At 43.5% G+C, this 139646-nt stretch overlaps 8 protein-coding genes across 25 annotated transcripts in view; 4 read left to right on the top strand and 4 right to left on the bottom strand.

Annotated features, from left to right (window-relative positions):
* ALPK2 (alpha kinase 2) overlaps window positions 1–13651 on the bottom strand; it is a 19950-nt gene extending 6299 nt beyond the window's left edge. The window contains exons 1-8 of one of the 2 annotated variants that reach the window (XM_019280019.3): window positions 12187–13651; window positions 5957–8624; window positions 3859–4006; window positions 3063–3190; window positions 2930–2965; window positions 1249–1523; window positions 1040–1128; window positions 580–797 (exon numbers count right to left, since the gene is read on the bottom strand). In XM_019280019.3, coding sequence (XP_019135564.2) covers window positions 580–797; window positions 1040–1128; window positions 1249–1523; window positions 2930–2965; window positions 3063–3190; window positions 3859–4006; window positions 5957–8624; window positions 12187–13554 — 4930 coding nt within the window. In that variant the 5' untranslated portion in view covers window positions 13555–13651. Of the gene's footprint in view, window positions 1–579; window positions 798–1039; window positions 1129–1248; window positions 1524–2929; window positions 2966–3062; window positions 3191–3858; window positions 4007–5956; window positions 8625–12186 lie in introns of those variants that run through there. The other variant, XM_039567025.1, reaches the window with a different exon arrangement.
* Window positions 13652–22792: 9141 nt separating this feature from the next.
* On the top strand, window positions 22793–41863 carry MALT1 (MALT1 paracaspase). Of its 7 annotated transcripts, none has more exons than XM_039567027.1 (17): window positions 22793–22959; window positions 23761–23927; window positions 26075–26196; window positions 26601–26751; window positions 26875–27053; window positions 27299–27395; window positions 28075–28107; window positions 29200–29226; window positions 30327–30359; window positions 31176–31379; window positions 34419–34596; window positions 35761–35835; window positions 36225–36436; window positions 37905–38054; window positions 38771–38928; window positions 39126–39251; window positions 39999–41863. In XM_039567027.1, the coding sequence occupies exons 1-17, from the start codon at window positions 22808–22810 to the stop codon at window positions 40461–40463; spliced, it is 2529 nt and encodes an 842-aa protein (XP_039422961.1). In that variant the 5' UTR covers window positions 22793–22807; the 3' UTR covers window positions 40464–41863. The 7 variants fall into 7 exon arrangements, with proteins under 7 accessions (XP_039422961.1, XP_039422964.1, XP_039422960.1 ...); XM_039567030.1 differs by having other exon boundaries at window positions 30324–30359; window positions 36225–36352; XM_039567026.1 differs by having other exon boundaries at window positions 30324–30359.
* Window positions 41864–53137: 11274 nt separating this feature from the next.
* ZNF532 (zinc finger protein 532) lies at window positions 53138–87392 on the top strand. Of its 8 annotated transcripts, none has more exons than XM_039567791.1 (12): window positions 53138–53311; window positions 53790–53930; window positions 55557–55666; window positions 56640–56793; window positions 62721–65080; window positions 69623–69804; window positions 72671–72847; window positions 76870–77032; window positions 80508–80786; window positions 84274–84386; window positions 84718–84865; window positions 85126–87392. In XM_039567791.1, the coding sequence occupies exons 4-12, from the start codon at window positions 56724–56726 to the stop codon at window positions 85618–85620; spliced, it is 3987 nt and encodes a 1328-aa protein (XP_039423725.1). In that variant the 5' UTR covers window positions 53138–53311; window positions 53790–53930; window positions 55557–55666; window positions 56640–56723; the 3' UTR covers window positions 85621–87392. The 8 variants fall into 8 exon arrangements, 6 of the variants coding, with proteins under 6 accessions (XP_039423725.1, XP_039423729.1, XP_039423727.1 ...); XM_039567793.1 differs by lacking the exon at window positions 53138–53311 and adding an exon at window positions 54897–55086 and having other exon boundaries at window positions 53361–53930; XM_039567792.1 differs by lacking the exon at window positions 53138–53311 and adding an exon at window positions 54897–55120 and having other exon boundaries at window positions 53361–53930.
* Window positions 87393–93667: 6275 nt separating this feature from the next.
* SEC11C (SEC11 homolog C, signal peptidase complex subunit) lies at window positions 93668–97903 on the top strand. 2 transcript variants are annotated; one of them, XM_039567143.1, is made up of 6 exons: window positions 93668–94061; window positions 94758–94867; window positions 95311–95460; window positions 96589–96729; window positions 97260–97317; window positions 97721–97903. In XM_039567143.1, exons 1-6 carry the CDS (start codon window positions 94020–94022, stop codon window positions 97772–97774), a joined length of 555 nt encoding a protein of 184 aa, XP_039423077.1. In that variant the 5' UTR covers window positions 93668–94019; the 3' UTR covers window positions 97775–97903. The 2 variants fall into 2 exon arrangements, with proteins under 2 accessions (XP_039423077.1, XP_010412306.1); XM_010414004.3 differs by having other exon boundaries at window positions 93960–94061; window positions 96610–96729.
* Window positions 97904–99107: 1204 nt separating this feature from the next.
* LOC104698607 (gastrin releasing peptide) lies at window positions 99108–106337 on the top strand. The gene is made up of 3 exons (XM_010414002.4): window positions 99108–102132; window positions 102560–102810; window positions 105934–106337. The coding sequence occupies exons 1-3, from the start codon at window positions 101994–101996 to the stop codon at window positions 105985–105987; spliced, it is 444 nt and encodes a 147-aa protein (XP_010412304.3). The 5' UTR covers window positions 99108–101993; the 3' UTR covers window positions 105988–106337.
* Window positions 106338–110479: 4142 nt separating this feature from the next.
* RAX (retina and anterior neural fold homeobox) lies at window positions 110480–112643 on the bottom strand. 2 transcript variants are annotated; one of them, XM_039567142.1, is made up of 3 exons: window positions 112201–112643; window positions 111862–112079; window positions 110480–111314 (listed from the first exon to the last, which is right to left on the bottom strand). In XM_039567142.1, the coding sequence occupies exons 1-3, from the start codon at window positions 112466–112468 to the stop codon at window positions 110862–110864; spliced, it is 939 nt and encodes a 312-aa protein (XP_039423076.1). In that variant the 5' UTR covers window positions 112469–112643; the 3' UTR covers window positions 110480–110861. The 2 variants fall into 2 exon arrangements, with proteins under 2 accessions (XP_039423076.1, XP_039423075.1); XM_039567141.1 differs by having other exon boundaries at window positions 111850–112079; window positions 112201–112639.
* Window positions 112644–119522: 6879 nt separating this feature from the next.
* On the bottom strand, window positions 119523–128679 carry CPLX4 (complexin 4). The gene is made up of 3 exons (XM_010414001.3): window positions 128308–128679; window positions 126334–126421; window positions 119523–120846 (listed from the first exon to the last, which is right to left on the bottom strand). The coding sequence occupies exons 1-3, from the start codon at window positions 128472–128474 to the stop codon at window positions 120619–120621; spliced, it is 483 nt and encodes a 160-aa protein (XP_010412303.1). The 5' UTR covers window positions 128475–128679; the 3' UTR covers window positions 119523–120618.
* A 2368-nt stretch (window positions 128680–131047) lies between these two features.
* Window positions 131048–139646, bottom strand: part of LMAN1 (lectin, mannose binding 1) — a 13421-nt gene continuing 4822 nt past the window's right edge. Inside the window, exons 8-13 of one of the 2 annotated variants that reach the window (XM_039567204.1) lie at window positions 139310–139442; window positions 138308–138504; window positions 138131–138201; window positions 135803–135953; window positions 134973–135094; window positions 131048–133925 (exon numbers count right to left, since the gene is read on the bottom strand). In XM_039567204.1, coding sequence (XP_039423138.1) covers window positions 133889–133925; window positions 134973–135094; window positions 135803–135953; window positions 138131–138201; window positions 138308–138504; window positions 139310–139442 — 711 coding nt within the window. In that variant the 3' untranslated portion in view covers window positions 131048–133888. The remainder of the gene's footprint in view (window positions 133926–134972; window positions 135095–135802; window positions 135954–138130; window positions 138202–138307; window positions 138505–139309; window positions 139443–139646) is intronic. The other variant, XM_039567205.1, reaches the window with a different exon arrangement.

Here is a 139646-nt window from a genome sequence, read left to right as displayed (position 1 = left end):
TGTGCTAGGATTTTGTTCTTTCTTCTCCCTTTAAATTATTTCAGGGATCTTGTTTAGATGCCTTGTTGCTAACTTTCCTGCCTTCACTTGTAAAAGAATATAGAATGTTTCCTAAGATTCCAGCTTTTTCTGTTTTTCTTCAAGGAGGGTCTGTCTTCCCCTGTCCCAAATACGTTGCAGGACTGAGGAGGAGTCATACCCATGAGAGCTGAGGCAGCACTTAGCAAACATGGGGGTGTTTCTTGACTATTCTACTTTTTAAAGGAATATATTTCTTCAAAACTAGCCAGGACCCAAATGTGGAGCATTCCACTGCTGAGTGATTGTTGGTGAGTATTTAAATACAAGAAAAAGGGGAGGACTAGGGTGTCATTGTCACCCGAAGTCTTTCACTCAGCAGCCATTTCATTAATCTCCGGGTGGTGAGACAAAAGCCAGATTTGGCTCATACTGATTCACTAAGGTACACATGAAAGAACAACTCTTCCATTAAGAGTGTAAGATTTGGTTTTCTTTTCCAAACTGTCCTCTTACAAGAACATAAGCTAGATAAAAATTGCCCCTACTCAGACAACTCACCTTGCAGGTCAGTGACAATCAAGTTCCCATTGGTCTTCTCATACACCCAGTGCTGAAAGGTGCAACACTTCTGGCCAGCCTCTGAGTCTCTTCTCAGGAAATTCACTTCCTTGCCATCCTTGACAGAGTATTTCACAAACTCCCCAACCAGCTCCTCCTCCACTGTGGCATAGGGGATGTTATTAGTGGGGCGATGAATAAGAAAAATCGGAATGATTCTGAAATCAATGGATAGAAGCTAATAAAATCCTGAGACCTCTTTCAGTGAGGGAGTAAGAAACAGACAAAAGTGGCCAGTGACCTCAGGGAGAGAATGAACAGCTGCCAACTCTAAACCAAGATGGAAGAGCTGTAACACTGTTCCCAGGTTTCCTCTTTAGTCCTAGCAATCAGTGGGCTGCCATGGCACAGGACAGTATATATAAGCATATACGTATATAAAATATATATTTATACTCACTCTGGTACTTCTCCAAAGCCTTCCAAGGGTTCAGCTTCAGCTGCATATAACTTTGCATACTCTCTTGCAGTATTTTGGACATAGCATTCCTGTATTACAACAGACATGCCTATGGGAATATTGCTCAAAACATTCAACAGATCATCTGTTTGAATATGAGGACAGCTTTTGCCCACAACTTTGGCTTACAAAGGCCAGGGGCAGCTCACCTGCAGTGCCAGACTGTAGTTCTTCTGCAGCAGCTCGTCCCTGCTCTTGGTGCCATAGGTGAGGGCGTTGTGCACCTTGAGCACGCAGGGGTGGCCGGGGGCGAAGGCGGGTGCCAGGCCCTGCAGGACACGGCTGCGGAAGGCTCTGCGGTGCATCCCCTCGCCAAAGTGCATCCCCTCTGTCATTATTGCTCCATGCAGTGTCCCACCAAAGTAGCTGGAGCTGAGGGGATCTTCTCTGAACATCAACTGCATGAATTCGATTTCTTCCACACCTAAAACACAACAGGAATCTCTGCAGGCACAGGGAGGGGTGGGCATGGGAGAGTAGATGCATTTCTCCAGAGAGGAGGTAAAACGCTCAGTGGAAGCACAACTTGTGTTACTGAGGGCTGGGACCCTGCTCCAGAGAGGCAGCTGCTTGCCTGTATGATCTAAAACCAGCATGAAGAAAGGTGGCAGATCAGGATCATAAGGAGAGAAGACAGAGTGTAGCAAACAAGTCTGTTACAGATGAAATCAAGGAATATTCTGGATTTCACCCCTTTAAATGATGACTGTAATCCAAATGGAAAAAAATTTGTAAGGGGATGTGGCATTTAAGTAAAACCTTATAAAATGAAGGCCTTGTTGCCTTTGTAAAATTATGGCTCAGGCCTGTTACTTCGGCTAGAGAAGGACTGTGAGAAAAGTCCATGAGAAGAAAAACAATTAGTTTTTACTCATGAGAATGTAGTATCAACAGAAGCATGAAAGTTAAACTATAGAAGGAGAAAAACAGCAACATATCCACACCTGTTATTTTTCTGATTGCTTGAATGCTTATGCTACAGGTAGCCAATGGTAGCATGTTGTAGTTAGCAATAGCCAACGAGTCTACTGTGGTAGCTTAGCAGCCAGTGAATACGTAACACGAATGAGAACATACAAAAGGTGTATGAAAGAGGCTGTTTTGTTTAATAAATGGCTTTTTGGCCCTTGAAAGAGGCGCTGTCTGTGTGTGTTGTGACCGCTCCAACAGAGACAAGGGGAGAAAAAGCTAAGCACTGAGAGAAACTAAAAAATTCTAACTGCACTTCAAGTGTCTCTAATCATAACATTTGAAGGACCATCAGTGAAGAAGATAAACAGGAGAACAGAGCTACACAACAAGGAAGTCTTTCCAGCTGCCCTCTGCATTTACCTCTGGTTTAGGCTCTGTACACTACCCCCTCTCTGAAGCACAGAGGAAACATTGCATGGATAAGGCCAGAATTAGAAGACTCCTTAATTCCACCTAAAATTCTCTGATTAAAAGTTATACAGTGCTGTTACGTGAAAAGTCCTGTCTTTATTTCACAAGGAAATAAATGCTTAATTTTAATTCTTCAAGGAAAAGAAAGAAAAGTCACCATGCCAACTGAAGGCCTGGATCTCTGTAGGCTGTTCAGGAATGACAACCCCACTGGCAAGGCACTATCTTTAGCTGCAGCACAGGACACATGCCAGGTGTCACTGAACACCAGTTAACACATAGGGAAAGCATTCCAAAGCTTCATGCTTGCCTTTCTCCTGGAGTACAGTTACACAGCAGGTGACCTGCAAGGACCATGTGTTTGTGCCGAAGAGCTGCCAGTGCTCTGTGTGTGTGTGTGTGTGTCTCTGTATGATGCCATGCAATGCTACTTCACTTTATATTTACCTTCATAACTCTGAAAACTTGAAAGACGTTCCAATACTACAAGAAAACAAAGAAATGAATTTTGTAGTAAAAAATTCTAAATGGAAACTGTCATTGTCATTATTATTAATCAAAACTGTAAACTGAGGCTTACCTGCAGCAGTCAGATGAAACTCAGCAGTCACCTTTCCATACATGTTATTCAAGCAGCAATAGTACATTCCCTGGTCTTGGTAACTGGCTTCAGCTATTGCCAGAGAGACAGGAGAGTCATCCTGGGCACTGGAACAGAGCATTTTGTGCTATCATGTATTTTACTTGTTATCACTGGAAAAACTGATAAATTTGATCTCTCTGCACTGTTTATTTGTTAAAACACAGCACAATTATTCAGCAGATAATGATATGTATTGATACTACAATGGATATAGCAATACAACAATCAAAAGCAGAAGAGTTAAAACAAGAATAATCAGAATGGAAAGTTTAACCAATTCATGCAACATTTTCTTTCCACTTAACACAACAACTAAGAAGAATCCTTCCTACAAAGTTTTTCATCTTCTCAGAAGTGTGCATTCTGATGGAAATATATTTTCTTTTTTTTTTTCCCTTTGGGTAATGTTAACTTCGTATTTTTGAAACATTCCAAATGGTTTTTAAGACCAGAATGTCAGTATTGCTACAAGGAAAATAACTCATTTCATTAAAATGGAAAAGCTGGATCCTGTTAATGGCCTTAAGAAGCTTTTATTTCCACCCTTCTCTAGGTTAAATGAGGTTCAAACTTCTTTTGATATTTGTTTAAAATCTGGATGACTGGCTGTGAACAGGCTGAGAGGTGATGGAACACAAACTATGACCAATATCAATGCATTGTGAGAAGATTTGCTTCCTGTGAATAGCAAAGTTACCCTGAAACTCCCAGTTATTCAGAAACACTTCCTTACCTTCTCTGCAGCTGAGCCAGTACCTTGGAATCTTTAGTCCATGTAATGGTGGAGTCACCATGAATGTCACCAAACTGACAGCACAGCTCAATATTGCCAGAGGAGTCGGGGAACAACTCTGCTTGGATCTTCTTCAGCAGCCTGGGGGCTTGAAACAGAAGAGCCACAGTTTAGGATTTGAAGACAATTATATTGTTTTGGCATTTTAGCATTTCATGTTAAGAATATGAACACTGAAATCCCTGGTAAGTAATTACGAGTTCTTGTGTCTCAATACTCATAACTAGTAGAATTTTTTAGCTGATCACAGCCTTTGAGAGAAAGTCCCAAAAGATCCTGCCAGCCTGGATCTCTGCTAACACTTTTCACTGCCTCACAAAACACTCCAGTGTCTTTGCACGTGGGCATGGTGTGAGCAGGGAGCTTGGAAAGAAAGGGAATCGACATATGCTTAGAGAAAGGTTTTGGGATCACAACACAGCCCCGCCTCAAGTGACACATCCCTGCTCAATGTAAGAGATGTAAAATGCAAAATGTTTTATTTCCTATGTCTTAATTCTGAGCTGCTGCACTCTGAATGAGATGGCATGGCACATGTCCCTCGAAGATCCCATTCCTGCAGTAATACTCCAGTAACACCCACTTGAAGGGTTAGGCACCTGCAGTTCAGTGCTATGGTTTCCCCCATTCCCAGTTCCAGGCCCCATCCAGACCAGGTTTCCCCACTGGACTGGCAGTCCCTGAGTCCTGGGCCATGTGAACCTTGCTGTATCAGGGCTAAAGTGACACAGACAGGACGTGACAGCTCTAGAAATAGAACCAATGGCTCCAGGTTCCTGCCCTGGCCCCAGTCTTCCCTCCTGTAGCTGAAACAATGCAAAAGAACACTGAGTAGATACCACAGCAACCAAACCAGCCTTCCCATAATGCTGGGGAAAGGGCCACAACAATGTCTAGAGCATAGACATACTTCAGTCAAGACTGAAGCAGAGCAGAAACAGCTGAAGAAAATTCAGTGTTATCTGATGGAGCCTGAATGTTTAAAACATTTTTCAAGCATAGCCCCAAGTAATGGAAACAGGTCAGGCATTGCACAGTCACTGCAGTTCACTTGCTGTGCTTTGAAGGAATGTGTCTCTCCTCCCACACATTTGGTTCCCTGGCAAAGGACACATCTTTGAACAGGGAAAAGTCTGGGTTTTTTCAAAATGTGATTAGAAAAGTAGAAGTCTCACGAGACTGCACTGTAATTAGAGTGTGTGAAAAGCTTCACAGTTGTGTAGCTTACCTTTAGTCACCGTTCAGTCTTGCTCTGACCTATTAAATCATTTTATGATGTGAACATGAAATGTCATGTCCAAAGGTAAAAATAAGACCTTGGTCTTTGCAAACTACCTGTAGAAACAACAAATCCCTCGTGCACCCAGCTGTTGCAACCCTGCTACAGTGTTACCAACCTTCTAGAGACTCTGACAGCAACCCAGATCTCCTTTCAATTAGATGTTTCCTCTATCAGTTTAATATTGCTCATTTCATCTGTGTCATTTTTGCAGCACGGCAAAGCAATGCAGAACCAGTCAGAAGACAGCACACAGGACCTCAAAACACTGCTTATCAGTGGTACCCTACTGCTAGCAATACTACTTTGCTAGTAATAAATCCTTTAGTAACCAAGAGGGGACAATTGCAGCTGGAAGCTGCAAGGTAGGAGCGTAACTGGGAACACAGTCCTGTGGGATACCAGAACAAGTACTGGGCTTGCAGCCGCTACGTGGTGTTTAGTTACGTGGTAGCATTATGCTGTTCATCCCTGAAAAGTTACTCCAAAAGGCAAATGAGGCAGTAACTATTTCAAACAGGTTACAAAATCCATGAATTGAATATACTTGCCAGCTGGGAAAAGGGTTCATCTCTGTGGCATGGGAACAGCACTCATTACTAAATGCACAAATCTGGAAATAAAGCTCCATGAGGGTAGGACACCTTTAGCTGACTGAGTCAGTCTGAAAGAGGCTTGCAGTGCCTTTCAAGAATCTGAATTTTGTACTGTAGCCAGAATGATGGGAAAGGACAGAAAAGAAAATCAGTTTTCTCTTACCTTTGCTATCCTTTTTCAAAATGAGTTTCCTTTGCTCTTTTCTATCCTCTTTATGAATCACGCCTGCCTCGCTCTTCCCAGACTTTTTAACGCAGCTGGGACCCTTGCTCACACTTCCCCTCTCCTCCAGCCTGGGTTTCTTGGACAGACTTGCTGGTGGTAACTTCTTCTTAGCTCCAGCAGCTAAATGCCCGCTCTTTGTTGTGTCCTCTTTACATTTGATGGGCTCAGGCTCTGCAGCAGTCAGTGGTGTCTGGCAGGATTTTGACCCTTCCTGATTTCTTTGACTTTCCGTGTTGACTGGAAATGGATCAAGTGTGGTCCATGCCAAAGAGAATGACTGAGTTCTTCTGTGGGGTGGTTGCTCTTGAAAACACTGGTTGTTCCCTGAATCAACTGGTGGCAAATTAACTAAACCACTTACTACACTCTCTGCTGTCCTGACTTCCTCCTTTTTATCATACTCAGTGGACTTAATTGAATTCTCAGCCTCAGTTATCTTGCTTGAACAGATCAAGTCAGGACAGAACTGCTTTGTGCTAATATTCATAATCTGTTTCAGAGCCTGGGAGCCAGTCAAAGTGTGCAAAGGAGCCTTTGTTTCAGCTTCTTCTGGGTTACATTCAGTAGCTCTTGGAATCTCATGTTCATTTTCACACAAGGCTGTTTCCCCTTTGGTTTCTCCAGGCACCCGCTGGAACAGACCCTGCCATGACTTGCAGAAAGTTTCCAGTGTAGTTAAATTTCCGTTTACTTTGACTCCAGTTTGTACGGATCCAGTTTTTCCGTCACTTCTTGTGCCAGGACGTGCCACTGTAGATTCACTGGGAAGGCCCTCTGAGTGGCTTACAGGTGTGAGGAAGGGCAGGGTTTTGTTTCCAAGCAGATGTTGGGAATGTAGCTGATCCCTGGAACCTCCGTGCTCCCCAAATGCTGTGCTCTGTTCTGTTGTATTACAAGGGGAAGCTGCAGTCTGACTCTCTGAAACCTGACTAACTCCTGAGTCACAGGAAGTTTCAGCCCTGTGTTCCTCAGGTATGCAAATCTCTCTCTGTGCTCCTGGTTTACATGGTTCACAGCTGGGCACTTCCAGATAAAAATCTCTTAAAAATGGCTCCCCAGAAGGGGGAGTGACTGCCCCTTCTTGTTTTGCTATTTCTGTCAGTTGGTCTGTATTTTGGGGTAGATTCTTATGTGTTATGGTTTCAGGAATCTTAATTAAAGTAGGCAATTGCATTATGTAACTGTATTTCTGTGCATTAGAAACAACTTGAAAATCCTGACAGCCATTATTTTTTGAAAGATGGTAGCTGTCATTTGGTGCATTCAAGTCTGAGTGATTTCCTTTTTCTTGTAAATTCACTTCATAACTTTTATGTATGGTGTTAACAGAAGAGTGTTCTGCATATGTAAACTGACTGGGGAAAATGTCTTTCTCTTCAGGCAAATAAGCCAGTTCTCCTCTCACTGGATAACAGTCCTTAAAATGACAGCCTTCTCCAGGTACAGACTCATTTATCACGGATACGATGTGTTTAGTGTGAAGTAACTGTCCAACTGTCCCATGTGACATATCTGATATGTCAGCTGGGTTTGCTTTGGGACATGGTAAATTACCACTCTGAGCATTTTGTAACCCTTGAGGAGAATCTGCTTCACATGTTTGGGCAGCATTATTAACAGCAAGCTTCCCTTCCCAAGCCACCATGGATCCATTCCTGTCCGTGGCCATTGGATTTGGCTCCAAGCACTCCTGGGTATTTAAGAGGACACTGTTTGCTGAAACACAAATGGATGGCATTTCCCTCTCATTCCCAGTGCCAGAATCTAGACACACACCATCTGTTCCTACCACTTGTGCAAGACAAATGTTTCTTACGGATGCACTCTCACATGCTTCAAGTCTCTGCAGGAGGGTATCAGAAACATTGCAGTCAGCTCTCTCAGTTCTGGGGTTATGAGCTGGTTCTGTGATGGGTGCCTGCTCTTCTATCAAATCCATTGGCAAAGGAGGATTGGAACAGGTCTCCTGCACAAAGTTCAGTTCTGTGACTTCGACATCTGTCAGCCTTGTACCTAAACTTGTGATGCCTCTGTTTTCAAATGGGATTTGATAGTCTGAGTCATCTTCATGAAGAAGTTTCCACAGCTTGTCATGCACTGCAGATATATCAGCATCTCCTTTGCACTCAGGTTCTCCAGATTCCAGGACTGATTTGGAATTAGCTTCAGACACAGCCTCATCAGCTGATAGGCTGCAGAGAATATCTGGGTTATTGCTATCAAGTATGTCAAGCCCAGACCTTTGCTCTCCCTCCCCTGGCTCATCACACAGCTTTGCAGAAGAGAGAACAGCACACAAGCATTCCTGTTTATCAGGAACAGAGTCCATATCCCATAGAGGAGAAGGGGAAATGCCATTCTTTGATTTTTTGCCATTACTAACAATTTCTTGTCTAGAGAAGTCCTGTCGGTGACAACCTTCTTTCTTTTCACAAGGAGCACAGTGAAGAGAAGTCTGTAAATCTGCATTCTTTACTTGCAGTGTGTTTTCAGCAGAGAGCTGGCTGGTTCCCACACTCTCACAAGCCCTGAAGATGCCTTCTTTTTCTGTTCTGGGCTGCATACAGAGGTTCTCACAATCCTGGGTAAGATTAGCACCTTGACTCTTCAAAGAAGAAAAATAGAGCAATGTAATTAAAAATTAGAACTACAGCTTAACACAGGCCTGAAGGTTTGGAATGTTGAGGTTTTTTGGTGGTTTTTTTACTTTTTAAAAAGATTTTTGTCAATAGTCAAGTTTCTGACTTGTAACTATCAATGTAATGGATTGAAATCAACCTCCTGGGTCTGAGTCTGAAAGTGTTGTTTCTTAGAGAAGGATTTATATCGAAGCTGATTAATTTTACCTCATAGATTCTCATTGTTTTTTAAGTAGAAATAGTTTAGCAAGGTAATTCTCCTCTGTAAATAAAGTCTCCATGTTACATTTATATCCCTCTGTTTGCACAAATGGAGTGTAACAAACCATCCCTAGAATACAGACAAAAAGTACATCACTGCCTCTGGGTCTCAGCTCTCTCCAATCCGCCACATTTGGGACTACTTTTACTTTATGCTGCTGTCCAGCAGTACTTAGTGGGTCTTTCCACTTCCCTGTTTCATGCAGTGCCACTCAAATTCCCCTTTCCTAAAATAACACCCTGCCTTAAATGGCACACCTGCCTTGGAGTAGTTGAAATACCTCAGTACCTGTAGCTATTTCAACTGCTTTAGACAGGTGAAACAAAAGACCTGAGCTTTATCCTGCCGACTGACAGGCACATCCTGCCAGCACCCTGCTTTTCCTGCTCAGAAAGAGCAGGAAAAGAGGAAGAACTATAATATTTTGAAGGATGAAAAGTGAGTTCTCTGCCAAAAACATAGAGCAACAGGCTAACCATGCACAGCTGTCAGGAGTCCATGCTCCAAAGCGGTACAGATTTTCTACGGGATTTTTTTCTTGGTGTGTCTCCCAGGTAAGACTGGAGCCAGCTTAAGACATGGACAACAAAATGGGATGTTATCTGCCATTCCTATGGTAGATCCTACTGAACGAGTAGGGCTGGCATCATGACTTCATTACTCCAACCAGGACTCCCCTGCTTGCTCTGACACAGAACTACAGCCCCTCTGGCATGGCTCAGGCGCAGACCATTCCCTAGCAATGCCAAGCTCTCATCTCAGCCAGATGCCCAACTACCCAGAACTTCTGTGTCAGTTCTGCTTCTCTCCTTTTCGGATAACAAAATTTAAAATGATCTAAAAGTGACATAAATTTGTCTTGGGAAGGTCAAACCAAGGATCTCTCAAATTTTATGTGAACAGGCTGTTCTAACATGAACAAAACCAGAATAATGGCTCTGTAACCCAGGAGTGACAGCAGCACCTTGTGCCAAGGTGATTTTTAAAAATAAAACAATGAAAGAGTTGGATATTCCAGTTGAAATGTACATTGACCACTGACAGGGACCCAAGGTTGCTGACCATTGACTGGGACAGGGTGCTGTCCAAACACTGACCACTGACAGGGACAGGGTGCTGAACACTGACCACTTAACATTGACATGGACAGGGTGCTAGCTGACTGCTAACAGAGACCAGCTCTTCAATGAAACCCAGCAAAGCCTCCTGGCTCTCTGTACACTATGTAATATTATACAGCTGGCACAGTTGGCGTCTTGGACCTATTATTATGAAGCTGCTTTGAAGCACCAGATAAATAAAGAATTTTACCTGTGGCTAGGCCATGAGGTCATGAGAGGAGTGAGGAGCCTCCCACCTTGACTGTCTACCAGAAGGAGAAGTCACACAGCACAGCAGGTGCTGCACAAGACGCACCACAAAGGTTGTTCCAGTTCGAGCACTTGGCGCCAAGGGGAAGTGTAAATCCTTGGGTCATTGGTGTTGTGATCCCGTGGCTGCTCTGTACCCCTCAGCACACCTGATTCCCACGAGGACAGGGAAAATACAACACCTTTCCAAAGCAGACAGCTGTGGGGTTTGCTGTGAGCCCCTCCCCTTGCTCCCGCAGAGCTGTCTCATGCTGCGCTCCAGCAAACACCCCAGGGCACTTTAACAGAAACCCATGTGCAGCAATAGATTCTTTCTTGCCTCTCTTAGATTACACAGGCAGAATTCTGAGGAGTTTCTGGCTTACTATATGGGTGCTGTGAGAAGCTGTCCACATTCTTCTAGTGCTACAAAAAAAAGAACAATATTCAGGTGGGATGCTTTTGTTTAGCTCATTTTCAAGACCACGTAATTTTGAACCTACACCTGAATTTCACTGTCACACACACGTTTAAAATCGGGGGTTTGGTCTGTGTCCAGCTCTCACCCTTTTGTGTACACCAATACTCACTTTTTATCCAATGTAAAGTTTTGGCCATGGACATGAAGACATACTGGCTGTGCACAACAGGAGTCTAACCAGCCACTCTGAAATTTATGCCAGGAACCTGACAGCTGCTCTTGGCTAAGAGGCTTCTGGGATTTAAATTATTGCACTGCACTTGGGGAAAAAAAAAAAAGCAAGCAAGACCTCTGGCAAACCACAGCCATACACCCTGTCAGGAAGCTCTGAGGAGGTTAATTCCAGTGAGGGGTATTCCCCATCATAAGGACATCATGTGCTCCTCAAATGGTATTGGAATTTTATGTACTATAAAACCAGAGAAACCTACGAACATTTTTCAGGAAGAAGAATTCAGTGATTTTTGACTGCTGAAGACACCCCAGCGGTGAGACTAAAGTCACTCTACTGTGACACTAACCCAAAACTGGGAGACATTTTTGCCCAAATAATCAGATGAAGAAAAGCATGTGCAACTGGAAAAAGCTTTTGTTGTGATAAATGGGGTTTTTCTGTGCAATTAGCTACACACCTTCAACTCAGAAAAATTTGCGACAATAAGATTATTCATGATTTAATAGTATTTATGTATCTTGAGTCTTTACTATGTGAAATAAAAATGATGATTCAATTTTCCCACTTAGGAAAACTGTTAGAGCATCATACCAGTGTCTACAGCTGTAATGATTTACCCAGCTGATTTTCTACCAACAGCATAAAATATGCAAGTACATGGAGAGTACCATGGAGGTTTTATCTTTTAATTGGTTTGTACATTTCAACTGGAATATCCAACTCTTTCATTGTTTTATTTTTAAAAATCACAGAGCTCCATTCACCTCTGTAAAATGAACTCTCTGCATTGAACTCCCTTCACTGTTATAAAATCCCAGCAAACCCCTGTTGATTTGGTTTAGGTTTCCAGCACCATAAGTGGAGGCCGGTTTTGTTTGTTGAATATAGATTGAAAAGAAAGTAAATCAAAGTATTCTCTGCTCACAATAGGTATTTGAGAAACTTTCTGGGTTAAAAGAAGCATTACTTTGCTAAGACCTGTGCAGTAGTCTCCATATCAGATTTCCCTATTCAGCTGTCCAGAGGCCCATTAGTGCCTCTCACCATTATCAGGCTCACTCTATAATTAGAACAGCTTAGGCTTTACTTGGGCCTTTTATAAACCCAGATTTCCCTCCCAGCCGTAGCTGTCATTCAGAAGTACATGAATAGTATCTTTCAAAGTAATTTCGATTTTACATTATTTTGTGACAAGCAGAAATGAATTGCATTGAGATCAGCAGAGCAGCTCATTGTGTTAAATGATAAACATGTTACTTACCCCAAGCGAGATGTTGTCATCTGGCATCTGGTTTTGCTCAGACAGGCCCCGAGTCCTTTTCCTTTCCCAGTGACTGCCTTTATCTGCCTCTTCTGTCGGACACAGACCAGCCAGCATTTGCAAGCTTTCTGTCTCCTCGGGAATTTGTGTTGAAAGGACACCTTCCTGACTGGGAGACGGAGCTGTGGATTCCCTACCCTCTGCTGCAGCCTGGAAAGACTGTCCTATAGTACTTACGTATCTGCAAAGTTCTATAGGGTTTAGCAGCTTGAAAAGGTTTCTCCTCAGACTTTCTGTTAAGGTACAGCCAGCATGTCGTGCATTTCCCTCTGTCACATTCCTTCTCCCCTCTTCCAGCAGCACTGAGCTTTCCCCCAGCATGTCTCCATCGGGGCCGGTTTCTGTCATTGTCCCTGAAGCCTGACCTGTGCAAGCAGCACCTATGCCATTGGCAGAGGAGTCCACCTGGGCAGGGACAGTGTCCGTGGGCTTTGGTTCATCCCTTGAGGAACCTGCAGCCAGGTGGCCACTTCCATTAGTCTCTTCTTCACTGCTGGGATGTTCATTTCCAGTGGCTGCAGAAGCAACAGGCACTTGATTCTTCTCTTTGTCTTTCAAAATGGTACTTTTATCTTGGTGGTGTCCAACAGTGAGAGTCATCTCTGTCTGCAGAGCTGACTGGCTGTACATAGAGGGGTCTCTCCTTACATTTACTCCTTTGATTTTTGACTGATGCTCACAGAAGCCAATGGGGGTATCCATAGGCGTAGTGTTATCTGACACTTGGAACACACAAGGCATTTCACTGAGGAAGTAAGCACACCCATCACAATCCTTACTCAGTTTTAGATCATCATCATCAATTTCTAATAAAAATTGTAATTTCTTTTTCCAGATTTCATCTTCATGCACAGTAAGCACATCTGAACATTCAAAGTACTCCAGGTCATCATCAGAAAAGTCATCACTTACACTTGTTACTTTCTCTGCATAGATCTCCAGAAGAGCGGCAGAATTTTCAGAGTCACGTTTTACAAAATCAGTGTGATTTCCTACAGAAGTGTCTGCCTGCTCACCAGGCAGGGAATTCGTGGTTAGAGGTCTGCCCAGCTCAGTGTTTTTACATGCCTGGACATCTGCCAGAGACTGAGGAGATCCAGAGTCTTGTGTGTTAAGGCAACAGTTGCCTGTGTGACAGGTGGTAACATCTGTGGGGTGGGAAGGCACCTGTCTGCAGCAGTATTCCTCTGCTCTTCCAGCAGCGACATCAATCACAGCGTTAAAATGAAGCAGGTCATCACCATCCTCTGACAAATCCCTTAGGTGGGAAAACATTGCCTGGGATTTAATTACATTTTCAACGTCCATGTTGTCTTCTGTGTTAGGCAAGCACCTGAGGGATTTCTCAAGTGGAGACAAAATTCCTGCTTTGCTGAGCTTCTCAAGCAGTAAACAAATGATTTTTGAAGAGTCAGAACCTGGTGAAATCAACACGGGCTCACCCTCACAGGGGGAACTCTTGCATTGCACAAAATGTTTCCCATTTTGCTCATTCTACCCTGAAGTCTGCCACGAGCTCATTTAGGACAACAATACATTCTGGGCAAGTTTTGTTCTTTGTATCTGGTTCTGGGTCAAGAAAAGTCATTTTAGCTGTCATTGAAGTGCAGATCTTGTTCTGCTCACCTGCAAGTAAAAGAAACACAAAGTTTAAAATAACTTCTGAAATGGGTATAGGTATTTTCTAAAAGGTGGTCAATTGACAGATACTTGCAAGCACTTTCAAAACAAGAAATCATTATTTAAAACCCCATTATTTAAATGACCCGGCTGTCTATGCAATGGCACTTAACGGCAGCACACTGCAATTGTCTGGAGTGATCTGTGCTAAGAGAACAAATCCTTGAGCACGCCCACCCATCTGTGTGGCACCTCAACAGGAGCTTTAGTACACGGCCTTTCAACTTTTCTAAATGCAAACAGGAACCTGCAGACAATGTACATTTTCTCATGTACACCACTGCTACAGCTACCTGCTGTTTTGGCAGTCACACTGGCACAACAGCAGGCTATTCCTCGAATTGGTATCATAGGGACATAAATCCCGAACTCTGTTTGTAGAAATACCTGGAACAATTAGCCAGCTTATATTTTATATGGCTATTTCTGTTTAAAGCAATTCTCTTGTGCTCTGGCTTGATATTTGCCAGTCCTGTGCTGAGAGAACAACAAAATGAGGCAGGTTGGCTTCAATTTCCTGCTCATATTGAGCTCTCCCCTCAAACAGCTGTGCAGTAGCACGGTGGTGTGGCAATGCTGAATTCACATAAAACCCAAGTGAAATACACAAAAAGGCTTCCACTAGCTGAATCCAAATAAATGTGGAACCATGTCTCTCTTCCTGTAACAAAGCCCTTGTTTCCTTAGCACTCCCAAATCTTAGGATTTTAGATACTTGAGATGTTTCTGTACACTGCTAGGGGCACTCTGGTTCATTGGTCACCTTAGAAAGGTGTGACATTTGTCACATTGGAAAACTACAGTACGTAGCAGTTTCAAGTAAATTTGACCTCCTGGAGGATGCCAGACCAACAGCTCCAAAAAAAAGTGACAACAATTATTCCAGAATTGGTGAAGAGCAGCAGAAAAAACTTTCTTGCCATGTAATCCAAAGAAGCCATTTAAAGACACCTCTGTTCCTTCTCTTTTTCCTTCTCTGTGCTTCTGCTGTGGTGATGTTCCCAGCTCACGTCCCTGCCCTGGTCCAGGTCTCACAGCCCCCAGCCCCACCCTTCCCAGCACTGTGTCACCAGCTCGGTGTCACAGGTACTGCAGGCTGACCAAAGGAGAGAGCACGGAGCTGGGCTAGAGCCTGGTGGTGAAACAGCAAGGGCTGCATGGCCGGCTGCAGTCTGCCTCTCCTTAAAGAGCACTAAGTAACCAGAGACATCTTTGTTCCCTTTGGGCAAACCTGCCACCAACACCTTTTCCACAGTCACCTGGGTGGCGAAAAGCAGGGAACAAAGGTGGTTAACAGGAAGGACACAACATTAGATGTGTGACAAATGGTTTGAGTCATTGTGCACCTATTAAAATGCTCTAGGGTATATCACTGTGTCCTGCAGCCATAGGGAGGAGGAGAGAAGATCCAGCAGGCAGGAATTGTGCAGCAACATTGATTTATTTAATTACTTTACAAACTCTTTTATAGACTTTTTTCTTCATAATCTAATTGGACGAGGATCAGCCACCCCTTGGGGGTGACTGGCTAAAATCCTAAAACATCCATTGTCAAAATATTTTTCTACTGTACTATAAACAAGACTTTTCAAGGTTGCAGGTGTTTCATTGTTTACAGAACTCTGCTACTATCTCTTTTGTGAGAGAGGAAAGTCTCTCACGGACTTAGAAAATAGCAAGAAAATTCTTGCTAGCAGCATTTTTGTGTCCCCATGCAGCAAGGAGCACAGACAAACAGCACATGGTGCAACCATACCAGCCTTTCTGATCCCACTCTGCTTTCCATTTCAACTCTAAGGAATATAAATATTTAACAGAACAAAAATGGAGCAGTAGAGATTAATCTTTTCTTCTCCATCTTATTACCGTACCATGGAATTACCCTCCAGCATTCAGCCTCTGCTCTTAAATATGCATTTGCCTAATGCTTCCTGTTGCATTCTTTTAACGCTGCTCTCATCTTTGCTTTTCAGAAGACTAGATGTCTCTTTCCTCTTTTTTGGAGAGTGTAAATTATTTTAGAAGCATGGTAATTTCCCCAGCTGAAAAGACCTTTGGCAACATGTTTTTAATGCAGATTGACTAATGAAGAGCCTTTACTAAAGCCATTGTACTAGACAGTTATCGTTGTCTCCATTTGGCTGCACTTTGACATTGAGGGGAAAAGAGCCGTCAGATTTTCCATATGAAAATTATATTGGATTGCCGTGCACTGTCAGATGCAACCACAGAAATGAAAGTAAAATAACGTTCCAGGAGGAAAACTGCAATAAACTATGGGTTTCCACCCAAGACAGATATTTTTTTTTTTAAATCTGGGAAGAAAATAGAAGGTATTAAGGTTTTTTTAAAAATTCAATTACTGAATTTAGATAGCAACTGGAAAGAGAACTTTTAGTACGATACCCTCTCAGCTCATCAGGAAAACTTGTGACAGAAGATGCACAGTGAAATTCAGAGGGAAGAGGAGTGGAAGAGACCATGATAATTTACCATCAGTTGTTGACTAGTAACCTGAAAACTAACTCACTTCCTGATAAACTGGGAGTTGAACACCTGCTTGCAGAAGACATGAGAAGATTTAAACATGTCAGAGTGTTGTGGCTGCTTGTCCCAACTCTCACTCTGGAAACCAATGATATTACTTGCTGAGTCAGGTCCTGCCTCACAATAGGAGACACCGAAGTGCAACCACACAGGAGGAATTCACACACCAGGTTTGAGCAGGTCATGGAAGGAAATATGCCTGGTTTGGCTCTCTAATCTTCAGTAAACAAATTTTCCATTTTGTACTGCTCAGAACCATGGGGAAATTTTATGGTAGCCCTTGAGGCAAATGAAACACACATTTGTGCTCAGCAGGGTCTGCTGCTGCCTGAGCTCAGTGCCTGGGAACTGAGATTACGGGAGAACAAAGCTGGGAGTAGCGTGAGAACAGTAACCTGACAACTGTGCTTGGGTGTGATTGAGGAGAAATATTGAACTGATGCAAGCCTGCAATAGTCAGATTAACAAGACAGCAAGAGGCAGATGCAGCTGCTTCACCAAAACCCTTTGATGGCAGGAAATTATCAGTGTTTGTGAAAAAAAATCAGTTTCAAATAATATTAAACAAAAGAATGGCTGGGAAAAACATCAAAATGACTAAAACAATCACCCAGCGTTTCTGTAAGGCAAATATATAATAAAACAAATTCAAGTCAATTTTCAGAGAAGATTTTTCACTTAAAATTCATGCTTTGTCATAATTTCACACTGGTTGTGAAAAGCCTATTCACTATTCATAGTGAAAATATTGCCTGAAATTGCAATTCTAAATATAAAATTTGACTGTTCAAAATTATTTTCCTTGAAATGACAACATTTTTCCCAATTTGAACTTTATTTTTATATATTATTAGAGATGTTCAATATTTGATCATTTATTTCAATGGAGACCAAAACAGTTTTGAAAAATTACACTTTAACATGGAAGGAAAAATACTTAAATTGTTTCATATTTAGTAGGTAGTTTTGGAGACAAGGCCACTTCTAGTGATTTCAGAAGGACCTGTGGGATTATTCCTAATGTCAGAAAAAAAATAACTGACAAAAATGTATAAACTTATGATTAAACTTAAGAAGTGGCCATTAAATTTCCTCTCTTGCATCGCATTTTTTTCCTACCTTATTAAGTTACAACCAAAACGAAAATCTTCCTTTAAGCAATTTTATATTCACAGAAATTATTTAGACAGGAAGCTTATGCATTTTAGCAATCCAGGAGTGAATTTGTGCCTTTCTGTGAGGTTCACGTCCTCTAGAGCCAGTGGAAAAATCCCCTTTATGACCTCTCTGAAACATTTTTCTCTTACTTATGATCTATTCATGGAGTAATCTCTGTTTTCAGGCCCTCCTCAGCCTGCACCCTTTTCAGCTGGATTCCTTCCTATCTTTCAGCAGCACTTGCTCATCCCTGACCTTCCTAGAGCTGTCCATCCACCTAGGAATAGCCTCCCGTTATCTCTGTGGCCCGTCCCACACATTCCCATGGCACAATGGAACCTGATCGATGCCCACCCCTCGAGGGAGTGAAGCTGTGACCCCCCAAAGCTGCCACTCGGAGCAGGTCCTGCCAAGGACCTGCCTCACGCCCACCCAGTCCAAAGGAGTGGGAAGGGAGAGGCTGAGTGAGCCCACACAGGAGATATCTCATCAGAACACAGGGGGAATGACACTGATAATGCCACAGTGGTTCACATTAGGAAATAGCCTTTTGTCAACCAACACTGTGGGTTCTTTACACCAAGCTGACAGCGGTTCTGGGATACCTGAAACACGAGGGAGAGCTCCAGAAACACTATGTGCCTCAGAGCACATGGACCCTGGCCACACCAATTCTGGCAGAGCAAGTGATCGAGGATTAACTTCCACCAAAGTTGTACACACAAAAAGGTCAGCCTTTCTCCGTTCTACATAGGTGCACATGAGAAGGACGTGAGCAACATGCAGTCTGCTCACCTGTTCTTCGAACACTTCTCCAGCAGTCAGATCCGGTTTAGAGAGTCAGTGCTTGTGTGCTTTGCTTTTTAATCTGAGCTTGGTCAGAGACAACTCCCCAACTGCCAGCTGAGTTTCCTACTGTGGCCTCCACTCCACAGGCTGAACTTTGGGATCTGGAGTTATTCTTTTGCAACACAATTACGTCCTATCCTATCCTATCCTACCCTATCCTATCCTATCCTATCCTAATGGTTTTAGCAAAAGCTCCTTCTCCACCTGCCTGAGCCTACTATATACATAACCATACATCCCTTTAAGAGATGTTCTACTGGCAGGTAGCTAAACCACAGAGCAAGCTGGTCAATATAATTAGACTTCATTTAAGATGAACATGAAGTATCTCCAAACCAAACCACCAATAACCACAGAACCTGTCTTGATGACGAACATAAATGGTCATATATTACACAGATCCAACCAGAAAGCTTGCTGGTATGAACAGCAGGATGTAAGAAATATTGATTAAAGGAACAGAAAGCAGCAAAAGTGGAACAGAAACAATAAAAAAAGCAGAAAGGAATCTCCCCTAACTGCAGGATCCCAAGATTGACCAACTACAGCACCGCATGTATAACACAAATCCTGTCACCTGTGAAATCTGAGTGTCCTGCTTAAATGCTGCTATGTTGCAAGGTTAATGCTAATTCCCTTGCCATTCCCCCTGGAAGTATTTCTCAAATATGTCTTAACTTTCCTACAGAGGTTTGCATATGTTTTGTTTAGCTCCTCTAAGAAGTCAACAGCTATAATTCCACCCAATCCCCATTCCCACCCTGCTGACTGTTTTGTATCTGCGAATATACACATTTTTTTACTCCTCATGCAGGGTACCTCTCAACAGAGATATTTTGAAGTTTAACATTTTTCTTCTTCCAAAGCAAAACAAAACATAAGACTTTTCAGTTATACAATAAATACATACCAATTTACATTTCTTAAATGAGGTATTATATGCCCTGTATGGAAATAGATACAACAGATTTATGATCTGAAACATATAACTTTATCTTTCCAAAAAGGTTGCCATGAATGTTTTGCTATGTTTAAATGCTTTTTCTGATGTTCTCTGTTTAAGCTTTTCCTTTAACAGAAATCAAGGATTTCAAAAGATTTTGGTTAAAAGTTTCATCAGCGTTGGCATTGTGAATCTTCTAAGCTCAGTGCATCCATAAATACTAGTGGAATCAAGTTCCACATGAAACTTCTGATCCACCATTCCTGGTCTATACAACTTGGAACACCATAAAAACATTTTCCAAATCTGTCGTGATCATGGTTACATTCTTAAACTGTTACCTTGTAAAAGTTACAACCCTCAAAAGAACAGAAACCAGAATTCCAGAATTCACTGTGTCTTTGTGAACTCAGCTCACCACAGGGATTTCTGTAAGGATTTCTACAGCAGTGAGCCTACTACAGAGTGAAACATTTGATGGGGTAGTAATGAGAACCCACATGTGCACAGATTTACAATGATGCGTTTTCTACTTGTTTCTTCCCCTCACAGGAGTTCTGCCTGGTTCAGTTCTGTCTGGAATACAAACAACGACTATAACCACATTATTCTTCTCTAAGTCCTTCGAGATACCACAACCAAATGGAACATTTCGAGCAGCATACTTGTCAAAGAGTGCACCGAACCAGAACCACAGAAACACTGTGTTATCTAAACCAGTTATCACACTATCTATTGTATTAACAAGGTCTAGATAAGAAAAACATCAGTGAAGTTGTGGCTGTTCAAAAAGCAGATGTCTGGAAAATATGCCCTTGCCAAAAATTCTGTGATATATTGCAGTTCTTCAACTGCCAACATCCAAGGCTTTTTGACAACTTTTTGATTAGTGCAGTACCCACTGTAAACAGCACTACGGTATAAAAACACCTCAGCCATAATTCATCAGCTAAATGGAATAATAAATGACTGGCTCTGCACATGTCTAACAAACACCTTAATATAGAGTAATTAAAATAAGCAATCACAGCACAACTCTTAACACTGATCTGTTTTAATCTATTTTTAACATCTGTCAAGCATCTGACCCTGTCAGACTGAGCAATTCATGAAGCCTGGGAATCATCTATTGCTACCAAGTGACCAGATTTTTTTCTCAAGAATGGAGAAACTTTTTACCTAATGAGTATTAGACCATGCAATAAATATTTAGAGTGGATAAATGTGTTTTCAGGATACCTGGTATCACTTACACATTCTTTGGAGAAGGAAGCTTGCTTTCGTACAATTTTTGCAGTTTTGTCTTACTGAGACTTGGTGGAAATAGTACCAGAGTGTAGTTTCAGAAACAGTGAGCAGAATTCTAAAGGCAATACGTTTTTAAAAAAAAAATCTATCAGGATAAGTAAAAATGGCTCCTCTTTAGCAGAAGGAAATAATAAATCCCATTTCCTGGTCAATAGCAGTATAAATCACTATATCCATGTAGTGCATTAATAATAAAGTAACTTGCTCTTCTTCCTTTGTCTTTTATGATACACATTCTATTTGCTCACAGGAGAAAAAAGCAGACAAGTCATTTTCAAAGTCCAAACACCCCAACCCCTCACTTACCCTCGAGCTCTTTGTGGACGCTCTGGCACAGGCTGGGCCTGGGCTGGGCCTCCCTGCTGGAGACAAAGGAGGCTGAATTTGTGCGTGTTGCTGGGAGCTGCAAGCCAGCCGACGGCTTCGGTGGTGTTTTGGAGTGTGACCTCAGGACAGGGAGTCTGATCACTGAACAGTTTGACTTTTAAGAGAGACGATTTCATTACATGCAGCAGATGGCCCTTCCTGGGAAAACCTCTGCCAGACAGGCAGTTGGCAGTGAGGAGAGGGCACATCCTACTTCCATAGAAGTCCATAGGAATTTCCTAATGGCCTTGAGATAGAGGAAGTGTTGGCCTTAGCTTTTCATAACAAAGCACTGGGCTGTTTTTTGAAGCACGTGCCTAACTGCTCTCCTAGGCACGTTGGGAACCTCTTACTTGCTGAAGTTAAGCACACAAAAGTTCTGCTGAGCATGAGAAAATCCACAGTGTCTAACAAGCAGGCTGAGGAAATCAAAGGTGGACAGTGGACTTTTTGCAATCACTACATGGAAATTCACCTAATGATTCTCATCCCTCAAAGGCAAATAAATGAATCCTGAAGTAAGAAAGTATTTCCACTCTTGGTACCCAAGGAGACAAGTCTCACACAGGAGGAACTGGAATGAATTGCACAAACTGCCCTGAGCTCAAGGGACTGGAGGAGGCTGAAAAGTAACTTTTGTGCCAAGTTTTTTCTTAAGCATTTTGCAGGATGTGCAGCTAAAACTGGTTACAAGATACTACTGTGCTAAATACTTCTTGCTCCCAGTGTTATCTAGACAGATAGGAAACTGGTGTGTTTAGCAATAAATATAGCACCTCCAACCACCCTCACTCAGAAACAGCAATAAGGATATCTGTGTTTTATATAAGAGCCTAAAAGCCAAAATAACCCCCAAAGAAATGAGAGGCAGCCACATTCAAATCAGAATAGTTCGGGTTGGATGGGACCTTTAAGGGCCATATAGTCCAACACCAACATGAGTAGGGACACCTTCCACCAGACCAAGTTGCTCCAAGCCCCGTCCAATCTGACCTTGAACACTTCCAGGGATGGGGCATCTACCACCTCTCTGAGCAACCCGAATGCTTGATCATTGAGTAAAAATGTTAGTAAAATTACATTCTTGCGTACTTTCAGTCCACTTTGAACAAGTTGCAATACCAGAGAGGTGAGAATTCGCCTCAGATCATCTATCCGTTTTCAGTGATCACGATCACTCACGGGAACATCTCCTGGGGGAGGCTCTTCTCGAGCAGCCCCTCCTCATCCTCCCTAAAGGGCGCAAGGTGCCTGACCCTTATGCTGCACGCCTGGAGAGCGGCAGCAGGCTGGGGGAAGTTATGTCAAAGAGGAGAGTCCATGGCCGTTCTGGTTGCAGCTGGATAAAGCTGTTTCTCCTCAAAGCGAGACGCCTGCCCTCAGTGTCGTCTAGGCTTCGTCTGGTTTATGCCCCAGCTCCCGGTTCGAAAGCCACGTTCGTCCTTCTCAGCGTCAGCCGGGGACGCTGCAGGAGGTCTCGCCCTCGCAGTCGGATACACAACACTCCCATTTCAACACGGGTACAACCACACCCGGTCCGTTTCCTCACGGTGTCCACAGGGCCGGCCGAGGGGGCGCCACGGCGCGCTCCCCTCAGGGCGCGGGGACCACGCTCCCCTCAGGCGGATCCCGCCCGGCCGCCCCGTCCCGCGCTGCCCTGCGCTGTCCTGCGCTTCCTTCCGGGCGGCGGCACCGCCCCGGCGGGGAGCGATGGAGCGCGGCGCGGCGGGGCCGCTGCCCCTCAGCCGCCTGGCCGAGCCGCTGCTCCGCAGGCTCAGCGAGCTGCTGGACCGCGCGGCGCCCGGCAAGGGCTGGCGGGAGCTGGCGCAGCGAGCGGGGAGCCGCGGCACGGTTCGGCTGAGGTGAGCGCGGGCAGCGGCGGGGCGCGGGCAGCGGCGGGGCGCGGGCAGCGGCGGCACCGCGCGGGCCAGCGGCCGGGGTTTATCTCTCTCTCTAATCTTCTAAAACTCTGAAAGTCCACTTGATAAGTGAAGGTATCACCACATACGGAAGGTATCTCGGCCCCAGGTTTGCGTGGCACTGTAATTTAATGAAAGAAACGTTGATGAATCTTCTTTGTGCGAATATGTAACCTTGTATTCCCTTTAGGTAGCTGTCATCGTTTTCTTATTTGTGTTGATTGAATTCGCTGTGATTGAAAATGCGTTAAGACAACACCAAAGTTGAAACTCTGAAGTTCAGACGCAGTTAACTGACGGTGGGTTAGGCTGGGCTCCAGTAGTCAGTTGTTTTAACAACTTTAAAATCAGTCTTCCTGTACTTTGAAGTTGAGAGTCTGACTCACTCTCTACGGCTTCTGAACTAGGCACATGGAAATGAAAGGTGCTGTACTACTTTTTCTGCTGAAACTTTAAAAGTGAAAATTAGAATATTTCTTAATACATTTGCTGAAAATTGTGAGGTATATGCATCTCTTGCAGCATCCAACTCACTAATACCAGTTTCTGTCTGTGGAGGTACCACTGAATAACCTCTGAACTCCTGAAGGAAATGCTGCAAATATGTTCAAATCAGCTAGGAGTTTCCCATCTCCATTTTTAAAAATCTTTTTATTTATCTACAAGTGATTGTTAACCCAGGTCCTTTCTGAGAAAAAGGAATTAAGAAGGTCTATGCCATGTCTTTCTCGCATTATTCCATAGCCCTCTGGATTTGGAGCAGTGTTCCCTCCAGGTGCTGGAGCCAGAAGGCAGTCCCAGCTGGAGTCTCCTGAAGCTGCTGGGGGATCGGGGCTGCACTGTGGTGGAGCTGGCAGAGTCCTTGCAGGCCCTGGAGCACACAGAGGCTCTCCGATGTCTCAGCCATTCAGGTCAGTTCTGGGCTGTGCTTTCACTGCAGCTCTGGATTTTACACTGGAAACACTCAAGTAACTAATTTTCTACAGTAACTAAAAACATCTTTAGTGCTTGAATTCTGGTAGTTGGGATCCAGATGATTACCAAGGTAATTGGCTCATCTGATTCTGAGGTTAAAAGTAAGCCAAGCCTTCATGCAGCATTGTTGCAGACTTGGACTTGGCTGCATGGATATGCTGGCTGTTGCCATTCCATCTGCTGACTGGGGTTTGGTGTCAGCCTGTGCCTCTGGGAGATGCTTATAGACCTGAGATGGACAGACAGGTAGTGCAGCTGGCACTTGGGTCTGGAGGTGTCAGTAACTTATCCCAAGTGAAGGGGAAGGATCCAGTTAGGGCAGTTCTGGTACATGCTGGATTTCGTCCAGCTTGCTAACTGGACAGATAAACTTAGTTTAGAACTAGATTTTTTTCTGCTAACACATGGACTTGATGATCCCTGTGGATCCCTTGCAGCTCAGCATATTCTATGATTCAGTGTGGTTGTTCACAAAGTCTAGGAAGTGGGGCAGCACAAGGAGATGATACACAAGTAGGACCATGGGGATCATGTGCTACTTGCTGTAGTACAAAACCAGAGCCGTCTCTTAGGTCCTTCTTCTTCAGGATGGGGTGAAATTCAAACTCCTAGGAAATGAAAAAAGCTTCTCTGAATGGGAAGTGGAAATGAGACCGGCAAGCTCCCTGCCATGCTGATGGCTGTCCTGTTCTTTGGACAGTGTGTGAGAAGAAGCCATGGGCTGAGAACCATTGTTAGGACAATCTTGGGATTTTTAAATTCCACGATATGTACAGGAAGTGACTGTGTAGTGCTGAATAAACTACAGGAAAAGAAATGAAACTGTGAAGAAATTATGGATCAGATTTCTTAGAACTTGTTTAGAATGCTTCTGAGGAGTGCAAAATACTTATCAGGAGAATTTTCTTTTTTTAAAAAAAGTGGAAGTTTTGGAAAGAGCAAGTCTTGTTAATTTTTCTGTCCTTTAAATTGAAATAGTATAATTGCTGTTTGTATTGGTTGTTAGAGGATTGTGATGCTCAAAAACTACTTAACACACTCAGTTTAACTGTGGAAAGCAGCAGAGGAAGTGTTGAATGAGGAACTGAGGTAGTAATCTCCAGTGCTAGGTGTAGAAGGAAGTGATTTTGGAGTAAAGAAGGCAAGGAATTTTGAAGTGTTGCAGCTATTTTGGAGTAGCTGCTGGTGTGTTCCACTCTTTCAGAGTAATCCTGTGTGTGGAGATAGCTGATAGAGCCCACTGCCCTGCCAGGCAAGGTTATGTGATTTCCAAATGCCATGTGGTCTCTGTTTCGGGCTGTTGCCTACATGGGTTCTGGTCTAGTTGTACCATCCAGAGCAAAGAATGCTTCAAATAATGTTTTTTAAACTTTCTGTTCTGCCGTTGACTTCCCCCCCTTCTTCTGATGACCTTGGCTACACCAGTGGATCTGTTTTTGGGATCATGCTGTAACAAGATCTGGAATGGTTTAGGTTAAGAAAATAACTGCATCATGTCATAGTTGCTCTCCTGGCAGTTAAGATTTGAAGTGGAAAATTTTACCTTGCAGAAAACCCCCACCCTGTGTTCTGGAGGAGTTAGAAGCATAAAGCTGAAACCAAGGATTCAGCTCATAAGAGTCCATAAGGAATAGCAGGAAAACACACTCTGTTGGACTTAAACTCTGACTGCTTTGACTTCCTCAGGCTGGGCCTAATCTTAATCTGAACAGCTCAAAGAAATTGTTGGGAGTAAGCAAATGCTTAAAACTGGAAATATCTTTCTAAAAAGGGATCTGTGATACCATAAGATGTATTATTTCCTTTAAAATTAAAATATCTGAATGATCTACTTTAAATCTTTTATGAGCTCCATCGAGTACTGATTGATTTGAGCATGGATTTTGTGTAGTGGAAGACAATTTTGAATGTCTTTAAGTAATATAACTAATTGGAACTGTGCATATACATAGTACAAACAAACTATTTTCAAGTATATTTAATGACAGAAATGTTCTTTGCTCCAAGGGCAATTTAAATGCAAATGTAAATTATGGACTTGTATTTTTTCATAACTTTCCTATGTGTAAATTCTGTCTTAAAGGTATAAAGATCATTGTACAGCCAGACTCTCAAGCAGTGCTCTCTGGTCAGATTGTCAAGCTGTGCTGCTGGGCAACAGGACACCCATTTGTGCACTACCAGTGGTTCAAGCAGGAAAAAGAGGTCAGAGTTCGTAAAGAATGTAGGGTTTTTAAATAGTGAAAATAACACATAATGATTTTGGATTACCCTTTTTTTAAAGACACTTAACTTACAATAAGAGAAGATTGTTGTATATACTCATAAAACCAAAATTTTAAGAAATGCTGGATAATGATCCTATGAGTGTGCTAAAACAAAACAGTGATTCCTTATATTCGCACCACATTGCTCCTGGGGGCTGTGTATGTGGAATGGGGCAGAAAGGAAGCTGTAAGTTCAGTTGTCTCTCAGCCTACCAGTAAGTTTCAAGTAAGTGAAGGAGTTGAGGATGGTGTTATGGACTTGGAAATAAATATTATAATGCTTGATCCTGGTTTAGATTAACCAATTGAAATGGAAGTATTTTTGGTTCACCTGTGATGCAGGTTCCCCATGGTAATTCTCCAGAACTGGTTTTGAGTCCAGTGAGTGTAAAGGATTCTGGCTTTTACATCTGCCGAGTGAACAGTGAATCTTCTTTCATGTTCAGTCGGTGGGCACGCCTTGAAGTTTGTGAGCTTCAGGATACGGCTCATGGTAAGTGGCAAAAACCCCTTCTGAAAGTGCCTTCCTGCTTCCTCGAGGCACTTGGGTCCCTGTTGCTGTGCTTAGGTTGTCTGACACTTCCTTTTCTTTTTACTTGCTTTTTATTTTTTTAAGGGAGCTTAATGGGTTTGCCTGAAAACAAGTTGTGCATTTGTATTCAGCCTCAGCCACAAAACCTGACAGTGGGGGATGCTTTGGTACTAGAATGTGGAGCTGTTGGAAACCCAATTCCTCATTACCAATGGTTCAGAAATGGATTTCCTTTGGCAAATGGGAGCAAAAATGTCTACACAGTAAGTTACGGCAGTGGGCCAGCCTTGGGAGCTAATGTGTAACCACCTTGAGCTTACTAGAGAAAGTTCCCTTGAAGAAAATAATTTCTCCAGAACCTTGATAACTTCTGACAAAGTGCTCACTTGAAGTGCTGCTTTTCGTTTTTTTACTCTTTCTTGCCTGTGGGCTTAGATGCAAGGATTAAATACTTGAGGCAGGTATTTTTTGGAGGTCTGTTGGGATGATTGTGATGATGCTTGCATAGGTAACTTACGTGGATGTGGAACATCAAGGAACATATTGGTGTCATGTATTCAATGACCAGGAGGACGAAGACAGCAAGAAGGTAGAAGTCATTATAGGTAAGGAGTTTTTCTGTTTCATAGAGGTCAGCTCCTTTGTCCATTTCTTCCACATCATTAGAATTTATTTTTGAAGCCTTCAGTATTAAGCCAAGCACATGCCTTCTATATTTTAAGTTTATCAATTTGTTAAGACACCTGTGCCTGCTTCCAGCAAATGGAATTTTACGGCTTTGGGTTTTTATGGTAACCAGCACAGAAGTGCTATCCCTTTTTTGCATTGCCAGCATGTATGTGGCTTGTTAGCAGATGCAAGATGATTTATGCTTTTTGGCAACTAAAAGCCACTTTAGCCCTTGCTGGGGACATGAACTCTGTTACATGGAGTCCTTCAGCAATCGGGACAGGTGAGATTGTTCATTTCAAGTGGAATGAATGAATAGAACACGTTTCAGTGCATGTGTATTTGCAGTGAACTGAAGAGGAGCAGATCTGTTTGTATAGCTTCCAGATCTATTTGGCAATACTGTTGTGTAATTTCCTTACCTCAGTAGTTTAGTACTCCTCAGTTTCAGGAATAGTTACTGTACAGTGTTATGGTCAATGCAGATTTACTCTGCTGTAAAGTGAGCCAGATTGCAGAGCAGCTTGACAGTGCCCTTTGTCTTCCACTTTGTGTGCTAACTCTCATAACTGAGAGCTCTTGTCTTCCATTTTTTCCCCCTCCTTAAAACACAAGGAAGGAAAGCTATGGCAGTGGAGTGCACAGAAGGTAAAGTAAACCTCTAGTTGTGAAGCAGTTTTCAAAATCAGTGATGGGGATGACAGGCTGTTGAATGTGTTGCTGAAAAGCATGTGTGGGTTAAGAGCTTGGGTTTAAAATGATGGATAATGCAACAGTCTTTCTGCACGTGCTTCTCTCTTCTGTTCTTCTAGACACCATGATCTAGAGCACACAGGAGAAAAACCAGGCTACTTTCTTCTTTTGTGGTATTCAAATAAATGTAAAGATCTGGAGATTTCTTTGGTGGGGCTCAGGAGGCAACATCCTAGCAAGAAAATCTGGAGATGTTCAGGAACCTGGGTGATCTTAGAGAGCTGGCTAGAGCTAGTTCCAGTGTCAGCTCCATGTCTGCAGAAGTGTTTCTAGCAACTTTCTTAGGATGATTTCCATTCTCGTTTGCATTGTTGCAATGGGGAGGAAGAAGTGTGTGTATTGTCACATTTAATGTTGGTACCATCCCTTGACTACTGAGCATCTCAGAGTCTGCAATATTCACAGCACAGGGGATTGTGTACAACAGCGTGTGGCTGCTCCGAGAGACCACTGGTGCTTCAGAGATGTTAGTTTTCTTTTCCCTGCTTTCCAGTGTTCTCAGAATAAAGAGATGAAACCCCTGGTAACTTAGAATGTTTGAAAACTGTGTCTGAAATCTTACTGAATACAGGTAGCTTACCAAAATCAGATTTTTTGCTCAGGATGTTGCTTTTTCAGCAGCCCTTCAAACATCTGTTCTTCAGTGGGATGATTCTGATGCCTTGTTCCTTGTTCCTTCAACCTTCTTGCATGCCTGTGGGATTGAGGTGTAGTAACTGTTTCCCCCCTTTGTTTTTACATCTACTGTACTGCAATACTGTGTCTAGCACAGCTTAATGTATTGCTATAGGATTTTCTCTTCTCTGTGTGGAATAAGCACAAAAGGTTTGATTTGCAGAAATGCAAAGCCAAAAGTATTTTAGAAAAGTAGTTTGTTTTCTGTGTTCGGCTGTGTTTAATAATGGCATGGCACTTACATTTTTATTAATAAAATGGGGTTTCTGCTTCTTGTTTAAACCATGATTTTATTGGTGTTTTTCTTCACAGAAGATTTAAGTGATCTTCAGGAATCAGGTAAGTGGTAAGTTTTGAAAAACTTTAATTTTGCATCTTCATTTTAAGTTACAAGTCACTGAAGCCTCGCTGGGTTACAGTATAAACTTTACAGTATTTGGATGTATCTGTAACTGAGAATTGAATAGGAGCTGATACCACCTTAAGAGCAGCACCGCTTTCTAGTTCCAAGAGATTTAACTGGAAGCATATAGAGAATCATAGGGGTGCTGTTCATAAAATCACGCAAGGCTGCACATGAACTTACACAGATACAAAGGGAATTACCTTTCTTGTCTGTGGTTTCTTGGGACTCTCAGTTTTAGCACATTGCTGCTTTCTCAGATAATTAAGGTGAAAAAGATGTGAGGTGTCTGGCTGTCACTCATAATATGTTGAATGGCATATTTCTTGCAGTCATGTTGGAGTCAGCCGATGTGATTTGAAGCCTGTTAGGTGTTTATTGTAGAAGTGTAGATCCATAATGTTGCTCCAGAAGGCATTATCCCTAATACAGTTTTCCCAAAATCTCAACTCCCAAAGATAGTGCCCTGGGTTAGACATCAAATACGTTTATGTTTGCCCAGCCTCAGTTTCAATCACTGAAGGGCTTCTGTCATACTGTGTGATGTTATCCAGGTGTACCACTTTGGCACACTGCTTACTGTTCTTCTTGACACAGCATTGGCTCTGCCACCCCTCTGTGAAGTACAAAATAAAAGAATTTTCACGTCCAGATGGTAATCTCTGCTAAGCATCCTTCACCTTGCATGTCTGCATTTCGTTTGGAGAGGATGAACTGTTCAGATGTCAGTGAAAATGCCAATGTGCAGTTTGTGAGATTCAGCATCTATTCTTTCTTAATCTATATAACTAGCTATTCACATCCTGTCAGGCTGTGTGCTGGAAAGGGTGAAGGAAATCAGCTAAAGAACAACAGCAATATCAACAAAACACCCCCAAACCCTGCCAAAAAAAAAAAAAAAAAAAAGAGGGCTTTTTCTTGCATTAAACTAGTAAAGTGTTAGACAAAGCAGTGCCACTAGACTGTGGCTGTGGGGAATATGCAGTTCATTTTCTGTAGTCACTGACACGCTGTTCTTTTCTTCTATTTCAAGCAGACCCACAAGAAGAGTCAAGTCACAGACCTGTGGGTAAGTAGTTTTGTGCTGGAATGGCTGTATGTATTTGACACCCAGGTATTGCTTCTACTGACACAGTGCAAGACCTGTGGGGCAAATAGAGAGCTGCAGGGAGGGAAAGCTGTCGATGTTTGCGTAGTCCATTTACAATGCTTGCTTGCCCTTTCAGGAGTAAACTGTGCTGAGGGCACCAGTATTTTTAGTGACCCTGTGAAGCATCTGCAGCTTCTCATCTGTTTCAGTTTACTGCTTCAGATTCCTGTGGCCAGTGTGTGACTCCATTCCTTTGAACGCTGGGAGGCAGTGGTATTGGGATGATGTGATAGAAAGGATTGCTATCCTGTCTGCTGAGGAAATGCTGTCCTTGCAAGCTCAGCTCTCCCTGTTCCATCATGTGGATGCTTTGATGCTGAGCTGAAGCTCATAAAGAGATGGATCGCACATGTGCTATGACGAATAGTTGCTAGGATTTTTAATCTCATTCTTAAATTTGCACTGTACACTTGAGTGGTCAGGCATGTTGTCCTGTTGATACTGAACCAGGTGGAAAGGCTGCTGGCCACCGTCAAAAATTTATGCCTCTTCCAGGTTCATCAGTGTTAGGGGGAGTGTGAGTGCTCCCCTCTCATGTGGATAAGTTTTCGTCTTCAGGCTGAAAAGAGAGTTGAGCTGTATTGTTGATGTGGGATGACTTGTAAAATCAGATAAAATATTGTGCCTGAAGTGAGATTGGATACTCTTTTCACTTTGGAAAACCTTCAATTTAAAGGTGTTGAATCCATGGAATATATAAATGTGACATGTTTTTTTCTCTGTGTGTTTTGGCAGCCACAGACAAGGTGGCTCTGTTAATAGGAAACATGAGCTACTGGAATCATCCCCAGCTCAAGGCTCCAATGGTAGATGTCTATGAATTGACCAGTTTGCTAAGGCAGCTGGATTTCAAAGTTGTTTCTTTGCTGGATCTTACTGAGTCTGAGATGCGAAATGCAGTGGATGAATTTTTACTTCTCCTAGATGAAGGAGTTTATGGTAAGAACACGTAAAATCCCTTCTGAAGTAGGTCAGTTTTGTATGTATCAAGTAGCAAACATCTGGTATTTGCCTCTCCTAAACAAACTTCAGGCTAAATATGATGCATGTAGAATGGGAAGAATAAGTTAAAGGCACCCACCAGCATATCCTCTGATATCCTTTGGTTAAAATGTTATTGTTCCTTTGCTTTTAGAGCAGACCAAATGTTTGAACTTTTTTCTTTAACCACACCTAAAACTGCAATGCAGGCTTTTGTTTTCTTTGATAGTACTGATAGTACTTTGCCTAGATTTGATTCTGGGGGACAAAGCACAAGACAGAAGTCAGGGAGAGCATGATGGAATTGATGCATGGAGCAAAAGCCTTCATGTCTTGCATGGAAAAGGCCAAGAATGACCTGGTTTGGAGTGTAAGAAAAGTTCTTACATTTTCCACTGACTGCCACTATTTTTTCATTTTTCTAAATTCTAAGATTGTATAAAAAAACTCCAGGAATTATTTAGGACAGAGAGCAAAAAGTTTTGCCAGGTCCCCTATTTAACAGATTGCAGAATTCCTGTAGTAAAAGTCCATCTGAGAAAACATTATTTGATCCCTTTTTGGAACGCACGGTCAGCTTATTTCTTAGTATGACTTTTTACGGGTGTGTTACCTGATGCTCTGTCTGTGCAGAACTGGCTGCTCTGACATTTGGGCATTTATATCTGAGCCAAAACCTGCCTGACATGAAGCCTCAGTCTGGCAGCAACATGAGGCTTTTGAGAGCTGTTTGCTCTTTCTATTCCCTGGGAAATAGATGGGCTTATCTATTTGGGTGAGCTTTAAGGTTTTTACACCTTCTCAATTTTTCTCTATAACTGTGGACATTTTTGCAGTTGTACTTTTTCAGCTAGTTGATTTAAAAGGTAAACAGAACAGTTTTTCAGTGGTGTTTGGCAATAACTATTTCAGTTTAAATCATCATTTTGTTCTTTCTTCATGGTGGCTATTAATGGCTTAAAGCCTGTAAAAGATGCTGTCAATGCACAAATAGGTAATGATTTATTGCCTTTCTAGTGGGCATAGCTTCAAATAGAAGAGGCATAGTGACTACTGCTGTTTAGTCTGTGCTACATATAAACCTGATGCCTACTAGGTTGTGTAATTCTGGCTTACTGCCAGGAAAGTGGCATTTCAGATGCTGGTCCTTAAGGGCAGGAGTAGTAAACAAAGTGATGATGATTGTCTCCTCTGATGTCTTAGTCTGTGCTGTTCTAAATGTAGGCTGCAATTAACATTGTATTCCACACAGGGTAAAAGCATAGACCCATATGTTTGAAAGGCTAAAAATATTTAGGCTGCTTAGTTTTTAAATGAGAGGGACCGAGGGAGGGAGAGAGGCGGATATCACTTAAATGCTGACGTCTCTGAGGAACTTGAGCCTACTTAAAATTGTTGTGTGTGAGTCTCTGTTGAGGCCCTCCAAACATGTTTACTCCACTTACCCCAGGTATGTGCAGATTTATTTCTGATGTTGAGCTCAACATATTAACTGTTGCAGGTACTTGGCACATAGCACAGTCATCTGCCGAGGACAGAAAAGGAATGTAGTCAGTCAGTCCCATTACTTACAGAATACATGCTCAGATACATATAATCTCAAATATAACCCTGATTTAGGTCCAGATCCAAACTCTGGAAATCACATTAAGACTTCCCTTTTAACTTAGGGCCTGACACAAGGTCATGCAGTTGCACTTCATACCTTATTTAGCTCTCTTGAAGCTTGCCTCTCTTGAGGCTCAGGTAGCCCTCATATTTTCATTTCTTGTAGCTATGTGTAATGAAAAGGTGAAAACATTTAGCGTGCCCACCTCCACAAGCTAAATTAACAGTAGATCATCTTGGTATATTAGGGTGAGGCTTATTTTGGGTTTTCTCTGAATGTGCCAGAGCTGTAGGTGACTTAAATTTCTCAGCAAATTTTAGTAAGAATAACAACATAAGAATATTGTATCTCCAGACAGCATAAATTGTCAGATTTCTGTTGACTTTTATTCAGCTGAGCACTAAATACTAATTGCAGATCTGACCCATAGACTGCTTTGACTAGATAAATAAAAATTCTTTTTAAAAGATGGAATTCGCATCATTAAGGAAAACCAGCACTGGGAATAGGCAATAGGAAAATTCAATTAAATCTCACAAGCCTCTGGTAACTGCATTTTATGGCAGTAGAGATTATTGATTCTAAGGTCATCTAATCTTCATGCAAATTTATATGACTTTAATATTGGACATTTTTATTCATATAAGGAAAATCTAAGCCCTAGCTTGCAGTTCCCTTTCTCAGGGTTGAGAAAAAATTTTATTCCATGATCGGGTTGGTTTTGTTCTACAAAAATATTGCATGTTTTATTGAAGATTTTAAATCTTAAAATGTTGTAGACTGTTGTGTAGTGACACATGAGGGACATGATGGCAGGATAATCATTTCTGGCTAGGTAAGCATCAAAGACTTTGTTTGTTTAGTAGACCCAGAAGAGTCATGAGTCTGTAACTAGGAGATACAGCTGCAATCAACTGAACATGAGCCGTTGGTAGTTTGGTAATGGGGATGTGCTCTGGAGTCCTACCAAACTCTTCAGCATTTTTTTTTCTGTCTATGAACTGCAGACTTACTGCTGCTCAGAGCTTTGTAACTGCACATGTGGAGAAGATGTTTTACAGTTGGCACATTTCCTTGTTCCTATCTGTGAGTTACACACATACATAACAAACTGTTTCTATTAGAGGTCATGACTACTTAGAGCATTTTAAGAGTATTTAACTTGGTACATTTGAGCAAATATCTAACTGATTCTATTGCATGTGTGATTTTTGTGCTTCTTTTAATTTATTGTGTTTGTGTATTGTGGAGTTGATGTTGATGTGGCTTGGAGGGGCTTCAGTGAACTCCCTGGCCCACAGTCAGAGCTGTGCATGACGGTTTTGACCTGCTAAAATGGACAGAAGTCTCTGATGCACTGCTCACTGTCACACGTGTTTTGAACTCAGGGCTGTTATACTATGCTGGCCATGGCTATGAAAACTATGGGAACAGTTTCATGGTTCCTATTGATGCCCCGAATCCCTACCGCTCAGCAAACTGCCTGTGTGTGCAGAATATCCTGCGGCTGATGCAGGAGAAGCAGACGGGACTCAACGTGTTCCTGCTGGATATGTGTCGCAAAAGGTATCCCCTGCATTCCGAGGTGGTGAGAGCTGACCTCAGCTCTTTGGGATCTTAACAGAAAGCTGGGTCTCCTGCTGACGAGAAGTCTTTAGGCTGAGAATTTCCTGTACTCCAAAGTTCATGGTTCTGAGAATTCACAGCCTGCACCTGAGTGCTTTTAGCATCAGTAGGATTCATCCACAGACTTCTGCCTGTGGCCTTGGATAGAGAGGTGAACCTGGTGGTTAGAATTTGTCCCCATGGGTACATACCTGCCTCCTGATTTCAATGATATTTATTTCTTTTTTGTTGTTGTTTTTTACAAGTTATAAACAGACTGATCAGATAAAAGTGAAATTGGGCATCTTAAAGAAGAAACGAGAGCCTTTCCCCTGGTATCATTATCTATCTTCTTCATTACAAGGAGGAAGGAGAATCACTGTGATCAAAGGAACGTTAACTTAGCAGAAGGGCTCAAATGAAGTGCTTATTTTAGAACTCTTCAGAGCCATGGATTTTGCTTCTGTACTGAGGATGTTGTGTCTTTATTTAGAGGTTAAAAACCAACTGATTGATGGGATTTTTCTACACAAAGTACTGTGTTCTTTCCATGTTGAGAAACTACTATGCTCAATTAAACTTGCACTTGAAATCAGCTCTTCAGTCAGCACTTCTGGCAGTTGGTCTCTGAGCAATGTTTCATAACAGAAAATTGCTGGTGCTTTAGTATCTGTGGAGCCTCTAAACTTCTCTGCCAATGAAATGCCCATGACCCAATTCAGCTTCACAATCTGCTGTCCAAATAGAAAATCCATTGACGTAAGCCTCGTACTAACAACACCATGGTTGGGGAGGGGGGTGGATTTTAAAAATCATGCAATTTTTGAAATAATCTGAAATGGGTGGATATCAGAATTGTGTTTTGCAGAGATTGCAGCCAAACTCTGCTGGTTACTACATCGTGCCCTTCTCTGGATAATGCATGGTGCCTCTGTCTTTACACTGCCCTCAGGCAGAGTGTTGATGGTGCTGACTTTTGTCTTTTAGCAGTCAGGATTCATTTCAGACTTGTAGGAGTGAAAAAAATTACTGGTTCTGAACTTTGCTTTTTTTGTATTTTGAATTTGTTGCCATTATTAGTTCTCAAATTATTATTTTACTTCCTTGTGTTTCCATTCATTACAGAAATGAATATGATGACACAATTCTCATCTTGGATGCTCTGAAGGTTACAGCCAACATTGTTTTTGGATATGCAACGTAAGGAAGTTTTTCTTCTTCTGTGCCGCAGAAATGACTGAGAATGTATAGCTGATCTTTTCCAGAACTGTGCTGTGGGTCAGTAACCTTGGTCACTTTTCAAGCGCAAAAACTGCTGAATAGAAGAAGTCAGGAGCTTTACTAAAGTTGTCTGTAATAAATGTAAGCTCCTCATATGAGCAGTTTGATGAACAGGTCTGGTCTGTGATGTCATTGTAAGAGAAAGTTCCATCAGCTGCTTGCAAGGGAACACGAAGAGCAGATTGGCCTTGAACACAACCTGGTTTTCAAATTATAGGGTTTCTTTCCCTCATTCCCAACATAAATTTACTGTTAATCATGCAGGTTTTTCAGTGTTTTTTCCTTGTCCAATGCTGATGATCTCACAGGTGCCAAGGAGCAGAAGCTTTTGAAATTCAGCAGTTGGGGTTAGCCAACGGAATCTTCATGAAGTTCCTTAAGGACCGTTTGTTAGAAGACAAGAAGATCACTGTTCTGCTTGATGAGGTTGCAGAAGGTGAACTCCAGCTTACTGCACTAACAGTCTCCTCAGCCTGCATTACTAGAAACAACTTTGCTTCCATGTCCTTCCTCTCATGGTGTATGTGTTACACTACTTAAAGCTCTTGTTGCATTTTGTTCAAATAGCAGGTGCTACTGGGCAGCATATTAACAACATTCCTGATGCTGAGCTTCTTTAATAGTGTTCAATTTTATACTTTGCTCTTCAGTGAACCTTATTTGTTCTGAGTATCTTTCTGCATGGAGCTTTGAATTGTCCATCTACAAAACTGCTCTTCTGTCCTGTGGTGCCAGCTGTCTTGTGGTAGTCCAGTTGTTTGCATGTTCATTTAAACAATTAACAGAATCCCACTTGCCTAAGAGTGCTATAGCAATGATAACAATTTGTTCTCTGAGTGCAGTAAAAAGGGAAATACACTGTGTTAATTTGCCTGTTTCAGTGATGGTATTTTTGAGTTGATGGGAGAAGCACTAAAGTGAAAAGTGTGGAGGGAAGTGTACTGCTTCTGTGAAAACATCTGCTCCAAGCACAGAAGAATGGTGTCATACTGGTAGTGTAGGTGCATCAGCCCAGCTCTGCCCTGGGTTCAGCAGCCTGGGGCAGCTGCAGGTTGCAGAGCTTTGTCTTCTGTTCAAGAGTGCAGGGAAAGATTGACTTGTCAGGCAGCGTGACAAGCACTGCTGTGAGTATTCCCAGGTGCTGAATGTCGGGGAGTATGTGAGAGCTGTGCAGACTGTGCCAGAGAAATGTTCCCATTAAGTGTCCCATGGAAACAGCCCCTGTGGAGAAGGCTGCAGCATGCTGGCACTGTGGTTCCTGCTGTGCCTTTGCCACAAGAGTGCAGTGCTCGCTCATGGTCAGCTTGGTGACCACCAGGTCCCCAAGGTCCTTCCCTGTAGAGCTGCGTCTCAGTGAGTCAGGCCCTTTGTGAACCTGTGCAAGGGATTATTCCTGCCTGGGAGCAGAACTTGATGTTCCCTGTTACTGGACTGCATGACATTCCTCTCTGCCCAGTTCCACAGCTTGTCCAGGACCCTCTAAAGAGCAGTACAGTCTTGTGGGGTATCAGCCATTCGTCTCAGTCATCTGCAAACTTGCCAAGCTGTGTACTCTGTCCTGACATGTGGGTCATTAGTGATGCTGTTAAATAACCAATATTGGGCCCTTGTATCTAAACTTAAAATACCCCCCTTGCCCCCAGTTCTTTATAATAATCTCCTCCAAAGGAATTACTCACGTTCTTGAAATTAGTCACTCTGATTAGGACCTTACCCAGCCAGAGCTGTGATGCTGCTTGGACTGGCTCTGAGGAACAGGGGAGGATGCTGGCCAGGCCACGTGCAACCCCTCGGGGCTCTGCAGAGCTGCTTTGGCCTTCAGGGAAGGAAGGGCTGAGCAAGGAATACTTGTAAAACTGCAACTTTTGATGGATATGCTGGCTCTGGCATAACCACAGCAACCACACAACATTGCAGGGAGATACTTAAGTCAGTTGGAATTGCAGCAGTATTGATTTTGAAAGAACCTCTCTGCATCTTGTTTTTAGATATGGGCAAGTGTCCCCTTACCAAAGGCAAGCAAGCCCTGGAGATCCGCAGCAGCTTGTCACAGAAAAGGGCATTAACTGATCCTGTTCAACAAAGCACATCTTCTGCAGAGTCCCTGGCACGAAACCTGCAGTGGGCCAAAGCTCATGGTACAGTACAGTTTGCTTTTAGATGGTCCTACTGCCATGATGGGAGAAGGGAGAGCATGTACTATTGAATGGAAATGGAAGAAATTCAAGGTTATAGCTGCATTTTCATTACTGTGTTCAGTTGGAAGGTTTTGTGTTGGGATTTACCCCTACATGAGATAGTAATGAACAAGGTGACATGTAGAATTCATGTATATTCAGTATATTTAAGACCACTCGGACAGTGGAGGAGAGACTTTTGGGTTGTCTACCTTCTGGGACAGTCTCCCAGTACTGTGTGTCTAGCAGTGACATTTGTAAGATGGCGTTGATCTCATTCTAAAGTCATCACCTAAAACAGCCATGTGAACTGTATGGTAAATGTGCATGATGAAAAGAAGTTTTCAATGTAGACAACTAAGAAAAATAAAATAAGACTGAGATGAGTTCCAGGCTTCCTAGGCTTCTTTTAAGAAGGGCAGTGGGGTTTAGGACCTTTTTATCTTTTTTTTCACCTAAACTTGTTGGAGTGCATCTTCAAATTTCTTTGACAGTTGGCACAGAGGGTCAAGGATGGCATTTCTAAGACCACTCATCATATAGGAAGACTCTTTCAGAGATGCAGATGTTTATTTGTGATACCGAGCGCTTAATTCTTGTTTGTTAAATGGTTGAAAAAGAAAAATGCATATGCTAAGTTTATATTTAGACTGTAACAATGTGTTATTTATTGGCAGAGCTTCCAGAAAGTATGTCCCTTGAATTCCAGTGTGGTGTTCAGATTCAGTTGGGGTTTGCAGCCGAGTTCTCCAATGTCATGATAATCTATACACGGATAGTAAAGAAGCCCCCTGAAATCACAGCTTGCAGAGCCCACATTACAGACTTCCCACTCGTAAGTGCTTCCTGCTGCTGTCTCGTGATCTTGCTCCACTGAAGTTGAAAATTTTCTGTTCCACCCATATCAAGCTGCAACTTGTATAATAAAATGGGTCTAAAGTGCTGCAACTTCTCAAACTGAAAGAAGTACTATTTTATGATCTACAAATTCTATACCGTCAATTAAGTTCTCTTTTTTTTTTCTTGCAACAGGACTTGGATGTAGATCCTAAAGAGGCCAATAAAGGAACTCCTGAGGAAACTGGAAGCTATTTAGTATCAAAGGACCTTCCCAAACACTGCCTCTACACCAGGCTGAGTTCACTGCAAAAACTAAGGGTTAGTATCCACTAGTCATTACAAGTTTGCCCAGATAATTGACACTAATTATGTTGCTTTGCAGTTCTGTTGAGGCAGCTGTGTATTGTTAGTGTACTAAGTTCTTTGGAGGGAAAGAATGGACAATAACACAGTTCAGTGACTTTAATTTCACAGCTGAAAAGTAAAAGGCAGGGAATTGATGCATATATGCAATCCTGAAACCGGCGTGCAAGGCCCTTTGTATTTGCCTGGCCCATGCTGAACTTGGCCAAGATGGGTATTTTTGTGCAGATCACCTCTTGCATGCTCTGAGGGTGTTCCTATGCCTTTTAGGAAGAACCTGACCTGAAGCAGAGCTGCCTCTTACAAAGTCATTAGTAGGCGATGAAAGTGTTGTGTATGATCAGCCTGTGCTCCTGGGCACACAGTTTTTGGAAGGTTCTCCCTTCAGCAGACTGGGGCACTGCTAAGTGTCTCTGTATCTTTGTGTCATAAACATCTGTGCCAGACACAGCCTGCTATCTCTTCTTCAGTGCTTTTGGCAGTTGAGGTAACACAAGTGCCTCTGGAAATACAGACTGTTCAGTAAACAAGTAGTGAACAAAAGAGGACCTCAGGAAACAAGGCTTGCCCAGTGTGTGTCTCCAGCTCCTAAAATGGTCACTCTGCTTCTCCAGGAGACTGGAGCCTCTCTAAGGGTTTCCTGTAGTGCTTATTTGGAGAGGAAGTATAACTTTTTCTCTCCCCCTCTTTCCTCTTTTATAGGAACACTTGATCTTCACTGTTTGCTTGCACTATGAGTATTCAGGAATAGAAGATACAATGGATGAAAGAAAGGAAGTTAATGTTGGGAAGCCCCTTATTGCTAAATTAGGCCTTCACCATGGATTCAAAACCAAGAACTGTCCCCAGACCTGTTGTATGCCTGGTTATCCTTTTCATAATCCAGTAGAGTTGAGTCCAGAGGCAGCTGAATACTACATCCCTAGTCATTGCCAACCCAATTCCTGTCCAGGTGTTTACCATCCAAACTGTGCTTGCTCAGCCAGCATCACACAACCAGAGACATGTTCCTGCAATGGGACTTCCAGGATACTGGCTTCAAGACATGAAGTACAGCATTATTCACACATTGTGGGAAAGAGTAATGTACCAGTAGAGACCACTGATGATACTGTTGAACTGGAATTCTTCCTCTCTGACAGCCTCAGCTTCTCTGAACAGCAATAGCTGGGATGTCTTTGGAATAGACCAGAGTGGCATCCTTGAATAGAGGGGTCTCCACACTGCCTCTCCATCTTCTGGAGTTAGGAGACTTTAGGACAAGGCCCTGGAGAGTCTAGAGCAGAAGCTGGGAATGAGGTTGTGATGAAAATTTTTCATATCCTAAGAGACCAAACTGGACCAATAGATTTTTTTCTTTTTTTCTTTTCATTTACTCTTTGTTGTTTGATACAGGGAAAAATCTGAACTGCTCAGAGTTTCCTATTCTGTTCTTTGGCCATTGTGTGTTAGGATCAGTCACTGATGTTCCAGTGCCTTGGATGTAGCCAATAAGCAGCTCTGACTGCATTCTCCTCTCTGATGGTCAGATGTCCAGTGTCTGGGAGCATCTGAGGTGGATTAAGATCTGTGCAAGGAGCCCAAAACCTAAAGAGCCAGCAAACTGACATCACTTTTGTTTTTAAGAGAACTACAGATTATCAGAGGGAGCAAAGTCACAGAATCCTACTGTGGTGGATTGTTCTTCTTATGATTTTTTTTTTCTTTTACATAACACTCTTAAGATTTTTGCTGATCTGATACCTGTTTTTTCATGTTCTGGAAGAACACTAACTGGAAAGATGAGGGCAAGTGCCTGCTCATAGCAAGCAGGGTATTGTATGGTCAGTCTCATAGACATGCTGAGGGCTAAAAGTGAATGGGCAAGAGGAGTGAAAGAAGAAAAGGAAAAAAAAAAGCTCACAAGAAAAGTGAGCTTTTATTAGGTCTTTGAAAGTCTTGATGCTTTGAAAATGCAAAAATATTGGGGTGTGAAGAAACTAAAATCAAAGGAAGTTTTCAGATGGGGTAGTAGCCTCTCCTGCACCGGTAATATTGATAAGTAGTATTGCTTAAATTAAGATCCCCATCATAAAAATAAAATAAGTGAATGTTACTGAGGCAGACAGGCCAGTTTCCATCTCCAGTGGAGAATGCTGTGATCTGGTGGCCTGGCAACATGCTGGATGGGCACTGAGGGATGTGCTGGTGTTGCCATAAAACTTTTGAGATGGGGATGTTAATGCATCTTTAACTAGATCTGGTGATCTTCAGGTTGCTCTATGCTGAAAGGTGGATATATGTACATGGATATAGCTATTTCCAGGATGACAGCCATGGTTGAAGTAATCTGTACACGAGCTTGAATTTCTGGTTTTCCTCCTGCAGGGTGTTAAATAGTGCCATACCTATTAATGAATGGGATGTACCTGCATTAACTATTCTGTGCAGTTGACTTGTAAATCAGATTATAGCTTGAGACATGGTCTAGGAGTGCGATATTTAGCTAATACGTTGTCAGTTTCCTAATTTCTATAAAAGCTTATTCTTTTTTCTTACTGTGTAATAAACTGTTGTCCACAAAATTATGTATGTGTGCATATGTAGTTGCTATATTCTTCTACACCTTCCAGCCTTAAAAAGCCCAAAGCTTTATTGAAACAAAACATGTAATAAAAGAATTTCCTTAGCAGAAAAGAAGGGGAAATCTGAATCATGAGCTTCAGCTCAAGATACACAGATCTGGACCTGGGCTGATACCCCTGCTTCTCGAAGCTCTTGCCTCTTGAGAGGTGCAAAGGCATTTGACGAATTCACTGAACTCGAGGGAAATCTTTAATAGGTACCCCTTGGACATATTTGTATATGCATGTATATGTATATGTATGTACTTCTGTGTGTGTGAATTGATTTAAATCCCCTATGGGAAGTATAGTATGGATATTGCCATCTTAGATCTAGAATTAAATTCCTGCTGTGCGTATAGGAATTGAATCATTTCACAAATGTTAAATTAGTCAGCAATTAGGTGCTGCTAAATCCTTCAGGTGTAAACCCCTGTCCAAGTCTGAACCCTGTGACTCAGCAGCAGGGCCTCCCTTAGCCTTTGGCATCCATGGTGCCCGTGTAAATCGTTCTACATTGATTCTAGACAGATTTTCCTCTGTGTGCATCATCCATGTAGCAGTTACCACAGTGAACCCTGCCATTGAACCTCATTACCCTTTTGCACATTTACATTAAACCTGCTTTTGCTAATACCTTTAACAGGGGTTCTTTAAGTGACCTAAACCACTCAGATTTGTCCAAATCATCTGACAAAAGTCTGCCTGTGGCAGTAGTGTGTGTGGTGGAAAACTTTATCTGTCCGAGCCCTCTTTAAAAAGAGAATAGTGATGGAAAGGCATTTTCTCACTGCAGCAATGTCTTTAGGAACTGCTCTAACTGTTTTAATCATTAGTGTTCAGAATTAAATACTCTGGTTCTTCAGGGCAAGCTGCAAGCAGCACCCATTTCCTTTGGCCCAGGTCCAGGAAAGCACTTTAAAAGTTCAACAGGCATAAATTAATTTAACATTTCAATCTCAGTGAAATTGGTGGGATTAAAAGACATGTGTAAACCTAGGAAGTTGTTAAAGCTCTCTTTGGCTTGTGGTGTCCTTTCTGAATTGAAGCCTCAGGGTTTGGTTTTTTCCTGCAGTGCAATTATTTGGATATAATTATTTTTTGCCAAAGTATCTGGTACGCTAAATTAGTTTGCCCTCTTCTTTAGCATTGCTGTATGGTTTTGTATAACTCAAGTGTTTGTCACCTGGGTTTGGACGTTCAATAGGTTTAGAAGAAAGGTTTAAGGTAATCCTTAAATAAACTCAGGCTTCTCTGGCAAAAGAAGGGTTCATGTGCTTCAGAAAGGCCAAGACAATTCTTCCATTGTCCCTCCCCACACTGCAGTAAGGTGGGAGTGCATTTACCTTCTGTACCTCCATAGAGCTCTGCAGGCTGACTCCTCTTGTTATCCTGAGAGTTCTGAAACTGGCTCTGGCTCCAGAAGACCCATCTGCACCATGGAATTCTTCAGTAGGAGATATCAGGGCTAGTCTTGCCGTCTCTCTAGTTACTGCCTTGGTTCATGCATCAACTACTTTTCCTCCTTCTCTCAGCTAATTAGTAACTTTGGCAGCTCTCACATGCAGTAAGCTCCTGGGCTACGTTCACCTTGAGATAAATTCCTCACTGCTGTAATGCGGATATGTTTCAGTATTACTTCTTCCTTGTATAGAATTTTAATTCAGGCACAGTAAGATCTGCTCACTTTTTAGAGTGCAGCATTTTGAGCTCCAAGGTTTTTGCTGGGAATTGGAGATAGGTTTAAAGTATCAGGCGGAGGAGGACAGGTTGGGAATTTCAGGGAGTTTGGTTTGTTGGGGTTTTTTTAAAGATTGATCCTTTAGCAATAGTCTAGGAATGCAGTGAGGACACCTCCATGTTGTGGCAATTAGGCAGTTACTAATTCCTAAGGTATTGCTGCAGCAATTTAGTCATACCAGGCTTATTTTAAGAGCTAATGAGAAGAAATGCTGTCTCCCATCCTTGTTGTTGGCACTCAGTGAGCAGGAGCCCCGGATCCCTGTGGGGGTGTGTTACCACAGCGACCAGCCTCTGCATCTGCAGCGGATGTGGGAGGAAGTGGGCAGGCCTTCCCCATCTGCCCTTCAGACAGAATCTGCTGGCACCCTGCTTTCAGCTTTCAAAGTCACTTGCAATTAGGATGAAAAGTCTTCAACCTGTTACGCAAATTAATTCACTACACATAAGATCAAGCAGCTCTCAGATGCTTCCTGGGCTCTCTGATGACTTAACATGGTGGTTATGATTTATTTCATCTCTCTAAACATGAGCCAGCTCTGCTTCCTGACATCCTGTATGAAGAGGGATGTTGACTGTGCATGGCAGGACAGCACAAGTCACAGAATCACCAACTATGCTGAGTTGGAAGGGACCCACAAGGATCATGGAGTCCAACTCCTTGCCCTGCACAAGGCCATCCCCAAGAGTCACACCCTGTGAGAGCGTTGTCCAAACACTCCTGGAGCTCTGGCAGCCTTGGGGCTGTGACCATTCTCTGAGAAGCCTGTTCAGTATCCTACCACCCTCTGGGGGAAGAATCCTTTTCTAATATCTAACCTAAACCTCCCCTGCCACAACTTCAGGCCATTCCCTCAGGTCCTCTCAGTGGTCACCACAGAGAAAAGATCAATGCCTACAGAGGTAGGGCATTGATCTGTGATTCTGTGGGTTATCATCAGGCAGCCTGTTAGAAACTGCTCGGATTATTCCCCTCTGAATGGGCTGTTTGCCAGAGCTGTAGGTGTTTAAAGCAGTCCCAGGAGTCTTCTCTGTTCACATCCTGTCTTCTTTGTGCCTGTCAGCTCTTTTCCTCTCTCCTTCTACTGAATGCCAGTAGTATGCATGAGACCTGCCTTGCAGGACCAGGATTGGTCCAGACATTTTTCAGGACTGCTTTGAGATGTTCACAACGTACTAAATCCATTATTTTTTTGGTCTGTAAGAAGCATAACAGTCTTTTAAGAAGGTATGGAGTCGCTATAAAATACTGGTTTGCTGATTCTCAAAGCTTTGTAGGCTTTGTTTCACACCTGCCTTAGGGATATGCAGAAAACTGCTGCAGATTCTGGTTCAGTGCAACACGATTTTGAAACACCCATTGGATTACCAGCTCTTATTTTAGTGGAAATAGTGGGGTCATTTGAATCAGAAAATAGCTGTGCTTCATGACAAGCCATTTACCCATGCTGGCAGGTAGAGAACTGCAGCTGTTTGCACCTCACTCCATCCAGCACATAAATCAGAGGTGGGACTCATTACCACTGCAGAGCCTCCCTGCTAGTTTCTCTCTTGCTGTCTGCACTGGAATAATCCAGGTTTTAACATGGGTACAACATGCCTTCCTGTGGTGAGATATGCAGGAGCAAGCCGCTTGCCAGCTGGAGTGAGTTTTACTTGGAATGAGGTGTTTTACCCTCCACTCTGGTGTTGCCTTGCCATCAGCATCTTTTTTCCTTTTCTAATCTGCTGAGGAGAGCCACGTGCCCAGTGGGCCCTTACGACCTTGCATGTGCGGGGATACCTTTACACCTCCCATCATCCTGTTCTATAAAACAATCCATGGGAACTCCTCGTCTCTGCTGCTGGCAATCCAATAATCCCTCCTTTTCTTTATAAGCTCTGATAAACAAAAACCTTTTCTTGTTATTGTTTTGTGGAGACTGTAAGTTTCCACAAATGGAAAAGCTCTGTCTGATGTCACGCAATAACTCTTAACAGAATATGACAGCAAAGAAGGATTAAACCCAGGTTTGTTACGTAAAGGTTCCCAAGAGAGATAGCTGCCCTTTCTCAACTAATTTTGTTTACAGTTATTTTCCTTTTAGACTTACTAGTTACAGTATTTTCTTATTGCTGTAGTCTTGATGCTAGTCAATAGTTACAATACAGTTAATATATAATATATGGTTAATAATAGGGCTGTCTTGAGAATGGTATTAGTAATGTTTTTCCTTATACAAGTGATCCTTAGTCATTCATGACAGCAGCTTCTCAAACTGACAGATGGTGGCTCTGTAAGAAAACATGTTTTCTTGCCTTGCCCATCAGTTCATTCCCAGACTGAGCAAGAGAACTCGGTAGTAGCATCTGTTGATGGGATAGTTCCTGTTAAACTCCATCTGCCTGCCAGCCCTAGGATGTTCAAACTGTGGTGTATATATAAGGTACAAAAGGTATAATTAGAATTCTGATGCATCGCAAACTAGAGTGGGTTTAATTATGTAAGACAGACATTTGTGGACGGCTCTAAGAAGTAGTCAAAAATCTCATGAGTAGAGAGATGATGCTCAGCAGTTGCCTTTTAAGCCTGCATTACTGTTTGCACCCATGCAGTGCAAGATGGAGATTTTTGGCTAATCTGAAGCCAAGCCAGTTCTTGCATTGTGGCTGCATGGGAGCCTAACTTCTGAGGCAGAAGTTTCAGAGGTGAAGGGACAAAAAGAAAAGATCCCTGGGGCTGGAAGGGAGGATGAGCCTCCCCCAGACAATGTGAGACTATAATTTGGCCAAGCAGGTGCAGGCAGGCCCCAGCACTGTCACTAGTAACAGCAGCGGGTGCCTTGCCACTGGCTCATGGTGGCCACTGCATTGCATGGGAAATCCACGCTCAATTTTTGGGGTAACAGGGCAGAGCAGCTGGGGGAACGTGTGCCCCCACACCTTGTGCCCCACAGGGAGCCGTGCTCTGTCACCGGGGAACCCTTCCAGGCAGGTAACTCTGCTGTACCTGTTCTTTCACATGAAACAAGCCAAGAGCCTGCCCACCTGCCCTTTTGTACTGCAGAGGGCAAAGCCATCCAAGACCGCTAATCTGGCAGATGGAACTAAGCATGGGCTGCTGCTGAGCAGTGAAACCCTCAGGGCTGGGGCTGGATGCTGCCTTGGTGCCTCTCCCCTCCTCTGTACCCAGGAGATCATCCTGGTCTCCTGCCTCCCTTTGTGAATGGGACAGGGTTGTCCCTAGTGCTGGCACATCCGAGGAGCAGTGTGGCATGCCACAGGGTGGTGTGGTATGCCAGCACAAGTCTTTTCCTGACTCAGGTGTACTCTACAATATTTTTGGTGGTGTAGGTTGTTGGGTACTTTTAACACTGGTGTGGGGTAGCAGAGCACTCAGCAGGTGGGGACGCAGCAGCTTGCCTCCCTCTCGCCGTGCTAACACAGGCAAAGTCACCCTTGGAGCGTGGGTAATGCCAAAGCCCAGTAGGGATCTAGTGAACTGGCAAGGACAGGACATATACCTTGGGCTAGGGGACTGCCTGCAGTAGACCTTGGGGGTCAGGTTGGCAGGAGAGAGAAGCTGCCAACAAGCTGTTGTTTGATCTGCAGCCAATAGCCAGCTGTTATTAAATTCTGTCTTGTGGGAGAATCAGTGCAGAGGCAGCAGTATTTGCAATTTGAAAGAAATTAAAATGGTGAAAACAACCCCAGTCTGTCCTAGGGACAAAAAACCAGGACACGCCAGCCACCAGCCCCAGCTGGGGGCATCTCTTGCTGATCACTGTGTGTTCAGGGATTTGTTCAGTAGACTTTTATGGCAGCAGACAGGAAAGTTTGCAACACGGGAAGTAGTGTTGTTACACAAACTAAATGGAATTTGTATAATCCTGACTCATCTTCAGTAGGTGGGGATGAATCAGATGTCCTTTCTCCAGCAGGGGATGCCAAGGACCAGCAAGGAAAGTATGAGTGCTTGAAAGACTCCCTGGCCATGCTGGCCACAAACCAGCAAGGCGCCTTGATTTTAACTTTGCTTCCATTGTAGGAAGATCATCACAGGCAGCTTGGAATCAGCAACCACAGCCAGGCTGAGCCGCTGCTGCCACCCTCATCTGTGAGGACAGTGTTTCCTGAAGTAAACAGAGGAAAAGTGGCAGAAAAATCACTCTTGGATTCCTCCTTCTTTTATTACGTGCTTATTCCATTTTCCAGGGTAGGCTCTGGAAAGGTAGAAATGCAAGCACACCTGCTGCTGGTCCTGAGTGCCCCGTTCCTGCCTAGAGGCAGCACCCCTTGTGTCACACGGCATCACCCCCAGCGCTCCTCTCCCCAGCTGTCCAGGTGCCAGCCCCAAGTGACCAGCAGGAACCCTGCCAAGCTGTGTGATTTGGGATGGATTTCTCAAGCTCATTGACACCCAGAGCTATGCAGTGTCTCCCACTTCCTAAGACCCTCCCAAAGCAAGGGTGCACCTGTGCCTGTTGTGTCTGTTCTCCACCCACTTGGGTTCTGGAATACAGTGTCTTCTCTCACTTCTTGGTCTCCTCTTCTGAGAAAGAAGTGCCTGGAGCACACAGATGGTGTCTGCCCCTGCTCACGCCCATAAGTCATGGCAGCACATGCCATGACTTATGTTAGTTGTCACACCTTGCAAGACCACGTATACGTAAACTGCTGGCAGTTTCTGTCCTTTACTTCACTGCTTGAAGTGATGTATTGAGTAGTTTGGAAGGATATATGCTCAGCTACACCAAGATTTTTGGAGAAAATTGTATTAGACAACACCTAGAACAAAATGTAAGTTTTGCAGCAACACTTGCTCTGCTTGTGTGGTTTGCAGGATCACTGCATGGGTATTACTCATCTCCCACCCTGTGTTCAGGTTCAGCGCTCTCCTTTTGCTGGCTAAATGCAGGGAACACACAGCACAAGAGCTGTTGATGGCACCATCTGCAAAAGCCTAATGGCTCATTCATTAAGCAGTGGGAACCGGCACCGCCACAGTCTAATCAGATACTGTATGATGAATAATTCAGAAATAATCCTCGTATACTTGAATAAATATCAGGAGGAGGAAGGAGAAAGCCCCATACATATGGCACGTTAAGGGAACAAAACAGGCATTCTTCAGTGTGCCAGGCTGCTGAGCTCTGTGGTACTGATGTTAATCATGCAGGTGGCTAATTCCTAATGAGGAACTGACTGAGGGGTTCTGGCCCAGCACTCAGAAGGTGTTCATAAGTGGAAAAGAGCACAGTGCTCACGGAAAATTCAAAAATCCATCAGCCTTGCATTCTGCAATATGCCTGTGGTTGTGTTGTATTAGCAGCTGGGGGACTGAGTTTGGGAAAAACTGAGTTGCCTGGGAAAATGCAGGTCCAGGTCTGGCCTGAGGCTGTGCTCCTTGTGCTGCTGGGCAGATGGCTGTGATCAGGTGTGTGCTGTCCCTCAGCAGCTCCTGCCTGCACACCCTGAGCTGCTGACCTGGTTAAAATACTGGTGTGGTGCACTCACAGCACTGAGTGACCAGTGCTCAGGGGAGCCTAAGGGTGGTAGATGCTCTATAAACGGTGTATATAGACATAAAGTGTTAGGGTACATATTTTTTCACCAGAGCCTGTAGTGACAGGAGAAGGGATGACCGTTTTAAACTGACAGAGGGCAGGATTAGATAGGAAATAAGGAAGAAATTCTTCCCTGTGAGGAGAGTAAAGGCACTGGCACAGATTGCCCAGAGGAGCTGTGGCTGCCCCGCCTCTGGGAGTATTCAATTTCTCCAAAAATGGTACTCCTGTGCATTAGAAATGCCTTTCCAGCTTTTCACAATCAAGTCATACAAGTTTTTCGATTTCATTTTTCCTATTTCATATCTAGAAATGCTTGGGCTTGAAGGCATGCTTTTGCCAACAGATTTAACCCTGTGACAGTGCCTCCAGCTGTCTGCCATGAACACCAGTGTCACCACTTGGCAGCTTGAGGATGAGCCAGCAAGTGCTGCAGGCATATGGCCTGTGTACCAGGCCTGTAGCATGTGCAACACTGAGTCTCATATATGGGCAGATTTTGAGAAAAGCCCTTTTTTCCCACTGGAACTACACTTCATACTATAGTGCATATGTAGGTGAGTGCCTGAGGTGTGTGTACTCTGCTCCTGCCTGTTGAAAGGAGCCATGGCCTCTTCAGCATGGCACAGCACCGTGTTACCTCATACCTCTCAGTACATGTGGAAAAACTGAGGTATTGACTGTAACTCCTCACAGAGCAGTTTTAAGCCCATGATCCTCACTAACCAACTGATTTCTTTGGATAATGCTTAGTTTGCTCTGGTTTGTTAACAGCCAGAAAAAAAATATAATTAAGCCCTGACAAATCCTCCTGGCTTTGTATTATATCTAAATCAGCATCTCTTTTACAAATGATTAAAAATGGGAGTCTCTTGTCATTCAAGACATTGCAGTATTTGGGCTTTTACAGCATTTAACATCCTGAGAGTCGTTAGGGTTTCTCACTCTTCATGCTACTTGGGCATTGCAAATGTTCACTCTGTAGTTAAAGATTCTCTCCTGCGGATGGATTACATGAATTGCCAATTTCTGTGAACACGTTCTTTAAATCTGGGGGAAGCTGCCTGTTGTGGAGATGTTCCACAGCTCTGGGCAGTGTTTGTAGCTTTCTCCCTACCAAAGTCCTTCATCTTATCTCCTATGAGATCACCTTCTTTTAATAAATCTCATCTTTCTAAAAGCGATCCCGGAGGTTTTAGTCCAAAATGTAACAGGAGACATATTTTAATAACCAGAAAAGGAAAACGATTTTTTTTTTCCAAGAAAATACCTGGAGATTAGTGATAGGAACATCTGAAAAGGGGAAGTTTAATTGCAAGCTGGTTTTTAAATATTGAATGTTTAAATATACGTGGTTAAAGGAAAGCACTACTGCATTCTAAATAGTGGTAAGAAGAAAAATATAAGTATTCTAAAACAAGAAATGCAAGCTTCTGCTCTGCTCTTGTTGATCATATGTTACAAGAAATTTCATGATGAAAAAAGCAATGGAATTAACAGACACTATTAAGCACCTGCCAGAAGTTGTAAAGCTATTACTCTGAAAACAAATTTAGGATTGGAAATATGGAATCTGTATTTTACCCTTCTCGCTTAAGTTAAGCATGTTTTGCTAGCCAGAAAGGAAATGGTTTGTTATTGTCCTCCCCAAAAGTAGGAAGGACAAAAAAGGCAGTATTTATTCTGACATTAAAAAAAATTAAATGTAAATTGACTTTAGTTTTTATTGTGTCAATCCACCAGCAAAATCCTCTTTGGCCCCAGCACATCTTTAATGCGCAGAAACTCCGTAGCTCTGTTTGATGCAGTTGATGCCTGTACAGAAGGCATGAGACGAATACACCACTGTTTAGAGTCCTGAATTTCACGAGCCTTAAAATCCTTAGAAGTTAAATAATTTAAAAGTTATTATTGTGCACAAGTTCAGCATTCACTGCAGCATCAAAGTGTTCTGAATTGGCAGCACTCCTTGCTAACTGCTCAGAAGGAGCAGCAGGCTGCACGGGAGGCATTTCTTCAGGAAAAGAAAAGGATGGGCTCAAGATGTACCTGGTTCCCAGAGAAAGAAGTATGAGCTATGGGACTCTGCAGGTGTCAGCACAGGTGACCAGGAGATCCTGTCTCACACCTGGAGTCCAGCTGGAAGGATCCACTGGTGATGGTTTCATTGTCGGGACAGAGGTTGTCCATGCAAGGACACTGGGGTTGGGGACTTTGATCCTGGCTGCTGCAAAGCCAAGGGATAAAACAGGATAACCTAAACAAGGAGAACTGCTTCCACAACAGGTTCTAAGGATTATGTGGCACAGTGTCTGAGGGACTGAACAGGACCTCTGGTCTAAGACTTCAGAGTTAAGACATAAGGTCAATATGCCAAAAACTCCTCCCAATGCAGAAGTGACACTGCAGGGGACACCTGTTACTTTGTGTGTTTGAATTAAAAAAATACTGGAGAAGTGCTATCAGCCTGGCATGGCTTGTAAAATATACTTAAAATTCTCTTCATTTTATATTTTCTAAGTCAAATACGTAGGGTGACAGACTTTTTCTCCCATGGAGACGTCAAGGACACCTGTCTAGAAGGAAAACAAGTAGAGTTGTGTGAAAGGCAGCACGCACAAGGACCTTTGTGCCATGTGTAAACTGTGAAATCGATTAACATTTCAGATATTAATACCACAGTAGTAGTAGCAGCTGCCATCTTCTTTATGCTATTATGCAAGCTGACCACAGAAATGCAATGTAAGGAAAGAGAGTGTAATTTTCACTTCTTTAATCAACTTGGTTTACTGGTCAATTGGGAAGAAATAGGGTGTTGTAATTATCATGGACTAATTCTACAAGTCACTTGCAGCATGATCCCTAGGCTTGTGCAAAATGAACTGCATGGCCCTTCTTGAATAGTAAAACTAGTGCACAAATCCACAAATCGATTTATTATATTCAAATTCTATAAACTTGTCAGACTCACTGATTGCCACAGCTGACAATCAGTAGAACCTGTGTTCTGCTGCTGTTTTAGTTAATTGGAATAAGTTAGAATTTTTACCCGGAGGCTGGATTGGAGCAGCCAGGGCATGGCCCGATGGATAATTTCCTGCCCGACTGACACCTGTGGGCACAGCTTCTGGGGCAGCTTCCCAGAAGGAGCTGTGCTTGTGCAGAAGGCCTTTGGGACTCTGCTGCCTCCCTAACAGGCATTAATACACCAGCCTAATTTTATCTAGAATATGTATAATACTGTATGCTCATAGCATAAACTTGAGACGGATGTAGTTAAAGCCATTAGTATGATTCAATAAAGCGATTCGCGTGCAAAACTTTACATTCTGAAAATGCTGCTGCACGGTGGTAAGAGAGAGAGGGAGGGATCTCGTCCTGCCGTTCCTAGCAATGGCGATGCCGCCAGGATGCTGCGCAGCCAACAAAGGCAGCTGGTCAGAGGAAGCGCACGGGCCGCAGGCGCTGTGCAGGCAGGCCCGAGAGTGCCCGGGTAACGGGGTGTGGAAAGAAAGACAGCATCGCTCCGGGACACGGTTCCCGGCCGCGCCCCGGGACCTGGTGGGGGGGGGGGGGGGTGACCCCGGCCGGGCCCGGCGGCCGCAGCGCCGGCAGAGGGGCTGAACCGCCAGAGCTGGCAGCGTGTGGCTCCTCCCGTCCTTTGTTGGCCTGGAACCGGAGTAGCGGCCGCGGGCTCTCCCCCTGGCTGCCCTTCGAGGCCTGAGGCACTCGGGCAGGGGCAGCGTCTCCCACGGCACCCGGGCGGCGCCGGCCTCGGCGCTGCGGAGATCGGCCCCGGCAGCCGGCGTGGTTCTTCCCTCCGGCACCGGTCGGAAACCCCCCCGACCTGCCCGGGCTGCGGGAGACCGCGACCCGGCCCGCCCGGCCCCGGCCCGGCCCCGGCCCCGCAGCGCTCGGCGGCCCCGCAGCCTCCCCGCCCCCGGCACTCTCCAGGGAGCCGTTCCACACGGAATCACACGGGAGCGTCTCCCCATCTGTGCCGCCGAGCACCCCCACCCCCACCGCCCAGCCCCGCAGCCTCCTGCCATTATGTTCCTCCGTCGCGGGGCCGGGCCGCGCCGCGGGCCGTAGCCCTGCCCGAGCCCGCCGGCTCCGGCCGCAGCAGGTGTGTCGCATGGGGACCGGAGGTTGCATGCTATGGGGTCGCTTCCTCCCGGCCCGCCGGCGGCCGGAGCCTCGCGGGCACCCGTGCAGAAACTGCTCGGGCCGCCGGCTCCGGGCCGGCCGGGCGGGGGCGGATCGTTCTCGCCGCCGCCGAAGGGGCCACGGCCTCCCCTCCCCGGCCGTCCCCAGGGCTCGCAAGGCCCGGTCGGACAGGGCCAACTCGGGCCGGGAGCGCGCAGACCCGCAGGGAGGTGCCCAGGGCCGCCGCAGCCCGGAGGAGGGAGCGGCCCCCCGGACCGAGGGGCCGAGGGAGGGCCGGCCGCGGTTGCGGCCGCAGCAGCCTGTGTGGGGAAGACGGGCCGAGGCAGCGGAAGAACATGGTGGTTCTCCCCAGAACGGGGTGGGGATGAGGGATGCGAAGAAGGTGTCTCCGCAGGGAGGGGTGCAGGGTTGTGCCCGAGACCTCTGTTCAGTTGCAGGTGCAGCCAGGGGCAGAGGGGCTTGCCGGGGTCGCCCACCCGCCCGGAGGGAGCCCTGCTGAGCAGCATCTCCCGCAGCCCCCGAGAGGAGGGGGTTTCAGCGCGTAGGCGGAGGTGGTTACTGGTGTTCCCAGAGCAAGGGTGAGTAGCCAAGAGGAGCGGGGTGGCTGCTGTCTCGGTCTGGGTGCCTTTCAGCCACGCAGGAGGAAGGCCCTGCGCGGCCGAGGTGAAGGGGAGCGGGCAGGAGCAGAGCGGCCACGGGTGCAGGTGGGTGCGGACCCCTAGAGCGGCGTGGGCACCGCAGGGGGCCGAGACCCTGGGCAGGCATCCCCTGAGAGGTGCAGGGCCGGGCAGGCGGTCGGTCCGCACAATCTCTGCGGGGTGGGAGCTGTGCAGAGCCTGACTGGGCCTCCCCGGCCGGCGGGTGCCAGCCGGGGGGGCTGCGCAGCCGTGGGGCTGCAGCTCGCTGCTTCTCAAGGCCTCTAGCATAGTCGAATAGCAAAACGGGAAAAAAAAAAAAAAAATCAAAAAATCAGTGCAGCAGCCAAGCCGGTGCTGCGAGGAGGGGGCAAAGGAACTATTTTGCAGGCATCTTGCTGCTGCGGAAATGGATTTCTTGAGGGGAGGGAGGCGCGTTTGTGGGTACTCTGTAGTGTAATGCTTCTCAGAGCACAGAAAATGCCACTCGGGCGGCCCCAGATGGAACGAGGAGTCGGGAGGGCGGATGGGAGAAGCCCTTGATCGGGCACCCCGTGGCCGTGGGCATGAGGGGGCAGATGTGACGTGTGTGAACAGCCACCCCTCATCTGTGGGAGCAGAGGGGGAGCAGCCCGGGTTAGCAGCCTGTCTCCCAGGGCTGTGGCCGAGCCTGCCTGGTGCTGCAAGAGAGATCCTATGAGGATTTTTATTGCGGTCTCTTTGTTAGCTACAGACAGGCACGCATACACAGCTCTCAGCCAGGTTGTGGGAGGTAAGTGGGGGAGGCGAGCAAGGGAGCGTTCGGGGGCTCTGGGGAGCAGGGGCTGCGTGGGCCGGGCACGAGGGGAGCCGGGGCACAGGGCTGTGCCGGCCCCACGCCACACAAAAACCAGCCCCTGCGATTTTCAGGGACTTGTTGGCAACTCAGCGAGGGTTGCCATAGCTTTTTATGTAGGGTGACCAGAACCGGCTGGAACTGGTTTGAGGCAGATCAGCTCCTGAACACAATGCAGTCACTGAGCTACTACACTGGGATAGCTTCCTCCCTTCATGGCAGCCAAAAGCAGAGGAGCTTGCAGAAAGATACCATCCCAAAACAGTATGTGAATGCACACTTTAGACACACAGCACTGGTATGTGGCTAACGTAGTCATAAAGGGTTCTGTATGTAAATGTACATATTTGCAGTAACTGAGATTACTTTGGCTTTTCGTGCCTTTTTATGCTTAAGGAATGGGCAAGAGCTGAGATTTATGACCCTTATTAAAATATTTTTGCTTTGCAAGGGTGGGACACTGGTTATGCAGTCTATTTTAAAACTAAACTAAATAAAATGGATTGAATGATTTGTAATTGTAGTTATGCTTGTGAGTGAGGATGCTTTGCATGCTGTTTTATTTACAGGGTGCTGTCTTGTGGTTTGCTTCTTTAGGAGACATTAAGGGGGGGGTTGCTGTGCCTTTCTCTAAGGCCAAAAGGAAACAATATTGTTATAGAATTGTGCATAAAAGCATTGAAAAGATGCTGTAAGGCATACTCGTTTTCCCTTTTTTTTTTTTTTCCTTGTAGGCCTATTGATTGGGGCTGCCTTTAACCCTTTGGTGTTTGCAGAGGTAATGTGGCTGTGGCAGTAACTGAGCACTGGCTAAAAAAATCTCTCAAAGGTCAAGGTTCACAAGGTGAGATGGGTGGTTTGGGCTGAATATCACAATAGCGTGGAGGTACATCCTGATTGCACACTTGGCACATTAGGAAGGAGACAATTGTTTAAGCGTTACTGAAGAAATGCTATTAAGGTCCTCCAGTTCTAATAGGATTAAAGCTCTTATTTGTAAAGACTTACTGATATCTTGGCTAAATACAGTATTTTCATTGAAATATATCCAGATATACGGTTTTTTTCCACAGTGTAGTGATACGGAATAGGCCTCTGAATGACAATCATGAATTGTGGACCAGTTGTGGCAGGGAGCTGTTCTGTTCTGTATTAGACACACACATGCAGAATTTGCTGTCTGATTATTTACACATTATTTTTTGACCACATCCCAGTGACCCAGTACTTGGTTTTGAATTAAGGTCTTTGGTGTTAAACATGTACTTAATATTGCCTGCAGAGAAAAAAACCTGTGCAAAAGAAATAGTGTGGATGGCTTTTCTTAAACTGTTGTAACCTGGGGAGGATTTTGCAGCAGCCAGGTGGAAAGATGCATTTTGGGGGGCTGGATGGAGCTCCTGTGCATTATCAGTGGCATGAATTATAATATTGTGCAGTAATGAAATCAGCATAGGAAACCGGATGGGCAGTGCAGCAGCTGCAGAGGGGTGACTGCTTTTAACTCAAAACAATGGATAATGGACAGAATTTTTAGTTTTTCTTTCTCAGCTAGAAAATACGAAATGTGTACTTAGATTTGAGCTGGTGTTTTTATCTTATAGTGAAACCTGAAGGATTCAGAGAGAGTGAGAGAGGCAGAGAGAAGGAAGCAGTAATGAATCTAGCAAAGGGAAGAACAAAGGCTGTTAGAGCTTATACAGTGGATCACTAAACATTTTGCCTGGGGGATTCTTTTGCTAGAACTGTTACTTCCTATAACAGGAAATCGCAACTCTAGAATCCTAACCAGTGTGATTTTTAAAAAATCTTCCCAGTCCTGGCTGTGTTAGCTGGTTTGGTAATCTACAATCAAGATAATATGGAGGCAGAACATTGGAAATATTCTGGTGTGGTGTGAAATGAGGATCCTTTCCTCTGTGCTCAGCAGAATAGACAGTCCTAAAAGCCTTGAGAGGTTGTGGATACTGGGTAAGTTGTGTGCTGGCTGCTGAGGCAGGGTGACAATACAAGGGAACCTTTTTGTTTCTGACTGCAGTAGATTACGTAAGGCATCGAGCTGTTAATTGTAGAAAAGTGAAAATAGCATGCTAACATTTGGCCTGAAATTCTGGGTTTGTGGGCTTTACTGCAGCTGTGATGTGTTGTTTTTCAGGTTTGATAGAGCAGTGAATAGCTTGTGGTGGAGCAAAATGCCTGACAGATCACTGTGCTGATTTCTGCTCCTGTTCTTCAGCATTGGGATGCAGAGGGTCTATATTTGACTATAGGCGTCTGTAGCAGAATGATGCTTGCAAACAGGAGTTCTGCTGCATGATAGGAATAGGATCTCTTCCTGATGAGGATGCATGTTCTTTTCCAAGTGTCAGCTAAAATTCATATATTACACAAGGGCACCTTTTGGGTTTTTTTTTTCCTTCTGCCAGAATAGTAAGCAGCTTTAAAATTGTAAGTTCTTGGATTGTGACAAAATTCCTTGTATCCATTTTTTTTTGGCTTTTTGAATGCTATCTGTGTTACGAATTTTTATTTTTAGCAAAGGAGATTTTGAATTTGCAGGGATTTTTGTTGGCTGTAAGATGAGAGACCTGCATAGATGGAGTCTGCAGTGTTCTTGGTGAGTTGTCTTTTTTCAGTCTAGTAATATCTGTAAATGCTCTTCATCAGGAGATTGGATTGTGCACGCGGGCCAGCTTTCCAGCAGCAAATGCTAGTGCTGGAGGGCTGCTCTTCTGTACCAGCACCCAGGATCTCATTTTGCATTGATCTCAATTATTTGATCTCTAGAATGAGGGTAAGGATTTATCACATTCCAAGTCCCTTTGGAATGAATTCCCTAACTTTTGTTTTCTTCGCCATATGCTTATGTGTTAAAATACAAATGTGCAGCAGAGTACCAGGAATAGATTTTTCAGAAAAACCCAAATTTGACCCTAAGGTTCTCGGGCCTGCTTGTTGCCCTGATGGGCCCTGCCTGGCTGGGAGAGCTCTCTGGGAGGCTGCAGCTGCTCACGCTGTGCTTGGACCACAATTGCCATCCACTTCAGAAAAAGTACCTTAAAGGAAAGAGGTGGGAAGCTTGTGCCATTTAGAATGTAATTTGAGTCTGCATTAGTTTGGGAATCTCAAAATTCTCTTCATTATTGTTGTGCATCTGAATTAGTCACGTGTTACTGCCCCAGCCTGTTTCACATATAGAAGTACAAAATTAAGCCATGTTTGTAATTAATTTTTTAAGTAGACTGCAAAAAGAATGGTATGTAGATTTCCCTGCTTTTCAGGAATTCATCTTTCTTTTAGGAGGGATTTAGGAACCCTGGCCTGAATCTCTTGATAAGTACAGGTGGTTTTCATGTGGCCATCTGTAGCTGAGGATGGCCTGTTCAGCTCCATGTTTTGCATAAGGAGATTCCTTGCTTGTGTTGAAACATCCCTATTCTTTTTGCCAGCCAAAGGCTGATTGTCCTGAACTTTGAACCAGCTGCATGTGGTTCTTTTCAAGCTGTGCTAGAAGTGGTTTAGACTCCAGAAGATTCATTCCCCTCCTCCTTCCCTTCTTGTTTTCTCCTACCCAAAGAGAACCTGAGATACCCAGTTCAAAAATTGATGTGTTGGACTACAGGATGAGGCTCCTAAGGAGTTGTAAACTACAAGTAACACTATTTTAGCTGTCAGAATGGTAGATTAAGTCTTTTACTCATTGAGTCTTGTGCATGGAAATAAATTGGATTTTCCCCTTTTTTGAAGGTGGGTAAATATGGTGTATCATATAGAAAAAGTAGGTTGCTTGGGACAAATTTTAACTGTGAAACACCCCATGCTTCACAAAGATTGTTTACATTAGGACTGGCATGACCTTACTGATGCTGTGGATGCTAAATAAGACCTTTATCCTGAGAAATCAGAATTTCTTAGGATAAGAATTACTTTGCATATTATGAAAGGAATTTCTGTGATTTGTGGAAGCAGCTGTTTGTCTGGGTTTTGCAACAGTAGCAAGTCATGGGCCCTTTGATTGCAAAAATGAGCCTATGTTTTATGTATATGAGCATGAGAGCCATTGCTGACTGTGGTTGAAGTGGCCTCTTGCACATCCTACTCGCCTGCTGAGTGTGTCAAGCCAGGCGAGGCTGTGATTGGAGATGCGGTTCCCATTTCCTGAAGAAGGTTTTGTGGTTAGATTAGCATATTGTTTTGTCTGTCTTTACAATGCTTGACTTTCAGAGTAAATGACTGGAAGTGTAAGTCAGTCATAATTACTAATGACCAATGAACTACTCGTAATTGGTCTATTAGGATGAAGTTTGCCTAATGTTAGGATATATGTTACTGTAATTCTGATCGAATCCCTTAAGTCTTCTCTGCCTGATGAAATTTCTTATCACAACAATACAGAAACCAAAACCCAAAAAAGTATGTTTTTATGCTGGTTAGGCTGGTATTGCTCCCTGTGTAGGCATTTTCTTCCAGAATGAGCTTGATGTTACTTAGGCACTATTACTCATGTTTGGAAGTAGAGTAATTATTCCAGACTACTGGAATTTTGCTCTGGAGTAGTGTGTCTGCCTGGGAATCAAAAGAAGTAACAGACTAATTTCTGTATGTGGCTATACCAGAACCAAAACACTGCCATGTGCCATACCCTGAAAAGGTGTGTCTCCGTGTTCTGATTTCACAAAACTGGAAAGAATGCTGGTGTTATTGGAAGGACGTGCAAAAGAAAAGGTCTCCATCCTAAAGGGTGCACAGTCCACAAATGTATGTAGTACAAACAGAGATAAAAAAAAGAGTTTAAGGCAGGTAAAGGAATGTAGTCATGAGAACATGAATGCCATAGGTAGATGAAGAATAAATTTGGGGGTTTATGTCCTTTGATAACAAATGGACTTGCTGCTGAGGGAAGCTGAAGTTGAGTAATTGTCTGAACAAAAGCAAGGAGTTAGATATTTAAGTATAGACAGTTACATGGGATTTGAAGGCAAAGGGTAGACATTCAGTAAGGCAGAAAAGATGGTCTGGTCCAGTTAAAGCACTTGCATAAAGTTGTTAGACTTGTGTTTTAGCTATTTGGAAGATCTGGATGAATAAGAAGGTGAGTGTCAAGGAGGAAAAGTTGGTTGGTTCTTCAAAGGTTAAGGATTAAATCAAAGTGTAAAAATTGAGCATGTAAGACCATGCTTATGATCCAGAAATGATAGAAGCCTTCATGCATAGGGAATATTAATTGGAAAAGTATTGAGAAAGGAGGATGATTATTTGCCATTTCTGGAAAGCTTGAAGCTGTTCTTGTACCTGATAGACAAAAATTAGGGGTTTGAGCAGTTTGGAGATAGGACCTGGCTGGGAGCTGCCATGTTATTCTATTTTCTTGTCTTCATTAGGCTGTTGAACTTCCCTAGAATGATTCTGATTTGAGTGTTTACAATTGCTTGGCTTTACCCCAAAAAATTACCTTTTAAACTCAGCAACAGCTTCTAGACAGCTTAGTCTTTCTGTGGAGAATGCTGGGCCCAATCTGCAGGTGTCCTGAAGCCAGAGCTACAAGATAAATCTGACTTAGAAAGTAAGAAAAAATGTGTGTGTTTCTCTGGTGTGTCCCCCACAGAGAACATGAAAGGGTAGGTTTGTTTTTCCTCTTATGGCTAGAGTCTTTCTAGCTGGAACAGGTACAGATGGAGGGGTTGAGGAGTTGTAACAATTCCATGCAGTGAAACAAAAAGTCAGTTCTTCAGAAGCAGCAGTTTACTTCTAAGTCCTGCTTGTCCTGCTTGCTTCTTCTACTGTCAGAAGAGAGTTCTCATGGTCTGGTTCTTGTTTTGACATAATTCCCCAAGTGAGTGCTTCACTGGAATGTGGTATCAGATGAACTGGAGTAAAAAGGCTGACTTTTGGGAGAAACAAGGCAGTGGAACAGACAAGGAGTGCCTTGCTTTGGCTAAAATCTGTGCCATGTTCTTCATGCTGTTCATAGAAAACACTTGAGGAGATGTGTTTCCAAAGAAACAACAACGTAGGAAGTCATGCACACGTGCTTTGAGAAAGCATGAACGAAAATAAACCACTCCTGGTTCACCTCCAGAACTTAGTTTCAGTGAGATATTGACGCACAGATACAGGGGTGGGTGTTGTCACTACAGAGATTCAGGGAAACCGTTTAATAAGGGTATATTCAGAATCTGTTACTTTAAGTTTTTAAGACTCATTATCTTCCCAGAAGTTCCCTCAACCACCATCAGAAAAGCAGAATGCAGAAGCATTTCACCTCACTGCTTTGCTAGGCTCCCTAGCTGTGTAATTCCTATTGGCCATATCCAGATTTTTTCCTTGTTACTTTTATCATTGAATGATTAGTAAGCAGAGTAATGCATGGATTTTTAAATAAACTGGTTTTCTGTATAACTCTTCTCAAACATTCTCAGAGCACTTTTCAAAGAAATTCCAGTTCCTGGAAAATCATGATTTCCTGGGGAACCAGGAGCTTGCCTTACTTCCTCTTCTGAAGTATTTACAGACATGATGTTGGCCCAGAGAAGGAATAGACTCACAGCTTGTATGGCAGCCAAGGTGCCAGTTGATTTTGATCTTGGATAAAAAGCAGAGTTTTATCCTTAAGGGAAAGAGTTACTGAAAGGTTTGTGGAGGGGGAAAAAAAGCGGGAGGAATATGGCTGCAGAGTCCTGGCAGTTGTGGTGGAAACATAGTTTATACACTGAATCTTAGTATGGGTGCCCTAGAATAGTGAGGAAGAGATGAATAAAATGGCCAGGTTAGAACTTCTCTTCCTTGTGTATGACAACTGACCGTGTTTGTCTCCCTTTTTGTTTAACTTTGATTGCTTGAAAAGTCTGAAGAATGAGAGAAGTTCTTGATAAGGGCAGCAGCAGTTGTCAGTAAAGGACAGCTGTGTTTCCTCTGCTGGGCAGTTGTGATCTTAAACATACTTGGAGGAAATAGCATGTAAGCAGGCCTTAATTCACTGCTATTGGTAAATGTTAATTAAACTCCAGGATATGTAATTAGAGGACGTTTCAGACTAGGGAGACTATCTAGCTCTTTTTGAGTGTATGCAACAACTGTAAAAAGACACCTATGGACAGATGTACTACCAGAATGCAACTAATTAGTATCCCTGATTAATGAGAAACTGTGTCAAAACTTTCTGTGGTTTTATATGGATTTGATATGCTCCGGTACCTGCAATCTTTTCCATTTAATCCTCATAGAAACTTGCTTTGTGATTTTGATATTATGTGTGCATCTATTTTTGTATTAAGGACTTCATCAGTTAGACAAAGGGCCCAAAACCATTAAGTGAACTGCGTAAACAATTTGCAAAACTCTTCTATATTTATTTGAAGCTGTTGCGTGAAATGTGTGTGTCTATTCCAGTATCCTTGAAAAATTTTCCTCAGTTGCCTTCTCATAGTCCACAGTGACTTCCAGGTAGCCAGTGTTGATGAATACTTAAGTCTTACAGATGTTTATTACTTTATTATTTTCAAGAAGACTCCTCAGATTAATAGTGCAACTGTTAAGGAAAGTCAAGACTTAGGAGAAATTGCAGGTGTCTCATGTTATTTTCATGAATGTCCATTTTGCAGTCTGTGTGGATAGGAGGGAATGTTAGGAGAGGGAACAGGAAGAAAGTCACTGCAGTTTGGGCCCAGAATGAAATTGCCAGGTTACCATCTGTGGAGTATATGAATTACTATAGTTCTTGGTGTAATAATTAAACTGTACACTTGGACTGGAACACTGTTCTGTAATGTATAATCTCTGAAAATATTGATTCAGAAGTGAAATAACACCTTTTTGCATGGCAGATATGAACAAACGCTTGTTTTGTATAAGACTGTGCTACTAGAGCTTAAAGTGATGACTTTCTGCTTATTTTACAGATTTGCTTACAATCAAATACGTGGCCATGGGGGATATGAAGACCCCAGATTTCGATGACCTTCTTGCAGCCTTTGACATACCAGACATGGTAGATCCCAAAGCAGCTATTGAATCTGGACATGATGACCACGAAAGCCACATAAAACAAAATGCTCATGCAGATGAAGATTCCCATGTCCCATCATCATCTGATGTTGGGGTGAGCGTCATCGTGAAAAATGTGCGTACTATTGATTCTTCCGAAGGTGTGGATAAGGATGGCCACCATTCCGCAGGCAACAGCTTGCACAATGGCTTCCTAACGTCAGCAGCTCTTGAGAGTTACAGTAAAGATGAAGGGAAATCACTTAAAGATGATGGGTCAGCTTCTGAGGCTACACTGAAGGATTCAGCTTTCAACCAGTTCAGCCCAATATCAAGTGCGGAAGAATTTGATGATGATGAGAGAATAGAGGTAGATGACCCCCCGGATAAAGAGGAGATGCGTGCAAATTTCAGAGCAAATGTCTTGGCAGGATCTCTATCTCAGCAGGAATATGACAAACTAAAGGCACTTGGAGGGGAGAACTTAATTAAATCTGGAATCACTGTTTCAAGTAGTATAGATAAAAATAAAGCTGCTAAACGAGAGACAGAGACAAACTCCATGAATTTAGGTGTCTATGAGCCTTTTAAAACTCGAAAAACAGAGGACAAGTTACAAAAAGACAATTCTGAGAAGCTTCTTGAAAACAGGGTACTTGATGGAAAACTGAGTACTGAAAAAAGTGACACAAATCTTGCCAGCATTTCCCAGTCCAAAGCGAAGTCATCAGCAAAGCTTTCTTCCTGCATTGCTGCAATCGCAGCACTGAGTGCTAAAAAGGCAGCTACAGATAGCAGTAAAGATTTACAGTCTAATTCAGAAGAGTCTTCTCCATTACCAAAAGACATAAGTGAAAGTCCCCGGGCTGTTGAAAAATCTCCTGAGTCTCAGAGTCTCATTGATGGTGCTAAGAAGCCGTCTGTCAAACCACCCGATAGTCCCAGAAGTGTGTCAAGTGAGAACAGTAGCAAAGGGTCTCCATCTTCTCCCGCAGGGTCGACACCAGCCATCCCTAAGGTTCGCATAAAAACCATCAAGACTTCTTCTGGGGAGATCAAGAGAACTGTTACTAGAGTGTTGCCAGAAGTTGATGTGGACTCTGGTAAAAAGCCAGAGCAGAGTGCTTCCATGGTAACCTCCATGACATCTCTCCTGGCCTCACCAACTTCCGCTGCTGTTCTCTCCTCTCCTCCCAGAGCTCCTCTGCAGTCCTCAGTTGTCACCAATGCAGTTGGATCTGCAGAACTTGCCCCTAAACAGGTCACTATCAAACCCGTGGCTACTGCCTTCCTGCCCGTTTCAGCAGTGAAAACAGCAGGTTCCCAAGTGATCAATCTGAAGCTGGCTAACAACACCACAGTGAAAGCCACTGTCATCTCTGCTGCATCCGTGCAGAGTGCCAGCAGTGCCATTATCAAAGCTGCCAACGCCATCCAGCAGCAGACAGTCGTGGTGCCAGCATCGAGCCTTGCCAGTGCCAAACTTGTGCCAAAGACAGTCCATCTTGCCAACCTTAACCTTTTGCCTCAGGGTGCTCAAACCACCTCTGAACTGCGCCAAGTGCTAACAAAACCCCAGCAGCAAATCAAGCAGGCAATAATTTCTGCAGCAGCCTCCCAGCCTTCGAAAAAAGTGTCTCGAGTGCAGGTGGTGTCATCTCTACAGAGCTCTGTAGTGGAAGCGTTCAATAAGGTGCTGAGCAGTGTCAATCCTGTGCCAGTTTACATCCCAAACCTTAGCCCCCCAGCCAATGCCGGAATCACGCTACCAACGCGAGGTTACAAGTGTTTGGAGTGTGGCGACTCATTTGCTCTCGAGAAGAGCCTCACCCAGCATTATGACAGGAGAAGTGTGCGAATTGAAGTGACTTGTAATCATTGTACAAAGAATTTAGTTTTCTACAATAAATGCAGTCTCCTGTCCCATGCTCGTGGGCACAAGGAGAAAGGCGTCGTGATGCAGTGTTCCCACCTGATCCTAAAACCAGTCCCAGCAGATCAAATGATAGCATCTCCTTCCAGCAATACTGCTGCAGCCGTGCTCCAGAGCCCAGGGGGAGCTGGCACGCACTCTGTAACAAAGATCCAGTCTGGCTTAACTGGGACAGTGATCTCGGCCCCCACGAGCTCTCCTGTCATTCCAGCTATGCCACTAGACGAAGATCCATCGAAACTCTGTAGACATAGTCTAAAGTGTTTGGAGTGCAATGAAGTTTTCCAAGATGAGACATCTCTTGCAACTCATTTCCAGCAGGCCGCAGACACAAGTGGACAAGTAGAGTATCCTATGTTTACATTCCAATGTTTCATCTATAAGCCTAGGAGACTTTGGATATGTTTTTACTTTCATTTAGCTGTTAATTATCTGAACCTCTGTGATTAAAATGATAAACGAAAACCACAAAAAGTCTTGCAAGCACTTACATAGTGAATGTCAACATATGCAGCATAAATAAGACTTTTCTTAGAATCTTTTTAGGCTGTGAAGTCTGAAATTGACACTGTATAGTTTTGCTAAAATTTAGCATTAGCTTTCTTACAGCTGAACATTATAATACAGAAAATAATAATGGGTTTTACTAATAATATTTTAATGCTTCTTTCTGTGCTTTGGAATTTGACTAGCCCGTGGAATCCACTTAATTGGCACCCTCATTAACAGCCCGTCTATTCAACCTGAATGATAGCTTCAAGTGATTCATTCTCGATTGGTCTTCAGGTTTTAGAGTTTTCATCAAGTGCCCTAAGTGATTGAGGCATTCCCCTCATGTGCAGGGAGGGACTCAGGCAGTGACAAATGGCACACTGACTACTGACAGGAATGCCTGCTGTTTGCCTCAGCTCTTCCTCAGAAAGTGCAAAGTGCTGTTCTCACTGGCACACCTTCCTTTCTGTGTGACCATTGGTTTAGTTGGTTGGGTTTCTTTTCCTCTTACAAGTGCTAATGAGTTCAACTTAAAAACCATTTGAAAATTCTTTACTAATGTATGTGGCCTGACCTGAAAGAAATACGTCATTCAATAAAACTTAATATTAATCAGTGTGCGATGTATTTTATAATCCTGGAAGAGTGAAGGTGGTTAATTAAATGATATGGTTGGATCTCTGTTGGGGTGTGCCAATTAAAAGGGATTCTGGTGTGTTTCAAAGCATTCAGGTGAGCTTGGTGCTCCAGCTTCCTGCTGCGGGGGGAAGCTGAAAACCTGCAAGCATGGTCAAGACAGGAGTGCCCCGGGAATATTCCTGGGAATCAGACAACAGTGAACAGGCTAAAGATTTTTAAGTCCTGAAGTTAGGAAAAAATGCACTAGTCCTAGGAGCACAGGCAGGTTCCTGTCAGGATGTATTCACTACACACAGGACCTGTTCTGTACCACGAAGCAGCTCCACTGCACCTACCACTACAGGTAGTAATGTAAAGAGATTTGCACGTGGAAATAACTTTGATTGTGTGGCTCTGCCTTAGCTCCTCCCTTTAACTGGCTAGCAGGTAGACTGAAATAGCCTGGATTCCCAGTGGAATACCATGCAAGTGAATTTTTCTTTGTAAGATACTACAGGTGTGCTTACCTAAGGGAGTTTCCTTCAGCAGAACATGTTCATCCATAGATGTTGCTGCAGTTCTGAACAGGGTCTAATGGCTGACCATGAGTATATTCTGCACCAGATTGAGCTACTTAGGGTTTTTAGCTGATTTGCTGGTGCATAATAAGCCCATTAGGTAACATTCCATCTAAGATGCAGTAGTCCTTGCAAAAACTTTTGGTTTTGGTACTGGAAAATCAAGCAAGTAAGAAGGCCCCAAGACAAAGCAATTGGATGAGAGACAAAGGATAGGTTGGGGAGGATGAGGCTAAAATACAAATGGAAAAAGAAAGAGAACAAAGATAAAGTGATGTTCTCACTTTTGGGGTGGGGGGATTTTTGTCTTTATGGCCAGGTAAACTAAACCTTTTGCCCTTCCCTTTCTCCCTCTGTCTGGTGCTTTTTCCCTGTTGCTGCTGAGTTTGCTCTCCATACATGTCCTGTTAGGTACTGTTTATCCTGGTGATTCAGTAAAGAAAAGCAATTGTGATGTTCACAGAATGTCAAAAGGGAGCTGCAGGGAGGTGGAGAGAGAAGTGTGGGTTCCCAGGTACTGCTGTTCAAGGAGGAAAGCCCCTGGAGTTGCAGGAGCAGCTGGCATTGCCTGCTGCCTGTCAGGGTATTTGTGTCTCTCATGGAAACTTGCTCTGCTTTAAGAGCTGCAGGTTTAAAAAAAACCAGTGCAAAGCACTGGAGGAAAAGAAGCTATTTTCGTGTTCTTCCATTTGAAAAGAACACTCCTCTTAATAAATATAGTTTAAAATGTTCTTTGTTGAAATATCCTTTTAAATATTAATTAATCACTTTTTGTAGTCCTTTTCATATGTCAAGCAGCAGCTGGCTTTTTACAGGGTGTTTGGTTGTGTCCTGTAGGGGTAGTATTTCCTGGAGAAAGAACTATGTATAGGCATTTATTACTAAGTATTTTGCTACTTTTTCTTTAGATGTTACCTTTCGAGAAGCTTGGATGAGAAATACTCTGACTTGTTTTCCTTCTTAGTGCTTGGCACTGGCTTTTTGCTGTACAACTGCCATTAATGTAGGTGGAAGAGGACAGGGAAGTTAGATGAGATTGGTATTTTTTCCTTTGGAAGGAAGGAAGGAAGAATGAAAGTAAACAGAGTTTGCAAACAAGTAATAGGAAAAAAGGTTATTTGCAGCTTACTCTTCTTTCTAGTGCCCATGTAATTGCTCCTGAAATGGAAAATGTATAGTTTTGTGTTTTCAGTGAGTAAGTAGCTGCTCTTATACTCCTGTTACGGAAGTAAAATGTTTTGTTTAAAATAAACAATGGTAGAACAATCCTAGCAATGAAAATACATTCCCTATGAAGTTGTTACCTTTCTATAATGTTTTATTGCCATTAATATTCCTGTAAAAGGAATATTAACCTAAAGGAATATTAACCCTGACTCACTGACAGGTTTTCTGGCTGAACAAAACCCTCGTCTACTTGCTGGGGGGATAAGGCAGCAAATCTGGGCTAATGAATGTTAATATTTCTCTTTAGTTACAGAAAGGAGTATATTGCTCCCATGGAAACTACATAGCTCATTTCCCTTCATACTCAGCGTTCTTGTGTATCTTTATTTTCCACCTCCACCATTTTTCCTTCTAACCCTTTTTTTTTTTTTCTGAAACTTTGACTTTAAATGCAGGCAGGTGATGATTTTCACAAACTGTGTTTTATTTTGGTGTGGGTTGGAATGAGAGAACTGGAAGTTAATGCCACCTTAAGCCCAAAATAAAATGGTAAGCAAACATGCTGAATGTCAGAATTTCACAGTAGATGCTTCTTGTTCTACTGTAATCAGTTACAATTAAACATCTTCTGTACTCATTGAAATAGCAGAGCAGGGGCCTTAACTAAGAGCATTATTGGCATGTGTGGTCAGTACATGAGTCTGGCAGCTTGCTGCAAAATCAGGACAATCACTGAGCTGGGGCTGGAATGTTGTGTGGCTCTTTTGTGTTACCGCATCCCGGTTTCCTTCAGAAGTCCTACAAGCCAAAGGCTTTGGAAGGACTGTGAAACCTCCAAATGTTTCTGTTACTGGAATAAGAAGTTCTGGTTTGCTGTTTTCTTACATAATCAAATAATGTTCCAGATTCTCCAGTATTGTATTGCAGCCTGTTAATACAGGAACAGCCAAACAGAGATTTGGGGAATGGTATTTGAGCCCAGTAAATGTGCCACTTATGGCTGGTCAGAGGGTTTTGCCTTTAAGCTGAACTTAAGACAAAGTTAACACCCCAAAACAGTTCTGGTCAGCCTGAGGCTGAGTCCCTCACTTCTGGCCACTGTTTGGTCAGTTAAGGCCAAGTGTTTGGCATTTCAAAGCGAGTATTTCTGTGTGTCTGAATACAGCCTTACCGTGTCCCAAAGGCTCTGAGCAGGTGCCAGTTTGAAATCCCTGTAGTTAGCTGAACTCGGGCAGAGCCTTGCAGTAGAGCAGTAAATGTACCCATGCTGAACACTGTTGTAGTGGGCTGGCAGGAGTGCCAGTGGAATCTGCATTGCAGTGATGGCAGGTTTTCTTTGCTTAACATGCTGTATATTTAATGGTTTGCATTTTGCCATCTTACTGTGTCAGGACATTGGAGAACTCTGTACGAAGACTGTGTTCAAACACACCGAGCCACAGCGCTCCCAGAGCATTTATTTCAGGATTTCTTCGGGTATACGTTAGTAAATAATGCAGCTCTGGAGATCATTTTTTGGTCAATATTTTTGCAGAGCGTACACATCACTACATACGCCAGACTCTTAGAGAGATCATTCCTAAAAATATGCAAATACATGTTCAAAAAATACCGACGTCATGAAGGAGTCTTGGGTTTGATTTTAAGTCTTTGCAAGTCACTGGTGAGATTCACAAGTTCCAAGCCATAAGAGACAATAGTAATAATTTGATTCTGGAGTTGTACGTAGGCCCCTTGCACTATCAAGGTAATCTGGGAAGGCGCTTCAGTAATACTTCTATAAACCCATGTGCATCTCCCATGGTCAGTGGTGTATGAAGGAGCTTTGTGGCCCAGAATGCCAGTCAGTCTGGCTTCCAGCACCTGCCAGCTCTGTCAGCAGGGCTTGTGTTTGTATTTGGCTACTGCTTTGGGTCCCATCCCAGTTATGACATTTAACCTTTATTTGCTATATTGCAGTGTTTGACACAAGACGTTACGTAGAGCTGAACCAAACCTTTTGTCTCATCTATTCTGGTTTATCATTTAGAAGACATGCAATATCTGCCAGATGCTGCTTCCTAACCAGTGCAGTTTTGCATCACACCAGAGAATTCATCAGCATAAATCTCCATACACGTGTCCTGAATGTGGAGCAATCTGCAGATCTGTCCACTTCCAGACCCATGTCACTAAGAACTGCCTGCATTATACCCGAAGAGTTGGGTTTCGGTCAGTATAATGATTCCTTTTGTTGTCAATTTATGTATAATTTATGGTTTTAAAAGTGATTTTCCATTTTCATAAGCATTATTTGGACCAGCTTCATGGGTTTAAGGTTGTCGTGGAAACAGTACTATTAGTACTAAAATTTTGGAATAAATACATCAAGATTCTGCTTTGTTTTGGGCATCCACTTTCGTACATGATTAAATCAGAATATTAGCTAGTGTCACACAGATTCAGGACTTCACGGTTTATAAGGTCTAGAAAATTCAGATGCATTGTCTTAATTTCAGTTTTTTAAAAAAACTTCTTGAGTTTTTTCAAAACATTGAATTTTAGATTGTCTCTCTGGTAGAACAGTCATTTTCAGTACTTCCAGAATGTATGATTGAGATGTTAATGGGCATACTGCACCTGTCTGGTTGTTCTTTTCTGTGGGAAGTCGATTCCTTGGCTTTACATGACTTGTAAATTACCTTTCTAAAACAGCCTTGTCTTTTGGTTCTCCTTTGTTACTCTTCAGTTTCCCTTTGACTTTCATGTTTCCCTGTAATGGCAACTCACTGAGAAAATGGGGAGCAGAGGCATTTCATAGAAATGTTTAGTTTTGAAAGACTTGAAAAAATGTTTTCTGTTAGAATTTTCCTTGCACTGAATGGCAGGCAGCACAGCAAGAGATCAGAAGAGCTGCCCATACCCTGAGCTTTGCTCAGCACTCCTAAAACACGTCCACTTCACCCTGTCTGCCTGGAAAAAAGGCCATTCTAAATCTTAGGGCAGGTAGCTCCTTCCACCCTTAAGGTGCCACAGTTCATTTTCCAGGATGGCTGTGCAATCTTCCCCTAAGGGAAGAAAGCATTTTTACTGCATCAAGCCTATGTTTTCAGCTTGAATCCATGGCCTGACATAACTCCAAGCTCTTTTCATTTCTTTGGGTTCTTTTCTTTTACCCTTACCTCTCAAGCAGTAGTCTGTCTTGTCCTGCATTTCCTCTATCTGTTTCCTGCACTCCACTGCCCTTCCCTCTAATCTGTGTCTCTTGGGTTTGTACACAGAATCACCTCTAGGGACTCCTGGCCTGCCCCAGTAACACCAGCGGAATCCCAAATCCTGCACTGGGAATCTAAGTCACTGAACTTTTCAACATGTCTCATAAACATCTCATTTAACACTGAGTCAGAATTTCTTGATCTGGTGAGACTAAACCAAAGTCACCCAGGCAAGCAAAAGCAGTCTCTGGGAATGTTACTGTCTCCCTCCTTAGACTCCTCAGCCTCTTCTTAGAACTGCAGTGCTTTTGCCTGAAGAGCAGCATGCACCATCCTGCTTTTCCAAAGGGTCTCTGCCAAGAAGTTCCCTTTGATTCCAGTGATTTAGGCTAGTTGTCTGCACTGAATCAGCTGAAAACTTCAGCCTGACGTTTCACTGCATCCTGCCAAGGTGAAAGCCAGAAGCTGTTAGAACAGTCCCCGAGAGGGCTTGGTCCTTAGGAACTGTGTAATATACAATGGTGGATGCTGAGGATCAGCTGTTACGTGGCATCACTAGAGAATGAGGTCAAGCCCTGGCATGGGGAGGTGAAAATGCCACCTGGCTCTCTGGGGGGACACTGAGGAGTAGATGTGTTATTGAGAGCATCACGCTGTGTATGGCTGTGAAGAAGTGCTCAGCTCTGTATGAGCACAGAAGATCTTAACAGAGCCAAAAAAGACCAGAATGATCTGCTTTAGAGAATGCCTTGGGTAGCAGAGACTAGATGGGTATAAACTCAATGAATAGTATTAAGACTATAAATTAAATGCTCAGAAAAAGAAAGGATGATATTTCATAAAATTCAAGGGTGATAAATTTTAAAAGGAAAATGGGATCCTCAAATGCAATGTAGAACTATTTCCTGCTTTATTGCTATCATCAGGGCACTAAAACTATTGAAAATTTGACATTTATGTGACAACAATCGTACTGCCATGATAGAGGCTAAAATTAAAGTTCTGGAGGGGTGAAGGCCTTCTACATTTGAAGAGTTTGTAAAAGTCTTACTTCAAGATACTGATTAATAAGAAATGGTTTCATTTGACAGGTAATTGCTCATTGCACTATGTTCTTGGGACTGATTTGGGAGCATTTGGTACTGGAGATGTAGGGCATTAAAGGGGGCCATTGTGTATAAAAATTCTTATGTTCTAATATTAATTCAAATTTTTAATCATTTCATTTTAGAATAGATGCGGAAATGTCACAGATTTTCGACACAGTAGAAGTATGTTTTTGAAAAATATTTTCCGAATTCCAATATGATATATTGATCTGATAGTAGGGATTTGGTTTAGTTTTCCTGAGTTCCAATCCAAGTGCTGATTTGATTACATGTGCAGAAAATCATTACCAGTATATCTTCAGTAAATCTAAACAAGGGAAATGGTGAAAATGTTTTCCTTACTGGTTTTCCATTTGGTGGTAGTTTCTAAATTGCTTTGGTGTACTTTATAAACAATACCCTGCATGTGATAAAAAATGTGTTCTGGAAAATCTCTTTCCAAATTTGCAGAGGACTTAAGCGTTCTTTCTGCAATCAATAGAGTATTTGTCGACCCTTCTGTTTTATTGTAATAACATAAAAACATGTTCTGACCTTGTATCTCTTAGATTTTCAAATGAAAATGTGTGAAATTTCTTTCCCCTTACTTTGTGATCCACAAATTGCTGGTTATGTTGATTCTTACGGGGTTGTTTAAATTGACAGAGTAATATTGTTTTATCCAGTTTTTATCCATACGTGTTTCTCTCTTCCCTTTGCTTGGAAATCTGTGTTGATTATGTCCAGCGCTGCTCAGGGCAGGGCTGCACTGACTCTCCTTCGCTCTCTCCGCAGCTGCGTGCACTGCAATGTTGTGTACTCTGACGTGGCGGCACTCAAGTCTCATATTCAAGGTTGTCACTGTGAAGTCTTTTACAAGTGTCCTATCTGTCCCATGGCATTTAAATCTGCTCCCAGCACACACTCCCATGCCTATACACAACACCCCGGTATCAAGATAGGCGAACCAAAGTAAGCAAAATTCATCTTCTACTGCACTTGCCTGCATTTGAATAAGCTGTGAAATTGCATTCTGTCCTGTGCTTGCAGTCATAACAGTCACCTCTCACAGCCACCACTTTGTCAGACTGCTGGTGATGGGGATTTGTATAGTGCTTTCATGAATTTTCAGCTGGCAGTTCACTGGGCAAAGGTGACATTTCTCTGAATGTACTAGCAGGTCTTTAAGCACTGCATGCTACAAGAGAGTGATTGCAAAATGTAATTACACAAATTATTTGGACAGGTGGCCAGAGTGTTGCTCGTTCTGATGTTTTAATCTGCTTAGCTCATCTGCATTTTTACTGTGAATTAAAATAATGTGATTCCAAAAAGAGCTGCTAAGACTCATCAGTGCTTATGTGGTGATTTTCATAACGTGGTTGAAAAGTTGAGAAAAAGCGATTTTATCTGTTTATATAAGCTTTTTTCCAATAGGTAATCTCTTTCTGGCTTAAAGCAGAAGTGGTTCTGTTTTGTAGCTAGGAAAGTTGGCCATAAAGGTGGTATTTTGCTGAAGGTGGTGACACAGGGCACAGGTGGGACTCGGCTTCAGGGTCTTTTTTTAAAGCTGTTGGACACTGGCGGGCTCTGCTGAAGGCAGCAGGTGCTGCTGTGTGTGCAAACCCCTCCAGCCCTCAGGTCTGAGCCTCTCTGAGCACCCCTTCTCCTCCATCTGCTGCTTCCTCACTGCTACAAGTGCACTGTTCAGAGCAAACAGTCAGGGATTGAGCTTCATGTTTTCTCTGGGGCATGCACAGAGCACCAGCACGGTAACAACTTGCAGGCTCAAGAACACAGAAAGTATCCTATGATATAATAACCAGCGTTCCTAAGAGTTCCGTTTCTCACTGTTTCTTCTAACATATTAACAGGAGATTTTTTTCTTTATTTACACCTTCATCAAAGCAAAATGGCAACAAACTCGCCATGTCTGATACCAAATGAAGGCATTTCTGCCTAGTGGGAAATGATACCTTGTTTTAATTCAGGATGGTATCATCAGTCAGAGGCTGTGAGATACCAACATTTAAAACTTTTTTCAGGTTCTCATAGTTCTCATTAGAGAGGTCCAAAAGATTAAGATCACTATTTCTGTAAGATGCTACACATACGAAGAGTGAACTGTGCTTGGATCTGCCAAACTGTTTCTGATCAGGTTCATGAATTAAGTATTTTTCATTTGTTTTCTTTCCATATAGATGCACTTATAATTGTATTTCTTTACTAATTTATTTTGATTATAAAAAATGAAATGAAATTTTATTAAGTACTACTCTAATAAGTCACAGAATCCATAGTTGAGTGCTTCTCTTAAGAAGTGGTGTTTCCTTTAAATTTGCCAGTTTTCATCAAGATGGTGCCTTAAATGCATGCAGAGTGACTGGTAGGATTTTTCCAGCCCTTGCAGTGCTCAGAGTTCTTGGCCTGCCTAGTGCTGAGCAGAACTGACAGGTTGTATTGGAGGCAATACGTTCACATTTGGGTTGTCTGTGCTGCATCACGGAGCACCCGGGCTGTATGACTGGCACCCATTGCAAGCCTGCCAGCCTCATTCCTGACCCCAGGTGTGTGGCACAGTCCAGGGACACTGGCCATGGCTTCAGCAGTGCCAGGACCCCATGGTTTCTGAGGGACTCTGTAGTAGGTCACACTCCTGTGTTTACAGGAATTGAGCTCCTGGGGAATCTTGCTGCCTGCCTCTGGCATTTACTTGGAACTGTGTGATTTACAATTACATTACAAACAGTTGCTTCAGAACAGATGCACTAAACTATTGGTGTATGAAAAATTACTTTTATATGCAGGGATTCTCAGTGGGATGAAATGAGATTATTTTAATATAGGGAAATGGATGGCTGTCTCATCTTTCAACTCTGGGAAGCTCTCTCCTGTAACATACTCTAAGCTTTGGTTTCCCACAAAACCACAGAGATGATCTTCTTTTTTTCAGTAAACAGTGTCTAGGTATGGCAGTAAGATATTTTTCATGGCTAATCTCTTTTTCAATACTGCAGAAATTCTTGTTTATCAAGCCGAATTATGGATATTTACTGTACTATTGGTAAAAGTGTATTATCCCACAAGTTCCTTTTTTTAGAGAAAAAAATTTGGGAAGGAGAAATACTATCCTCTGGTGCAGAAGCTTTCCAAATGCTAAATGTCTTTTATGTGATTGAAAGTATTTTCCTTTCACATGTATTTATATACATGTGAATTTGTTAAACAGATTTTTGGGAAGTGAAAAGGCCACGCGCCTGCTTTGGTGTATACTGTGGGGCCCGAGCAGTGCTGAGTAACCAGCCTGAGGATGGGATGGGATGGGATGGGATGGGATGGGATGGGATGGGATGGGATGGGATGGGATGGGATGAACTGCCTGACTTGCTCCAGCATCCCTGTAAATGTCATCCTGTGGAAGCACAACTGCCTTTAAGCTTTGAACAGCATTTTAGGCAGTTGCATGTTAAACACTGACTACTTGAATTAAATTTTAAAAAGCCAAAACCAGCATACATAGTTGCATGTATATTGTTAAGGATTGAAAATCATGCTTTTGCTATGTCTGAAGGAAATAGTCCAGGTGTGTATAGTCATAACTTATACTGCGAGATGTTTTGGTATGGATTTAAGTGAGTACAGTCATTGCCCAGAGACTTGTTGAAATTTGGATCTTTACCAGATAGTCCTGCTTCTGTGAAAGCAGAGTAAAGTATTTTAGCTGCCATAGAAAATGCATAGATTCAGCTCTTGGTGTTTTTAGAGAGTTAAAATTTTTATATGCAATAAATTCAGAAAGACGTCAAATTTTTTTTGTAGCAGATTCACTACAGATCTGCAGTGAAGGGTTCACCACAGAAAGCAGGACAGTAGTACATTGATAATCAGAGGTTGCTGTGTAAATAATACATTTATCTTAGCATATGTGGGAAACTGGGACCACTTGATACCACAAAAAAAGTCTTTCCCAGTTAATACGAAGAAGTGTACTGTTTTTCATTTGGAATTACAGGACAGCTTGGACATGGAAGCGATGCCCTTCTTCTTGTCATCTCAAAACACAGTGCAGTGTGATCCCTAGAACTCTGGAACAATGCACTATCAGTGATAATTACTTAGAGGGATATGGAAAGGACTGGGAACATTTATGTGGCTAAATGAGAAGATTTAGCACTTTAGCAGGCAGGGGGGTTTGTGGGTTGGTGGTTTTTTTAGGACAGGGGAAGCACCTCTTGCTGTACTGAGCACCTGTGGTTGGGATTCTTTTATTTTAGCTAAACTTTCTCTGCAGCACTACAGGTTAGATGGCTTAGATTTCTCTCTCATCTGATGACCTCTGGTTAGAAAACTGCTGTCAGAACAGGAGGCTGAGGGACCTAAGTTCAAAAGTCACACGTGCTCCAAGAGAGGAAGAGTTTGGTGGTGTCTCTACATTTCTATGACAGATTCATCAAGGCTTGGAATGGCAGATCAGGGAAATCCCATCCTGCACTGTTGGAGCTTCAGGGCGTTGACGGAGTCTAGGCTTGGCATTCAGGAGCCTCAAAGGCATGAACATTGCCAAAATTATATTTATCTTGAAGTATGTTACTAACTACTATTGAATGAATCACTCCCTTAAAACATACTGCTTTTGTAACCTGGAGCAGAGATATTATCCTTCAGCTACGTTGTGAGTTCAGAAACTGAAGATGTTGAACTGTCAGAGTATCCTGAGCAGATGTTGTTGTATATGTAACTGGCACATGCTGTTGTTTTCTGACTTCTTGTTTGCAGTTTTTAAATTATTTTTTTCTATTTTTCTGTTTCTTCTACTGCTCCCATATTTTGAAATTAAAGGATGTTTTGAATTAGTTTAACTTTTTTCAGGCAGTGTGAAACGATTGCTTAAACATGTCAGATCTTATCTGTGATGAGAAAAAAAGTTAACATCATGATTCTTGCAAATAGATCCTCAACATGACTGACATTGTTTATTGTACTTCTGTTTTTAGAATAATATATAAATGCTCTATGTGTGACACTGTGTTTACTCTACAACCTTTGCTCTATCGCCACTTTGATCAGCACATTGAAAACCAGAAGGTGTCTGTTTTCAAGTGTCCAGACTGTTCTCTTCTATATGCACAGAAACAGCTTATGATGGATCATATCAAGGTGTGTAGGCATCTTCCCTTGTTTCCTTCATAGATACCATTTGTCATGCAATATATGCTGTGAGAACATACTGTGAAAATGCACAGAACAACAAGAAGACTGCTGAGAAAGATGTTAGTAATTCTGAGAGGGTAATCTGTGAATATTGTTCTCAAATGTTAAAATGTTATATTTTGTCTTGTTTTCAGCATATCTGTGATCCCTCAGTCGGTTTTTCTGTAAGAATGTTGATTTTGGTATACTGGGAATATCTCAGCTAGTCCGATCCTAACAAATATTGAGCTTTATTTACAGTGTTCTAAGTATTATTCTAATTGTTAGGAGCTGAGAATGTTGAGTGCATCACAAAATCAAACCTTTGATGTTCAGAATTCACCAGGAAGCAGTATGTTGCTAGATGTAGAGGTTATCTGTGTGTATTCACATAGGAACATGAACATGTGTGCTTTAAAAAAAACTCTTAAGTGGATTTCCTCATAAACACCGTTAACAACTAAAGATTCACTGTGATCCTTGTAAGTCCTGGTTTTAAGGATCCGCAGTCCCCTGGCTATCCTTTGTTAACTGTGTGTTTGACACAGACTGTTACCTTCTACCATACAGACCAAAGCTAAGTTTTTTATGCGTTATTAACCCTTGGTCCCTGAACACGGCCCTAAAGTTCAGAATGGCACCATGGAGCTCGCTGCGTTTCTCTGGCAGTGACAAAATTTCTGAGTACAATTTCTCTACAGCAAAGTGAAAAACCAGACATCTTTTTTGGCTGCTGAAACCATCATTTTACATTTTAGTCCCAACTATGGCACTTGTAACCATAGAATTCTCCAAAGTTGTGCTGAAAATAAGATCACAAGTCTTGAAAAAAACAGGTGGTTTTAAAGCCAGTCTTCAGCTTGAGGAAGAAATGAGGGAAGGGCTGAGCCAAGATGTTCAGAAATACAAGGACTGGATATTGTCTTTGTTTCAGAACTAGTAGCACTAGTTCTTGCATGTTTACTGCAAGGTATCTTAGATGGTCCTCTCAGGCAGCAGTGCAAAGCTCTGTTTTCTATTTCCTTTGATCTACTCAGATGGTTGGGGTTTTTTTCACTAAATAGGCAAATTCTGTGTATTGCAGTGTATGTCTTGTTTCTGTAATTAGTTTTTCCTGACTCAGGTATTACTGGAAAAGTATTGTTATACCTGTACATAAGTACTTCTGTAAGACCTGAAGACAGCACTTTTAGGAGCTCAGTCTGACTGCAGTTAGGGCTAGAAGCTGTCTTTACAGAAATCCCGCTGCTCAGCATCTCACATTTTAAAGATACGCTCAGCTACTTGGGCACTACTTAACTTCTTTGGCTTTAGTGCTCCATGCTAGTACTTGAACTTTCAACCAGTGGGGTTTTAGCATGATTCACTATAAATGATTCAGACATTTTTGGGACTAAAATTAGAGGATTAGAGAATACATGTGCAGTAGCAGTATTTCTGGTTTTGCATTTAGGATGTGTGTATAGTAGTAGGGACTGAAGCAAAGCAGTGTAAATTGGAGTTCAGTTAAGGGGAACTGAAAAAAACAGTAACAGGTTATAAATAAAAGCAGAAAAGGATTTGGGGAGAGGATAAAAGCACAAAAAGGACTCAGGGAGAGTATGAGTGCCAGACAGAGGCAGAGCTTAGCTGCACAGACAGTAATGGTTTGGTATGGCTAGACATAAGCCATCAAGGCAGAGACAGACCTGGGTGAAAGTAGGACTGAAAGGGACAGAAGGAAGCTCAGGAGGAGGTTATTTAAAACTGCAGAAAATAACCCAGAGTAATTCCTGCAGATGTCAATATTTCTTGATGGCAAAATGTATGTCTCATTTTCCTGTAATAACTCGCTACAAGAAAATTTCCAGCAGCCAGTGAGAGCAGGTGGTGAGGACTGCTCTGGGCTGGCCTGGAGGTGTAATTCTCCCTGTTTGGCCAGCACTGGGACTCCATACTATGCTTTAATGCTCTTGGTGTAGTTCCAAATAAGAAACGAAATTTCAAGCATTGTATTTAAAAGACATTTGGAAAGTTGAGCGCTAACATTTTACATGCTGACAGGTTAGGCTGGAATGGAATCTCCAGGTCAGGAATCTTCAGTTGCGTGAGAGTACAGGAACCTCGTTTCCTCCTCCCCTGTTGCAGTGAGATGCTAAAGCCAGCCTACTCCTTCACTACACACCTGCACTTTGCTCTTAGTTGCTGGTCCTGTGCACTTTGCTTTTTACTAAGTTATGGGGGGTTAATTACTGGCTTTTCTTCTATTTAAAAGCTGTTGAACAAAGAACATGTACTGCTGATGAGGTTGATACTTGCTCTAGAGCCAGTGGGTAGCCCCAAGAGCCAAAGTATTTACGAAAGTACTTGTATCAGATTGATACTCCTGTATTCCCAGAATCAAGAATGTATTGAATGGGTTTTATGTGAAGGAAAAAGAATTCTGTTTGGGCTGGTTAAATGTATCCTCCAAAAGGGTTATAGTAAGTGTCAGTAGGTGAGAGGATCAGAACACTGTCCCGGTAAAGGACAAGCCTTTTAGATGTGAGACCTCAACTGTGGGTCCCTGTTCAGCAGTGGATTAGCTCTGGGCTGCAGTCATCCCTGATGGCCCACAACCATCCTCATTCCTGCTGTGTCCATATCCACGTGTGGAACTCAGACACACAGCTGAAGCCCCCCAGCCACTCCTGAACAAGTCACTTTGTTGGAAGGCTCAGGTGTCACACCAGCACACTGCACTGGTTTGGAAATGGGGGAAGGAGGATTCTTCCCTTCTTACTGACCATTGACTTAAAGTGCAGACATAAGTCCCTGAGGAGAGCTTCCCACCCAGAAGCTTCAGGGGCTGGAGAACAGCTGGTCAGACCCCTCTGATCTGCTCTGGGGCCCTGTCAGCCCCGCACACCTTGGCTTCTAACGGCTTCTAATGACAGGGTAGCCCTAAATGAGTGTGCTCATTACCTGACTGGGGAGTAAGGCAGGGCTTAACCTCAGCCTCAACTTAAAATGTTAATATATCCTAAATTACATAGCTGTGTGATATTTCCAGAGTTGCCTTGTCCTTCTTACCAATATGCCAAGTCAACATTTGGTCAGTAAAAAAACCTTTCCTTCTTGGAAAACTCCAGTCACATAGTCTGGAATGAGGATGCTCAACTAATATATCAGGTAAGTAAAGCAGGAAATGAGCATAAAGTACTTCTTGAGCCCTTTTTCGCCCCTGTTAAACCGCAACTTAACCTACAAAGTAAGTCTCTTATTTTTTTGTGAAAATACCTGCATATGGTACCTGTTATTGTTAGCTCTTGCTAGGTCTTGCCTTTACTTAACGCTGTTTCTTTAAGAATGTGATCTGATGATAATAGTATGCCAAAGAAGTAACTGAAGGTTTTTGGTTGAGTACAACAGTGTGTGTCTATGTTATTTTTGTACCTTTTTTTTTTTCTCTCCTTTGTTGTAGTCTATGCATGGAACTTTGAAAAGTGTTGAGGGGCCACCAAACCTGGGGATAAATCTGCCTCTCAGTACTAAACCCACAACTCAGAACTCAGCCAGTCACAACAAGGAGGACACAAAATCTGTCAACGGAACAGAAAAGCTGGAGAAGAAATCTCCTTCTCCCATAAAGAAAGCAGAGCCTAAAAAAGTTGCTAGTCCTGGCTGGACATGTTGGGAGTGTGACAGGCTCTTCACTCAGAGAGATGTTTACATCTCCCACATGAGGAAAGAACATGGAAAGGTAAAGGAATATATTCAAATACAAAAAAGTGAATCAAACCTGAAAGGTGAAGTATTTGTTTCTAAATTCTGTTTGTGTTTTTGCAAATAATTCCTTTAAGTCCCAGCATTATTATTCTCTGTTCTTATATCTATTTCATCTTTTTTTCTTTGGCTGCTTAGTTTTTTTCAGTTTCTACATCATTCTACGGAGAAAATCAATTAGGCTTGTTCATTCAGTACCGAAATTTTTTCAAGATGGAAAGAATGAGAGATACTGCTGTATTTCATCCAAGCCATCTAATCTGATCCAGATTCTTATTTCTTCATTGTGCCTTCTCAGTTCCCTCTCTTTAAGGTGGTGTGGTGAATGTGGCAGTGCCGGGATAACGGTTGGACCCAATCTTAAAGATCTTTTCCAACTTAAACAATTTGATTCTATTCTGTTCTGAAGCTCAGTGTCTGTTAGCCTCAGGGAGTGGAGACTCAGTCTTGTTTTACTGGTCCAGTGAGTGCCAACTGGTGTTTATCATTTAAAGGCAGACACATTCTACAGTTGAGCTGTTGCTCTAGTCTTACACTTGAAAGTTCAGCTGAGTTAACAAGTCGAATTTTGTATTTAAAGCAGGTGGACTTGAGATATCTTACTTAAAATGGATTGAAAGTGAAATATGGGAATGTTGCATCCTCAAGTCAGCAGAGAGACTGTTTGATGTTCTTCCTGAGTTCAATAGCATTTCCAGTTACATAGCTGTGTGATGTTTCCAGAGTTGCCTTGTCCTTGTCCTTGAAATTAAAAAGACTGGCAGGCAGGAAGGCAGTAGTGACCCTGCTTAGCTGTGGCAGGCTCCAGCCCCTTGCGGACATGTGGCAGCCACCTGCCAAGCCAGTCTTCACCTTCACCTTTGCTGTGTGCTGGTGGCAATGCTGTGGCTCTTTCCTCAGCTGGGAACCAGGGAGTTAAACTGATGTACTGTGCTGCACTGCAGCAAAAGACCAGGACTGGGAGGGATAATAGGCTTATTTTGTCTAAGTGGAGGAGAAACACCCCGAGTGAAAATCCGTAGTTTGCAGGATGCTAATGTGCTGTAATAAATGATTGCATATTTCCAGAGGTTTGTATTATAGTTATTATCTCTAAAGCTGTTCTGCAAATGATTTTATTCTGTTTATAAACATTTTATGGAAAAGCTGAAAATGCTGGACTACTGAGTGTCATCTTCAATTTTCTTAGGACAACTTCAAGCAAATAGCACCCCATCATCCTTGCCTCCAGTAACTCCCACCCCATTCCTTCAGCTTCCTGCTGCCCAAATATTAACTCAGCGGAGCTTTTACTGGCAATCAGAAATGAGTTTAAGACCGAATGCATTGTACATTTATGCAATTCTTAAAAACAAAACAGCACAACCTCCCAATGAAACTGTCACTTCAGAGTGAACTAGAGAGCGATATTCAGTCTGATTCCATCCACAGCAGAGTAGCCAAAGGCATGTAAAATAAGGTTAGTAACGTATCAATAATGCTTTCTAAATATTAGCTTTAAATCTGTGTCTTTCTCTATCTGATGTTAATGTGCAGCGTTACCTCAAGAACAGCCCTTATTATGAAATATTAGATAATTGTTGCACTCAAATCCTGGCCTGAAGGCCTCTTTCATGGCTTCCATTCAGGTGCTGTTTTTTATCCTCATTCAAGCAGTTCCTTGAATAATGCAGGAGGCAGATAGATACTAAAATGAACAGGAATACAACTCCATGTCAGATAGATATTAAAATGAACAGAGATCCAACTCCCTGTCTTTCAGAAATGGGGTATTACAGACCAGGTGCTACATTCCTTCCCAACTTGTCAAAATTTTAAGTAATTGTTAGCTGTCAAAAAGACTATGTTGAAAAGCTAAACTTTTTCTATAGAGAGTAGAAATGAGCATAAGATAACCAGGTATGTTATATGTATCTAATAAATAGAGGAACTAATTTATAGTCTGATTTTCTTAAAAATGGTAGGTGTGGGTTAAATGCTCTAAAATGGCAGGATGATTGTTTAAAACTGTAATTAAGCAATTCATGAGCTATTCACAAAATCCATTGTCATGCAAGGTATTTGAAAATACTTAGTTTCAAACTTCTAATTTCTGCTTTTGCAGGACCAGAGTGAAAGAGCTGTAACAACCCCTAGCTGATCCCAGGCTGGATTATGCAGAGGTATTCATAGGAGAGCTATTGCCATGTATATACCATTTGGACAGATCCTTGAGTTTCCAGCCCTTATTGGGAACTGTCTACACAGAAGACAGATTCAGATTTCCTGTATCCTCTCCTGAGGATCCTGGATGAAGGGAGCCAGCTGTAGGGTAGGAGATTTCGTAGCCACCTTGGTGTGACTCTCTGCCTGATCTTAAAAGTGCAGCAAAAAAAAAAAAAAAGCTACCAGCCCAGACAAGGGATTGTTCCAACAAGCCTGTACAACTCCTGTCTGAAACTGGATCATGTGTGTCTGCCCTCCACCAGGCAGGTATATGCTGAGCTTCCTCCAACTTGTGTGCAGGTGTGTTTCTGTGAAAAGGCAGACGTTTCATATGTAGGAATTACCAACTCCAACTTGCTCGTCGATCATCCTCTTCCTGTCAAGACAAGATGCTGTGCAACAGATCTAAGCTGCACTTAATTACAGAACTAATTTTTCAATTCTTTTGGGTTTAGCTGCCATTGCAGAAACTAATGCATCCAAAATCCTATTTAGGTCTCTATCTGGAGTCTCCCCAAGGAATTTAGAACAAGTGTGAGGTCACAGCTGGCTACCCTACATAGTGCCCCCAGGTACTGCTGAGCATTATCTTCCTCCTGCGTTTCTGACCATGGGCTTCATGCCTCTGCTCACTGCCACACAGCTACTGCTGTGTGACTGTTCCATCCTTCTTAGCTTCTTCCTTTCCTTTTTCCTTCCACTTGACCAGCTGCAACATCCACCCCACAGAATTCCCCAAACAGATGGCCATCAAGTTGGCATCAGATCATACCTCTCATTTTGTCATGACTTTTCTGAGACCTGTTAGTGTGTCTGTGAGGTTCAGTTTTGGTCCTTCGTCTTCCATGCTCTTCACCCCTCCCTGTTTGTGGCTGAGGAGCTCCTAGTCAGCAGCTGAGGACATGGTTTGGTGATGGGAAGGGAAAGTAAATCCCTCATCCTGCTGCCTTTTACTGATCCAGAATTAGTCTCTGATCTTCCCTGTTTCTTTGGTGGAAGAAATTCTCTTCACCCACCGTCCATGACACCAGTTTACAGCTGGGGACAGGTGTGTGTGTGTGTGTAGCTCATGGTGGCCACACTGCTTTGAATGAGGTCCAGCTCTGACTTGTACAATGCTGTTGAAGGAGGGGTGTACATGAAGTACACTACCAAAAACGGGTAAGTGATGTTTCTTTCCTATTTATCCAAAGGTTCAACGCATGCAGCACTTTTACTGAGCTTTTTTAATGAAAGTCTTTCTCTTCTTTTTTTTAAAGCAAATGAAGAAGCATCCTTGTCGACAATGTGACAAATCTTTCAGTTCATCCCATAGTTTATGTCGGCACAATCGTATCAAGCACAAAGGCATTAGGAAGGTTTATACGTGCTCGTAAGTTCTGGTTTTATTTATTTAGAAAGGGAATACAAAAACCATTGTTAGTTGAACATCTTTCCTTAACTGTGTAAGAGCCAGTGTCCCATTCGTTCAGATGCTCAGGACAGGCCAGACCAATTAGCTGTCCTGTCTGCAGAAACATGTCAGGCTCCTGAGAGTGCAGTGTGTAAAGTCTACAATCGGAAACTTGGCTGAGCTGAGCGTTTGCAGTTCCACCTTGGGGAACCTGGTTTTCAGGAGTCTCTCAAATACACAACCACTCTTCTACAAAAGGCACTTGTTAAGCATGACACTTGAATGTTTGTGTGTGTGTGTGTGTCTGCAGGCACTGCCCAGATTCAAGACGTACTTTTACCAAGAGGTTGATGTTGGAAAAACATATTCAGTTGATGCATGGCATTAAAGACCCTGATGTGAAAGAAATGACTGAATCTACCAATATGGAAGAAACAGAAGTAAAAGAAGACACAAAGGTAATCACTTAGAAGACTCATTCAATCACTGAGAATGGGGTTTTTTTGTGGGTATATATTCAGCATCTTTAAATAAATACAGGTACTCTGATGCCATAACTGTCTCATCTTCTGTGAAGTAGAGCCTCAAAAGGATTGTTTATCAGAGTTGTTGTAGAATCTGCCAAGGAAAAGGTTCTGACATTTGCAAGTCACAAATAGTTATGAAAATAATTGCATATTTATGTTTACATGATACACCATTTCTGTCTTTTTGTTAGGTTCCTAGTCCAAAGCGTAAATTGGAAGAACCTGTAATGGAGTTCAGACCTCCACGAGGTGCAATCACTCAGCCATTAAAGAAGCTGAAGATAAATGTTTTTAAAGTTCACAAGTGTGCAGTTTGTGGCTTTACAACAGAAAATCTTCTCCAGTTTCATGAACATATTCCTCAGCATAAATCTGATGGCTCTTCATACCAATGCAGGGAATGTGGACTCTGCTACACATCTCATGTGTCCCTTTCCAGACATCTCTTCATTGTACATAAGCTGAAGGAGCCTCAGCCAGTATCAAAACAGAATGGGTCTGGGGAGGATAATCAGCAAGAAAACAAACCCAATCATGAGGATGACTCGTCCGACAGCGCGGCATCAGACAGAAGATGCAAAGTGTGCGCAAAGACTTTTGAAACTGAAGCGGCCTTAAACACTCACATGAGAACACATGGCATGGCCTTCATCAAGTCCAAAAGAATGAGTTCAGCTGAAAAGTGATCAGATTGTTTGGGATGCAGAAATCTCGCTCCACATTGGAATACTAATGACATTTTTGCTACAGAAAGTTCAAGGTATAATAGTGTTAACAGTACTGTTCAGGCTGTTGCAATATATTCTGCATAAAAGTGTCCCCTTCACCTCATTGTCTATACCCTCAGAACCTTTGAAGCAGTATTTGAGTTGAAAAGAGTTTGTATATATTTAAACTAATAATTTTTATACTCTTTTGTTATGTGTTTGTATAAGTATCTAGTGGAAAAATTGGTTTTTTTCTGTTTTGTTTCTGTTCTTTTGTAGTAAGTTTCTTTAAAACAGAGTTCTGAATGCTGGGGCAGTTCCTTAGGTTCTCAAACTGTTTGGTTTTTGAAAGAAAGTTTAGCTAATGCATCAGAAGGAGGTGCTTGGAGCGGAGAGGAGAGAGGAAGCAAGCTAAGGGGAGATTTTAAATTCTGAAGAACTTGGGCTTCCAAATGTCTTAAGGAAGCTTTTAAACTTTTTCTTACAAAATATATTTAAAAAAAAAAAAAAAGTAGCATTACATGTGTAAAATGAAGTGCTGGTTTTTAGGTGGCAACACCAGAACAGGTGTACACCCCCTGGAGTGGTCAAGTACTTTTGAAGAGTATAAATGCCCAACTCTGTGTATCATGAAATGATTTTTTTAGGTCATCAGGTGCTTGTGATCAAAGCTCAAATTGTTACAAAAGGGCTGGGCTGCTCTGGATTTAAGAAATAAGATGTAATTAGAGGAATAGGTTTATAATGATGATGTTTTTTGTCATGTAATTTATTAAACATATAGAAGTGAGTACACAGCATTATGTATTTTCCTTGCTGGTTATTGAAAAGAAATAGTTAACCCTTGCTACCGGGGTTGAGATTTGCCAGCTCCACATGATCATGCCAAACGTTCTGGTGCTCTGTGTCACACGCAGCCACAACTGGGAAGGAGCCAGCCCCAGCCAGCAGTGGGACTGGGGCTTGCAGCTTTAGCACAGGCCCTGCAGAGCTCGGCCAGACATTGCAAACTCCTGTCCAGCACCACTAGTTTTGCTTGCACAAGTACAAAAAGGTACCATACTGTCCCTTTCAGATAGAGTTCTCTGTGAGAGTATATTTCTAGTTTGTTTTTGCATTTTATACCTTGTATGTAACCCTACAAAAAAATTTTTTGTACTTTTTTTTAAAACAAATTGTGTGTATATAGATAGCTGCATGATAAACAGTAGTAATTGTTGGGTTCCTTAAAAGTCTTGCTGCTGTCAGATGTTACTATACACTATGTCCATTACGACTGTATTAAACACATTTCATATGTAAATAAATGTGGAGCATTTTGCCCCAAAAGTTTTGTGAGATTCTGTTATTTATCATTAAATTTTAATAGTTTTAAAATTTAAAGTGTTTAAAAAGACATGGATCCTCTCAGCCACCTCTGTAAAACTTAATCGTTCTGCCAATTGTGTATCAGATACATTAGTTCTGCTCTCTCCATCTTCATTCCTAATTTGGCTCCTGGATAGATGCTTGTTAGCCCATTTATATTACTGGCATATCGAGTGCTTGTGAGGTACTTCATCCTACAGCACGCAGCAGGCACAGCACCTCAGCGTGTGCTGGCCACTGCTACCACTGCCCTTCCCATTTAGTGGATACCTCTGAATACTTGTTTGTTGATGTGCACTGTCAACTGTACAACAAATGAGTTATCACTATGCAGAATGGTGTTTTGTATACAGTGAACAGATAATAAAAGTTCAGTTTTCACAGCCATTACTAATACTTTTCTTTATTTTCCCTTTTCACTGTCTTACACCTGGAAGTAACCTGACAATGCAAATGGCATCGTGGTGCCAGGACGTCACGCTGCCACTCATGTCCCCAGAGGAGCTCTTGCACATCCAGGGAGTGCAGCCCAGCTGCTTGGCAGTGAGCTCTCTTCAGGTCTAACTGGCAGATCAATTTAACTGTCCAGCCAGTAATCTCTTGAAAGGTTTAAGGGATACAGGGTCTTGAATTGCCCCATAAGCTCCAGACACATTTCTGTGTCAGAGCTGATATACCTCCTTAACAGGAGGACGATGTCCTGAAAAGCAGGATGTGAACAGAAGGTTTTAAAGCAACGTGAGATAGGGTAAAAAAGCACACATCTCAGTAGGCATGCCTAAAGGAATTATTTCCTCTTGTAAACTATAGAAAAAATGTTTAAACTTAGTTTTGTCTAAGATCTGACATTTGAGTTGTTTGCTTTTAATCAACATTGTGACACTAACTGTCAGTGATTACAGAAATACTCTTTTTTCCCCCTTTCCTCTGAAGATTAAACAGTAATGGATTAAACCTCATAAGACCTCTCTGTGAGTTAGGAAAGGGATCATGTAGACTCCACCATTTTGCAGCCACTCTTATGGTTGGTAACAAAGGTGCTTAACAGTGCAACCTCAAATTGCAACAGAAACTAAGGCTATGTATCTCCTCCTGTTGTGTGCCTTCTGGTTCCATCCCTTCTGCTCTTCAGGGAGGCAGGGAGCACACTGAGGCCTCTGCCCAAATATCCAGCTGCACACACACTGCCCAACCAATAACAGCACCTAGGCTCAAGTCCACCTGCCAACACAGCCTCAATAAAACTGTTTTTTCACCTGCTAAGTTAACACCTCACCTCAGGGCATATGGGCAGTGCCTGGCTGCCAGTCACCTGGCTTGGGCTGTGTGGATGTGGGTCTTTGAGAAATAGCACCAAAATAAGTCAGTGAGGCTGTAGTAAGTGGTGTGGGGGGGAAACCCCACAAACCATGGGGACATGCACTCACTTACCAGTGGGGAAATAACAGAAAAAAATAGCATGGAAGTTCACAATAGCCCAGCGAGGCAGCATGGAGCTGGCCCTCCTCGATGTGCGCAGGGCCTTACCAAAACACCTTCCAAACTGTGCAATTTGCCACAATAAAGATGCCCTTGAGAAAGGCTGTGAGACTGGACAGAAGGAACAATGGGGGGAAGTAGGACACGTCGGTGTCAGCCAGACCCACTGCACTCTGTGCAATCAACCTCACAGGAAGCAAAATGCCTTGCCACATGAGCAGTGGGCTCAGAGGAGAGGCAAGCGCAATTCCAGACCCTTTCCAGGACAAGACCCGAGGCAACGGCCTGAAGTTGTCCCAGGGGAGGTTTAGGTTGGATGCTGGAGAAAGGTTCTTGACCCAGAAGGTGGCTGGGCACTGGAACAGGCTCCCTTGAGAAGTGATCACAGCCCCAAGCCTGACAGTGTGCACAAAATGTTGGTATACTCTGGGGTGTGATTCTTGGGGATGGTGCTGCACAGAGCCAGGAGTTGGACTTGATGGTCCTTGTGAGCCCCTTCCAACTCGGCAGATTCTGTGATTCTGTGATGTGTGCTCCCCCATGCAGGGTGCATTCTCAGCCTGCCACCCACTGCCTCACTCTAGCATGCCTCAATCCTTCATGTCCTGCCATGCGCATTGGGGCTATGCTGTACCTCTAAGCTCAGCCAGAAGTAAGTCTAATTAAATCAATGCATTTGTGTTGTCCAGTGCATGACACCTTTAATGACTCCCATATGCATCTGCCTCCCTTGTTCCTGGGGTGCCTGGGCATGGCGCAGGTGTGCTGTGCCCACCCCGCATGGTGCCCCCAGATACCTCCCTTGGGAGCTGTTGAGCCTTGGCCTGCTTGCCTGTAGGTACAGCCGGAGCTAAATCTGGCTGGCCACGATCACTGTACTTCTCTACACTTGTCTGGTGTTTGTATTTCAGGAGGGAATTTACAGATGTACAATTTGACCTGCCAAAGGCCCAAACATTCTCAGTTCTTAACCTCAGTCTACCAGTGGGGAATTAAGTTTGGCAAGCCTATTTACTTTTTAAAGGATTTTTATATAACTCTGACCTTTTCATTCTGTTAATATTACCTTTCTCAGTACACTTAGCGTACACACACAGCTGCCAGGCCAATAACAGCACACAGAAAAACCTATTTTAGTTTAAAACCTTTCTCAAATATTAGGGCAGTTCAGTAGTCAATTCTTTGTATTTGAATTTCAGATTATTACTCAAAGGTTATCTGCGCAGCCTCCCTGACGGGCGACTAGGAACAGTGGGGAATGGATTGACAAGAGAAATTAAGTACAGAACTTGTCAACCATAGAAGGCACAAGCATTCCCGACCTACATCCCCGAGCTTTGTGTACAAAGTAGATTCTGCAGCCAGAAGTGCATGCGGATGCAGGAGCACGAAAGGAGGAGACACTTCTCATCTCATCCCTGGGCACTTCTTCCCTTTGAAAAAAACCCCTGGATTTCCTCCTCAACAGTGACTGTACAAAACCTGGTTTTTATGTTATTTCTTTCATAGCTGGGAAAAAAGACAGCTTTCCTCACTGGGGACCAAATGGCCCATTTGAGGGCATCGCAGTGAGGCACTGCATTGGGAATGACCCAGATTCACCTGGAAAATGAACTGGAGGCACTACAGCTCTCTTCTCTGAGCCCCAGGATTCTATTTTGAAGGAAGAAATGTATTTGAAACAGTAATGTGACAATTAGCCAAATAAGCTGAGCATGGTACCCTTCTCAGATATGTCCCCTTATATGATTTGGCAAAAGACTTTATGCAGTTCATTTATTTTCTGTTCTCAAATTGTGCTATTTTGTATTCAATGGCTCTAATGTGATGGTGGGGATATGGATGCAGTGCATTATCAGCATTGCTCTCCCCGGGTCAGTCCAGCATTTGGCTAAAAGTGCCATAGCTCTGCGGGCCAGACCAATATTGCAGGTCAAGCACAACAATATTTCCTGATTTAGTGATTGTTTCTGATTTTTTTTCCCTGTTCCATGGGAGAAGGGGAAAGAAAAGAGAACACTATTTGCTAAATTCAATTGAATGTTCAGATAGTGGATCCCTCCCTCCCCTTACCCTTTTTCCCGAGAAAAAGAAATTATTTTCACAAATAAACTATTCTCTGAAACAAATCCACTCAGCTGAAATCCAATTAGCTCTGCAGACACTGGGTCGCAAAGCAGACTCAAAATATTGACTCATACACTTAGAAAGTGACGCTGGGGTTGCAAACTGTGCCTGTGAACAGGTCCTTGCCAGCTCCCAAGGCACATGACAAGACTCAGGAGTGGAGTGACACAAGACAAAAGCCACACATGCTCCCAAGCAATGGCCTCCAAAGTGGGGGTGTGCATCCATGGGCATGCAGGAAGCAAATAGTCTTTCTACTGTTACAAAACGGCAATGAAATACAAGTATTAAAAGTATCCAGAAAAGGGGTGAGTTCTGTGCCCATGACCAATCCTCTGGAAAACGAAGAGCTGCCATTCAATATTATACATACAGGTAGCACTAATGCCTGGCTGTTTGCAAAGGTCTGGCAAATCTGCCAGAATGTCAAGAACTACAATTTCTGTGTACTAAAAAGCTAGCATAATTTTCTAGCTGCAGAGTTCCAGAAGATCTACTGCACAAATATTGAAGTCAAACATCCAGCATAGGGGAAGATTTCAAAATACATGTAACCTTTAATAATTGAAATAATGCAGATGGTAAAATAACAAAGCCACCAACAGAGGTGCGGGTGATTCCCAGCATCTCTGGAAAAGGCAGCTTCCTAATATGTTTCTCTTGCTTCACCACAAACAGTGGGGGAGTCCAAGTGTGTTCTGAGCTATCAAACACCAAGCACAGTCAAACCAACAGGCGAAGAAACCGTAATCACAGAATTAATTGTGAGTTCATGCCTTGGACAAAAGAAAGTCCCATCTATGTGAACAAAAAAATAAGCAGCTTTGATCCTCCCAGATCTCAACACAAAGCTGCCTTCTTGCTTTTCTAAATTCTCCATACACTAACTCTGCTTCTTCCCTCCGCTTGTTACAGGATTAGATTTTATCACCTGGACTTCCACTTTTAAGTCTTTCCATCAGGCATGACTGCAAGGAATTGTTCTAACACTGACCAGGCTTGGTCACTTATGTTCTCTCAGCTGCTGCCATCTCTCTGCTGAGTGGCTTATCTTTTGGCTCCAAAATTGATATTCCTGCTTCACAATAGGCAAGAATAATTTTCTGCCTGTTTGGTGAATTAAAGCACTACCCAAAAAGAACACTCAGAGATCATTCTTCTATCACAGCCATTTGCCTTTGTTCTGTGTGTTGCAGCAGTGCAACTCTAGTCTAGGATGAAAATTCATCATTTATGTTCAGCCATTCCTTGTGTGACCAGGTAATAGAAAAGTGTCAAATATTTACTGTTAAATGCAAATATATAATTAAACACAAGGTAAGGATTAAGTCTATTCTACTTTAGTAGAAATTTGGGTGTGATACACACTGTTCTGGAACAAAAGCTGGTTTCTCGTGGTTTTTTGCATATTGATGCAGATATGATACCCTGCATTAATATAAGGAATTAACAGCTAAAGTGGAATGTACAGCTATAACCACCAGAAATAACATAGATTTCCTTCCAATAGCAAAGCAAATTTAACAAAGATGTTTTTCTCAGATTGGTTCTAATTGCCTCTGAGTTAGTGGTCTGAACCCTAGTGTAAATTACTGGTATGCTCAATGAGGTTTTTAGAGACTGAGATTTGTTAGTCTCCCTTATGTTGATTGTACAGCCTGATAATTTTGTCCCAACCACCATTTTCAATCTCTGTTTTCTCAGGGTTTTTTTATAAAAATAAAGGCAAGCAGATTTGTACACAAAGGCAAAAACCTCTATTGAAAAAAAAATCTGTCTAAGTACTATGGTATGAAAAACCTACTCAGAGGAATTGCAGAAAACCTTTTGCTGGGCGAGAGTCAATCCAACATTTCAGTGGGCAGATCCCACTCGTATAGAACACGTAACTTTGTTACACACCTTTATAATTAAACTCTTAATTGCACAAAGAAAATTTCAGAATCTTTTCACCCCCTTTGAGTTTTGTCTTGTATATTTTCCTTCTCTCTAAGTAATTACTTCTGAATACTGGATCTGCTGAAGGGGGAGAGTAACAAATGCTTTTCTCTGAGTATTTAAAGGATAGCAGAGAACTAACCTGAAATCACGTAAACTTAGAGGAACTCCTGTGCAGTAAGTAAAAGAATACTGGTGTCACTGGAAGAATAATCAGGTGAGAAGGTGATGGATCTTATCTAGATCATGCCTAGCTCGTGTCCTTGGAGCTTTCTTCCCAATTTGCCATTTCTGTTCATTCCTGAGAGCATTACAGCTTCCCATGTGATCTAATGCCAGTTCTGCCTCTCTTAGTCAGTCCAACTGTTCACCAACAGAAAAGTCTTGATGAATTTCTGGCAAATTACAAAAACACCGCTCCGGTCAGACAAACTGTTTGTTTCCATTTATCTTAGTAGCATTTCCATGTGTCCTCTGTTCTCTCATTCTCAGTCTTCAGGGGCTAATTCTAAACTTGGTGAATGCCTGACTTGGTTTGGTCCATTTAATTCCCAGGAAATCAGGCTCTGGGCTGTCACCTGTATCTGTGCGGCTGCTTGCTGCTTCAGGCTCATGCAACCATTCAGTGACGAACTGGAAATGTGTGTGAAGTCTCCCTGTGCTGCTGGGGGTCTGACACACTGCCAGGCACGCTCTGAGCAGCCCCGGCCCATCCCTGCCGGCCGCCATGCCTGCAGAGGGCACCGAGGGGGTGCCACACACGCCTGCGGCTTTTCTGGGTCTCTGCGCTCTTCTCTGATCGAGGCCGTGTCGCGGTCCCTGAGCAAACACTGAGGTCACCGCTAGCTGCTGCCATGAGATGATTCCGCTCACAGCGGCTGAGGAGGAGACTGCGGTGCCCCCTTTGATGCCCTCACACCCCTCCGCGTACACGGCCCCTCACGCCGTTCCCGCGCTCAGCACAACGCCCCCTGCCGGCCACTGCCGGCCACCCCCGTCCGCCCCTCACCGCGCGCGCCTCCCGCGCGCCCCCGCCCCGCCCTCCCCGTCCCGCCAATGAGCTGCGCACACGCAGCGGCGGCCCCGGGATGCCCGCGGCAATCGCCTGATCCAAAACACGCCATCCGGGAGACCGGTGCAGCCGTCCCGATGCTTCTCGGGCGGGCGCGGGTCTTCCCGCCGAGTCGGGGCGTCTGAGCGCCCACCGACGGTTCCTTCGTACAGCCAGCTGCTCAGGCACCTCCAGAGCCAAGAAGCAAGGGGCCTCGTCATCAGGACCTTTCGCTAAGGTACATCTGGGAGTTGTAGTTCACCTGGCCGCGGAAGCCCTCTGTGCGTCAGCAGGACGGGAGAGGAAGGAGACTACAGATCCCAGATCCCAGTGGGCCCCGCTGTCGTCCCGGGTGCTGCGCTGGGGGCGCGGCTCTGGCTGGCCCAGGAGCGGCGGGATCCGCGGTGGGGCCGCGATGGATCTGTTCGGGGACCTGCGGCGCATGAACAAGCGGCAGGTACCGGGGCTGCGCCCGGAGCCCCCGCGGCTCTCACCCCTCACCGGGGAGCGGGGTTTTCAAACGCCAGCGTGCAGGGTTCTTCCCACCACTGTACCTGTGTGCTGCCGGGAAAAGGAACAAAAAATGAAGGAGTGTGGCTAAGGCGCATCCGCTGCTGGAAGGGCTGGCGGAGCAGGAGAATTTGGGGGCAGAAAGTCAAATCAGTGATTTTCTAGATAAGAAATTCCAGTATGACTGCAGCAGGAAATGATCCTTTGTCGCCTCTTGTCTCCTACAGCCCCTCTTTTTAAACAAAAGTCACTCTCAAAAAGTCAGCCTTTGCTGATAGTCCGGTGTTCCACATGTCCCTCTAGGATATTTCTGAGCTCGGGTGGGAGTCAGGGCCGTGTGGCCGAGTCAGGTTTGATCGTTTGCCAGGTCGCTTCCCCAGCTTTACAGGCCTTTATCAGAGTATTTGCCTCTGTCACTGACACACAGGAGTGGATTAACCCAAGACTAAGGCACACAGAGGATCCCAGGTTTATGCTGCAGTTTGGTGGATTATGGCATGGCAATCTATGCCACCAAACTTGTGTTGAAATACGATTTTAGCATAAAAGCCTAGAATTTGTGGTGCACTTGGGTTGAAGGTCTATGTTGTGCTTCTAAATACAATACTGTACCTCTAAAAAACAAATTTCTTGTTTCACACAGCTGTATTACCAAGTCTTAAATTTTGCTATGATTGTGTCTTCTGCCCTAATGATCTGGAAAGGGCTGATCGTGGTCACTGGCAGTGAGAGCCCCATTGTCGTGGTACTCAGGTGAGTCGATGGAAAGGCTGTCTGCTTCGAGTCCAGGTACTGTTTTGCCTTTTGTCTCCTCCCCCTTCCCCTTGGACACATTTGGAATTTGAAATCTCACTTATTTAAAGAAGGACTCAAACACTTATTTTGTTCTAGCTGTTTTTGGGCTCTGGCAAAGGCCACACTGTCAGTAGCCATGGCCCAGTTTCCACTGAGGTTTATAGGAGCAGTAAATGTGTGAGACCTTTTAAAATCCAAGTTCCTTCACTTAATGGGTGAACTCCTGCAGATTGCTTTCTGGGATTTGGGTTGTGTTAAAGGTCTGAACAATGTTACTGAAGGGGTTAAGCTACAGATCTCAGTTAAAGTTGTGGGTTTATCTGTAAGAATTAAATGTTCTTTGATTTCATGGTGCTTCTTTCATTTATGCCAACAAACTCTCTCTTTCTTGTTGTTTGTAGTGGCAGCATGGAACCAGCTTTTCACAGGGGAGACCTGCTGTTCCTAACAAATTTCCATGATGACCCAATCCGAGCTGGTGAAATAGTTGTTTTTAAAGTTGAAGGCAGAGACATTCCAATAGTTCACAGAGTTATCAAAGTACATGAAAAGTAATGCAACTTGGCATTTTCCTTGTTTGTAAAGCTCCTTTCCTTCCCCATGGCTTTCAGTGACAGTTTAATTGTGGTTTACTGTGTGGGACGGGCAAGTGAGGATAAGCAGTGAGAGAAAGCTCAGTTGTAGCATGTGATCCACTTCTGTCCCCAGTTCTGTGCCACACTTCTCAAGGGTCTGAGACCTTTCCCTCAGCCAAACTGCTCAGGGTTGGAGCAGGTAAAGCTGTGCCCAGGAGGGATCCTGGCAGCAGGAATGTGCATGGGAGCAGAGTCCACTTCTGTGCTGATGGTTGTACAGTTAGGATTTTGATTTTAAGAGCAAATTTTTGATGGAAGGTGGAGATTCAGAATCAGGGTGCAGCCTGACGGGTGTGTGAGCTTTGCTAACTGAAGTTTTCCAAATTTGACTCAGGATAAAAGAAGAGATTCTTCTTATTATTGTGTCTCTTGGCCACACTGCCCACAACAATTCTTGCTGAAAAGCACCCGGGAGAGGGCTTGGTTTGGCCTTGATTGCAGATGCCTACTCTGCTAAACAGTTGCTTCCAAACCACAGTTCTGCTCCCAGTTCTGCACAGTGAAAAGCTATGCTGGAGGTGGCAAGCATTGACATATTTGCTCCATGAACTGAAGGTGTTTATTTCTTGAGTAATATCTGTTCTTCCGTGCTTTTTAAAAATTTCCAAGAATCATCTATTTTATTTCTTTTTATTATCTAATTTGTCTTTATGAGAACTCCTCATTTCTTGTTATCAGTACTTGAGCAAATTTCATTTGAAGACTGTAAACTTAAGAACTTTATTTGAATTTGTGTTCTGTTGAAGATACAGATAAACACACGGGGCTTTTGTTGAGGAAGCTTAGTGCCTGGATGGACAATGTCCCTTTCATGTCCCTTGCGTAATTGCTTACATCAAACAACAACCTAGGAGTGCTGTAAAAAATGTTTCTTGTTAATATCTGTTGATAGATAGTCAGTAATGTCTGTAATGTTAATGATTTAATGGTGCTTGTTCAATAAGCAGGGCTGAAAGCAAACATTGTTATCTAATCTTGTAGCACTTTTCATCCTCATTTGCTTTGTAGATGTTAATTGAGATTTTTAAATTATGTGCTATTTAGTTTATCACCTCTGCCTTCTAGAGGAAATGGGAACATCAAATTTCTGACTAAAGGGGATAATAATGAAGTTGATGATAGAGGCTTGTACAAAGAAGGTCAGAATTGGTTAGAGAAGAAAGATGTTGTTGGAAGAGCAAGAGGGTAAGTAAAGCAAAATGTACTTTGTAATTAGATAGAAAAATTAGCTCTTAAATCAGTTCTGCTGTTGATACAAACTAGATCTGATGTATTTTTAAAATTTCTTAAATAGAATTGTTATTAAAAAGAAAACCTGGAAAAGTTGCTTCTTATAGTCCTCCCACTGATGTGGAGTGTGGGGAAAAAAAAGGACATTTAAGAAATAGTTCACCTGAAAATGCAAAATTAACCAGCTTATCCTTGTAATTGCTGGAAATTCCTAGGAAATTGTTTTGGTATTCCACAGGAATTTTATGCACGGTTTGAGCTTTTGACTTTGTCCCCTTCTCCAGCTGAGCTGAAATCTCTTCAGATTTTCTCAGATAACTTTGATTAAGGAAAACTAATTAATTTTACTTTCTATTCAGATCTGCATTAGTCCCAGGTGTAAATGATGGGATTGCACTGAAATATTCCAGACTGAGCAACATTAAAATACTTCCGTGTAATATTTGAGGGTTAATTTTTACATTCACCTCTTTTATCAATTACAGGTTTTTGCCCTATGTAGGAATGGTAACTATAATAATGAATGACTACCCAAAATTTAAGGTATGTATACCGACATTTTGAATACTTGAATTGCTAGAATAACAAGGACAGACAGTAAGAACCTTGCTTCTAAGTATAGATGTTAATAAATTTGTGTCTGTGGTTTGGTACCTAATGTAGAATGAGCTGGGTTTCCTTACTTACTGTTGGGCAGTAGAATTTGTTGTTTGTAATGAGTTGAAAACATGTCATTTATTAGAATTTTGTGAGTTAAGTGTATCCAGTTGTGATGCCTGGTTATGATTGATTTGATCACATTAAAATCTTCCTGCAATTCTGTAGGACCAGAGCTCTGTAATTGTGGAGGGTGTGATGTTTGAGAGGGCACCCTTTAAAGAGTTTGTGCTTTCAGAGCTCTGTGGAGAGGAATTGTAATGAGTCTGTGTTCTGTGTTTCTTTGCAGTATGCTCTCCTGGCAGTGATGGGAGCATATGTACTGCTCAAACGGGAATCCTAAACACAAGAACAAAGGGAAATATACAGGGGAGAAAAAACTAATATATTTCAGATGGTTTCATTTCTGTATACGGTTACAAAATTGTGCAAGCTTTTGTCTTGTCTAAATAAACTACACCTAATGAGTGAAGCTGTTGGCTGCTGGCTAATTACAAAATTACATATTTACCACCTTCTACCGACTGCTCTCAGCTAGCCTGGCACTGGTTTGGAGGACACTGTCATATGCTGGAGCAGCCAAGGGCTCTCCTGCCATGCCACGGTGGTTTTTCTTGAGTGCTGCTGCATCTGAACCCACTTTCGCCCTCCTGTTTGTTTTGAGGGTTATTTTTAATCTGTCAGTGCCCTCTTATCTCCACCATACAAACTGTTTTGATGAGTGCTTGTAAGGACGCAGAATCTCTGAACAGGTAGTGAGTTGTAGGAGTTTAGTCAGAGTTACGCCTGAGGGAGGTTGGCTGGTTGTGGTTCACTCTGCCTTGGTGCTGAGCAGTGGGGACACAGAGCTTTTTCCCTGAATTTGAAACTTGCTCCTTCATGGGGTAGGGAAAAAAGCCCAGACGGCCTGATTTTTAGGGGCCTGATTTTTAGGGACTGTGTGTGTTGCTGGTATTCAGGCTGTTGACAATTCTGCCTTTTGTGTTCTAGCTCTTAAACAAACCTATCAAAAAGGTTTTCTGGGGCTTTAATAACACTTGTAAGTTACTGAATGAATAGCACAGTAGTACACTTCAGGGATATTGCCAAGAAGGGGAAACCAGAACTCTTATGCCAGTTTGGAGAATGTATTATTCTCTCCTATCATATAACACCTGAGTAGTGTTAAACATAAAATTGATTTTTTCATTTAAAAACTTACCTGATAACTGTGTTTTATGAATTTTGGTATTTTTTTCTCTTCTCTTCAAATGTCAGTGTTGTACCTTCAACAAAGCAGAACTTGTTTTCCTTGCTGGCTTTGTTTTTGTAGCTTTGATAAGGAACAGCATGATGCTTTTTTCCTCTGGAGTTCTGTTTCTTCTGTAATCCCTTACCTCTGCAAAAATACTCTTATTATACAATAATGACACCTTTTCTGTTGTAACAGCTCATGCTCAGCAGACAACTGCTGAATTTCTTCAAGTAATATTACTTCTTTTGTGTCCTACTAAGCAGTTTTCATGTCCAACTGTATTATGAAAATTACTTATTTTGTGTCAAATTGTGTAGAAATAAAACTGAGTATAATAAATGGCATGGCAGAATAATGCTGGGATCCTTAATGCAGTCTTCCTGGACGTGTATCATCCCAGTTAAGAAAAAATAATGTCTTGTTTGGAGACAGTGTATGTGCAGTAAGATTTTTTTCCTTCTCTTGGTATTGCTGAAATCCAGATTTATGCTGTCCACCTACCCCAATGCGAGCACAGTCAGCTCTGACTTGGAGAGTGCAGTTGGACATTTTGCAGCTGGCAGATGTGACACTGGGATCCAGTCACAGGAGTGGCTCAGAGCTGTGCCAGGGGGGGATCAGAGTGGATGTTAGGAAGCATTTCCATACTGAGAGGGTGCTCAGACCTGGAACAGCCTCCCTGGGGAGAAGGTGGATGCCCCAGGCTCAGCATTCCAGCAGCACTTGGACAATGCCCTTGAGCTTTCTAGGCAGCCTGGAAGGGCTCAGGCTGTTGGGCTGGATGGTCTCTGTAGGCTCTTCTGGTCCACAGGCATGTCCATAAATGCTTCCCATTTGAATTCTCCAATTATTCAACCCCTCCACCACAAAAATCATAAACTCTAACTTGTGATGGCTGCCGCAGCAGCCTGGCACACATTAAATGTGCAGTGAGCAATCAATCACTGTGGTTAAGCTTCAACTATCCAGGGCTTCCCAAAATGCAGCACAAACAGTATCAACTATCTTACACTGGGACTTATTAAATAAATGTTATTATTTCATATTATTCAGCCTCTGTAAAGTTGTGGAGCTCTTTTCTGTGAAATGTCTTCAGTTCTTCAGGGAACTGTTGCTGCACTGAGTCAGTGTTCAGGTTATTTGCAGAACACCTGCCCTGAGTGCAGGTTGGAAATTCTGGAGATTAGTCTATTCAGCATCTTCAACATTTACAGAGTATTCCTCAGTGATTGTGCCTGTTATTACATTGGAGATAGTCTTCCACCAGTGTTTGTTCTGTACATACATCTTGGCTGTGTCTAGCACCAGGATCCGTACAGAGAAAATGATGAAAGGCACACCATTCTTATATTATCCCTTTTTATAGCCATCAGATCTGCATTGCTGATAGAACAATGATGCTTGTCTAAAATGTAAAGGAAGCAGATTAAAGAGTGTTATCATAGTAACAGCATTTAAAAACTGTGAATGTTTTCCTGCCATGGAGCACTGCAACATTTTGCTTTGCCATGGGATGTATGTACCAGGGGAAAGGTATTTTAAAACACAGAGAGCTGTTTTTTTGTGTTCAAACACAAATTGATGTTAGCAGGTTTCTTCTTTAAGAGAAAGATTGTCTTGAGTGAGTTGAGTCACTCACAGTTTGTAACATCCTTTGGTTGTATCTGGATCCTCTTCTGTTATGGGGGGGTCCAGAATAATATTTCTCTATGTTGTCAAGTTATTCTTTTTCTTAAAAGGGTAATAAAAATAAGAATTAGAATAAATCCTTATGAACAAGTAAATAAATAATAAAGACCGAGTACATATACAACAGATGAGAAAGGTTTATTTGTTTGCATGGTGTTTTCAGTAAAAGAGATTTGGGACTCCTGGGCAACAAGGAACTGAGTAAGAATTCATGTTTGGTTGGTTTTGGTTTTGTTTTCTGAAAATTGACAGTTTCCTGAATTTTTCAATTTCCTGCCTTGATTGCTCCAAACAGTTCGAAGTTTTGCTGGATGGCAATATTTTATTTGATCAGCTGTCACTCAGCACAGAGCACGTGTCTGTAGCTGTACTGCAGGCTGCACAGTGAAACTTGAGGCGTGAGAATACTATTGTGAATTAAGCAGGAATGCATAATTAATAACCAAAAGAAAAGAATGACTCACATTAATCAGTAAAAGAAGATGAAATAAACTGTGACTAAACAAGGGAACAATTTAGCTCAGTACAGGAGGATACACAATTGACTTCAAAAGGGATTGTACAAGCATTTGCCCGGAAATTATGTTAATTCACATCCGTGGGAGCTTCCAGTAGGGATAGTTCAGTTCCAGTCATGTGGGGCTAGCTGGAGGAGCTGGCAGGTTCCTTACAGTCAGCTCTGTTCGCTGTGTATCCCACCTCCTGCCATAGTTCTCTAGACAGCAAAATCATCATATAAACTGCACTCATTACACGTGGCCTCATCCTGCCCCTGTTGTTCTCCTGGGTGACAAAGGGCGCATCAGGACCTCATATCCCATCGCTGCTCACCCACCTTCACTCCAGTGAAACCACTAAGTGTTCCACTTCACGGCCTTTCCAGGGATATTATGCTGTCTGCATATTTTCCCTGCACTGCCTCTTCAGGCTGGAATTCTTTTCATCCATTTACTACAAAGTTGGCCAGTTCCAGGTGCCTCGGGGTGTTGAAAAGTTTACAGGGTCCCTGTGCAAGGAAAGCAGAAAGTCCTGTAAATGCGCGTCCACTTTACTGTCGCTTGTGACAGGAAATGTAGGTGATACTTGAAATTAAAATAAGCTCTTTGCACAAGATTTTCTGTTCCAGTGAGGGACAACAAGACCCTTTGCCCCAAGTGCAGCCGAACGAAGGCAGCACGGTGCGGTCCCGCAGGGCGGGGGTGACCTCGACCCTGCAGCTCTCGGGTCCCCTCAGCGGCCCCGCCGCTGCTGTTGCCGCCCTCTGAGGAGCTCTCGGTGCCCCGGGCGCTGCCGGCACCACTGTTCCGAGGTGTCCCGGGCCGCCCTCAGCCCCGACCCCCGGCGAACGGACCGGGGGAACAAGAACTTGTGGGACGCGGCCGTGTTTCGGAGGTAACCGAGAGAGAGAACGCTCCCCCCGCCCAGGGCAGCGCCCGGGGCCGGCACCGCCTCAGCTCCCCCCGCGGGCGCCCGGGGGGGCGGAGAGCGGGCCTGTGAGGAGGCGTCAGGCGCGGGGGCTCCGCTCGCGCCGGGCCCGGCTCCGGATAAATGGGGGGCGGCGGCGGCGGCGGCAGCGCTTCGGAGCCGGAGCCGAAGCCGAGCGGAGCGCGGCTCGGGGCAGCACCGGCAGCAGGGCAGGATGGGGGGCGGGCGGCCCGCGGCGCTGCCGCTGCTGGCGCTGGCGCTGCTGACGGCGCAGGGCGGAGCGGCGCCCCTGCAGCCCGGCGGGACCCCCGCACTCACCAAGATCTACCCCCGCGGCAGCCACTGGGCTGTGGGTAAGTGCGGTTTAACTCCTACAAAGGCACTGGAACGCTCGGTTCCTGCGTCGCGTGTCGAAGCAGGGTAAGTCTAAAACCTCCAGCTTCTCCGTCCGCTTTTATTCCAGCAAATCTTACCAAGCGCCTCTCTATCTCCAGGCAAAGTGCTTGGTTATCGCTGACCCTTCTCAGCCACGTTTTCTCTGACAATGTAACACAAGAGACAGAATAAATTAATTGAGTGTGACACTGACAAAATCATCAGTCCCAGTAGTGCTTCAGTTTGACATTATCTACCCCCTTCCCTTCCCGCACCTTCCCGCACCTTCCCGCACCTTCCTGCACCTTCCCGCACCTTCGTCAGTAGCAAAGTCCAGCCGATGTTTGAATAATCCAATCTTTACCCGTTTCGGTTAATTTTGTGCTACTTCAATTGTTCTTACAGGACATTTAATGGGGAAAAAGAGCACTGGAGATTATCCTTATGGTTTTGAAGAAGAAAACAAGACACCGTTTTCAGCATTACCTGACAATATCAAGCAGCTGGAAGAGTATCTGCAGTGGGAAGAAATCTCAAAATATTTGCTATGGCTGCTGGAAAGGAATGAAAATAAAAGTGCTCACTTTTTAAAAGGAGGGCTTCCCTGGTATACCAGGAGCACCTGGGAGACAGATGACAATAGCAGTTGGAAACATGTAAGTAAGATAAAACATGTAAAGATACTCCATGTGTTCAATTTTTGGTTTACAGTAACATATCAGCTTCCTCTAACTTGTGGATTGTCCAGAAAAGCAGCAGAAATGCACCTTACGTGTTAGGCATTCAGTACAGTAAGACTCTGCTCTTGATTACAGATTGTCACTCACCATTTGTATTTTTGATGACTTCATTTGCTACTGGGCATGAACACAGCATGCATTCAGCAGATTTTAGAGTCTGGGTTCCCTTCAAGCTGCTTGGTTGGGCCATTCTTTTCTTTTCTTCATGCTTAGGTGATCACATCAGCAGCACATATTGCCCAGCAAAGCCAAGCTAGTGTGAAAAACAGCTGTGAGGGCGGGAGGAACCATATCACACCGACTGTCCCCCTCCACCACTGTTCAGGATGTTTCACCTTGGGCTGGGTAAAGCCACAGCGCTGCAGAATTTTCTCTGGTCCCAGCTTTGTCCCTGTCTCCTTTGCCTTTTCACCAGCCCATGGTGCTGGCTACTGCTGTGATCATTCCTGGGTTTGCTAAATGAGTCTGGGGCTACTGATAAGCTGCCCCCCCTCATCCCTCAACATCCCATCCTTCCTAGTGCTGCTTCACAAGACAACAAGGCTTTGGAACAGATTAATCCCTGTTCTTTTAGGAAATCCTATAAAACACACTGGGAAGGATAACAGGTTTAACAGAAAGTAATTGGAGTCTAATGTAAATCACGGAATCCACAAGAAAACTCCTTTCCTTATAATGCCTCAGGCACAGTCATGGTGATAAAGCTGCAGAATTCTTTTGGGTGACAATGAAATAGAGTAAAAAGATTAGTACGCCCCCTTAAAGACATCAATGGGAAGATTTTTTTCCTGTCCCATATTCTACTGCAATATGATGTCATTAATACTCCTGGGCTAACTTAAGCCCAGTTTCCTTCCTGAAATCCTGGTGCAGTCAAATCAGTGAATACTTAAGCTTTTATTTGAATGTGGATAAAAGTTCACTCTTTAAATTAAGCTGTGATTTAAGTCTCTCACGCCAGTGATATGAATGCTGCCTATACATTTCTTTTTGGCTGTGGTGTTATGATAGTGACTCATCATAGTAACTATTAGTACCATCTAAAACTATTTATTCCATCTTCAGCTCTGCAGTGTGCAGCTTTGTAATCAAATTAAATGAACAAATTCCATTATTTAATGTAAAGAGGGAAATGTTCTGACTTCCAAAAAGTATCTGTCAATAAATCCTACTTAGGAAGGCTGCAAGTTGCCTCCGGTAAGTTGAATCATATCCATATGTGTGTACTTTCACTATAAATTAACGTCCACATTTTTGTGGTCAGACATCGAACATCCTTATGGAATAATAAGGTTATTGGCTTAAGCATCCAGATTTCTGCAAGGATTAGTAAAAACCTCATGTTTTTCCTGTGACTAAGATAGAGGACTACTTGCAGAGCCTCATTTGGCCATAGAACCTTTGATTTCCATCATTCAACAGCATCTTTGTCTCCACCCTGAAGTAAAATCTAATGAAAGTAGCTGTAGCTGTACTTTCCTGCTGTTGGACACAAATACCTGATATTACGCAGCCTAGATAAGATATGATGCCCTGTTTTCCCCTTGGCTTCAAAAAAGCACCTGAAAGTTAAGGTATTTCTGAGATCTTCCTTTAAGATGAAGAAAACATGAAGATCAAAAGGAATGTGCTTTACTCTTTTGAGAGCTGTGATAGTTTCCTAAACATTTAAATAATGAGAATTATTTTTCATTTAAAAGTTATTTTGAATAAAAGAGGTCTTATTTATAAAGGCAGAACTCTGATATACTGATTGTGACATTTATGAACACAGTGACACAAGAGCATAACTGGCCTTTGGGGGTTGATTGTCTAGATTTGTCAGGATGTGAGGGGTTTCAGGTGCACAGATTTTGGTTAGACAACCCCTCGGGGTAAGGTGCAGCTGTACCACAGCTGTGGAAGGTGTCCATGCAGAGGAGAGGATTACTAGGTACAGGAAGCTAAGGATGATGGCACAGCACATCCAAAAAATTTGTCCTTGGCATGAAATACTTTTCCAGGCACATTTCATGTGAGTTTGGAACAGAAACTTGTTCTAGGAGAAACCAGACACCAGATTTGCAGCGAGTTACTGTTCCCTATGCAGTGGCCTGTTGGACTGAGGTACTAAATGTGACCAAAAGAAGGTAAATAACGAACCCTGCTGACAGCTGCTGCAGTGGCTGTCCCAGGAGCACATGCCCTCTGAGGCCTGCAATTCCCATGCACTCACAGAGATGCCAAACACGAGGAGTCTGTGTCTGCAGCCCTGTGTCCCACCTGCTGCACACAGCAAACACTGGCTGGGTTGGGAACAAACAGACTCCAAGAACTTTGTTTCATGGATGCTTTCAAATTTAGCTGATTTTATTTAAAGCTTGAATTTTAAATTCAAGATCAGGAAGGCCCAAAGCTAGAAGTAAATACAGGTAAGTACCTTAGGGTCTTCCTTATTAGCACAAATCATCCAGTGCATCACCACTAATGCTCACACTGGACTGTGCATTTCTTAAGAAGAAAAGAATTCTTTCTAAAGGACTCACCCAGAGTGGGGAAATGGCTGTAACACACAGTCAAAAAATGGAAGAGGTGACCACAGTACTTTTCAGAGTCTAGCTTAAGATGGTGCACCTGTGTTATTTTGTTTTCGGTTAATACCTTGCCTGCTCTTTATTCATATATGAATAAATTACAGTTTATGTAGTAAAAGGGAACGGAAATCTCTCCTGCAAGTTGGACTAAGTGCAAAAGCAAGTTGGAAAATAAACTTTACTTTATTTCTATGACTTGGCTTTTTAACACTAATGAGACAGGATATAAATGAGATGGCAAACAGAATTATTTGGGAGAATGACTTTCCTCCTACTTTGGCAGTTGGTTATTACACTAACCAAGACAAATGGGGCCTGTTTTGGAAGGGTTATTAGGAATATATTTGTTATGTGAATGCACAGAGCAGTTATCTATTAGGCTTATTAACTTAAAGTAGGTTTATTAACTTAGTGAATTACTTTTTTCAGGATGGGTCTGTAAATAATGAGTTTCTCTTTTTATTAGATGATGGACTATCTGCTTCAAGTTGTGAATATGAAAGAGAGCACTCCAAGCTGAAAGAAGGTCTCTAAATCATGAAGAAATTGAATGCTTTCTGTAAGAGACTATATTTCACAAACACTTGATTGTATCAGATAATCAACAAGGTCTCTTTTCTGTACACAAGAATTCCTTTGTGTAAAATACTTAAATACACATATTCTTGTATGGTTCAGCAAGGACTAAATCCTCTACTTCATTTTCAAGGTTGCATTTTCTCATTCGAGTGGCTTTGGTATACATATATATATAATTGTCACGGAAGGGTCTTCCAATTAATTATATGACTTACCTATTGAATCAGTTCATCTCTTAGTTGGAAATTACATGACATTGCAACATTCGCAATAAATAGTACCAAGAAAAAGGTGGAGTTTATGCTTTTATTTGAGATAAGCAATGAAATTGGCTGTGTCAAAGCCAGTAGCAAGGGCCACTGCCTTCCCCAGGAACGGGCGTGTGTTGCGCTTCCAGCCGCTCTGTTGGGAGCCTCAGTGCTCCGTGTGTGCCCGGGAGATGACGCTGTCCTCGCAGCCCCGGCCCGCTGGCGGCAGCTCCGCTGTGCCCGGGGGCGGAACTCGGCCCGGGACGAGCCCCGACCGCCCACTCCCGCCGCCTCCAGCAGGCGGCGCCCTCGGCCAGGCCGTGAGGGGAGCGCTCCGGGGAGCGCGGACTGTCGCAGCCCCGCTGCGCTCCCTTGAGCTCGGACCGTCTGAGCCCCGGCCGTGCAGGGAACCCCGGTGCGCTCCGGTGCCGGGTGAGCTCCGGGACCGTCTGAGCCCCGGCCGTGCAGGGAGGCCGGTGCGCTCCGGTGCCGGGTGAGCCCCGGGACCGTCTGACCCCGGCCGTGCAGGGAGCCCCGGTGCGCTCCGGCGCCGCGTGAGCCCCGGGACCGCGGCTGTTTGCCGTATCTTAGTCGCACCACTCTGCCCGGCTCTGCAATTCCAATCTTAGTGGGGCAGAAGTGTCATATGACACACGGATGACTGCCAAATGTCAGACAGTTTTGATAATACCTTGGCAGAACACAAGAGATGCTCAGAGAGGAGACGCGGTATTAATTCTACCAGAGAAACTCGTAATCTCAACGTCCTGGTCTAACCAGCTTTTCGTTTCGCTCTCTTTTGTTTGTTTTATTCCGCTGTTTTCTCCTATGCTAGCATTTTGCTAGCAAAATGTAGCAGACAAACTACTGAAGGAAGTCCCAAGGTTTGTAACAGTGACAAAGGAGGAGGCTGACTGCATAGAAGAGAGAAGCTGAAACACTGTAGCTGAAGGGAACCTCCTTGAATTAATGCCTGTCGGACTTCATAGTAAGTCCGTAGAGACGAGGAAAGATGTAACCAGGAGCTTTGAACAGCTACTTGAGACATTTCAATAGTAAGAAACTGAATGTCCGTAATTGCAATGCCTGTCAGATGTAGCCACGGCAGAAGGAAACAAGACCGTTCAACTTCCTGCACAACTTCCTGCTGCCCTCGACCCCAGCAGCTAGTAACAGAAATTCAAGCTATGGCTGAGCAATGTGTGTTTTCATGTCACAGAGGATGTGAACTGCCATGGCAGCAGCACACACGACAGCCAGCCTGCTGCTCCAGAGGGAATGACAGCTTCCGAGCCATCCGGCAGGGACTGAGGGTCCCTTCTGCTCACAGAGACAGTCCTGCTCCACCAGGGAGCCAATGACCTGAACCTCACGTCCAAATTCTGTTTGGCTCAAAGAGCTCAGGTATCTGTTAGTTTTCTTGAATACTGACAGGATTTTGAGCAGAGATAGGAAGGAAGGGAGACCAGAATACACTTTTGAGATCGAATTCCATCATGGCATTTTCCTCATAATTATTAATTCCCTGGCAGTCTGTAATAATCTGCATTATTCTTCCTTAGAACTTCAGGTGTTGCAAAGACGTCAAGTATGGACACTAAAAATACTATCTTGCTAATACAGTTTAAGTAAAAGAAGCAACAGACCACTCAGAAGGCCATGCTAATAGCCTTAGCAAAGTTAGAGTAAAGAAGTGGTTAAGGATCTAGATGATTTAATCCAGTTTTAAGAAAAGGTTTTACAGTGAGCAATTAGATGCTGTTTAAGGAATTAATCACTAATGGGTCATTAACTCTGACTGGTATTGTACAGTTAACAAGCCGAGGCAGGATTATTAGACTCAGCACCCAATTAAGGAGGAGAAGATATTTACAACAAAATGAACAAATGGGCTTTTAAAATGGAATGGGACAATTTGAAAGAAAGTGTAGGAGCACCGAAAACTAGACAGGGTAGAAGAAAGATGTGAGTTTGCATATGCCTCTGTCTCTTTATTTGCCCACTTATGTGTAGCTGGTAAAATATTCATTTTAAGCAATAAACTCACAGCTTTCCTTGGAGGACATGTCTGTGCACAGCCGATCCACTACAGGGTTCACATGTACAAGGTGTAAGAAAGACCTGTTTAATATGCCAATAAAAGAACAACCACCATATCTTGCCATAATCTTTCTTTATTTGTTTGCAGATGCTGGATCAGGACCTTATTAAAAGTGAGCAGATATCTTCAGCTGCTACTTCTGCTGCTCTGTCATTATGGTTTTATCTGCTGCCAGTCCTTGACTATCTCGAGTAACCAAGTGTCAGCGCTGGTGACAGCTGATCAGGAAGTCAGAGGCTTCTTCCCATGGCTTTACAGGATACAGAAGAATCGTAGGTAAGAGAGAAGGAGGGTAGTAATGCCAAATGTGGAAAAGCACTATTGAAATCTTGGGGAGCTGGTTATTAGCCATGAGCAATAAGCACAGGTGAGAACTTTTGGGCAGCGATTAAATGTGCTCACCTGCAGGGGGGTTTTCAGCTTCAGAGCCACAGCTGGACTGCAGCCAAGTAATGACAAGTGAGATTGTTCCTACCCTGAGAAGGAAGAGTGCGCAGAGCCTGTGCAGTCGCTCATTAGTGTGTGTCTCTTGCTGATACAGGCTGGGCTATGCAGGCACTTCTCAAGCACACCAAGAGGAATCCTTCTCTTGCAGCCACCAGAAAAGACGTGCCTTCTTGCAACTCCAGCATCACGGGGGATGCAAGCAAAGCTCGCCTGTGGAAGGACCACTAGAATAAGACCTAAAAACTGAAGCAATATGATTTTTGTTCTCCTCTTTTACTCAGGTGTCCTTACTAGAGGTTAGCAGAATACCTCCCTGGTCCTGACAGCAACAGCAACTCTTTTCCTGGCAGCTCTTCCTCTCTTTGTCAAGGAAGCAAAGAGCTGTGTGCTGGGAAGGGTGGGCACCACCACAAAAGCACACACTGTAGAATTGTCAAATCCAGATCCCAGCAGGAGGGTCCCCCCCAGCAGGGCTTCATTCCCCCCAAATTCAGGGGGTACCACTCACTTGGCTTCCCTTCATGCCCTGGACCAGCACAGCTCAGGGAAGGGAAGCTGGGGGTGCTGAACATAGTGTGTGCTCTGGTCCAGAGAGGCAGGTTGGATCTGCAGGGAGGCTGGGGACAGAGGAAAAGGCATTTGAAAACAAGAGGGATTCCTATTATTATCTGTAAAAGAAGCTCTCCATACAATAGATGGGGACTGCTGTGGAGAAGGCTGTGAAGGGATGTTTAGGAACTGCTGTCTAAGGTTAAAAAGCTCTCTGAAGTGAAGCTGAACAAAGCTGACATACTTGTTTCTGACAGGACTCTTGAAAGATACGCACAGATTGTGAAAATATAATTAGATGCCAGCCTTTGTCTGGCCACAACGAGTGGGAAATGGTGAAAGGAGAGGTCTCCCAGTCTGCACTGAATCATCCCCAGGACACAATGAGGGCACTTGTGCATCCTTCTCTCTTCCCTAATGAGAAACGTTAATTGCCACAACCTCCTGAGTGTGTAGAGCACCCCATGCCCAGCAGAAGAGAAGGGGTGTTTCATTACAGCTTCTCAGCCCCATTACAGGCAGTAACGGAGATAATGAAAAATAAAGATGCCGCAGTTTTAGTTTCGGCAGCCTGGCAATGGGCACTGGGTGGGCAGGGGAGCGGGCATGGCCCAGCTCTGTGCCAGCCTCCAGGGGCTGTGCTGGGCAGCCAGAGCGGGCAGGATGAGCCTGCCAGGCCCCAGCTGCGTGTCAGTGCCCAGCCAGTGACCGTCTGTCTCCCCTTGTGGCAGCGGGGCTGCAGGGGCCAGGGGCCCTGGGGGTCCTGCTGTTCTCCCTCTCTGCAGAGGCAGCAAGGACTGCCACTGACTCCAGCCTGCAAAGCCCACCTGAGCTGGGCACTGCTCCACAAGGGCAGCTGTGGGAGTGGTGTGCCTGGCCCAAGGACTGCCAGGGCTCCGGCCCCTCTGTGCCCACTCTCATCTGGGCATACAGCCTCCAGTGCCACAGCCAGCTTGGGCAGGGTTCTGCTGCTGAAGGAGGACAGAGAAGAGCCCACAGCCAGGCATCTCCTACCCCTCTGTGCATCACACAGAGCGGAGGGTCCAGCCTGAGATGCCCATATGGGTGAAGAAACACGATGCACAGCCTCCATGCAGATGGTGCCATTTAATGATGCAAAAGCAGAACCGCCTCTCCAGGTACAGCATCCTGGGCTCCCAGCCACCTTACACAGCTCTTTGCCCTACTGCAGCTTTTATTGCAACTAAAGCATCCAGCCAAGGAGGGAGAGCAAAAGAGATTGGTTTTCCTAAGCTATGATCAGGCCCCCAACTCTGCAGGGCTTGTGGAAAAGGGAATTAAAAGGGCCACAAAATACAAAAGCCAGTCAAGGCTGGGGGGAAAGGCTGGTGCAAGGGATAGCCCTCCTGTGCCTGGCCATCCGGGGCAGCCAAGGCAGGGTAAGGGTGTCCCTCGGGCGTTCTGGGACGCGCCTTCCCCATGGCTTTCTCCCAGGTGCTGAGAGGGAGTTCAGATTGTCTGCCAGGGTTTGCCAATGGACTGGATGTGCTCCTTAGCCTTCAGCCTCAGGGCAGCAATGCTGGTGTTGCGTGGGTCTGCCTCTTCCAAAGGGAACTTGTCCACAAAGGTGGCCCCACACTGGTAAGGCGGCGGTGGCCCCATGGCCCCCAGGGGCTGCAGCGCGTGGGTCACTGCCGGAGAGTTCAGGAAGGGCGGTGGTGTGTAGCTGCCAGGCAGGCTCTGTGGTGAGGCCACGAAGCCAGGCAGGGTCTGCAGGGCTGTGCTGCTGGGCACTGGCGGGCTGAGCCACGTCTCCAGGGGCAGGCTGCTGCTCAGAGGACCCATGGGTGTTGCCTGTGGCGAGCGGTTGAACGAGAGGATGGGCGAGTCCTGCAGCTTCATGGAGGTCACCTCCAGTTTCTCCTGCCGCCTCCACTTAGCCCGTCTGTTCTGAAACCAAACCTGCAAGCAGAGCTGTATCAGCCAGGCCCCAGGCGGTGGACAGAGGCTCGCCCCTGAGTGCAGCGGTGCACACAAAACAGAGCGAGGGAAACACGCCTTGCCGAGCTAGGGCAGAAGGGAATTTGGAGGGCTCGGGCGTTCCCCCACGACTCACAGCCCTGCGCTGAATGGAAAACAGCCCCGCAGCGGAGCTGGCCCGCCCATCCACCGCCACCGCCCTGGTACACAGCGGGTTCAGCGGCCCCGGGCTGGGACACGCCATTCAGAGGGCAGCAGCACCGACGACGCGGCTGCCGGACGCAAATCGGCCCCGAACCCCGCGCTCCAGTGGGGCCTCGCGTGGCCGCTCAGCAGCGCACCGGCCGGGCCGAGTGTGGCCGGAGCCGTGCTGCGGTCACGGGCCCGCGCGCCGCATCGGGGCTGCTCCGGCCGCCGGGACCCCGGGGCTGCGCCGAGGCGCGTCGGGCCGGGCCGTGTGCGGCTTCCCGGCGCGGGGGGTCGTAGGGGCCGGACCGCCGCGGGGGCCGGGCGTTACCTGGACGCGGACCTCGGGCAGATTGACCTTCATGGCCAGCTCCTCGCGGCTGTACACGTCGGGGTAGTGGGACTTCTCAAAGGCACGCTCCAACTCGTGAAGCTGGTACGTGGTAAAGGTGGTGCGGTTTCGCCGGTGTTTCTTCTTGGGCTGTTCCTCGTCCGACGGCTTCCCCTCGCCGCTGCTGCCAGCGGGCAGCTCGGGGCTGGCGCTGCCGGGACAGTACGGCTCTGCGAGGGGAAGACAGGGGGGTCACCAGCGGGATCTCCCCGCGGGGCTCGCCCGAGGGCGTGGGGGAGCGGCGCCCACCCGTCCGCCCCCCGATGCCTGGCGTTCGTCCACAGCGCTCACCTTGGAAGCGCTCGGCGCGGCCCTGGGGCTCGGCCGGCGGCGGCTCTCCGGGCATCTTGGGCAGGCAGTGCCGGGGCCCCCGCCGGTCCGCCTCCTTGGCGCTACCGTCGGGCGGGAAGGCGCCCAACAGCCCGTCTTCCTTGGTGAACCCCAGGATAGCCTCGATGCTGTGCAGCCTCGACGGGTTCCCCCCGGGGCTCCGCGCCGCCGGGGCAGCCAGCGAGAAGGCGCCCTCGGCCATGGCGAGCGGGGCGCCGGGCGGGTGCATGAGGCGGCTGGCCCGGGGCTCCGCCGCGGCGCTGCGGTCTCACCCGGCCCCCGGGCGGCGCGGGCAGGTCTGGCACGGTGTCGCCGGGCGGGCTGGCCTCCTTGGGGCGGGGGAGGAGTGCAGGGGGGCGGTAGGCGAGATGGAAGGCGAGGCCCCCGCGCCTCTTCGGCATGGAGGGGGAGGCAGGGCATCCCCCGGCCCCCGCCGGCCGCCCCGCCCCGCCCCGCAGGCCCCGGCCCCAGCCCCGGCCCCAGCCCCAGACGGCGCCGGGCGATGCCATCCGGGGCCCCCGAGGCGGGGCGGGGCGGCCCCCGCTGCAGCCGGGGCCGGCCCGGACCGAACGCCGCGGCCGGAGCCCCGGGGCAGGGGCAGCACTGCCGAAAACCGCGGTGGGACGGGCGGCGAGAGGCGCGCCGGGCACGGGGGGACAGAGCCGGGCCGGCGGGAGCCGCGGGACCGCTGCCGGGGGCGCGGTAAAGGGGACTCAGCGAACGGACGGGAAGGGGCTGGAGCCCGGGCGTGCCGGGCCGGAGGACAGACGGTCCCCGGCGCGGCCCCGCGCTGTTCGGCGGCTCTCGGAGCCTCGCCGCGTTTCTCTTGCCCGACGGCTGCAGCCCAGATCCCTCCCGGACGGTTTGGTGGTGCGTCGGTTTCACGGCGACCGCTCGAAAGCTGATCCGCGGGACGATCCGAGGCCCCGGGCCGACTCGGGCACTAGCGTAAGCGCCTCTGCGCTGGTGCTCTGCGGGACACTCGCCCTGCGCCCGGTTGCTTCCAAAGGCGTTTCATAGACCAGGTGCTTCTGGGCAGGATGGACGCAGGAGGTGGACTCAGCCTTTCAGACTTCACAAGCCCGAGGAAGCTCTAAGCAATATTTGCGAGGACGTTTTCCAGTACGCTGCTATAGGACAAAGCCTGTGAGAAGAACCGATTTTGTGACCCTGTACTCCACGGTGCAAGTGGGGCTGGGGGGTAGCAGGCAGGGCATGGCTTCATGGGGGGATGTACAAAATGTTTTGAAGGTGAGGTAGGGAGACAGATCCCACACATCACGTTGTACTTGGCTTGGTGGAAGACGTGGACCCACCACAGTACCAACCAGGTAACAGCATCACATCTCCTGCATCGATATTTTTCCTGCTTTTGTCTTTCTGTCACTTTATCACTTTTCACACTAGCACTTCCCAGTTCCTCTGTACGTTTTGTCCCATCTGGTTTAAATGACAAACCCAGTAACATCCAGAGTGGTTTTCAGCCTACACTTAGCTTTGAAGATGCTTCCATTTGAAGCCTGAGGAGAGTGTATGTGAATGAAAAACACCACTGCTGCTGCTCATTCTTCCAGATATATTAGCTAGTCTAATAAGTATGACCTCTCTCAATAAATCTGCAATTTTTTTCTTCCCCTCCTGCCCCAACAGGCTCCATATCATGTAGATTTTCTCAGAGGAATCACTTCAAAGATTGGCAGTGCTTGCTTCTGCCAATGTCCACACCTTTTGCAGGTTTATGGTCTGATGTCCCAGAGTTGATTTCTTTTAGGAGTGCACGGCTTTTCCTAGATCCAGGTGAGGTTTGCCTTCACTGACTGCTTGGGGGGGTAGTTTGAGGCCAAAAGAACTCAGCCATCCGTTTGCACAGAGGGAAGAGGCTAACAGAAGAGACAAGAAAAGGTTAGTGTGGCTTTTGTGCACACTATAAAAAGCAAGTCAATACCATTGTAGGGCATTGGAGGGTACTCAAAGCAATCAGCCAGGGGCCATTGTGTTCCTTTAATCTACATGTGTGTTTCCCAGGAACTCTATTAGTGAAGATGAATGAACTGTGCAATGTCCCTAATTTCTTCTAATTTGAAACTGGGGGTTTACAGCCCTCAAAATCAGCACAAAACATACCTGTCCCTCCAGAAGCCCTGGGCAAAACTGGGAATCAGTTTTGCTTATTGTAGCTAAGAAAAATAGGAATGTGAGACGAAGGAGCAAAAACCCTTTAGTCAGTGCTATAAAGGGCATTGGATCCCGGCACAGATGCTGCTTTTTGGGTACCTGTCAAAGTTGTCAGCTACAGGATCAATAATCGATTTTTTTGCCATTAATTACAATGTGAAGGCAGCAAAAAAGCCTTCCAGCCCTGAAGCAGGGTGCTCGAGTCCCACACAGGACACAAGAGACCTTCCTCCTTGACAGAGAAGGCTCCTCTTTCCACAGCAGTAGATTGCTCTCTTTGCTCTAATTGTATTTTCCATACAGAGCTACATTTGTCACTGTAGCATCCTCCTTGCAGGCAAGTGGAATTGTTCGGAGGAAGCCTCTCCTTTGATCCCAATTTGAAAAAATACCTGACAAAAATCCCCATAACTGCATAGCAGAGCAGAGAGAGCTCTGACTCTTCCAACTCTAGATCTCTCTTTTCTCTCTTGCCATGCTTCAGGCACACACTGTGTGACACACATGAGGCATTACACTGCTCCAGGGAAGGAGGAAGTCTAATGGTTCCTCTGATTACACAGAGGTTTTAGAATGGCAAAGAACGGTAACTGAACATTTCCCTTTGGGTCTGATGTCCTGGCTGTCAGTTGAATCCCTTGCTGCCACAGAACCCTCTGGGATATGTGTCATATTAGAATGAAGCCTCAGAAACTGATGCTGTGGTACATCACAGCTTTGCAAAGACCATTGACCTTTGGAAAATTACAGGGGCAACCAGAATCAAATTTGAGAGTATTCGTTAGGGGATGAAACAGGCAGGGTATGTTACTTGCTTTTCCAAGGGATGCCCCCATTCCATCACCTTTTTTATTTTTTTTGCAATGCATTATTGAAATTTCTGCTGAAGTTATGCCTGGAAAGTAACAAAATTTCTCAAGATGGACAATCTGTCAAGTGCAGTTGTCTGCTGTACCTCCTTCCTGTACATGTATAGTGAAGACTAAAGGGAAATAGTTTTCATCCTGTTGTTGCTGTTGAGACATACGCATGGGACGTGGTTTCACACAGTGAAGTCAGCACCATAAAATGCCACAGATTCTTCCTTCCTTTTCGCCTGCCTTTTCTTTATGTCCAGGTGAAATAATTACTGACTTGCAGAGCAGAGATTTGAAACTGAAGTCACACTGCAGGAGAGACATCGCTCTCCAGACCAAAGAAGTGCAGCAGGGAGGACATCCCTGAAAGATAAATGTGGCTTCCAAGGTCAGACTGCAATTCAATGGGAGGGAAGCAAGGAAAAGGAGGAAATATTCACCTAGAGGGAACCTGTACCCTCCTGCAGTTTGCATGCTCTGTATTATCCAACAGATTGTTAAAAACAACCAAAAAAAGGCTTTGCTTTTTTCCTCCCCAGAAATTCCTAAGGGTGCAGTTTCAGAACTTTCTTGAAAGCATAACGCGTGAGGAAGCTGCTGCCTCCTCCTGTCACTGCATCGCTCACACCTTTCTTGTTTTTCTGCTGAGACTTTTCTTGATCTGCCCAGGAGAGTCAGTTGCATTTTCTCTACCTCCCAGGGTCCTGTCTGGCACCCAGGAGCTGCACAGAGATCTTGCTGTCCCGCTGTCTGTCCAGGCTGTGGAATAGGCTCTGGGAGCCAGGCAGCCCTTTTTGGTGGGAGCACCATGGACTGGGTGCGATGGTGCTGGGATTTAGGCTCACCATGCTCAGAGGGAGGGAGGGGAGGTTCATGCTATGAGGCTATATTAATGCAATCCTTCTTTACTTGTTTTCCAATTAGCCTAATTGAATTCAGATTGCTTAAAAGTGGGCACTAGAGACATTTATCTTGATGGGATGACGGTCTTGAGCTCCAGCGATCCTATTAACTCTAAGAACCCAAATCCCAGGTAGGGTCCGTCCAGCAGTAGCTGCCATGTGACCTAACCCTTTAATCTGCTCCTGACAAAGACAGACACACAGACACGTCTCCGTCCGTTCTCACACGTGCATAGCTGCATGCACACCCATACATGTGCATTTGTGCACAGAAATGGACACAAATATTCCCAGACTCACATACCAGTGCACGTGCACATGCGCACACATGCAGAGGCTCTCCTGTGACCTGTCCCCAGGGCTAAGCACCTCGAGAGCTGCATGTACCTGGGGTGGTACAGGGCCTCCCCTGCCACCTCCTACCCATGTGCCTCCCCAGGCCTGCGGCTGGCAGGTAAAGACCGGAACAGCTGGTGCTGGAGGGATGAGCCCTGCAGGTGCTGCCGGGAGCAGGCAGGCACCTCCGGCAGGCTGAGGATCAGGCTCCTGCTGAGGGCAGCACAGGTTTGCCACCCTGCCCTGACTCTGCTACTCCAGACTGAGTGTGGGAGCCTCTGGTCTAATAGTGGTGCTTAAGGCAGCTTACTCTCCTGCCAGTAGCACTTCATGGGGGCTGGGTTCCCATCCTGCACCAGTCCCAAGCCACCTCCCAGTCCTTCTTGTCTCTGCCAGCCCAGACATTTTTTTGGAATCTCATTAATTGCTTGTTTGGTGATTCTGACTGTACTTTCTTCTCTGACCCTTTAAACTGTGAAAATGCTGATCCTATATCTGCTGACAAATTTAATTAGATCCTTTAAAGCACCAGATGCTTTCAGTAAGATTTTCAGGATGTCCCAGGCACATTTTAATTCAAAGGTCAAAAGCCTTAAGATTGTTTATTTTGTTGTTTTATAGATAGGACAATTCAGTCTGTAAAGCAACACAACAGTGTGGAGACACTAGCAAGTTTTATACCAATGCAGAGGGAAATGCATTGAGCCTCACAAACCTCAGGCTGATTGAGCTGAGCTGGTGACTCTTTTATCTACTTTATGTAAAGACCTCCTAAAAGACCCCACTTGTCTTTCCAGATAGATAATTAGATTCCATGGTGCCATGTGAGAGCAGGATCCCAAGAGGGAGAAATTGGATCAGAAGTCTTGTTGGTTTTAGGCAAAATAACTCTGATGCTTGAGGGACCTACTGAAGATAGGTTTTCTTCAGTAAAGGAATGACCTGTTGGATAAGAGCCATTTAAGGCACCAGGACATCCTCTGGAAAAAGCAAGGAAGGTCAGAACTTGTCAACTCTGTGTTTCTTAGGTAAGAAAGAAATGAGCAAGAAGAAAATGTGTATTTTCTTGGTGCTGCAATGAGGAAAATATTGGATAACAGGTTTTCAAGCAAGTCTGTTTGATTTATATTTAAAGACTGATTGATGAAAGAATTTTCCCAAGCTCTATTTGTAGGAAGGAATCTCAGCTTCCTTTTACTGTTAGCAAACTGGCTGTGTTCAGGGAAACCAGAAACTGCCTACAAGAACATTTAACACATGGTTGGGAGGAGTGTTTTTAGAAAGTGCTTGTGTGCTCAGCAGAAACATTAGGGGAAAACTGGCAATCAGCTTGAAATGTGACAAAGGATTCTAGCCGAAAATAGGTAAAAGACATACAAATAAATGTATTTGCCAAATAAATGTAATTTGCCTTAATCAAACGTTCCACATATGATGAACACACAAAGCTGTGTGCTGCCCTCTCTGGTTTTGGCAGACACGGAGGCAGGCACCACTGTGACTGTCAGTGATAATGAGGTTTTTAAAGGCAGCAGCTTTTCTCTGGCCTTTTTCTGTGTCTCAGTGTCTGTGGCAGTGCACCAGGAGGTGGTAGGGAGACTCTCCCTCGCCACCTTGGCACCCAGCAGCTGTCGGAGCAGGAGGGAGGGGAACCTCTCTTGCTTGCCCTTCTCTCTGCCTCACAGCAGAGGTGACTTTGCCAAAAGGGTAATTTGGCCTCCTTTCCAAGTGACCAGTAAAACACTGCAGGCATAGCACAGGCTCACATCCTCCCTGAGATGCTCTGCCTGTCTGCCTCTTGTCACTGTCCCCATGTAGCTGTGGGTGACTGCTGACCCATCTGCAGGAACAGGGACTGTCCCAGGCAAGTGTGGAAAGGCGCTGCTCAGGTTTGGTGGGCTGCCTGGTGCAACCATTGCTTTACCTGTGGAATCTGTGTTATCCAGACTTTTCCTGTACCTCTTCCTGGGGACGGATCCTCCCTGGTGGTGATGGGATCTTCCAGGATCCATGGGATGACTTAACTTCTCTCCACAAAGCCCAGTAACTCTCTGGAGCTTGGCAGAGCCCCCACTGTTCTGTGGGTGTCTTGGGGTGGCTTTATGATGTGTATCCCATATCGCTGCCCTATGTCCAGAAATTAATTCTTGTGCCTTTCTAAGCCTTTAAACTAGCCTGAGAGGAGGAAGGAAAAACTGAGCAAAACTTTTTCAAAGCAGTTTGCAGCTTGTTCAAGGTCACACAGAGAGAGCGATTTTTTTTTTCCAGCTGTGGTGGGGGAGCAAGGAAGCACCCGGCTTGCAGGTTTTTTTTTCCAGTCAGCTTTTGGCCAGTTTTTCAGTTTCTTTTTCTCCAGAGAGAGACTGAGAGTTGAACTTTTTTTTCCTTCCCTGGAATTTCAGATTTTCTCCCTTTTCTGCTGGACTACTTCAGTATCAGAGCACATCGGGAGGACTTTCCACGGAGCACAGAAGGCCTGGCCCTGGGCCAAGCCCCAGCTCCGAGGAGACCAAAGGGAGGACTCTAACACTTTGCCAGGTTTTTTTCTTCACAGCGAAAGATTTTATTATTTAGCATTATTTTCCTTTTCCTGTGTGTTTGTTAAATAAATAGTTTTTATCTCTTTCACTTTCCTTCAAGGAAAATTTATTTTTCCAGAACCTGGTGGGAGGAGGGGTGGTTGTGCCTTCTCTCAGAGGATATATCTCTAAATTTGACCAAACCGGAACAGTGGGGCTGGAGGACATGACCCAAAACAGGCAAAGGGGGCTCAACACAGAGTGGTTTTCACACCTGGAGTGTGCTGTGGTTGTATCTTGTGCACTTCACAGAACAATACGTGAGGCCAGGATCAAGGAAGAAAGAAGAGAGAAGAGAAGAGAAGAGAAGAGAAGAGAAGAGAAGAGAAGAGAAGAGAAGAGAAGAGAAGAGAAGACAAAGCGAAAAGGAAGGAAGCAAGCAAGCAAGGAAGGAAGGAAAAGAGAAAGAAAGGAGATAAACCATACTTAGTGCATTTGTTAATTTAAAACGAATATTTTTACTTGATTGGGTGGAGACAGAGAGAGAGATAAAGAGACTTATAAACCTGTAGGAAGGTGCTACATGTATTCACTTCCAAACTTAATTCCCAGGCTAGCTCTTGGAGAACTTATGAAGCCATTCATTTCATAGAATTCCTTGGGAGTCAAAGCCTGGGTGTCTCATAGCCTCAGGCAGATTCAGAATTAGTGAGAGCTATGCCTTTCCTCAGGTTTAGGTGTCCTACCCTGGCATAACCTTCCATGTTTAGCCTTCGATGGAGACAACTCCCAGAATCAGCGTGAGGAGCTGGTTTTAGCCTATCCAAATTTTGTGCTGGTACCTCAAGCCTCAGAATTTGGCACACAGAGCAGCCAAGCAAAGGGTCACTGCTGTCCCTTGATGTTTGAAGTGTCTTTGAGAGGCTGGGAAATGAAAGCAGACTGGAGAAGCCTGCATTGCTCCAGAGCAGGGCTCACTGAGCCACCAAGCCTTACTTTCCTACGAGTCCCCACTCAGTGTATTTGACAACATTTTTCACCCATGCTGTTGAGTTACATGCTTCATTTTTTGCCTTTTGCTAAACTTAGTACAGAGATGATTAAAAAAATCAAGGTTTTTCAGCCAATGTCAATATTTGAACACTGTGTTTGCCTCAAGATGTTTGAAACAGACATGTTTTTATAAGAAATACATGTGTTTATTTCTGAAAGCAGGATTAAATATGCGGTTACCTCCATGTGATGTATCAGAAGCACAATTTTGTTCAAACACACATATTTAATAGCATTTCAATCTCTTGGAAAAAATGGGAAAAGGCACATTTTTTCCCCAATATTAACTTCTTTAAAGCCATTTTTTCCATGGGAGAAAAGGTTATGTTCAAAACTGAGGATCAGTTCTAACTTCCTTCTAGGCAGTCCCAGCAGGTACATTTTCACTCTCCCCTCAGGATTTTAAGTCTCTCTCTCATCAGTTTTCTATATTTACACTGAATGGTCTAGAGCTACGTGCATCCCTCTGCCTGCTCTCCCTCTGCAGCCCCAGCAACACAAGACTGAAGTTATAGCCCTTGGGCAGTGGTGGCTCTTCTACATCATGGAGCATTTCTGCTCAGCCGCCTGTTTCATCTCAGTGAAGGTGGCTTGTGCCTTTTCTTTGATGGCATCCATGTCCATATTCTGGATGTTCTGCAGCTGGCCCAGGATAGAGTCCTTGTCCTCTTCCTCCTCCTGATCTTCTGCCACCATCTTCTGAAGGTCTTCTGGCAACCCCACATCATCTCCAGCCATCTGTATTTGATTCTCATCCAATTCACTCTAAAGCAGGAAACAAAACCAGCAAATGAGAGTATTTCTGCTCTCCCAGGATCTACCAATGAGCCTCTTGTTTTGTTGGTTTTTTTAGGTTTTTAGGGAGAATGGAAACAGATGCACAAATTTTTCAGTCAAAATTTTTGAGTGCAACTTGTGAATTCAGGGCCTCAATCAGTTTCCATGCAAGTTCTAAGATTTTTCAGGCAATGTCAATTATATTTCTTTGAAGGGCTTCAGCACTGTCAAAACTGAAGCCCTCAGTGTCACTTGCCATTTTAGAAACCTTTGCCATGCTGATAGTGCAGGAATTCCATTCCAAGTTATTTGTATCCCCCAAAACCATGCTGCAAGACACTGCCAAGCCTGTCAGCTGCTCTGCTGTGCCTGTCAGCTTCTGCTCAATGAAGGAAGAGCTCTAGAAAAGCTGTGGTACCATTTCCTTATTCAGTTGTTGGGAGGGGATTTTTAAGGTATCAGCACTAAACTGAAGCCTTCTGGAAGAAAGAAAAAAACTTCGGGATGAATTACTGGAAAAAGGGTCCCCCATCTTCCCAAACCATGTCTAAACTCTGTCTAGATCTTTGATTGGCCTCTCTGAGTTGTGATGAAGAGCAGGGGCTGCCTGGCACATAATCAGTGTTGCAGTGCTGGTAAGTGGGGTAATAGGAAGACCTAGACAACAAACGAGAGGAGGAAGGTTGGGTGCTAGTCTGAGAAAGCAAAAGGAGGCAGGAGAAGAAACTGGTTAAGCAATTAAAAGGGCTGAGATTGCAGTAAGTACTACATACACTTGCTTCCTGCCTGCCCCCCGAAACACTCCATCACTGGGATTATGTCAATTTTTCAAACAATGGTGATTTTGTTCACATTTTCTCGTGGATTCTGATGGATCCAGAGCTCAGAACAGGATATTTTGACACAGTTCACACATCAAAGATGAACATTAATGCCTCATTACATCTCCAAAATGAAGCATGACAGCAGCAAAGGCCTGATATGAATAAGCAGCAATGCTATCAGCAGGAGGTGTTTTTTAGAGTGAGGGGTCTGGGTTTTGCATGAATGAAAGGACAAATGAATGCAAGGACATATATGAGCGATGTCTGTGTTGTTGTAGGCCTTAGCAAGGACAGGCAGACTGGGGGTGGTTGGCCGCATAACCACTATTTACTGTTCCATATTTCCATACTTTATGTTTGCAATAACTGTACTTCCCTTTAATCTGATTTCTCCCCATTATCTCATGTGAAACTGCGGAGAGCTCTAGCAGGATTGTTACTGCTGTGTGGATAAAATGGGTGAGGACATCTCTTCCCCTTTTTGGGTAAGGGTTGCTGCAGTCAGATCTGTGGGAACTAGAAACACTCTCCCAATCAGAAGAGATATTCTTTATTGATTGTGTAGCAGGAAAAAATGTGTTAAGCTTTTATTCAGCAGCTGATGGCTACCAGAGGAGTTAGCCCTTTTGAAATCCTCACCAGTAGCAGTAGAGGATAATAAAAAAGACACTGTTAATTACTGAAAAAGTGTGCCTAATCAGACGATCACACATGTTCTTTTCTTTAGAATTATTTCTAATTTAAGGCATCATCACTGCATGCTACTGTAGTGATTCACATCTTTGGCAATGTAAACAATTGTCTGGCATGTTCTTGCACCAAAGCCCGCTGTCCTGTGGAAGTCTGAGATGTGATGCACAACAGTTTGGGGCTTCAAAGTGTTCTCTGACCAAAAAAGAATATATTGAGATATAGTCTAAAGCAGTACAATTCTGCCAAGCCACCTGCTTCTACCCACTTGGCATTTAGCTTGAAAAGACCTAAATTTGGCTTCAAAAGGGTGGGGCTGCTCAACAAGAAGCAAAGAAGCACATCATATGTGTAGCCTCTTCTCTTCCTTCTAAAATTTGACAGTTTGATTCTTGCTTACTTTGATTTGAAATGGAAAAGCGAACACAGAAGCTACATCTATTCTACTAAATTAAATATGCCTGGCACAGGTCTCTTGCCCCAAGGCCAGCTGGCCTGGAAAAACCCACTGGGATGCTATTGAACTCTGTCGCCCTGCCGAACAGGGTGGTCCCATCAAACTGCCGATTGGGAATGCCTGTCCTAACTCCCAAACTGGCCCTGGGAACTGCTTGGGAGGGTGCCCAGGCCAAAAGTGGGTCAGATATTATTCTGACAATTAACAGCATAGGCAATAGTGTCTGAGTGCATGGTAATATTTTTTGACGCTGACTATGCATCTGATGTAGTCAGTCCCAGATCTGTTTTGCTATAGATGCAATAGAGTTCTTTACATATACAGTGATACATGCAGAAAACTGTCTAAATATCTGCTTTGTTACAATTTGTTGGTAAAGTCCTCTGCCTAAATTAAGGTGCAAATGTCCAGTTCAAGGGTACCAACTTTATTTTGTAACACATTAAGTGTGTACAGAAATGAGAAAAAAGGAGAGTGAAAGAGAGAGAGAGGGAGGATTGAGATAGTGCTAGCAGGAGATGGTCACCATCTGATATCACAGGGGAAGTTCCTTCTTTAGCTACCACAGGTAAAGGACATGGTTTAACATTAGACAGCCCCATGACCACCGGGTTGGAAGAGCAATCTCCCTCAGGGAGAGACAGCTTCTTCCACTAAAAGTTTTGTCAAACTCCCTCAAAGTGAGATGACGCCCTCCAGGCAGAGAGACAAACAATCAAAGTTTGGTATTGCTTGTTAAATGGCACTTTCAGTTCTCTGACCAATGATGTTGAAGTCCTCTGTGCAACTTAAGGAGCAAAGAAAACCAAATGCTGGTTCAACACTGCTTATATGAAGTCTGCTTGCAAACAAAAAAGAACAAAGCTCACAGACTAATCCACAGGGGAAGCAAACTCTTTTCCAGCATTGCTGTGTGAGATACTGCTTTCCTTATGCCTAACTTACCCTGTCATAACATTTACCTATGCTGATGTACAGAGAGCCTTAGGTAGCTGGCTCCAGACCTGATCCTGTGATTCATCACCTATAAGGCACCAGTAACATACAAAATCAGAGTTCACCTTGCCTTGACTTGCAGGTGGGATTTTTGATTAGCAATACAGCAGCCCCACCGTCCTTATGCCAATGAAGGGCTGCAGGTACCTCACAAGTACGAGGAGCCATAGGTTGGAACCAGCAGCCCTCCTCCCCAGAAACACCCTTAGAGATTCCGGACATCACAGCCTGGAGCACAGACCTGGTGAGTGGGGACTGGTCCCTCCTGATATTTGCACTGGGACTCCATTTTTCCACAGCTCATGCCCGTGTGTTTAGACCTTGCAGAAATTCATTGATTACTGAATCCCAGTTCAGGAAAAAGGCAGCAAGTGGATAAGAGAGTTTGGTGAGGTTTTTTGGTTTTTTTTTTTAAATTATTATTAAAATATCAGTGTCTGTACATAATATTTTTAAAATGTTTTGTGTGAATGTGACACACTGAATACTCCAAAGATGAAAAAGTTGTCCATAGATCAAATGTCTCATGGCTAAAACCATCTTTCTGATGATAAACCTAAGTTGACAACTCTGTTAATAGGATTAGTTTCATTAAGGGTCTACTTTCTCTTATAAATCTGGCCCAGATAGCACGGAGCTTTAGATTTTACATGGCAAAGGGGGCCCTGCTTAGTCCTGAAATTCATGCTTTTACTTAAAATGCTTGCTAGTGATTGATACTGGTAATATTCAGTGTTTCCAGCCCATACTAGGCTACCTGAAATGACTTTTAATTTTCAAAATAATTAATGCATTATCACAAGTCTGAGAGCATTTTGCTGCCAGCATGTTGTATCCCAGCATTGAATTTTTTTCAGGGACACATAGTGCGCATGTAATAATTTAATTTTCTTCCTGCTATAACATGTTTTTGTAAGGGCTGAGGAAAACCAAGATATATGCTATATAGGGAGAAACAAATGCGGAAAAACGTATCCTGCAATATTGTTTGCTGGCTAAGGGCTACTCTCCTACCTTGGAGACAAGTCTTCTATTGTTATTACTGAAATTTGGCTCCAGACAGAACTTAGTGTATGCCAAAGCCGAGATCCTGCTGGAGATAGGTCAGATCACCACTGCTTGCTTGTGTGTCTTGAGCTTGAGGTGCTCAGCCAAGGGGGACTGGAGACCTGGTCACCATCTCAAGCTGAAAAAAGCACTACAAGTGGGAGAATTTCAAAACCACAGAGACACCCAGCTGCACTGATGTTTAGTTGAGACCTGGGCACTCAAGTATCCTGGAGCTTTCCAAAGCAGCCCCTCTTGGAGCTGGAAGCTCTGGCAGGATGCTGGGTAAGTGCTACTCAGGAGCTGTCTCAGCATATGCCTCCAAAAGGAAAGCAAAGCCTAATGATATTTTATTCCTCAGCTGCTAATTAAAATGCTGGTGTTTAGAGACTTAGGCCTCCAATCCAATCAGTCACTTAGAATCTTGGACTTAATTTTTTTGCATAATTAATCTTTCTGTAATTAAACTCACCCTCAGAGTATGTTGTCCAGCTAGAGCACCAGAAGAACCAGGCTCTTAGGGGTGGAATACATCTTAGCTGACTTCAGCTGTCACCTGAAGAGACATAGCCACCGGGAGGTGACCCAGCTCCATCTTAAATGCTTGTTTAAAAGCTTGGCTAGATGAGGCTACAAGTCCTGGTCTCTTTCTGTTGATAACGAGTCCCTAAATGATGTGTTTGGATTAAGCACTACATTTTTTTGCAGTTAAATTACAGGAGATGGATTCTTTACCTTCCTCCATTTTAATTAATCAAAAGCACTGGAAAGTACTGATCAGAAAATGAGTGGTAATGAGCTGGCAGGTGAGTAATACAAATAAACTCTCAAACTGCTAAGAACCACCACACATTTCCTTGAGGGGTATAAATGAAATATGCCAACATCTTCCCACTAGTGATAGGTCAGAGCAAATGTGTGATCCAAATCCCTGGAGAAATATTCTGTCCTGTATTACTTCTCTCCTGCCCATGGCACAAGCTTACAAAATAACACCATAATTAAAAAAAATATTTTAAATAAGTGAGATCCATGGATGTTTACCATAGGTTTAGTGCTAAAGCCTGTACTTTGCTAAACTTTTGCTAAATAAGGGTTCTGCAGTTAAAACCCTGAAAACAAGATGATGAGAAAATAATGAGTAAGTCTCCCCTCTAAACCAGGAAAACCACTTTGAATACAGTAGAGAGCTATCCTTTTTTGTATCCAGGTGACTTCATGTCAGGAAAAAGCTGTCAATCTAACTGTGCTCTCTGTCATGATCCAGAAGCTATTGCAGCTGCTGCCTGCTTTTAAAAAGCTTCCAGATTTCTCTGCTGATTGAAGCTTTTGCTTTCAATATTTTGGTTTTCCTGGGAATATTTGACAGTGTCAGGATCACTAAGGAAAAAGGAACAGGCAGTTTAAAATTGGTTGAAATTTGGCCTCTGGACTAGATGAGCTCATGAGCTACAGGCTTACCTTGGGCAGTCTGTACTTTTCTCTCAGGTGAACCCTCAGAACAGCTCGCTCTGCTTTTTTCTGTGCAAATGCTGCATCTCTTTCCATCCTGGAAATCAGAACAAATGTTCCTTCAAGATGTTAATAAATACAATCTTTTGCACGGAACCAGTTGCTTGGCTGCAAAAAGTTACACATGGGAGTTATTCCCCAAGTAACTTGTCCAAAGGCACAAAAGGAGCAATACCAATAAAGTGATGCCAAGGGGCCACACTTCCTGTGCTTCTGTCACCTGTGAATTTTCCTGGTCTTTCCTTGTCCATTCATTGTTTCACAAGGGCAATGAATTCTAAAGCTTCCCTGTATGGAAAAGCACTGAATTAATCTGTGATTTTATAAAATGTTTTCATTAGATTTAAGGATTGGTCTGCACAAATATTTTTTTAGATTACATATGTGCATATTACATACTTGCAAAATGTATCTCCTCAAAGATTTTTGGTAACATTTGATAACACTCACCTTTCACCCCCCTCTCTCTTTAATTTCCTTTTTCCCCTGGTAGCATTTTCATGGAAATTCTATTGCAAAATTGATCTTGTTTCAGCATAGGTATTTTGGCACATAAAAGCTACTGGCAAAATGAAATATTACTTTTCCTCTGTTTCCAAAATGAGTTTTTGGATTTCTCTCTCTCTAAAAACAAAACCCCCACAAACAAACCTAAAATCTGAGGAGGACACAAAGCCTAGTTGGTTACGGGTTCAAAACTGAGCACAACTTCAGCAAGGCACATTTACTTTTCTGGTCTCCATTCCTGCACAGCTGAACACTGGGCAAAATCCAGGGACCCCTGAAACAGGAACATGCTCTGCCCATGCCAGAGATTTCTGACACAGAACCACATCTCTTCCTAAGATGATCTTTTCTTTTAGAGTTTCTAACAGTCCTATAGGGGTACTCCTGCCCTGCTTCCTCAGTACGGTTCAGTATGGAAAGGACACATGCACCACTTAAAAACAGTATAGAAGTAATTCTTTTCCCAGGCATTTCCCTGTCCCAGGAATCCTGTGTTGCTTCTCAGTCTCCATAAAACATCTTCCTGCCAGCAGGTGGTCATTCCTCTTTTAAATACCCCCTGACATAAGGCAGAGCAAAACATTCTGTGTTTTTTTCCAGACTAAATAACACCTCTTCAGGGTTTCCTGATAGAAATGTCTGATGCTAAATACAGACCTGGATACCTCAAATTCCGTCAGTCATTAACCCGGTACCTATAATCATCTTACAAGAAGGATTTACACAACCATTATGTAATTGACCATTAGAGGAACAGATGCATTTGAGATTTAAAAGTCAATCGTTTTATTTATAATTATGCATAATTTGAACTCCTGCATGCCAAGTCCTCCATTTTACTTGTTTTCATAAACACAGGAAGAGATAAAGATTGTCTTTACAGTCAAAACTGAGACTTAATTAATTTTAAAATTCTGCTTTATTTAGTGGATTTTAGAAAAAAAACAACCATCTTAAACCTTTGCTCAAGATAAATGAGCATTTAATATAGCACTCAGTACTTTTTCAGGTCTGCCATAATAAACGTGTACAACGAAATATTACCTATTGAAAGAATACTCGACATGGAGCTCTAGGAGAACAAATCATATACATTTGAGAATTAAATACAAACATCTTGGAAAATTTTTCTAGATAAAGTAACATCACCTAGGAATGAATCCAGCATATGAAGCTGTGGAGATAGCAGGAAAGCATAGGAGAGAGTTGCAGGGGGGGCAGGAAGAAGGAACATAATATTTTATCATTTCCAGTTGGGGAACTTTTGTTTTGGAAAGTCTTTTTAGCAAAGATTCATCTGCTTCTAAAAAAAAAATACTGAAGAGCTGCATGTTTGGCTTTTTCTTGGGTTATTTTTATCTGCATAAAGTTACCAAGAATTAGCCCCATGCTCATAATAAGGGAACAGGTACTCACTTCTCCTCAACCATTTGCTTTTGATATTCCTCATACTCCTCTCTGGTCATTCCTGCAGCTGCTGCTGGATCAGAAGGAGTGCTTTCTTCTTTGCTTTCTTCCCCTCCACCTCCAAGTCCCAAATTCTTTACCTGGTTGCTCAACATACTTTTCATTAGAAAGGCCATCTTCTCAAAAAAAAAAAAAAAAAAAAAGAAAAAAAAGAAAAAGAAAAGAAGAAAAGGAGCTATAAGAAAACAACTACAAGAAAGCCAAACAAAAAATGTTTTCAAACACAACAGTTGTAAGCGAGAGAGTTTCTACAGCCACATCAGCTCTTCAAGGGCACAGTGCTAGTGAAACGTGAATGCCAAAACCAGTTTGTCAGCCATAATCTGGATTAAAGAGTGAACTCCTTAATATATAGAGGCAGATGGTTCAGATTACTCCAAAAAAATCATTAGATGCAGCTACCTACTTTTTCCATTAATACTTTAAGCTAATTGTACACGCACACACACAAATCAATTATAGTGTGCAATAGCAATGTTGATATCTTCAGTTTTGAAGCTCTCTCTCACTTTCACAGAAATCACAACATTCCCTTGATCTGAATTGAAAACCTGCTTGACTCAATAGCCATAGTAAAACAGCAAAATTCAGGCTGCTGAGTGGTAAACACTCAGATTTGAGATTTGAAAACTTGAATTCTTCATTAAGCAAAAACACTGATTCTTTTTATCCCACTGGACAGAAAGTATTTGGTACAGTTTTTCTTCAGCCCTTCTTCACATGATTGGTTTATCTCCCAGATGAATGAGGCATCACTGCTATGATTACTTTATTTCAAGAAAGTAACCCCAAAGGAAGCAAGTCAGATCTTCTTACTGTTCTTTCTTTTGGGTTTCTGTCAGCTCTTGCCCAGGCTGTCTCCATCTACATCCCTGCTTTGGTGCTGCATAGAACACCTGCTGTTTGTAATCCTAATTGCTGATAAAGAATAAATAAGTCTGAGTGTGTATGCCATAAAACAGTCTGGATACCTTTTGGGTGTAGATTGTTTCTGTAGGTCCTCATCTTTCAAACTTTTATTTGCATCATTAGCCTCACCAGGTCTACCCAGGTGAAGATTTCCAGGATCTGCTACCTAGGTCATAGACTATTTTAGGAAAGAAAATCAACTGCTAGGTCTCCGAAGTTCATGAGTTTGGGTTTTGAGCATTTATCCTACTGCAGTGACTGCACATGCCTTAATGCAACATTCTGGAATTTTGATTATCTAAATGGTTCTCCCAGCACTCTCATAATTTCAATGAGAACTGAGAGATGGGAGGATTCCAGTTTGCCTAATGCCTTAATATATATTACAGCCTTTCTAATTAAAGCAGACCTATTACTACTAAAAAAACAAAACCAAAAACCAACCAACCAAAGCCCCCCCCAAAACCAAAAACAAACCCCAGGACGTTCTGAAATCCTGGATTACTAGTAACTAAACAAGAAACTTTTAACTTTCTTTTTGAAACTCCCACTCAGAATCATGAAATCCAAGTAACAACTACTTCATCTTTATTTAAAATTCTCCTAGCTGGAACTTTGCAAACACTACATGGAGCACTGATTTTTCCAGTGTTAGGTCTCAAGAGTCTTCTCCAAGTGTATGGGAAGTGGTACCTCTTAAGCTTTTCACTGTTGGTCTTTACTGAAGAGAAGCTTCCCTAACTTGGCTGTAGGCTTTGATCCCTCTAGAAATGTTTCTAACATCATTTTGTGCCTGGAAGTGATGCTTTCACAGGATTGAGAAAGGCAAGAATTGGCTTGGGGAAGGACTGCTGAGAGGTCTTGCCCTCCAGGTCTCACCCCTGCAATCAGCAAAAGGCTTTCCAATGTTAATTTTGAGATCAAAGATAACGAAAAGGGCTTTGAAAGTTACTGGGCCTATTGGTACTGAAGCTGCTGAGAAACCACAAGAGAGACTGGTGACAAAAGGCAAAACACAGCCAGTACCCCCAGAATAATTCTGTTTCAGGCAGGTGCTCTATTGAAGTTAAAAAACTTACTACTTTTTGTTGATGACAGGAATCCCACACTTCATAAAAACATACAGACAGCAGCTAATTAAGTACTCATGTTGCCACTTCCTTTGCTTTAAATCTATGTCTTTTCCATCTAGCTTAAGTGAAATCAAAATTAAAGACTCTGTTCCTGTTTTATCTGATAAAAGTAGGTGATATAAAAAAGCCTGTGTTCCACACCCAAGGAACACACGGATCTCTAACCCCAGCATTCAGTCTTGAAACAGGCAAATTCCAGAGCTAAAGATAAAAGCCTCACAGAGAGGCCAGCCCAAAAATGCCATCCGAACTCCCAGTCTTTTCTAGATTCTGTGTTCCTAACAGTCACATAATGCAAAAATACATAGGAGTTCTTGGAAGAATCAGGATTCTGCCCTGATTCAGCCCTCTACCAAGAGGATGTTGCCTTTTCTAGCAGCTGGACCATCAGAAAGATTCATTTTAGGGTTTAGTCAGCTTGAATAGATTCAATTCAAAGATCCCTCTTCCTCCACTTGCTAAAATCTTGCTCCTGGCTGGGGAAAAATGACAGAGGGAATTCAGCCCCAGAATACCATTAACTCCCCAGTGTCAGGTAGAACTGAACCCAGGTCTGTAAGTATTCAGACTCTGAACTGAGGGTAAAGAATGCTTCAAATACACTTGCTTAGATTTCATGGACACATACCAAATGAAAAGAAAAAGGCTTACTAAAAATATGCACCTTTATTCAAACAAGGTTATCTCTGAACTCCAAGTATCAATTTACATCAGTCAGAAACAAACATGAAACTGTCAGCTGTTTGAATTTAAAATAAAATAAAAAACCAGTAGACATTTTTTGGTGTTACAGTAATTGATCCATTGAGAAAGGTCATATTTTCTTCCCACAGAAGTTACAAACCAGAGCAGTTAATTTACAAACCGTATTGTGCATTTGACTTGTAAAAGATTCAGGGATCACCATCTGTTTAACAACCCCCCACCAGTACAATCCCATTCTCTTGTCATTGCCAAATATTTGCTACCTATCATCCACAATTCAAATATAACTTATTCTCTCTAATATTGTCCAACTCAATTCCAAGGTGTCTTTTCCTCCTAGCTGGGAAATCTTACTGGATAAGAATCAAACACACTGTCACTGTTGAAAGAAACCTCCTAACAGGAGGCTACATTGACTGAAAAAATATTCTTAAAATCCAAATTTCTTGCTATTACTTCAAGAAGACAGGATGAAATCTGAGCTGGGCAGTTGGGAGTTTTCTTTTGATCCAGTGAGTTATGGAAGCTCCAAGGAGAGACGATTGTGAAATGAATCATGAAGCGAAGTTACCAGTCTTCTGATGTTCCATGTTAGACCCACTGTTCCCTACCACAGAAGTTTTCTCGTTGCACGTGGGAGACATGTCTGATCAAGCAGCCTCCTCCTGAAGAGAAAACTGTAGGTTTCAAGTTTCCCCCTAGACATCACCCCCAGCCTGCTCTTCTTTCTAACCAAACAGAAGTACAGGCTGCTCCAGCTTTAAACCAAAGGAATGGGTGGGTAAATTCACAGTAACAAAAATCCAGGCTCATTCCAATGGGCACATCAGAACTGCTCCACATTTTGCCAGATATTTATCAAAATACTTTCTGCATAAGGGGTTTTGCAAAGCCTGCTGTGAGAGAAGGAGCTCTGTTTGGATGTTGCACTGATAAAAGAAGGTCTGCAACTGAAAGGAACCACCACTGCACAATTTCAGAACCATTTAAGAAAATATATTACGTTTAGTTACAAGAGTCAGGGTTGTAATAGCTTAGATTCAAGGCACCTGGAAATATTTGCTGGTGTTGAAAGAACTGAAGCGATAAATTCCAATGTGTTATTCTGCTTTATCTGAAAAGTTGTTTATTCATTGATTAGCCTGAGGCAATAGTTTCTCTCATTAGTACAGCAAAATCTGCTCAAATTTAGAAATGAATCTATAAAGCTACACCACTTAGAGTATCCTCCATACTGCAGATGTGTTAATTGGTGTGTAGGCAGTGTCATTTTCTTGGTATAGCACAGACATTCACTTTTTGGACACTGTATTAGAAGTAACAAAATATATTGCATAGATTTATCATTTCTCCAAACTGACAGGCACAATACTGAAGTGTTCTTCATTACAGTGAATTTGGCAGCACGTGTTGCACTCCAAGGGAGCAGACTGTAGAAATGCAATAGGAGTAGTCATATTACAGATCATTTTTGCAGATTCAGACAAACAAATTAACAGTTCTAAATGAAATATCCTGATGCATTTGTGTATTTTATAGAATTCAGGAAACTACAGAAATACTTACTCTAATTCTACACACAACTCAAGGACAAAGTTACCACCGATATGTAAACAAGGCAAAATTAATTAATTTCACATTCCTAAGTTGGGCCCTCTGCTTTCTTTCTTTCCTGAAGCAAATGTTCACTTGATAAGCAGTATCAAAATCACATGTTCAGCCTTATGCTTTTGATATCCAGGCAGGAATTGACACAAAATACTGGTTCTACAGATTAACAAACGTGTCTGAAGCTAGTTTGTGAAGAAATGGGTTAACACTCAATACCTGCAGTTTACAATATTCACCATGTCAAGATTTAAATCAAAGCATCTGGACTTGATACATGAAAGACACAAGACAGCTTTAGGAAACTAAAGACAAATTCACACACTAAACATATCCTTGATACAATCAGATTGGAAGACAGATAAAGCAATCATGTTTGCTGGAAAAGTTCCACAAATCTCCCCAAAAAATTACAGACATATTATTGAAACTATGAAAGAAGAAATCAGCCCCACAATATACTTGAAGAAATTACTTTATCACATTTTCTCTCACTGCCCAAAATCAGGCTGCAAAATAAGGAGAAAAGCCTTTCTTCGCATGCTCTCTATAATTGGTGTTTTACATCAGGTATCAACAGTCAGGGTCTTAAAGGCCTGTCTTTGTATCCACGCATTAAAAAATGTTTAAATGAGAATTAAAGAAGATATCCTTACACTGTTAAATCCAAGTGGTAAACAAATAAAATGTTTATAGTAAGTTTTTACCTGCCAAAAAACCACCAAACCCCACAAAAGAACAGTTCTTTGAGGTGTGGGATTTTCCTACCTTCTTTTTCTTTTCTTTTTTTTAACTGCTATGTCAGGACACTTAGTAGCAAATTTTCTGCACAAATCATCCATCTGCAATTCACACTCTGAACAAACACCAAGCCTGGGTGTTTCAACTCCTCCTCTGGAATCTTAACAAAGCAGAGGAATCGGGGATTTGCCTTTCAGTATTAATGAAAAAGTCAGCTGAAAACACAGACCTAGATAGGGTGCAGTCTTCCCCCATCCAGCAGTTGCTCCCTGTTTTAGCATCAACACCTTAAATGAGAACTCATTTTATTTAACAAAATTCAATAATTTATAATATTGAAGTATATCCAACACTAAAATTTCCCTCATTTACAGAAGTGTAGAATTTTCTGTGCATACAGACTGCTGTTACATACACACAAAAGGAACAGGTCATCAAAAGAACTTTTTGGCTGCTGCTTCTTGTTGGCTCCTGAAAGAAAAGGCAGAAAAGAATTCTTCAAGTCTTTTTAACTTAAAACTAGCTAACTGTTGTAAATTTTCATTTATTTGAGGATTAGAAGATTCCATTCCTTATCAACAGAGACTTAGAGGAAATGTTAAGTCATATCACAAAAACAGGATATAATTTTTTCTACTCACAAAGACATGGGTAGCATCACTGTAGTTCCAATTTTGCATCAGACACAAAAGGAAAAAACCAAACAACCCCACATTCTGGACAAAAGCCAGAAACAATGAAAGAACAAACAAACAGACTTTTAAAATATTCTTAACATTTTCTGAAGCTTCTCGGTATCTGATTGGCCAAAAGATCAGCTTGGAAAAGGAAACCCATGCAACTATTCAGGGAAAGGATTTACTTTTCCCTCTGGCACAGATCATTAATTTTCTTAGTGGATACAGACACTATGGATCAACCACATCCAGGTGCTGGAATTACAAAGGCATCACAAAGAACTGGAGGGGAACAGCTCCTTGTTTGTCTTGGAAATCATCATTCCAGCCAATGGCAAAAAGACTACCAAGCATGGAGGTTGTCTTTTCCATCAATGCAAATAGAATTTCAACATTATGACATCACAAGGAGGAGGAAGACAACAGAAAAACCATCCCAATTAGCTTAGATAGAAAAAAAAGAAAAGAAAATAAAAGACACAACAGTCAGGCTGAAACAGGTCAGGTTCCCACTTGATACCCGGTGGGTGAGTGGGGATAGAATAAACCAAACTTCATTATGAAAATTCAACATTTCCAATGAGTTCTGGGACAGTGGTAAATTCTGCATTCTTAGAGGTTTTGAAGACCTGACCAGTTTAAACCCCAAGTGACCTTGTCTGAATTCAGTGTGGACTCCGTTTGGAGCAGAAGATTGAACTGGAGACCTCCCAAGGTCTCCTCCAATCTGAATGATTGCTTGTTTTAACAAGATTAACACAATGATGCCATTCCAATGACATTATCAGTCAGCAGTTCTAAAACTATTTGCCCTGCTGTCTTTAAGCCACACAAGACTTACCTATACGTGACATAACCAATGAATAACACAGTTTGCACCGCCACAAATATGAAGAAATGCATTGTAGATAAGCAGGATGGAAACGGTGGCAACTCTGGACACTTTGGTTTCTCACTGGATGGCTAAAAACCAAGAAAAGACCAAACAAGACATCCTATCAAAAGACTTACAAAACAAGGGCTTTGCAATGTGATGTAAAAATTGGAGCACAAGCAGAAAATGGAGGGAAATTACAGTACTCTGAAAAATAATCTTACTCCTCATCTCACTCTCCCCTTCCGCTTTTATGTTTCTCAGATAAATTGCCTGATGTTAAATTGAGGGTTATATAGAAAAGAATACATAAATATGGTAAATTAATCAAGGACCTTCTATGGATCATAAGCTAATTCAGCTTAATTGCTACCTAGGCTAGACTAAGGTACTCCTGGATATGAACACAGTCTTTTTTGCACTTAGAAACCTTAAGCAGAGTCTGCCTGAGTTTCCTCTGATTAAAGCTCTCCCTTGTGTGCAGAAGCATCACAGAATCTCCTCTGTATAGAGCTGTTAAATAGGGGGACAAACACAAAAAAAAAAAGCACCCAGAAAACCTAATTGCTTGACCTTGTTTCCACAGGAAATTAAGACTAAAAATCGTGCTCTTTGTGCAAAACTTCTCATCGAGACCCAGATCATGCAGTTAGGTCAAGGCAGCATAGTTTTAGCGAAGCAGCTTAATGAAGGATTAATTGCTCCCTAAACTGCATGCTGGCTCATCCTAGCTTTTCACTAACAGCCAAAGAAAGCTGTGTTACACTCATGCTTTACACTCCCAGCACATAAATTACCGTGTTTCGTTGTACTAAATGCTCTATGTCCCTCTTGACTACATGAAGGTGTTCTTTGATGTCGTTGAAGTGCTGGGTTGTTTCATAGACTCCTGCAGAGCCAGGGTGTTGAGCTCCACTGATGGATCTCAGAGCATCAGTCACAGAACTTCTGAAACAGGACAAACAGCAAACCAACTTTCAAAACACATCAGCTTTTCTACAAACAGCAGTTATTCTGGACCTTTTTTAGTTCATTAGAATTAGGCTGAAATACATAGTTGCCCCAAAAGGCAGCAAATTTCTTCTAGCTTTCGAGAATACCTCTCAAGAAATAATCCTTTAGTCAAACTATGATTTTTAAAAATAGTTAATTGCACGGACAGTTGCCATTTGTAGAGTGCCCCATATCTCGGTCACGCTGAGAATAAGAACTAGCAAATATTCTGTTGCCAGAACTTCTCCTTTGCCTGCCTGACTGATGAGGGCTATAGAACAAGAGTTCTGTCTGAGGCTCTTGCCAAGGCTTTAGGATCAGCAGAGTTTAATGCAATCTTTGAAGAAAACCAAAAGCTGTTTGAAAAATAAATAAATAAATAAATAAATAAATAAAAGCAGTCATGAAAGAAATAAAAACAAAGAGGCTTTAGGGATAAGAAAAGATTTAGATACATCCTTGTTTCATGATTACCATTTATATGAGGAACTCATTTCCCATATGCACTGTCATAATACTTAACATTGTCTTATTGTGAATTCATTTTGCTTCTACAACAAATGAAATTAAATCCAGAAAAAGTTGAGGTTTCATAACTAATTTGGTTTGAGGTAAACTAGTCAATGAGAGAAAAAAACCTTAATCTCTAATCAATATGTTTATATAATTTTCCTGTAGTGTGCTGTTTCTTTTGAGTTGCAAAAGAGGATTATTCTACAGCTAAAATATTTATCATGTGAATGATAATCTCCTCATTATTAACAGAATAGACAATCAAAATGTATGCCTTTGGATTTCTTTTTAATTTACTTAAAACTTTCCATTTGGTTCAGATGGGAGCTTACTTCAATGCTTTCACAGAGCACTCCTAACTCTTTGTAGAGTGGTCAGCAATTTTTCATTTACCTGGACTTGCAATTAGTATTATAGTAATATATTTTAGAAATAAATTTCTCACTGGAAGGTTTTATCTTAAATAACCCATCATGCCCACTGCCTAATAACCACTGACAGTAATTCTGTCTTTCCATATGCCTCACAGTGTTACAACGTAAGTGGGACACTCACTTAGTTCTTCTCCCTCCTAACAGAACCGTATCTACATAATGAGTAGCAATCTGCACACTCACCTTCCCCCAGACTGATCCAGTCTTTGTTAAAAGCAAAATAACTTCCCTTAATAGACACAGGCTGTATCAAATTGAATTTATATTGACTTTTGCATTAATAATACCCTGCTGATAGTTTCTATTGTAGGAACATGCAAGATTCTTCTGTAATCAGATGATGAAGAAATCCACAATCTTGCCAAGAAAATTACTTGGCCCCTAAGTCCTTTTCCTGCAGGATGACAAGCAATGCACCAAGGGGCTGTTTATTTCTCTCTCTAAATAAAGCATTTCTTTAATCTAAGAAATATATAAAGATGATGTTATGCAAACTCCGAGCTGGTAAGTAGTCACTAAAAGGGCAGACTGCCAATATTAACAAGAAAATCTAATTTGCTTGCAAGGTATAAAGATTTGTCAAGAATATTAACAGAAAAGCTTCCATGGAAGAACAAGTGCAAAAATGGAAGCACTCTAATCTTCATTCTACAAAAAACTGACCTACTTAGATAAATCACAAGAGCTGCCCTTGAACTAATACCGGGGGGGGGGGGAAGCACAACTGAAGGAAGTGTTTTCTCCTTTTTTTAAAAAATACAAGGTAAGGAAGGTTTTAGCTGCTACAAATGAAGGGCTAAACCAGCTTAAAGGCATTCCTGATTAAGACAGCAACAGCAAAATATTAAAGAAGTATTGAGACATCCTCATCAAACACAAGCATCTTCACAAATCTATGTACAAACAGCACCTTCAAGATAATGGTTTTACTTCATTGTTTTTAAAGGGGAACTTACCTGTTGAAGTGGAATTTCATGATAAAAAAAGAGACAAATTAGGGTGCTTAGCAATCCTTGGGGCATGAACTGACTTTACTACAGAAATTAAATATATGCAGAGAGTCTTCACTGAGGAACTGACGCAAACATCAAGTTTGTCAATATTGTCCCACTGAAGTAACGCACAGGATTTAAAAGGAAAACCATAAAATTCAAAACACACCCTTAATATTTGGAAGGTGTTTACCTTATTTCCTTTACTTGTCTAATGACCTCTTCTTGAGTTTTCACAACTGTCTCTATCTCTTGCTGGGAAACCTGGTAGGGGCAGGGGGAGGAAAAAGATCAACATCTCTTGGAAAAAGCAAATGGATCCCACTGCTGAAATCAGGCTGGGCTCTGAATCACCATGGGTTTTATTTACCTGTCCCTGATGACCTGGAAACCCAGCTCCTCTTTTGGCAATCTCCTCTGTGACTGCAGAGACGTATCTCCTCTGCTCATCCAGAATCATGTCCAGTTGCCTGTTAAGCTGTTTGATTTCCAGATGAATTCGATTCTGCCCCTCAAAGATTTGCCTCAGTTCACGATCACTCACAGTTTCAAAAACATCATCTGCTGCTAAGAAAAAAGCACAGGGGGTTCTTACACACGTGCACATTCCTCACAATTCCTTGCGTTGGATCATTTCTCTTGCTCCCTTAACATATCCACATCCATCTACCTTTTCCTACAACTTCACCGTCCCAAAGTCCAAAAGACTCTGTGGCAAGGGGATTATTTCTGATCAATAAAAGGCTGAACTGTATCTCAAAAATGCAGATCAAAATAACATATAGGACCTTTAGAATAGTCATAACTTATCACTGTGCAATACAGATGACAACCTGAAATTCCACGTCTAGATGCCTAAAGTACATTCTCAGTGTATTTGCATTCACATACAGCTATTAAAATCCACAGAAGTAACAAATGGCTTCCATTATATTTTCAAATAATCAGGTTCTTGTTTGCCCAGCATTAGGCAAGCATTAAAAAGCTTTTCCATGTAAGCACATGATCCAAGATATGCACTAGACCATCTTTTAAAGGGTTTTCTGTGAATGTAGAGAAACAGACCAAAAAGATGTCCTTTAAATAATGAAAAAGGCCATGCTTCCTTAATCACTTTACAGAGGGATGCATTACCTTCTCTTCCTTCTGTTGTTCTTAATTCCCACCATGTTTCCAGTCATTCATTTTGTTCTCAAGCCAGGCACCACTAAAATAACTTTAGAAACGGGAAGCACTTTACAGTAAAGATTTTTAAATAATGTAAGTAACATCAGTGGGAGCTTAGCAAGATCAACCGGAGTATCCCTAGTTCTGAACATCCTGGAAAACAAACATTTCCCTGGACAACTGAAAAATTGCTCAAATAACTTGCCTGGCTGTCCTTGCACATCAGGATGTTCCCTTTGAAATTCTTCCTTCTTCTTATCCAATTCTTGCTGAAAGTGCTCAAACTCTTCTTGATACTTCTCTTTATCTTTCTGAGGGATTTCTGCATCTGGTGTTGGCTTTAAAACATTATTGGAGGGAAGGGCATGTGTGAGATTTTTCTCATGTTCTCCCCCCCGCCATGCTTAACACAAATGATTCTGCAGCAAGGCTGTTCAGATTTCAGATGTGAAGATATAATAAAATTACTGCAGCACATTAATACATTTAGCTGAAGTGAGAAACCACACATTCTCATGGAGAACAAATAGAAAATTTTCCCA

Source organism: Corvus cornix, chromosome Z, assembly GCF_000738735.6.
Source record: "Corvus cornix cornix isolate S_Up_H32 chromosome Z, ASM73873v5, whole genome shotgun sequence".
Lineage (NCBI taxonomy): Eukaryota > Metazoa > Chordata > Aves > Passeriformes > Corvidae > Corvus > Corvus cornix.
The sequence above is the reverse complement of the archived record's forward strand: the minus strand, read 5'-3'. Positions and strand labels throughout refer to the sequence as shown.

Bases quoted from the DNA above. Each gene is read 5' to 3' on its own strand.
- MALT1 (XM_039567026.1), top strand. From the start codon at position 22,808: ATGGAGCGCGGCGCGGCGGGGCCGCTGCCCCTCAGCCGCCTGGCCGAG. The intron at 26,752-26,874 runs GTAAGTGGCAAA...TATTTTTTTAAG, and splicing joins GCTTCAGGATACGGCTCATG to GGAGCTTAATGGGTTTGCCT. The intron at 38,929-39,125 runs GTAAGTGCTTCC...TTCTTGCAACAG, and splicing joins ACATTACAGACTTCCCACTC to GACTTGGATGTAGATCCTAA.
- ZNF532 (XM_039567791.1), top strand. From the start codon at position 56,724: ATGAGGATCCTTTCCTCTGTGCTCAGCAGAATAGACAGTCCTAAAAGC. The intron at 56,794-62,720 runs GTAAGTTGTGTG...CTTATTTTACAG, and splicing joins TGAGAGGTTGTGGATACTGG to ATTTGCTTACAATCAAATAC. The intron at 84,866-85,125 runs GTAATCACTTAG...TCTTTTTGTTAG, and splicing joins AAGTAAAAGAAGACACAAAG to GTTCCTAGTCCAAAGCGTAA.
- SEC11C (XM_039567143.1), top strand. From the start codon at position 94,020: ATGGATCTGTTCGGGGACCTGCGGCGCATGAACAAGCGGCAG. The intron at 95,461-96,588 runs GTAATGCAACTT...TGTGCTATTTAG, and splicing joins GTTATCAAAGTACATGAAAA to TTTATCACCTCTGCCTTCTA. The intron at 96,730-97,259 runs GTAAGTAAAGCA...TATCAATTACAG, and splicing joins GTTGTTGGAAGAGCAAGAGG to GTTTTTGCCCTATGTAGGAA.
- LOC104698607 (XM_010414002.4), top strand. From the start codon at position 101,994: ATGGGGGGCGGGCGGCCCGCGGCGCTGCCGCTGCTGGCGCTGGCGCTG. The intron at 102,133-102,559 runs GTAAGTGCGGTT...TTGTTCTTACAG, and splicing joins CGGCAGCCACTGGGCTGTGG to GACATTTAATGGGGAAAAAG. The intron at 102,811-105,933 runs GTAAGTAAGATA...TCTTTTTATTAG, and splicing joins ACAATAGCAGTTGGAAACAT to ATGATGGACTATCTGCTTCA.
- RAX (XM_039567141.1), bottom strand. From the start codon at position 112,468: ATGCACCCGCCCGGCGCCCCGCTCGCCATGGCCGAGGGCGCCTTCTCG. The intron at 112,080-112,200 runs GTGAGCGCTGTG...TTCCCCTCGCAG, and splicing joins CCGCGCCGAGCGCTTCCAAG to AGCCGTACTGTCCCGGCAGC. The intron at 111,315-111,849 runs GTAACGCCCGGC...CTCTGCTTGCAG, and splicing joins TGCCCGAGGTCCGCGTCCAG to GTTTGGTTTCAGAACAGACG.
- CPLX4 (XM_010414001.3), bottom strand. From the start codon at position 128,474: ATGGCCTTTCTAATGAAAAGTATGTTGAGCAACCAGGTAAAGAATTTG. The intron at 126,422-128,307 runs GTGAGTACCTGT...TCTGATTTCCAG, and splicing joins AAGCAAATGGTTGAGGAGAA to GATGGAAAGAGATGCAGCAT. The intron at 120,847-126,333 runs GTAAGCCTGTAG...TTCCTGCTTTAG, and splicing joins AAAAGTACAGACTGCCCAAG to AGTGAATTGGATGAGAATCA.